This window comes from Lissotriton helveticus, chromosome 5_1, assembly GCF_964261635.1.
Source record: "Lissotriton helveticus chromosome 5_1, aLisHel1.1, whole genome shotgun sequence".
Classification (NCBI taxonomy): Eukaryota; Metazoa; Chordata; class Amphibia; order Caudata; family Salamandridae; genus Lissotriton; species Lissotriton helveticus.
In genome coordinates, this window is record NC_136065.1 from 2,105,213,762 (window position 1) to 2,105,357,940 (window position 144,179).

General features: G+C 46.6%; 2 protein-coding genes across 6 annotated transcripts; one reads left to right on the forward strand and one right to left on the reverse strand.

The window, feature by feature from the left end:
• Positions 1-29,300: 29,300 nt before the first annotated feature.
• Positions 29,301-60,423, reverse strand: SURF2 (surfeit 2). The gene is made up of 6 exons (XM_078646130.1): positions 60,185-60,423; positions 47,142-47,296; positions 46,095-46,198; positions 44,028-44,201; positions 39,193-39,362; positions 29,301-29,459 (listed from the first exon to the last, which is right to left on the reverse strand). Exons 1-6 carry the CDS (start codon positions 60,257-60,259, stop codon positions 29,376-29,378), a joined length of 762 nt encoding a protein of 253 aa, XP_078502256.1. The 5' UTR covers positions 60,260-60,423; the 3' UTR covers positions 29,301-29,375.
• Positions 60,424-60,580: 157 nt separating this feature from the next.
• Positions 60,581-103,047, forward strand: SURF1 (SURF1 cytochrome c oxidase assembly factor). Of its 5 annotated transcripts, none has more exons than XM_078646132.1 (11): positions 60,581-60,656; positions 63,300-63,382; positions 64,811-64,901; positions 75,387-75,526; positions 87,358-87,440; positions 88,447-88,638; positions 88,719-88,791; positions 90,080-90,242; positions 95,449-95,530; positions 98,677-101,161; positions 101,278-103,047. In XM_078646132.1, exons 2-10 carry the CDS (start codon positions 63,311-63,313, stop codon positions 98,741-98,743), a joined length of 963 nt encoding a protein of 320 aa, XP_078502258.1. In that variant the 5' UTR covers positions 60,581-60,656; positions 63,300-63,310; the 3' UTR covers positions 98,744-101,161; positions 101,278-103,047. The 5 variants fall into 5 exon arrangements, with proteins under 5 accessions (XP_078502258.1, XP_078502257.1, XP_078502261.1 ...); XM_078646131.1 differs by having other exon boundaries at positions 60,584-60,656; positions 98,677-101,215; XM_078646135.1 differs by having other exon boundaries at positions 60,595-60,687; positions 98,677-101,215.
• The last annotated feature ends 41,132 nt before the right edge of the window (positions 103,048-144,179 follow it).

Consider the following 144,179-nt stretch of genomic DNA (forward strand, 5'->3'; position numbering starts at 1 on the left):
GCTACATTTAACATAACATAACTAAGCTCCACCAATGCACCCACCACATAGCTCCACCAATGCACCCACTAAGCTCCACCGATGCACCCACCACACAGCTTCACCGATGCACCCACTACAGAGCTCCACCGAGGCACCCACCACACAGCTCCAATGATGCACCCACCACACAGCTCCAATGATGCACCCACCACACAGCTCCACCAATGCACCCACCACACAGCTCCACCGATGCTCCAACTAAGCTCCACCAATGCACCCACCACACAGCTCCACCAATGCACCCACTAAGCTCCACTGATGCACCCACCAGAGCTCCACTGAGGCACCCACCACACAGCTCCACCGATGCACCCACCACACAGCTCCACCAATGCACCCCACACACATCTCCACTTATACACCCACCACACAGCTCCACCTACACAGCTCCACCGATGAATCCGCCATACAGCTCCACCGAGGCACCCAACACACAGCTCCACCGAACGACCCACCACACAGCTCCACCGATGCACCCACTACACAGCTCCACCGACCACCCAGCTCCACCGATGCACCCACCACCCAGCTCCACCGACACAGATCCACCGATGCACCCACCACACAGCTCCACCGATGCACCCACCACACAGCTCCACGAGGCACAGACCATACAGCTCCATCAAGGCACCCACCACACAGCTCCACCGATGCACCCACCACACAGCTCCACCGATGCACCCACCACACAGCTCCACCGAGGCACACAGCTCCACAGATGCACCCACCACACAGCTCCACCGAAGCACCCACCACACAGCTCCACCGATGCACCCACCACACAGCTCCACAGATGCACCCACCAGCCAGCTCCGCCGAGGCACCCACCACATAGCTCCACCTAGGCACCCACCACACAGCTCCACCGATGCACCCACCACACAGCTCCACCGATGCTCCAACTAAGCTCCACCAATGCACCCACCACACAGCTCCACCAATGCACCCACTAAGCTCCACTGATGCACCCACCACACAGCTTCACCGATGCACCCACCACAGAGCTCCACCGAGGCACCCACCACACAGCTCCACCAATGCACCCACCACACAGCTCCACCGATGCACCCACCACACTGCTCCACCTACACAGCTCCACCGATGCACCCACCACACAGCTCCACCGATGCACCCACTACACAGCTCCACCGATAGCCCCAACGACACAGCTCCACCGACCACCCAGCTCCACCGATGCACCCACCACCCAGCTCCACCGACACAGATCCACCGATGCACCCACCACACAGCTCCACCGATGCACCCACCATACAGCTCCACCAAGGCACCCACCACACAGCTCCACCGATGCACCCACCACACAGCTCCACTGATGCACCCACCAAACAGCTCCACCGAGGCACCCACCACACAGCTCCACAGATGCACCCACCACACAGCTCCACCGAAGCACCCACCACACAGCTCCACCGATGCACCCACCACACAGCTCCACAGATGCACCCACCACCCAGCTCCGCCGAGGCACCCACCACACAGCTCCACCGATGCACCCACCACACAGCTCCACCGATGCACCCACCACACAGCTCCACCGATGCTCCAACTAAGCTCCACCAATGCACCCACCACACAGCTCCACCAATGCACCCACTAAGCTCCACCGATGCACCCACCACACAGCTTCACCGATGCACCCACCACAGAGCTCCACCGAGGCACCCACCACACAGCTCCACCAATGCACCCACCACACAGCTCCACCGATGCACCCACCACACTGCTCCACCTACACAGCTCCACCGATGCACCCACCACACAGCTCCACCGAGGCACCCACCACACAGCTCCACCGAACGACCCCCCACACAGCTCCACTGATGCAGCCACCACACAGCTCCACCGACACAGCTCCACCGATGCACCCACCACCCAGCTCCACCGATGCACCCACCACACAGCTCCACTGACACAGCTCCACCGATGCACCCACCACACCGCTCCACCGATGCACCCACCACACCGCTCCACCGAGGCACCCACCATATAGCTCCACCAAGGCACATACCACATAGCTCCACCGATGCAGCCACCACACAGCTCCACCGACACAGCTCCACCGATGCACCCACCACACAGCTCCACCGATGCACCCACCATACAGCTCCACCGAGGCACCCACCATACAGCTCCACCAAGGCACCCACCACACAGCTCCACCGATGCACCCACCACACAGCTCCACCGATGCACCCACCAAACAGCTCCACCGAGGCACCCACCACACAGCTCCACAGATGCACCCACCACACAGCTCCACCGAAGCACCCACCACACAGCTCCACCGATGCACCCACCACACAGCTCCACAGATGCACCCACCACCCAGCTCCGCCGAGGCACCCACCACACAGCTCCACCGATGCACCCACCACACAGCTCCACCGATGCACCCACCACACAGCTCCACCGATGCTCCAACTAAGCTCCACCAATGCACCCACCACACAGCTCCACCAATGCACCCACTAAGCTCCACCGATGCACCCACCACACAGCTTCACCGATGCACCCACCACAGAGCTCCACCGAGGCACCCACCACAGAGCTCCACCGAGGCACCCACCACACAGCTCCACCAATGCACCCACCACACAGCTCCACCGATGCACCCACCACACTGCTCCACCTACACAGCTCCACCGATGCACCCACCACACAGCTCCACCGATGCACCCACCACACAGCTCCACCGAGGCACCCACCACACAGCTCCACCGAACGACCCACGACACAGCTCCACTGATGCAGCCACCACACAGCTCCACTGCCACAGCTCCACCGATGCACCCACCACCCAGCTCCACCGATGCACCCACCACACAGCTCCACTGACACAGCTCCACCGATGCACCCACCACACCGCTCCACCGATGCACCCACCACACCGCTCCACCGAGGCACCCACCATGCAGCTCCACCAAGGCACATACCACATAGCTCCACCGATGCAGCCACCACACAGCTCCACCGACACAGCTCCACCGATGCACCCACCATACAGCTCCACCGAGGCACCCTCCATACAGCTCCACCGAGGCACCCACCATACAGCTCCACCGAGGCACCCACCACACAGCTCCACCAATACACCCACCACACTGCTCCACCTACACAGCTCCACCGATGCACCCACCACACAGCTCCACCGATGCACCCACCACACAGCTCCACCGAGGCACCCACCACACAGCTCCACGGAACGACTCACCACACAGCTCCACTGATGCAGCCACCACACAGCTCCACCGACACAGCTCCACCGATGCACCCACCACCCAGCTCCACCAATGCACCCACCACACAGCTCCACCGATGCACCCACCACCCAGCTCCACCGATGCACCCAGCTCCACCGACACAGCTCCACCGATGCACCCACCACACAGCTCCACTGATGCACCCACCACACAGCTCCACCAATGCACCCACCTCCACCGATGCTCCAACTAAGCTCCACCAATGCACCCACCACACAGCTCCACCAATGCACCCACTAAGCTCCACCGATGCACCCACCACAGAGCTCCACCGAGGCACCCACCACACAGCTCCATCGATGCACCCACCACACAGCTCCACCAATGCACCCACCACACAGCTCCACCAATGCACCCACCACACAGCTCCACCTACACAGCTCCACCGATGCACCCACCACACAGCTCCACTGATGCACCCACCACACAGCTCCACCGATGCACCCACCACACAGCTCCACCGAGGCACCCACCACACAGCTCCACCGAGGCACCCACCACACAGCTCAGATGCACCCACCACACAGCTCCACCAATGCACCCACTAAGCTCCACCGTAGCACCCACCACACAGCTCCACCGATGCACCCACCACACAGCTCCACCGATGCACCCACCACCCAGCTCCACCGATGCACCCACCACACAGCTCCACTGATGCACCCACCACACAGCTCCACTGATGCACCCACCACACAGCTCCACCAATGCACCCACCACACAGCTCCACCGATGCTCCAACTAAGCTCCTCCAATGCACCCACCACACAGCTCCACCAATGCACCCACTAAGCTCCACCGAGGCACCCACCACAGAGCTCCACCGAGGCACCCACCACACAGCTCCATCGATGCACCCACCACACAGCTCCACCGATGCACCCACCACACAGCTCCACCGATGCACCCACCACACAGCTCCACCTACACAGCTCGACCGATGCACCCACCACACAGCTCCACCAATGCACCCACCACACAGCTCCACCGATGCACCCACCACACAGCTCCACCGATGCAGCCACCACACAGCTCCACCGACGCAGCTCCACCCACCACCGAGCTCCACCGATGCACCCACCACCCAGCTCCACCGACACAGCTCCACCGATGCACCCACCACACAACTTCACCGAGGCACCCACCACACAGCTCCACCGAGGCACCCACCACACAGCTCCACCGATGCGCCCACCACACAGCTCCACCGATGCACCCACCACACAGCTCCACCGATGCACCCACCACACAGCTCCACCGATGCACCCACCAAACAGCTCCACCGATGCACCCACCACACAGCTCCACCGATGCACCCACCACACAGCTCCAACGATGCACCCACCACACAGCTCCACCGATGCACCCACCACACAGCTCCACAGATGCACCCACCACCCATCTCCGCCGAGGCACCCACCACACAGCTCCACCGATGCTCCAACTAAGCTCCACCAATGCACCCACCACACAGCTCCACCGATGCACCCACCACACAGCTCCACCGATGCTCCAACTAAGCTCCACCAATGCACTCACCACACAGCTCCACCAATGCACCCACTAAGCTCCACCGATGCACCCACCACACAGCTTCACTGATGCACCCACCACAGAGCTCCACCGAGGCACCCACCACACAGCTCCACCGATGCACCCACCACACAGCTCCACCTACACAGCTCCACAAATGCACCCACCACACAGCTCCACCGATGCACCCACCACACAGCTCCACTGAGGCACCCACCACACAGCTCCACCGAGGCACCCACCACACAACTCAGATGCACCCACCACACAGCTCCACCTACACAGCTCCACCGATGCACCCACCACACAGCTCCACCGATGCACCCACCACCCAGCTCCACCGACACAGCTCCACCGATGCACCCACCACACAGCTCCACTGATGCACCCACCACACAGCTCCACCAATGCACCCACCACACAGCTCCACCAATGCACCCACCACACAGCTCCACCGATGCTCCAACTAAGCTCCACCAATACACCCACCACACAGCTCCACCAATGCACCCACTAAGCTCCACCGATGCACCCACCACAGAGCTCCACCGAGGCACCCACCACACAGCTCCATCGATGCACCCACCACACAGCTCCACCAATGCACCCACCACACAGCTCCACCGATGCACCCACCACACAGCTCCACCTACACAGCTCCACCGATGCACCCACCACACAGCTCCACCGATGCACCCACCACACAGCTCCACCGATGCACCCACCACACAGCTCCACCGATGCAGCCACCACACAGCTCCACCGACGCAGCTCCACCCACCACCCAGCTCCACCGATGCACCCACCACCCAGCTCCACCGACACAGCTCCACCGATGCACCCACCACACAACTTCACCGAGGCACCCACCACACAGCTCCACCAAGGCACCCACCACACAGCTCCACCGATGCGCCCACCACACAGCTCCACCGATGCACCCACCACACAGCTCCACCGATGCACCCACCACACAGCTCCACCGATGCACCCACCACACAGCTCCACCGATGCACCCACCACACAGCTCCACCGATGCACCCACCACACAGCTCCACAGATGCACCCACCACCCATCTCCGCCGATGCACCCACCACACAGCTCCACTGATGCTCCAACTAAGCTCCACCAATGCACCCACCACACAGCTCCACCGATGCACCCACCACACAGCTCCACCGATGCTTCAACTAAGCTTCACTAATGCACCCACCACACAGCTCCACCAATGCACCCACTAAGCTCCACCGATGCACCCACCACACAGCTTCACCGATGCACCCACCACAGAGCTCCACCGAGGCACCCACCACACAGCTCCACCGATGCACCCACCACACAGCTCCACCGATGCACCCACCACACAGCTCCACCGATGCACCCACCACACAGCTCCACCGATGCACCCACCACACAGCTCCACCGATGCACCCACCACACAGCTCCACCTACACAGCTCCACAAATGCACCCACCACACAGCTCCACCGATGCACCCACCACACAGCTCCACCGATGCACCCACCACACAGCTCCACCGATGCAGCCACCACACAGCTCCACCAATGCAGCCACCACACAGCTCCACCGATGCAGCCACCACAGAGCTCCACCGACACAGCTCCACCAATGCACCCCCCACCCAGCTCCACCGATGCACCCACCACCCAGCTCCACCGACACAGCTCCACCGATGCACCCACCACACAGCTCCACCGATGCACCCACCACACAGCTCCACCGGGGCACCCACCATACAGCTCCACCAAGGCACCCACCACACAGCTCCACCGATGCACCCAGATCCACCGATGCACCCACCACCCAGCTCCACAAACACAGCTCCACCGATGCACCCACCACACAGCTCCACTGATGCACCCACCACACAGCTCCACCAATGCACCCACCACACAGCTCCACCAATGCACCAACCGCACAGCTCCACCGATGCTCCAACTAAGCTCCACCAATGCACCCACCACACAGCTCCACCAATGCACCCACTAAGCTCCACCGATGCACCCACCACAGAGCTTCACCGAGGCACCCACCACACAGCTCCATCGATGCACCCACCACACAGCTCCACCAATGCACCCACCACACAGCTCCACCGATGCACCCACCACACAGCTCCACCTACACAGCCCCACCGATGCACCCACCACACAGCTCCACCGATGCACCCACCACACAGCTCCACCGATGCACCCACCACACAGCTCCACCGATGCAGCCACCACACAGCTCCACCGACGCAGCTCCACCCACCACCCAGCTCCACCGATGCACCCACCACCCAGCTCCACCGACACAGCTCCACCGATGCACCCACCACACAACTTCACCAAGGCACCCACCACACAGCTCCACCAAGGCACCCACCACACAGCTCCACCGATGCGCCCACCACACAGCTCCACCGATGCGCCCACCACACAGCTCTACCGATGCACCCACCACACAGCTCCACCGATGCACCCACCACACAGCTCCACCGATGCACCCACCACACAGCTCCACAGATGCACCCACCACCCATCTCCGCCGAGGCACCCACCACACAGCTCCACCGATGCACCCACCACACAGCTCTACCGATGCACCCACCACACAGCTCCACCGATGCACCCACCACACAGCTCCACCGATGCACCCACCACACAGCTCCACAGATGCACCCACCACCCATCTCCGCCGAGGCACCCACCACACAGCTCCACCGATGCACCCACCACACAGCTCCACCGAGGCACCCACCACACAGCTCAGATGCACCCACCACACAGCTCCACCTACACAGCTCCACCGATGCACCCACCACACAGCTCCACCGATGCACCCACCACCCAGCTCCACCGACACAGCTCCACCGATGCACCCACCACACAGCTCCACTGATGCACCCACCACACAGCTCCACCAATGCACCCACCACACAGCTCCACCAATGCACCCACCACACAGCTCCACCGATCCTCCAACTAAGCTCCACCAATGCACCCACCACACAGCTCCACCAATGCACCCACTAAGCTCCACCCATGCACCCACCACAAAGCTCCACCGAGGCACCCACCACACAGCTCCATCGATGCACCCACCACACAGCTCCACCAATGCACCCACCACACAGCTCCACCGATGCACCCACCACACAGCTCCACCTACACAGCTCCACCGATGCACCCACCACACAGCTCCACCGATGCACCCACCACACAGCTCCACCGATGCACCCACCACACAGCTCCACCGATGCACCCACCACACAGCTCCACCGACGCAGCTCCACCCACCACCCAGCTCCACCGACACAGCTCCACCGATGCACCCACCACACAACTTCACCGAGGCACCCACCACACAGCTCCACCAAGGCACCCACCACACAGCTCCACCGATGCGCCCACCACACAGCTCCACCGATGCACCCACCACACAGCTCTACCGATGCACCCACCACACAGCTCCACCGATGCACCCACCACACAGCTCCACCGATGCACCCACCACACAGCTCCACCGATGCACCCACCACACAGCTCTACCGATGCACCCACCACACAGCTCCACCGATGCACCCACCACACAGCTCTACCGATGCACCCACCACACAGCTCCACCGATGCACCCACCACACAGCTCCACCGATGCACCCACCACCCAGCTCCACCGACACAGCTCCACTGATGCACCCACCACACAGCTCCACCAATGCACCCACCACACAGCTCCACCAATGCACCCACCACACAGCTCCACCGATCCTCCAACTAAGCTCCACCAATGCACCCACCACACAGCTCCACCAATGCACCCACTAAGCTCCACCCATGCACCCACCACAAAGCTCCACCGAGGCACCCACCACACAGCTCCATCGATGCACCCACCACACAGCTCCACCAATGCACCCACCACACAGCTCCACCGATGCACCCACCACACAGCTCCACCTACACAGCTCCACCGATGCACCCACCACACAGCTCCACCGATGCACCCACCACACAGCTCCACCGATGCACCCACCACACAGCTCCACCGATGCACCCACCACACAGCTCCACCGACGCAGCTCCACCCACCACCCAGCTCCACCGATGCACCCACCACCCAGCTCCACCGACACAGCTCCACCGATGCACCCACCACACAACTTCACCGAGGCACCCACCACACAGCTCCACCAAGGCACCCACCACACAGCTCCACCGATGCGCCCACCACACAGCTCCACCGATGCACCCACCACACAGCTCTACCGATGCACCCACCACACAGCTCCACCGATGCACCCACCACACAGCTCCACCGATGCACCCACCACACAGCTCCACGGATGCACCCACCACCCATCTCCGCCGAGGCACCCACCACACAGCTCCACCGATGCTCCAACTAAGCTCCACCAATGCACCCACCACACAGCTCCACCGATGCACCCACCACACAGCTCCACCGATGCTCCAACTAAGCTTCACTAATGCACCCACCACACAGCTCCACCAATGCACCCACTAAGCTCCACCGATGCACCCACCACATAGCTTCACCGATGCACCCACCACAGAGCTCCACCGAGGCACCCACCACACAGCTCCACCGATGCACCCACCACACAGCTCCACCGATGCACCCACCACACAGCTCCACCGATGCACCCACCACACAGCTCCACCAATGTACCCACCACACAGCTCCACCAATGCACCCACCACACAGCTCCACCGATGCACCCACCACACAGCTCCACCTACACAGCTCCACAAATGCACCCACCACACAGCTCCACCGATGCACCCACCACACAGCTCCAATGAGGCACCCACCACACAGCTCCACCGATGCAGCCACCACACAGCTCCACCGATGCAGCCACCACACAGCTCCACCGATGCAGCCACCACAGAGCTCCACCGACACAGCTCCACCAATGCACCCACCACCCAGCTCCACCGATGCACCCACCACCCAGCTCCACCGACACAGCTCCACCGATGCACCCACCACACAGCTCCACCGATGCACCCACCACACAGCTCCACCGGGGCACCCACCATACAGCTCCACCAAGGAACCCACCACACAGCTCCACCGATGCACCCAGCTCCACCGATGCACCTACCACCCAGCTCCACCAACACAGCTCCACCGATGCACCCACCACACAGCTCCACCGATGCACCCACCACACAGCTCCTCCGAGGCACCCACCACACAGCTCCACCGAGGCACCCACCACACAGCTCCACCGAGGCACCCACCACACAGCTCCACCTAGGCACCCACCACACAGCTCCACCGAGGCACCCACCACACAGCTCCACCGAGGCACCCACCACACAGCTCCACCGAGGCACCCACCACACAGCTCCACCGATGCACCCACCACACAGCTCCACTGATGCACCCACCACACAGCTCCACTGATGCACCCACCACACAGCTCCACCGATGCACCCACCACCCAGCTCCGCCGATGCACCCATCACACAGCTCTGCCGAGGCACCCACCACACAGCTCCGCGATGCACCCACCACACAGCTCCACCGATGCACCCCCCACCCAGCTCCACCGACACAGCTCCACCGATGCACCCACCACACAGCTCCACCGAGGTACCCACCATACAGCTCCACCAAGCCACCCACCACACAGCTCCACCGATGCACCCACCACACAGCTCCGAGGCACCCACCACACAGCTCCACATATGCACCCACCACACAGCTCCACATATGCACCCACCACACAGCTCCACCGAGGCACCCACCACACAGCTCCACAGATGCACCCACCACCCAGCTCCACCGATGCACCCACCACACAGCTCCGCCGAGGCACCCACCACACAGCTCCACCGATGCACCCACCACACAGCTCCACCGATGCTCCAACTAAGCTCCACCAATGCACCCACTAAGCTCCACCGATGCACACACCACTCAGCGCAACCACAGCATCACTCAGCAGCACCACAGCATCACTCAGCAGCACCACAGCATCACTCAGCGCAACCACAGCATCACTCAGCGCAACCACATCATCACTCAGCGCAACCACAGCATCACTCAGCGCAACCACAGCATCACTCAGCGCAACCACAGCATCACTCAGCGCAACCACAGCATCACTGGTTCAAATATGTTCTTTCAGTGTTTCAAGCTGTTTTCAAGCTTTCATGCTTTATTACAAATCACAAAAAGATGTTAATATTTCACTTCTGTTCTTGGATTTTCGTCACAATAAAAAACACTGAACATAATGTTCACAAAAGTTATGTACAAAAGTTTACGCTATTGCCATTACAAATTAAATAAATTATTTAAGTATTATTTAAAAAAATTAAAAGCCATTGTTATTTGTAATATCAATACATCTAAGTCACGTAAATACAAAACATGTTGCATTACAAATGCTATAGGTGTTTACGAAAGTTATAACTATTGGCATTGTAAATGACAAAGCTATTAATTTAGCTATTTTAAAAAATAACACAAATAAAAAAAAATTCATTTATAAGACCAATAGCTCAAACTTTCCTAATGCGAGCCCTATTGCATTTCCAGTGCTTGTTTCTTGCTGTTTCCTAGTGGAAGATGTGGAGTACCTAGGATATACTATTTTTACTGCAAGTCCAAAGAAAGATGTGTTAGGTGCAATAAGAGGTGTGGCCATTCATGAGAACAAAGACCCACTGAGATCATTCATGGCCGTCATTGAATACTATGCAAAGTTTGTGAAAACATTTTTGGACATAACTGAAGTGATGAGAGAACTTTTGAGGTAGGGGAGGTCATTTCAGTAGGGTGTGGTTCAGCAAGAGGCCTTTAAAGCCATAAAGGGGTAAATAGTCAATGCTGACAACTTAATGACTTTTAACACCAAAAAGAAAACTTGTGTCACTGTTGATGCCAATGCTGTGGGCATCAGGCCTCTGTTGAAATAAAGATAATAAGTCCATGGGATGTTTCCAGGCGTTTATTGAGGGAACAGCATAGTACCTGCCAGTCAACTCCCAACTATCTACAATTCTAGAGCCAGAACGTAACAGAGGGCAACTGGCAGTAGAACACTGAATTGAAAACAGTGTCCTTAAATCAACAAACCCCATGCACAAATATGAAGCCTTAAAACAATAGCACAGAGTATATATGAACATGTAAATATGTAACACTCTCTTTCAAAACACCCCTACTGAGAAGGAAAACAAAGTTGCTTTTGAGTCTCCCTCTTAGCAAATCGCAGAGGAATTACTTTGTTATAGAGAGGCATTGGTGGCTGCATGGGGTGTGGAATATTTGATACATTTACATGGGGATTGAATATTGTATTAAGAACTGCACATAAAGCTCTGGTTAGCATATTGCAACCTGGAATTTCTGATTAGAGTTCTGTGAAATTAGCAGCAAGACTCCAAAGATACAAATAGGATTTGGAATATATACCTGGTTGGCAAAATAGAATTGGTGATTATTTAACAAGGGTACTTAAAAGAACCTGCGTTGATGAGGAAATAGGTGAAATGAATGAAATCATAGCTCTTGTGTATGATGTCACCCAAGCTATGGAACTGCTCCATCAGAAGAGTGATTACAGATCTTGAAATGGAAGAGGTGCTCAAGAAGGTGAATGCCAAGGTCACGAACAGATATAAAAGATCAGGTGGAATGCCCAAAAGCATGATAACATGGTCTAATTATTGTTGAGCTGGCTGTGTGTAAATATGGTGTGGTAATACAGGGTGGCAGATTTGTGCCTCCCACGGGGAGATGGTTGGCATCCCAAGTTGATTGGTGTAGCGCATGAGGTTCAGAGTGGCCAAACCTTGACCAAGAAGAGTGTGTGAAAATATCAGCGGTAGGGCACAGTCAGCCAAGTTGAGAAGTGGGTTGAAGGTTTGTAACGAAAGAAAATGTTGAAGTTGGGAGCAGTTTCTAAGTGTACAATTGCTGACCCCAGGTCTTGCTGGAATAAAATGTGTTTGGATTTAATCAGACTGTTTTCTGTTTTACTCAAGCATTTGTGATAGGCAGCAGTCTAAGTTTATGTGCACTCCAGATGGCTTAATGTTGTTTTCATGAAAGAAATTACCAGAAGAGGCATCATCAGGGTTTTGAACTCTATATTATAGGGGTGAAGGTTTGCCAGAGTATTGTCACTGATAACTGCACTAAGCTTAGGTCAGCTCAGATGGTGGTTTTTTGCAACTGTGTAGGATAAAACATGTGAGAAGTACTTTGTATAACCCCCAGTAAAATGGCATGGTGGAGCGTGTCAACAGAGCAGTTAGGGCCATGGAAATGGCTACCGAAAGTAGGCTGGATATGGAACTTGCTATTGAAATAGTTTGAGCATTCAGAATCACTGCAAATGTGTCTACTGAACCTACCCCTTTCTTTCTGATGATGGGTAGAGAGCCTGATACTAAACATGTTCACAGTAGCGGCTGCAATAGAATGTGGGTGGTGTGGGGATAGAGGGGGTTAAGAAAAAAAAAGCACTATTCTGAATCCTGCAGACCGCCGCCTCTCTGCAGTAGTAAGCACACAGCCTCCCAGAATCCCCTGGCCAATCACGACACTGCCTTACTACAGCATTGCGATTGGTCTGAGTGCAGTGGTTCGGCGCTCAGAGAGGGACAGAGAGGCTGGGCACTTTCTCTGCCCAGGCTGTGGAATACAGCCTGTGGAGAACATGCAAAGTGCGCTTGACAGTTTGTCTGCCCCGGCAGCAACCAGCCATACCGCCAGGCGCACTTAAGGTACAGCCACCACTCCTCCTTCCTGTGACACGGAGTGCCCAGCCCTGTCCCGCCCTAACAACGTGGCTTAAACTGCTAGCTCAATACAAAAAATAAAATGATAATGGAAAGTTATTATCATATGATTTTTTCTATTGAGGTTGCAGTTGAAACAGTGGGGCGATGCTCCTCTGCCTTAGCTGCATGTTCAGTCATGTTAGAAAAGCATATTGAAATCAGTTGAAGATAAAGTTAACCCCTCCGCTGAACGTTCCGCGCTGGTGCGAACGTTCTATTGCGCAGGCGGGGCCGCGACGTTCAGAGGACGTGCACAGCACTACCGAGGTAGTGCATGCGACGTCCGCTGAACGTGCGCAGCATTAAAGGGGTTAAGGGAGCAGGAGAACTAAAGACATGTTTTGATGTAGATGACTGGGTTAAGGAGAGGAAGGGAGGAATCTGTTTTTTTCAGAGTACAAGAGGCCCTACAAGGGAATCAAGGTCCGACGGAATGGCGTGGAGCTGGAAACTGGTCAGAAATGGTACAGGAGGAAGGTGGCGGTCTATCAGAGGGGTGGAGACTGTACCACGGGTTGCTGTTTGATTGAAGGTTCTGGTAGTGCCATGTTGAGGACAGATAGGAAAGTGTGTGCTAGTTTGGGGTCAGCAGGAGATGAAGGCACAGAGGTTGCATGTATGAATACAAAATATTTTAATGGCGCAGTCAGTTGCGTATGGAGAAAGCTGAAGGAATTACATAAGGTTTGAGTTGGGGAGCATTTGCAAAGGTAGACCTAGGCTTTCACCATGATAATTGACTTTGTTTGCTACCGATTGGTTTCTCAATGGTTTATTTTATTTACATTTTATTGCACGTCAATGTTTATAATTAGTGCTTTCCAAATGAGAACAGAGAGATGTGAATTTCTCTGTTGTTCTTTCTTATTACAGAACCAGATGAGGCTGTGCATTCCAAGTATGTTCATGATTCCGAGGAAGGTGCCTGTTTGCCAGCTGGGAAGATAGCCAGTAACAGGAATTCCACCCGAGTTGTACATTTATTAAAACGTATTAATTCCAATACAGACATCGCATCCTTGGTCTAGGGGCACTACACTGTGCCTCTTACCTGTCCATTTCAACATAATTCACCACAGTTATGTACATGATAAATATATCGACCTCAAACACAAACGACAGAGGAGTGGGAGTTGGGGTGAAACGCGGGAGGTTGTCACCACACTGTAAACTGTGTGAAGGAAACCCAGCACTAGTTGTAAAGGAATTGCCTGACTCAGTAACCAACAGCAGCAGATTATGTGTGTTGCCTTGGCAGATACCTCACCTCTCTTTTTTTACCTGGCCAGACCAGCTTCATCTGAGCAATCCACCATGCATGTTCCAAGTGTGCATAATCTGCATGCTGTATTGGACAATCTTTCCGTCAACCCTACAGTAAACACAGTAACCAAGAACGTATTTTACCACTTGCAACTACTAGGCATCTACCCTCATACATATCCCTCAGTTCCTCTGTTAGGTTATAACTTCTCATATTTAGGCTCCTGAAGAAATCCCACAGTAAACTGTATACGGTTCAGAACTAAGCTGGCGGGCTCCTATTTGGCATTAAATGCCAAATAAAAGTCACAAAGTATCTCTCTTCATGGTTCACCAATGTCTCCTGATTAGAGAAATCTCAATTCAGCAATCTGCCGAGTTTGCAAGTCAAATATCAATTCTTGGAGCGCACAGTCAAAAGTTGTCATAAATATGTGAATAAATTAGCAGAAAAAGTCGTTTGGGCTCTTGTGGCTCCTTTCTTTAATTCCACCACATTCCAATCCCCTTGTACCAACGCGTTTCGCAGTGGGAGGGTTGACCTGCGGCTTCATCAGGGCTGGAAATAATACAGATTAAATTTATGTAATTTTGTACAACAGCACTTAAATCAGTGCCAATAGAGCCCCCATTTCTTAAACCATGTGCAAAGGGACTATTCAAAAGTCAAGTGAAAGAATTGATTTCAGCAGTCCTCTGCTAGTGCCTTAAAATACATACATTGCGCAATACAAAGTAACAATTCGAATTTAGACTTTCGGATTCATTCATCACATTTCTGTCACATCTAGTTCACTGTGGTAACGTGATCAAACAAAACTGGACCCAGGCTCCACCATGGTGTTATGTTTATATGAACCCAGTGAAGAGTATTAAATGAGGTTTGCATCAAATTTTATGCGTCATTTCACAGTCACACCCCAAGCTAACCACTTCAAGGTCCACCATCAAGCATGGAGCACGAGATGACCTCTTTAAAGGTGACAACCATCTGTAGATTCAGCAGCACACCGATCTACAATCACCCCAAGGACACACCGCTTGATTCAAGCATTTCAAACCAGAATTTTTGAGTAGACACCCAAAATGGCAGGTAGATTCCCAGACATGGGTCCCAAGCAGCTTTGCTCTAGGGGATTGATTTGCATCTTACAAAGCGGATCCACTTCTTCCAGATGGGTGGTACCTGGCAACAGATCAATTTGCTTCTCTGAAAAGTAAAAAAGGCTGCACGGGCATGAGGTATGGCTCCTTTGTAATGCAATCATTGTCAGATCAGAAGTTCTATTGAAACCTAGCCCTTGTCTTCCCAAGCATAAGAGCATGATGAATCTCATGACTCGCCGTTGTTCTACAGGCTCTGCTGCTTGTTGAGAATCTTCTTTTCTCAACAGAAGGAAGCAGGAAAAATAACCCTCTCCAAACCACACAGGCAATTCTGGGACTGCGCTATCGAAAAGCAGGTGAATCCTCTGCTCCCCTCCTTGCATAATTCTCTTTCGTTCATCTCAGACCTGGCCAGGACCAGCAACCTGATCGATTACTGCAAGGCATATTTAGCAGCCACAGCAGTTTACAGTAATGTAATGTCTTTCTTTTCCTTAACGCTATTGTTGCAGTTTAATTTTATGGGCACTACACCTCTTCCTCAGCAGAGAAGCACCATCAATTTTGGACTCTTCATCTTCTTCTATCACTGTTGGCTCAAATGTTGGTTGGACCTATTGTAAAATGGTTATTATTTATAATAAATAGAATAAAGAATAGCTTGTTGGTTCAGGAATAGATTTATTTGCCTCATCCACGAACAGCCAAGATACCAACTGACTCCTAAGTCGTTCTAAATTCTACAAGCATCACAGAGTAGAATTCCACATTCCATAAAGAAACATGTTAACTAATAAAGCAGGACATTACACATCTTCCTCCTACATAATAATAACAAAAACTGTAATAAAAGGAATCAGGTGGCAAGACATAAACGAGAAAATTAATTATTATTGACAGATAAAGCACAAGAACGATCAAACATAATCTTTCATATAAGCAGGAGCTCTGCGTAATCTCCGACTCCTTACATGAAGAGAGGAAGAATTGCTAGAACTGGATACAGGTAGTTGGAATGTTGGAGAAGATTCAAAACCAGGATTTGATGCAAATTGAGTAACATTTTTTGATCCAATCACAACAACCCTACTTTTATTCCAAATTCTTCCATCTTGTGTCTTGATGGCATTCCTAAACACCTTGATAACTGGTCTAACATTTGTATATTTCGACCAGGAACTCCTCCCGACAGGTGCTTTTATTTTAACAAAATCACCTACTTTAACATCCTGAAAACGAACACATTTCTTATTATCATAATAAGCTTTTCTACAAGCTTGGTTTTCTAACTCCCTTTCCCTCCAACCACCAATATGATTATCAACAAACCCTTTATTCAGATTCATCCAACTAGGACACAACATGGTGTTGGGTACCCTTCCTTTGAACAATTCGAAAGGGGATTTACCAGTGGTGGAGTGAGGAGAATATCTGTAAGCTTCAATTCTTTCTTTAAGCTCCACTTTCCAATTCAAACCATTAGCTCTGGCAAGCTGAATGCATTATTTTAACGTTTTGTTAACTCTCTCAACTGCACCATTGGTTTCTGGATGGTACAGAGAGGACCGTTTGTGCAATATACCACTTTTAGTAAGAAAGTCACCAAACAGCGCTGAGCAGAAATCAGGGCCATTATCTGATAAAATACTGTTAGGAAAACTTTCTCTCATAAAAACTTCAGATAGAAATTTAATGACGGACTCAGAAGTAATTTCACTAACAGCACTCACCTCAATCCAACGAGAATAAAGGTCTATGAAAACAATTAGATATGGGGTGTCAGAAACTCCAGTAAGAGGACCTAAAATGTCGATGGCTAATTCATCCAAAGGATGATTAGGCAAAGTTCGGCAAACCATGGGCATCTGTCTGATTTTTAAAATTTTGTCACTTGCACAACACTCTACACAATCTCGGACCATTCGCTCTATCTCCAAATCCATTCCAGGCCACCAAAATTGTGTGCGTAACAATTCCTTAGTCTTTACTATACCCTGATGACCAGAATGTGCATGTACAATAATATCTTTCTTAAAATATAGGGAGGTATCAGTCTCACACCTCGTGTAAGCATTTCATCAGTTATCGACAATTCTTCTGAAACGAGTGACCAGGGTTTATCCAAACGTTTATTATCCCTTAGGGAGAACATGACCTTTCTCAACTCATCATCTTTTAACAGTTCCTCTTTCCACTCATCTTTCCCAACAACACCCTCGGTAATTTCACACACATCCAGAATCTCCTCTTCATCTTGCATTATTTCATCACTGTGAAGATCACACCTTTTAACCAGTCTAGAAAAGCAATCCGCTGCCTTATTTGAAACACCAGGTAAATATTGTACCTCAAAGTCATATTCCTGTAACGCTATTATCCATCTCCGGATCCTTGAAGATATCGAATCTAACCCTTTCTTACTAAAAACTTCCTTCAAGGGTTTATGGTCAGACTTTACAACAAATCTAGTACCCCAGACCAAATTCTTGAATTTTTTTTTAAAGCCCAAAAAATTGCTAACGACTCTTTTTCAATTACTGAATAATTAAGCTCCGGACCACGAAGACATCTAGAAGCACAGGCAATGAGGAAATCGTTACCACCTTTATTTTGTACCAACACAGCACCTAGTCCTTTGTCACTAGCATCAGTATACACAAATGTTGGTAAGCCAGGAACAAATGCCTGAAGGCAGGGAGCTTCTTTCAACTCTCTCTTAATCTCTTCAAATTCTTTTTTACAGTCTTTTGACCACACAAATGTCACATTCTTTGCAGTGAGTCTTCTCATATTTTTAGTCTTATCCGCAAAGTGTAAAATAAACTTCCCATAGAACTCAACCATTCCAAGGAATGACAATAATTCATCCCTGTTTACAGGTTCAACCATATAATCAATCGAAGTGACCAGCTCTAACTTGGGAAACACACCTTCACTCCTGATACAGTGACCAAGGTAATTTACTTCCTTCAACCCAAACTTACACTTTTCTTTCTTGAGAGATAGACCAGCTTCAGACAACCTCTTTAACACCTCACACACCCGATCATTGTGTTCTTGTATGTTAGCACCGTAAATTAATAAATCATCCTGATAGCACTTTACCCCGAGAAGACCTTTCAATATGAGTCATGATACGTTGAAACACTGAGGACGCTGAGATTAACCCAAAAGGCATCCTTTTAAATTTAAAGGTACCCATAGGGGTAATAAAAGCAGTAAGATCTTGACAAGTGGTATCCAGTTCCACCTGATGGTACGCAGAATCTAGATGTGGGCTTTGGGTATGGGCGGACCGGAATAACAGGCTTGGAGGCCGTATGTACTGAGCAATTTCTGTAGCTCTGTTTATTAACAGTGACAGTTATAGTACGTAGGGGCAGAGGAAACAGAAGAATGGAGAGGGAATCCGGATGGTAGTCGTCAGGGAGCCGGGATCCGCGGTGAGCAGGTGTGGGGGTCTTCCTTTTCTCCGTCTTTGGTAGTCCGGTGGTCCTCGGAGGTAAAGAGAGACAATGACAGGGCAGTTAGTCCTTGGTCACGAGTACTAACTGGTGACACCAACACCCGGGTTGTGAGGGGATAGAAGAGAGCGTGAGGGGGGGGTCGGAAGGGTAGAAGATGGAATGGAACTCAAGCAGGAAGGGAAAGGGTGCAAGTTGTGAGGATTCCGGTGGCGGTATGAACTATCTAGGGTGTCTCAGGGAGTGCGCATATATACAGTGCTCCTAGGAGTGCTATACAGTGAGAGGAGTCGATATCTACACTATGATACAAGTCAGCCTGCAATTCAGGAGACAGGGTACTCACATGCCCCGCCGCAACTCTTCTCCGAGTTGCGGCCGCTCTCCAGCCACCTCCACAGGACTCCACCAGTCCTCGCTCCAGATCTCGTCCTCCTCGCCTCCGCTCTCCTCTTCTCCACGCTCTCCGTCCACCACCTTCAGTTCTCGGTTTGCTGTCTCCTGCCACGAGTCCGCCTTCAAGAACCCCGCTTCTTCTCTGTGGCGTCCTTTTCCGTGTTCCGGTCCGGGATCGTGGGCGGGACTTCCGGGGTTGGAGACAGGTACTTCCGGTTCGCCGTCCCTCGTACTCGTTTCCTGCATGGAAAGAGAAAGGGGGATATGCCGGATTGCCAGGGACGCGGTGGGAGTATCGTCGGAGCCCAGGGAAGCGGTACTGAGCCACCGCCTGAGAGAGGTAGGGGAGGGGTCTGTTCCACATCCCTTTCCCCTAGCCATCTTTCTACTAGAGTTGGTTGGGGGAGGGTAACGAGACAAGTAGTCCGCATTTCCCTGTTCCACACCCTTGCGGTGTAGTGTTGTGAATCTATAGGGCTGTAGAGTCAGGAACCATCGTAGAACACGGTCATTGTGTCCCTTGTTTCTCGCCATCCATTCTAATGGTGCATGATCCGTGTATAGGGTGAATTCGCGACCATCCAAATAATAACGAAGGCTTTCTATAGCCCATTTGATAGCCAAGGCCTCTTTTTCAATGACTGCATAATTCCGTTCCCGGGGAAAGAGCTTTCGACTTAGGTAGAGGATGGGTCTCTCCTGTCCGTCCCTATCTTTCTGCGACAGCACGGCCCCTATACCCTGGTCTGATGCATCCGTTTGCAGGATAAATCCCTTGGTGTAGTCGGGACTAACCAGGACAGGTTCGGAAACCAGGGCCTGCTTCAGTTGGCTGAAGGCCTGGAGCACCTCCGGGTTTGGATGACAGAGGGCCTCCTCGGCTTTTGTGGATTTCTTAAGGAGGTCCGTCAGGGGAGCAGCTGTTTGGGAAAAACGGGGAATGAACCTCCTGTAGTACCCCAGGAGACCCAGAAAAGCCCTTAATTCCTTTCTTGTTCGCGGGAAGGGGATGGATTGTATGGCTTCTATTTTTTTGCTTTGTGGTCTGATGACCCCCTCGCCCAGGAGGAACCCCAGATACTTTACGGTTTGAGCGGCCAGCGTGGTCTTGGAGGGGTTGATTGTAAAGCCATGGTTTCCTAGTGAGGAAACGACTTCTTGCAAGTGTTGTAGGTGTTGGGTCCAAGTGTCACTATAGATGATGATATCATCAAGGTATGCCCCGGCGTATCGTGAATGAGGTTGGAGGACCTGGTTCATTGCCCTCTGAAAGGTGGCGGGGGCACCGTGAAGGCCAAAGGGCATCACCTTAAATTGGAACAGGCCATCCGGGGTTGAAAAGGCAGTTTTCTTTTTGTCCTCTGCGCGGAGTGGGATTTGCCAATAGCCTTTACAGAGGTCAAGGGTACTGATGAATTTAGCCTTTCCTATGCGTTCCACCATTTCATCGACCCTGGGTAATGGGTATGTATCAAAGCAGGAGACTTTGTTGACCTCCCGGAAGTCGATGCAAAAACGTACCGAGCCATCCGGCTTCGGTACTAATACAATAGGGGAGTTCCAGTGACTGATGGACGGTTCGATGACGCCCATTCGTAGCATCATGTCAGTTTCCTCCTTGATTACCGTCCTTCGAGCCTCTGGGACCCGATAGGGCCGTTGTCTCACGGTTTTCCCTGGTTCAGTCCGAATACAGTGTTCTACCACCGTGGTGTGGCCCGGTAGGGAGGAAAACACATGCTGAAGGGAGGTCAGGGCTGTGTTTAGGTCTGCTCTCTGGGTTTCCCGCAAGTCGGGATCAAAACAGATCTCAAAAGGGAGGACAGTAGGAGTCGCAAGACCGGACAGAACAGGTCGGGGTCCTTCCCACCGTTTCAGGAGATTTATATGGTAAATCTGGGAGACCCCTCGTTGGGGATCCATCTCTATTTCGTAGGTCACAGGGGTTACCTGACGTAGGACTGCAAAAGGACCCTGCCACTGACCCAGAAGTTTATGGTCTGAGGATGGTAGAAGGAGTAGTACGAGATCACCTGGATTAAACGAACGGGCCCTAGTTCCCTTGTCATATTGACGCTTTTGAGAGGTTTGTGCCGCCAACAGGTTCTGACGTACAATTTCCCGTATTTGTCCCAAATGGGTTTTCAGGTTGGCTACATATTCTGGGAGGGGTTTGGTGCGATCAGGTGCGGCCTCCCACGCTTCTCTTGCCATGTCCAACAGGGTTCGGGGAGCCCTTCCATACAACAATTCGTATGGGGAGAAACCGGTGCTTCGTTGAACTTTGCAACGGATAGCAAATAATGCTAGGGGTAGCATTTCTTCCCACCTTTTGCTTTCGAGGGCCAGCAGTTTCTTTAGTGTGGTCTTTAGGGTGGCATTATAGCGTTCTACCAGGCCGTCGGTCTGTGGGTGATATGCAGAAGTCCTTATCTGTTTGACACCCAGCTGGGTGCAAACCTGTTTCATGAGGGAGGAAACAAAGGGGGTCCCTTGATCCGTCAGGATCTCTCGGGGAAAACCTACTCGTGAAAAGATGGTGATAAGTGCTTTTGCAATGTTCTGGGTGGTGGGTTGTTTTAGGGCCACCGCCTCGGGAAAGCGAGTGGCATAATCCACCAGAACCAGAGCATACCGACACCCACTTCTGGATGGAAGCATAGGACCGATAAGATCCATGCCAACCCGACTAAAGGGCACGTCTATGAGGGGCATAGGCATGAGAGGAACTCGGGGAGGGCGATATCGGCTGTTTTTCTGGCAAACGGGACATTCCTGACAGTAGCGTTTGATCTGCTGATGAACCCCCGGCCAATAGAATCGGTCAAGGATGGATTGTCCCGTTTTTATATCACCGAAATGTCCCCCTAATAGGTGGCTGTGGGCCAGGAACAACACTTTCTCCCGAAAGGGCCCAGGGATTAACAACTGTGATGCTTGCTGTGGGTTGCCCTTCCTGTACAACAGCCCGTTTCGTTTAAAGAAGTAGGGACCTACATGAAGAGGGTCTTCGTTATCCAAAGCCTGGTTCCAGGCATTCTGTAGCATGGGGTCTTCTTGCTGAGCCGCTCGGAACTCCCTGTCGGTCTCCCATGGGTGGTCGTCCACTTGCACGGGATATGCAGTTGCGTGCTTTCTTTTCTCCTTCTTCTTTTGGCTCTTGGTTTTGTGGGGTTTGTCCGGGAGGCTCGGGTTAGCAGTGGCCTGGGGAAACGGTGCTTCTGCCCACCACTTCTCGAGTGAGTCAGTCGTTTTCTGGAGGAGGTGAGGTAGTCCGCTGTAATCACTGTCCAGTATAATCTGTTCCGGTAAAGTGGGTATCAAACCTACGTTCAGAAGGCTTCCTTGGTCTGCATGGTGTTGTACCCGCACCCTTGCGGTGGGATATGTCTTGGTGTCGCCGTGTACGCACTGGATGGCGACAGTCCCGGTCACGGGTCCTATGCGAGTGGGCAGTTCTTGAGGGCGCAGTACGCTTTGCCGGCAACCGGAATCTGCTAGAGCGCTCAATGGTTGGCCGTCTATCATCACTGGACAGTGAAAACGAGGGGGTTCCATCTCCGGGGTGTCACACACCAGGTTTCTAACCAGCCCCACCTCCATAGGCTCTTCTCTCTGGGGGCAAACCCTGGCGATGTGGCCATAACCTCCACAATGGTAGCACTGGGGTCCGGGGTTCGGTGGTCGTGGTAGGACAGGGTAAGGAAAAAGGGGAGTTGGTTCGGGTTTTCTTGGCGGGGGAGGTCTTTGGGCTCGGATGTGAGAGGGGTGATGTCCTCGGGTTAGGTGTTCATCCTTAATCCTTTGTGTCTCCTGGGCACGATTGAAAGCACTGGCAATTTCCACGGCCGTTTCTAGTGTTAGGCGTGCGTGCTGGCGTACCCACTTCTGCGTGGAGGGATGCAAGGAAGCCAAAAACTGCTCCAGATATATTTTGGCTAAGATGTCATCTTTGGAGGAGGTGGCGGGTTTCAGCCACCGATTAGCCAAGTCCTGGATACGGAAAGAAAGAGCCCTGGGGTTTTCTTGTGGCCCTTCCTTTACTTGTCTAAGGCGTATTCTATAGGTGTCCTCGTCGATCCCTAGGCGTTCCAGAATGCATGTCTTTATGTCGGCATACGGGGTCTGTCCTTGAACGTTGGCCTGCTGGTAAGCTGCCTGTAGCTCCCCGGTAAGCAAAGGTCCCAAATAGTGACCCCAACGGTCGGCTGGCCATGCAGCAGCCTGGGCCAAGCGCTCAAAATTAGTAAAGAAAAAGTCAGGGTCTTCGCCTGGAACGTACTTTTGTAGCACTACCGACGGAAGGGATGTCACGGGCCTCTGTTGTCCCAACACGTCGGTCAGTTTTCCTAGAGCTTGGTCCTGGGCCGTGCCTTGACCCTTCAGGACGTCGTGTAATTGCCCGCGGTCCTCTTCGGCCGTCTTTAGGAACTGTTCCATGATCCTTCCCATCTGCTCCTGGGATTCTGCCAGTTTCTTCACTGCCGCCTCCATGCTTCCGGTGTATCCCACTTCTGACACCACTTGTGGGCTTTGGGTATGGGCGGACCGGAATAACAGGCTTGGAGGCCGTATGTACTGAGCAATTTCTGTAGCTCTGTTTATTAACAGTGACAGTTATAGTACGTAGGGGCAGAGGAAACAGAAGAATGGAGAGGGAATCCGGATGGTAGTCGTCAGGGAGCCGGGATCCGCGGTGAGCAGGTGTGGGGGTCTTCCTTTTCTCCGTCTTTGGTAGTCCGGTGGTCCTCGGAGGTAAAGAGAGACAATGACAGGGCAGTTAGTCCTTGGTCACGAGTACTAACTGGTGACACCAACACCCGGGTTGTGAGGGGATAGAAGAGAGCGTGAGGGGGGGGTCGGAAGGGTAGAAGATGGAATGGAACTCAAGCAGGAAGGGAAAGGGTGCAAGTTGTGAGGATTCCGGTGGCGGTATGAACTATCTAGGGTGTCTCAGGGAGTGCGCATATATACAGTGCTCCTAGGAGTGCTATACAGTGAGAGGAGTCGATATCTACACTATGATACAAGTCAGCCTGCAATTCAGGAGACAGGGTACTCACATGCCCCGCCGCAACTCTTCTCCGAGTTGCGGCCGCTCTCCAGCCACCTCCACAGGACTCCACCAGTCCTCGCTCCAGATCTCGTCCTCCTCGCCTCCGCTCTCCTCTTCTCCACGCTCTCCGTCCACCACCTTCAGTTCTCGGTTTGCTGTCTCCTGCCACGAGTCCGCCTTCAAGAACCCCGCTTCTTCTCTGTGGCGTCCTTTTCCGTGTTCCGGTCCGGGATCGTGGGCGGGACTTCCGGGGTTGGAGACAGGTACTTCCGGTTCGCCGTCCCTCGTACTCGTTTCCTGCATGGAAAGAGAAAGGGGGATATGCCGGATTGCCAGGGACGCGGTGGGAGTATCGTCGGAGCCCAGGGAAGCGGTACTGAGCCACCGCCTGAGAGAGGTAGGGGAGGGGTCTGTTCCACATCAGATCTAAAGTGGTAAAACACTTTGCCCCTTCCAGAGTCCCCACAATCTCATCAATGTTTGGCAATGGAAATCTGTCCACAATTACTTCCTTATTGAGCGCCCTCAAATCAATACAAAGACGAATCTCCCCCGTAGGCTTCTTCGCTATTACAACTGGGGCCAACCATTCGGTAGCTTCTACTGGTTCTATAATCTTATTATCAATCAATTTTTCAATTTCCTTTTGTACTTTACTTTGTTCCGCTAAAGGAATCCTTCTTACTTTCGCTATGACTGGTATGGCATTCTTTTTTAATTTTATGCAGTGCTTATATCCCTTTAAACATCCTAACTGTTCTTTGAACACACCTGGAAACTTTCCTGTAAACATTTCAGCTAAATTTTCCACCTCTTGTATTTGTACCTGAGGTGAAGCATTTGGATCAAGTTTTACACCCAAGTCTCGCTGATCCCTCCAACTAATCAAAGCATCTCCAAAATTGGTTACATAAATATTCCCAGGTATGATGCGACTTCCCAACTCAAGAGTAGTCATGAAATAACCTAATATTTTGATAGGTTTTTTCCCATAACCTAAAGGTAAAATGTCGCTTTTGAAGAGTTTAACCTTTTCTCCAAAAGTCTTATGTAACAATTCCTCATCAATCATGGTGATTTGGGAACATGAATCAAATTTAAATTCTATCATGGCATCATCCACTTTTACCAAGTGCGAAGGATGTTCTAACGAACCACTATTGACTTGGAAAGTCACAGTCTTTACCTGAGGTTGATTCCATCTTTTATATACATTATCTCTCTTACTATTTCTAGTCCTGCAACACTTTGAGAAATGCCCTTTTCTACCACAGTTGTTACAAATCGATTTCATAGCAGGACAATTCGGTGAATTAGCTAAGTGCCCATTATTTCCGCATCTGAAACATGAAAATTTACTAGTAACATTAAAATTGGGATTGAAATTATTCACTCCATTTTCACTTTTATCAACAGATGACTTTTCTTCTTTCTTCACTTGACATACTACTTCTTCAACTTTAGGTTCATCTTTCTTTTCAGGTTCATTCATTTTCTCTTTTTCTACTTTTAACTCATCTACACATTTCGTCATGTGTTCAACTTGCTTTGCTATTCCCAGAACTTCATCCAATGGCGGTTCATCTTTTAGCCAGAGTTCCTTGCGAATACTGTCATGGGCACATCTCAATACAAATTGGTCCCTTATTCTCTCATCCAATGTCTGTCCAAATTTGCACGATGAGGCTAACTTCCTTAGTGCAGAAACATATTCCTCAACTGACTCATCCTTCTTTTGTCCTCTTAAGCCAAAATGATACCTTTCCATTATTGTGCTCAATCTAGGAAGATAGTGTCGATCCAACTGCTCAATAGCTACTTCATATTCGTTCAAATTCCTTTGTTCCGAAGGAGTAAGTTCAGGTAAATGTTCTAGGACGTCTTGACCTTCTCCCCCTAGACAGTGCAGTAGTAATGAATGCTTCCTTTCTGCACTTAAATTCGTGCCACATACTCTTGCGTAATTTGCAAAAATTTTCTTCCATTTTTGCCATTTCACATTTGGTTCACCTGACTTATTAAAAAAAATGCAGGTTGTGTTACATTTTGCATGTTTAAAATCCTGTTGTATATATAAAAAAAAAACTTATAATTTTTTATTTTATTTTGTAATTGTTCCTTGTAATATTTAAGTGCTCCTTGTAATATATAAATGCTCTTTGTAATATTTAAATGCTCCTTGTTATTTTGTATTAGAGCTATTAGAAGCACAATAAAGAGTTGTTGATGTCACAATCCATAAGATGTGCAATGTGCACTCTTTAAGTTCCTTGGTTAAGAGTTCTGCCCTTGCAAAAGTTCTATTATGCTTCACAATGCCTCTCTCAGCTCACTTGGAATCTGAGCGTGTCACAATGCCCTTTATTCCACCGACGCGTGCTCCCTTTCAAGCCGGTTTTGCGCGTCAATTCCTTTTCTTTGGAAACGAGGCTGAGATTTTTTTTTTTTTTACAAATGAAGCTACGCGTCACTGACACGCACCGCCATTTTGCAGTGCGAGGTGATCAACAGACAGCGCGAGCGAATGCGCTACTTTCAGAGTTGATTAACGCTCGCGCGCGTTATTTCTTTAATTTCCCTTCTTTTTAATTTAAAAGTCCCTTCCTTTCAGTCAACCTCCCGCAATACTCCTCACCGTACGAGCGTTTCCAGAAGACGGTGATTCTTCAAACGATCAGCCGCTGGGAAGGCTACGCTTCCTTTCAAGTGCAAGCAGCCGCTGGAGAGGTTTCAGGGACGGCCGCGTGTTGAGGCAAAGAGAGGTAGGATCGTCGCCAATGTAAAATGGTTATTATTTATAATAAATAGAATAAAGAATAGCTTGTTGGTTCAGGAGTAGATTTATTTGCCTCATCCACGAACAGCCAAGATACCAACTGACTCCTAAGTCATTCTAAATTCTACAAGCATCACAGAGTAGAATTCCACATTCCATAAAGAAACATGTTAACTAATAAAGCAGGACATTACACCTATGGCTTCCAGTAACTGAAGTTGACTTCATGAAAAACAGCTACCTTTGTTGAAGTTACGACAGCCTATTGCATCCTTTTAACCTAAAGCATGTATCAAATAGAAGCTACCAGATCCCGGGCTCCCCCAGCACCTGCAGAGTCCCTTAGGGATCTATCCTGCCACCCAAAATGTTCAACTTTTATATGAAACCCCTGGCAGTCATCTGTGCAGACAGCAAATAAAAGATACACAAGTAAGATGATGACACTCAACTCTCTCGAAATCACCTTAACTAACAGTGATTTAAAGCTTGCCTTGATTACATCCAACCCTGGATGTCAACATAACAAGCATTCTCAACCTCTAACCCCAGGATCTTAGACAACATCCCCACAGACATCAGAACAGCACCACACTCCTAGATAACAGGAGGAAATTGAAAACCCACCTCTTCAAGGAATACTATTTCAGACAGAATTACTTTTCATCCCCCATCCATTAGCTCCACTTCTTAACACTGCCCCCTCCTACCCATGTATGCCCACACTGGGGCTTGCTACAAGTAAAGAGCACTGTTGCTAGTCAGCTAGGTGTATCAATTAGAAAAACAAAAAAATATATATATGTATGTAACTGTATATAACTTTATAAACGTACAAGGTGGTCCTCTGGTGGACGTTCCAGATGTGCCTCCTGACATTTCTCCCCTTCATACATAGAATTCTTCACAATCTTGACGTTCGGATGGCTCTACGTTGCTATACATGGGAGAACTGTTTCTCAAACATACTCTTTGAGACTTCAGTGGGATTCTCAAAGGAAAATCTCTATTCCCTTGAAGGGAAACCCTACAACGCTATTCAGCCAAGAGTCTTCCAGTCCTTTAAGGAATTCAAGCACATGTGGCGAAAGCAAAATGGGGTTCATTGGTTTTCTAATGACATGCACTCTATACAAATTTGTTAATGGCTCGCACCACTTGCCAAAGTGCCAAGTCACGTCATTTAGTTTTAAGGCAGACTTCAAAAACACAGTACTTTAAAACAATGTATGCAATGCTGTGATTGGTAATGGCTGTGTAGGCTTGTTAACTGGATGTCCTTTTAAGTCTGATCAGCTTACAGATTTTATTTTGCCTCTGGAGTACTGTGCTCTTACTTGGGCACTTCCAGTACATGAAAAGTCGATGATCAACCATTTCCTGACCCCTCACACAGAGACCCATTAGAAACAGACATCATGATTTACTTTTATGTTCCTCACACAGACCCTACGCGAGCCCCCACACTGTTCCGCTATATATATGGGTCTTTTTTTGTTTCTAATTAGCATTTTGATACTTCTGTTTTTACACTTTGATGCTAAAGAGGAGTTTTTTGTAACCACAAAAACTTTGTTTTATTATAGTATTTAGTTAGACATCTCAATAAATGAAACAGTACAACTTTTATTTCCCATTTACAGTTTGTCTGAAAGACTTGGGCTTCCTGTGGTGACTCTTGAACTTCTTCTTTAATGACCCCGTCTGCTTCTGCAAAGAGAGGACACATTTCATCATGTGGGGTGCAGACTGCACAGTCAAGCGTTAACACAGGTAATGAAAAAAGCAAAGGTCTATTGCATTGCACTCAATTAAATACTGGGCCTGGTCACCCATCTTAATGTCAGTTTTAAAGGACTCAAAATGGCTGCTTCTCTGTCACCTGGTCTTTATAGAAAGGCCCTCACTCAAGTACCTGGAAGGTTGAGCGTTAACTTTGTTGCAAGATCGCAAAGCAAGGTTGTCCTCATGCATTCAACTGACTACTTTGTGGATTCAAACAATTGTTCAGATGAATGTTCAGGGAACAACATAGACCCCAATGTACAGATGCAGATTTGTGACGTTTAGGTCACATGGCCAGAATCAAAATAGGGACCCGAAGACACTGGGAAAATGTTTTTCTCCTTTTCTGATGTCACCCAAATGAAAACATAACAATCCCTTCTCAATGACAACATCACTACTTACCCCAACACCCCCTTTATTAATTCTCCTCTACATTCTATAGCACACTTCACCACAATCTGGAGTCTGTCTTGCAGCCTGCTGGATATCCAAGGCCTCCTCTGCTTATTTTACTCTATGGACTTCCATCATCTCATAGTACTATGGTGCTCTGCAAAGAACCCCCACCACAAAGAAGTTCAGCAAACTACCCTCCTCCAGCAACTACAGAATCCACTGGGTGGGAGTCAACAAACCCTCTGGAAGGCATAGACTTGTTCAGCATGTTTCACAGCTTTGAAGGTTTGGTGGGAATCCCACTGGCACAGCCACAGGTCAGGGCGTTAATGCCATCCGCCCAGATGGATAGAAGTACCAGCAAATGAGCATTCTGTACAAATACTGCTAGGGTGGAAAATTAGGAAAGCAGGATGCGCAGGCACTCCTGCACAGAAGGCAAGCCCACTTCCTGCAGTGCTCCTTCCTTGAGAACACTGCCTGCACAGTTTATGCTGTCATCGCCATGATGGTGAGGAATGAAGGCCCCCAGGTGACATGTAAAGCTTGGAAGGAGTAGTTTCTGTCCTGTAACTCCAGTTCTGTAGTAGGGGTATCTCTGTTATAGTCATAATCTAGTGAATAGTCCCGCCCATGTGCGTGGACCCCGGAGCAATCAAAAATAATCTCTTACAGTGTCAACAAATGCAGAAATGCATAGACACTTAAGAGAGAATTTAAAGACAGATAATGCAGCCAAAAAGGCTACACTGTCCAGTACTTCAACTAGAAATTCCACCATAAAATCCACAAAACAGCAGAGCCTGTACAGATTTCCCTTGCTTTTTTTTTTTTGCAGAGTTTTATATAGTGCGAACCAGAACCGAACCGAATCAGTTATCAGAGCGCTTTACATAGCACCAGTTACGTTACATGAGGACACACTTTCATTTTTTTTTTAGGCACGGAGAGATTAAATGATTTGCCCAGAATCACAGGGGGTTTTTGGCGTCGTTACCGAGACTCGAACCAAGTTTCCCAGGTCCGAGGTCGAGCGCCTTAGCCGTTAGGCCAACCCCTCTCCCCTTACACTTAACAGGAAAAAAAGTAAGCTAGCAAAATGATCAATCGTGCGTTAAAAAAAAAATCCATCTCAAGTCTGCATTTAAATAAGCAAGAACAAAACGAAGCTAAAGCAGGTATGTGAAGAACTTAACAGAAATTGGGATACTTCAGTAAGGATACGTGAAGCTCATAAAATATGTATTGTAGTTACTGTGATATCCATTTTCAACTCTAATCAAAAGAACAGAATGAACATTAGTTGGCGGTTGGATGCGAATAAATGGGGAGAGGGCGAAGTTTCCTCTGAGGAACCATGATTGTAATGTTGTAGCGCTCGGGAAGAAAGTTACAGGGGGTTGGTTAGTGGTAAAGGGGTCACATGCTAGTAGTTGGAAAGCACTGGAAGAGGAAGGGAAAGTACGAGATGGGTTGGGTATCTTCTTCTAAGGCTCAAAATTAACAGTTCCTCTCGGGTTTACATACCTCTGGTATCTCTGAAGGGCATACGTCTATCAGGGGTTCCACCGGATGTTCTCTCCAAGAAGGAACTCCCTCAGGAATGATAGAGAGAAGAACCTGGACAGACAAGCCCCATAGGCTGCCATTATGTGGCTTAAATAGGATACTGTGCCTTTAAGGAACCTTCCAGAACCTTCTCCCAGTATCCCAGAATGCATAGCAGGTCCAACTTAGTTTCAGTTCTTTTTGAAGGCGTAAAAAACGCCAGACCTGTAGCATTATGAACATGAATAACTCTCCACCGGGGAGGCGGGAGGGCGCTTATGACTATAACAGAGATACCCCTACTACAGAACTGGAGTTACAGGACAGAAACTACTCCTTCTGTAGTAGGGGATCTCTGTGTATAGTCATAATCTAGTGAATAGAATGGCAAGCCCATCCCCACACCAAGCGGCGGTGGAGAATAAAAAATTACGCCACTATTGTGCGAACAGATTCCGCAGCGAAGCCTGCCCAACCTGAGCGTCTGCCCTGGCATCAGTGTCCAGGCAGTAATGCTTAGCAAAGGTATGGACCGACTTCCAAGTGGCCGCCTTGCAGATCTCTGCAATGGGAACATTACGAAGCATAGCTGTCGTAGCAGCTTTGCCCCTGGTGGAATGAGCCTTAGGTTTGCCCCCTAAGGTCTTATTAGCTTTGTAGTAACACAACTGTATGCAGGACACAATCCACCTCGAGATGGACTGTTTAGAGGTAGCAAGACCAGTCCTGACTGAGCCATAATTGATGAACAATTGGTCTGACCTACGAATATCCTTAGTCTTATCAAGATAAAACTTCAGCACCCTCCTCACATCCAGGGAATGTAAAGACCTTTCCGCTGGAGATGAAGGATTCTGAAAGAACGTAGGCAAAGTGATAGTCTGGTTGATATGAAAATCAGAAACAACCTTGGGAAGAAACTTAGGGTGAGTACGCATAACAACCTTAGCATTATGAAATACAGTATAAGGTTCTTAGCAACACAATGCCTGAATCTCACTCACCCTGTGGGCCGATGTAATGGCCACGAGGAACGCCGCCTTCCAGGACAGGTGCTGCAACGAAGCCTTATGAATGGGTTCAAAAGGCTCCTTCATCAATCTGGACAGCACCACATTCAGGTCCCATGAAGGCGAAGGAAGCCTGACAGGAGGGAATACTTTCTTCAAGCCTTCCAAAAAATCTATGATCACAGGGATCTGGAAAAAGGAAGTCTGTGAAGGGCCTTTCCTGTAGGCAGTCAAAGCAGCCAGATGAACCTTGATGGAATGGACATTAAGGCCCGACTGCGCCAGATGTAGCAGATATGGAAGGATGACATCTTCCTTGCATGTCGTAGGGTCATAGTTCTTAGACTTGCACCAGATGCAAAACCTCTTCCACTTGTAAGCATAAGAAGTCCTAGTGGAAGGTCGCTTAGCCTCCTTCAGTATGTCCATACAATCCTCTGGGAGATTCAGATGGCCATATTGCACTATTTCAGGAGCCATGCCGCCAAACTCAAAGACGAGAGGTTGGGGTGCACCATTCGCCCCCCGAACTTCGTGAGAAGGTCCGGCCTGCACGGCAGCTTCATGTGAGGAAGGAGAGATCGGTGAAGCAGGTCCGTGAACCACCACTGTCTGGGCCATTCCGGGGCAATCAGAATCATTCTCGCCCTGGATTGGGACAGCTTGATGAGAACCGCCGGAATCAGGGGAATTGGTGGAAAAGCGTACAGAAAGCTGTTCGACCAGTTGATCCATAACGCGTTCCCCAGCGTCCCCGGCTGGTAGTACCTGGAGGCGAAGCCTCGGCATTTGCTGTTTTCAGCGGTGGCGAACAGATCTACGTCTGGAGTTCCCCACCTCGCGAAGACTTCTCCTAGTACTTCGTCGCTTATGACCCATTCGTGGTTTTCCTGAATGAGTCTGCTCAGTTCGTCTGCCTGAACATTCTGCACACCTGGCAGATGGGTGGCCGTTATCGACAGTCCTCGAGCCAGAAGCCAGTGCCAGATCACCTGCGCCTCCTGCGACAGAGTGCGCGATCTCGAGCCCCCCTGCTTGTTGAGGTAATACATCGTTGTCGTGTTGTCTGTCTGAACAAGCAGAGAGTTGGTCTGAAAGGACGGATGAAAGGCCTTCAGTGCCAAGTGAACAGCTCTGAGTTCCAGGAAATTGATGTGGTACGTGGACTCCGTCGGGGACCACGTCCCTTGAATCTGCAGGTCTCCGGAATGCGCTCCCCAGCCTTGGAGAGACGCATCCGTCACAACCGTCTGTGTGGGAATGTCCTTGTGGAAGGGAACCCCTCTGAGGAGATTCTCCTTCGAGCACCACCACTTCAGAGACTGAAGAGCATGTAGAGACAGTCGTATCTTGTCGTCCCAAGATCCTCTCCTCTGATCCCACTGATCTTCCAAGCACTCCTGCAGCGGCCTCATGTGCAGCCGCGCATGTGGCGTCAGGAAGATACACGAGGCCATCGATCCCAGCAGAGAAGACACCGTCCTCACTGTCGTGGATGGAGCGGACATGAGAGCCTGAGCCTTCGGAAGGAGTGATAAACGTCGCTCTTCCGAAGGAGACACGCTTGCTGACAGCGTATTGATGGAGGCTCCCAAGTACTGGATACATTGGACCGGAGTCGGGTCAGACTTGGACATGTTGATGTGCAACCCCAGCTTGTTCAAGAGAACGCACGTCTTCTGGAAGTGTGCCTGAGCTTCCGAGAAGGAGGAGGCCTTGATCAACCAATCGTCCAGGTAAGGGTAGACGAACACCTTGTTCTTCCGCAGGTGTGCCGCTACCACTGCCATACATTTCGAGAATGTCCTGGGTGCAGACTTCAGCCCGAAGGGAAGCACCGTGTACTGATAGTGATTGGTGCCGACTTGAAAGCGCAGAAACTTCCTGTGTTTGCATGCAATGGGCACATGGAAGTATGCATCCTGTAGATCTATGGCACACATCCAATCTCCTCGTTGCAGCTGAGGGTAGATTTGATGCAACGACAGCATGCGAAACTTTTCTCTGCAAATCCACTTGTTTGCCTGTCGCAAGTCCAGAATGGGCCTGAACTCGTTTTTGTCCTTCTTGCGGACAAGAAAGAACCGAGAGTAAAGACCTCTTCCTCTTTGAGACAGAGGTACGTCCTCTATCGCCCTTTTTCTCAGCAGAATGTCTGCCTCCGCCTGGAGCTCCCGCAGTTGGTACTGTGAGCTGACCGGGGGGATCGATGGAGGAGGGCTGATGAACCGAAGACTGTATCCATTGCAAACAATATTCAGCACCCACTTGTCCTGAGTAATTTTTCTCCACTCTGCCAGAAAAAATTTAACGCTTCCCCCCACCGGAGCGGGTAACGGACGAGGGGGAAGTAACTGCTCAGGGTCGAGACCCGGCCGGGCCCTTGGACGCGGTAGAGGATTGCTGTCCACCTCTACCCCTCTGACGCTTCTGGAAGGGTCTTCTGTACTGTTGCTGCTGCTGATGTTGTCCAGCAGACTGTCCCCTTCCACGACCCTGCGACCCGAACCGTCGTTGGAACTGGCGGTAGGGTTTCTTTTCCTTGGGCTTCTCCAAGCCCACTGCCGTCAGGGTCTCCGCCTCGGCCTTCATCCTGGCCATCTCGTCATCTGCGTGTTTTCCGAAGAGGGTATCCCCGGAAAACGGGAGATTCGCCACACGTTGTTGCGCTTCCGGTTTAAGCGACGTCAACCTGAGCCAAGCATGGCGTCTCTGGTTAATCCTGTGGCAGTATCCGTGCGCTGACAGCAAGGAGATATCCGCCGCGGCGCTGATGGCCTGGTTAGAGACCAGCATCCCCTCCTGGACGATCTCCATGAAGTCCTCTCTGCGGTCACGAGGAACAAGGTCCGCAAACTGCTCCATTGAGTCCCACAGTGCACGGCCGTAACGCCCCAACAACGCCGAGTCACTGGCGGCCTTCATCGAAGAGGACGTACCACACGCTTTCCGACCAGCAGAGTCGATCCAGCGGCTCTCTTTGTCCGGAGGCACCGTGGATGCAGGGGAGGTGGCATGAAGCTTCCGGGCCGCCGTCACAATCACCGAATCCGGTACCGGGTCCTTTCTCAAGAAGGCAGGGTCCGAGTCCGGAGCTCTGTACTTTTTGAGGAGCCTGGAAGGGGCAGACTTCACCACTGCCGGCGTCAGGAAGAGCTGTTCAGCCGGCTCGAGGAGCCCCGGCACCAGAGGCAGCAGGGGGCGAGACATGTGTTTTTTATGTAATGTCTCAAAGATCACAGAAGTCGAAGGTGTTGGCGCTTCAACCTTGATCCCCAACTTCGCCGCTCCACGCAGGAGGACCTCCTGGAATGTCCCGATATCGTCTATAGGGGACACCCTAGTCTCCGGCGAATCAGACAGTGTGGGCGAGTAAGAACGGGTCCAAGATGCAGAACGTGACCTGGACCTACGCCTCCTATGGTGATGCCTGGATTTAGATGAAGATCCACGTCCACTCCTCGATCTGTCCCTTCTCCCCGAGCGAGACCTCGATCTCTTGGGTCTCGGACGTTCCGTCGGCCTCCCCGGTTCAGAAGCCCTAGGCTTCCTAGGAGTCTTCTTCGGTGGCGTCGGATACTTGGGCATCGACACCGCCCTCGGCGGAACCTGGGGTGGGGGAGTAACCGGATGCGGGGCCTGCGGAGCCGGCAACGGAGGAGGGGTCGGAGCCTTCGGAGGCGGACCCTTCGGTAAAGGAGGCCGCGAAGGAGGCGCAGAGGGCTTCTTCGGGGTATATACCTCGGAATACGCCGTTCCCGGCGAGCCATCATCCTGTCTGGACTGTGGGGAGCCCCCCACAGTCCTGGGCCTGTCCTTACGACCTCCAGACGCCGAAGATCGGTGCCCAGACGACGACCGCGGATCCTTCGACGTCGAGCGGCCCTTCGGCGTCGACCGTTTCTCACTCTTCGACGTCGAACGGTGTCTACGTCTCGACGTCGACCCCGACCAGATGGACGAACCACGAAACCTAGACGACGGGCGATGGTGCCTCGACGGCGACCTCGACCTCTTCGTTCGTCTCGACGTCGACCTCTTGGATCGCCTCGACGTAGATCTCTTTGAACGTCTCGACGTCGATCTCTTTGAATGCTTCGACGTCGACGTCTTCGGCGCCGGAGACTTCTCCCGTCTCGACGGCGGCCTCGACGACGAGGATCCCCTCGACGACGATGTCCTTGACGGCGAACGGCAGTGTCGCCTCGACAGCGAGCGCCGACGCCGGGCCCTCCGATGTCGACCACTCGACGCCGACAGCGACGACGAGGAGATCGACACCGGCTTCGACGGCGGTCGGAACACGTCCCTCGACGTCGACGGGCGACGTTTTCTCAACTCAGAGCCCTGGGGAGACCGGGAACTGGCCGTGGACCTTCCTCTCGACGTCGTGGTCATCGCAACTGACCCAGACGGAGATCTTGGGCGCGGGCTGGACTTCCTGCCCCTGGGGAGCCCCCCAGAGGCCTCAGCATGGGCAGAAGGAGCCCCTCCTGACCCACCTTGTGCCTTCAATCTTCTTTCTTCAAGTCCCTGAAGTCTGATTTTTCTTCTTTCCTTCAGGGTCCTTCCAGAGAAGCCTCTACAGATCACACAGTCCTCAGGGATGTGGGAAGAGGGAAGGCAGAGAATACAGACCTCATGGGGGTCTGACTTGGCCTTCTTCCTGGAGCACTCCGGGCATTTGTCAAATAATGCTGGCATTATGGACAATAAAAGAGTGCAGAAACTCAAGAAGAAAGTCACCAAAGTACTTTAAAAGCACCAAAAATCGAATTTAGTGTAAAACACCAACAAAACCCTTGAAAAGGGAGAGCTCAATGCTCCAGGGTCCTGCTTGCAGGAGCCGGAAAAAAGAACTGAAACTAAGTTGGACCTGCTATGCATTCTGGGATACTGGGAGAAGGTTCTGGAAGGTTCCTTAAAGGCACAGTATCCTATTTAAGCCACATAATGGCAGCCTATGGGGCTTGTCTGTCCAGGTTCTTCTCTCTATCATTCCTGAGGGATTTTGCTGTTAAGCAAGGGAAATCTGTACAGGCTTTGCTGTTTTGTGGATTTTATGGTGGAATTTCTAGTTGAAGTACTGGACAGTGTAGCCTTTTTGGCTGCATTATCTGTCTTTAAATTCTCTCTCAAGTGTCTATGCATTTCTGCATTTTTTGACACTGTAAGAGATTATTTTTGATTGCTCCGGGGTCCACGCACATGGGCGGGACTATTCACTAGATTATGACTATAACAGAGATCCCCTACTACAGAAGAGGTGTTGGTGCTGGTCCCCAACCCCTGCCACTCTTACAGCCTGTTAGGTGATGGATCTAAGATGAGCACAAGGAAAGGGCAATTAGAGAGGAGTGCCCCAGAGGTATATACAGGCTAATACAGAACTGTTTCTAGGACCTACTCAATTAAATATCTAAGCAGTTTGCCTCCAGACACTTGATATTCTCCTCCTGGTTTCTTCAAGTGTTCATGAATTAATGCTGAGCAAGTACAAACAAAAAGGATTCTCACAGCTGCCCTTATCATGAACTCCAAGATTTATGTGGCACTAAAAAATTACCCATGTATAGTCTAAGGCCTTGGTGAATTTTTACATATGTTGGACTGCATCTCCACCTAACAAAGTTGCTCCATACAGCAATGTCACAAAATCCTCATGAGAAACTGTCTTTTGGACTGGGAAGAGGTACTCCTAAGTTTAACAGTTGTGATGTATATTTAGTGGTAACAAAATTTAAGGGAAGGGGAGATTCTTAGATGCCTATGAGAGAGCACTACATTCTCCAAATTACTGCTTTTATTATCTCTTAAGTTTATTTTACATTTTGCCACATATACGGTTCCCAAGCTTACACTTGTCTCGGACTCACTGAAATCCACGTGTCCGCACCGCAGCTAGTAAAACAGTTAGTTTGACAGGTAGCTTCAAACAAGAACTAATTATGCCAGTGGAATCTATAAAACACATTAATTGTATCTGCACCTGAATTTTTAAGAACTTTATGTGAGCTTTAACAATTCATTTAAATATCTGTACCCCTCCCATGGTTGTCACTACTGATGTTGCCCTATCTCCCTAGGCTGGCGTTCCCGAACCCTTTTTATACTGCTCTGTGATTTTCCGGTTCTCCCTGCTGCTCCCCCCCCCCCTGACTTTGTACCGTCCCCTCCGCTCTTGGGCTGACCTTGATTACTTTGCATTCGCCTTTTTAGTGTTCGTTGTTTTCATGTATAAAACAGAAACTTAATATGCTCTGTACTACGCTTGGAGTAATGCTTGGTGGTTGATTTTCGCCTGACCTCGGAAGTGATTTTCTGCTTCTTTCATTATGTCTTACTAGCGGCCAGCCCGTGAGGTTGTAGGCCCATTCTTCTTTGCTTGCTCGAATAAAGGTTTTTGAAAAGAAAAAAAAAACAATTCATTTAAAGAGAAAGGCAGTCAGAAAGCAAGTTGATTGAATGGGCTACTATACGGGAGAGAAAATAGATACTGGTCTGCACCGAAAACATGTTTTGTTGAGCAGGAAAAGTAGTCAACACTGCGAAACCATATGTTAGACCTCCACACAGTGGGCTCAGGCTGCATTTCTACTTTCACTTCTTAATCCCACAATGAACAAAGTAAAGTCCAAAACCATGTCACAATATAATATAGTGCAACTTTGCCATTTCTATTCACTGCTGCAGCTGCTCACCTGATGCCTCTTTGGGGCATGAGGTCTCTCCACATCCATCCCTGCATCCTGTCCACTGCTGGCGTCACTGTCTTCTTTCTCCACATCCAGAGTTTTCCCTCTATCAGTGTGCTTTGGGAGGTCTTTGACTTTCTCTGAAGCAACGTTTCCCCTCTCGCTGAAGAGCTCAGCTGGGAACATAAACAAGACATGGAAGAAAGTCTGTATGCAATCAATTTCAGCGTGCAATTATTATGCAAAGGATAATCAACTGCTTTAGCTCAAGTTGCCAAAGAACACATCAGTGGGATGTGACATAAGCAAGAACGCAAAAATTATTTCAGAATCAAAATTATTGTGGGATTACAAAAACAAGGAATGCAGCATCCCGCGAGTGGTGCATGCGAGAGCGAAAACCAGGCCATATGTTTTGAATTATCGCGCCCGTATCTGAGCACGATAATTGAAAACATATGGCGCCGTGCGGGTAACCGCAAGAAATAGGCCACACATGCACCAGCGTGTGTGTGGTGAGCTTTTTGAAGCCCTTACAATAAGTCTCGCAGAGCAGCGCATGCGCGCTGCTAGGCGAGACCTAATGAGTATTAGTGTGACTGGATGAAATAGCACTCGTTTTATCTAAATTCAAACCTTCCTGGTAATCCAATTGCCAATACAATGAATAACAAACAAAGCTAGATAATATAAAATATTTATTAAAGAGTTTTGGATTAATATTACAGGAAAGGAAGAGTTCAGTGCCAAAGCAATTACACATTGAAAGGTAAGGACAGTGTGCAATTCTTTAAGTACAAAACAAACGTTTAAGGTCAAAATGTGTCATCTGGGATCTACACTATAGATACAAATCAGTTCTTAGATGGTGCAAGAGCAACTTAGACCTCGAAAAATCATAAAAACTTGCAGGTCTAGTATCTTGGAAAATCTAATCGACCTAACTGATGCACTTGACCCATAAACTGGTCTCATTATGTCATACGAGGCAAATATTTTATTTCGCAGAGCCAACTTTTTCTTCATTATGACATACAAGAGCACTTTCGGATATGCAAAAACCCCAATTTATTTTGATTTAATAGACTAAATGTGTACTGCATTCATAACAAGAAGCTAGCTTACATCTAGGGTACCCGTGACCCCTGACTTGCCTCTTAGTTCACCAATAGCATTGCCGTCAGGGCAGGGGCAGAAATGTTTCACAGTTCATGTTTAAAAACTCACTTTTAATAAATATATTACCAAAGCATGATATGGTAGTGCATTGTTATTTACAGACAGCACATTCCCCATTAAAATAGCCACAAACTTTCCCAGTAACATGGAGTTTTAGTGATACAACTAGATAGCACATAAACTGGGTTTCAGCAAAAAAAAATTATCATTTGCACATCACCACGTAATGTAAGAATTACAAAAAGTTGCTTTGATAACTACTGAAATATATGCTGAAAAGGACATGTAGTTCACTTATTAGCTATTTAAATGCTGTTAGAAAAAAAACCTTACAGCCGCTTTTCATACACTTTGCACATCACGATTGTCAGACAATTCACTTTACAAAATCCTCTAATTTCGCAGTCAGAGAAAAAAAAGTGAGCATAAGAAGACAAACTGACTTTTGAATATGACACGATGAAAACAAGATTTGAAGGGATCTTTATTGCTCATTTACTTAGTGATTGAACATAACACCTGTTACTTGTCAACTCGCCAGAACAGGCCAGTATGCCCTCAAACTACCTCACCCTCATGAAATGCGACTCACCAAAGCGAGTAGATTCCTCAAGGCCTGAAGTGTTCCGTTCTGTTATCATCTTATTAAAATATGTTTTTCCAATCACACAGAATAACAAAATAAGATCTTTCATAACTACTGAAATTTGTTTTTAAATGTTTGTACGGTTCACCTTTTAGCTATTTAAATGTCTGTTACAATAAAACAGGACATCCTACAGCCTTTCATTTCATACTTTTTGGATAGCATGTTTGACAGATCTCTTTACAAAATCTTCTAACTTTGCAGTCAGAGAAAGAAAAGTAATTGTAGCTGTAAACTGGCTTTTGACCTCTGTCTCTGTAATGACCTACTTCTCTGTATGTTTTGGTGCTTCTGTCAGTCACCAGGTCATTACTTACCACATCCTTTCTCAGGTTCCAGAAAGACACCACATTTCACAATACTTACCCAAGAAAGGAATAAACACTGACAACATATAAGACCATTGCTGAGGAGCTCGCAAATAACAACAAGTCACAACACCTCCCCATCCGAGAGGGTACGCAGAAATTCACAACACCTCCTCATCTAAGAGGGTACACAGCACACGCTCCTCCTAGCAATGTAATTTAGACATCCCTGCTGGGAGCAGATTTCCCTCCCGTATCAACAATTACCCATTGGAGGGGAATCGCCCATCCCTCTGTAAGTACTAGGTAAAAAAGGGTCCTGACCTTCCCTCACAAGGAATACAACCAAATGATATGCTCTAGGGTTTCTTTATTACATGATAATAGGATGACAAAAGAAAGAAATAACTAAACATCACAGTAGCAATCACCAACACATACATATACATAGAACCTGAAAAGAAAAGCATAGTTAGATAAAGTTAGATATACATGGAACACCTCACTATAATCTTAGGCGTCTTGTCATCTAAAGAAGAGTCTGTCTCTCTTTCTCTCTCTCTGGTTGGGTCAGGACTCTCTGTTGCACAAACACGTCTGCACCGTGATGTATCATCAGACCGCCAAAACACCAGACCAGCATCTCAGCTCAGCATCTCTGAATCTCACCCTCTCTCGGACCCCCTTTCTCTAATACAGAACTCTATCCTCTATCCAAGCTTCTGGAAGAACCCGCCTACCTTTCTCACAAGTTTCCTGTACCCTTCCACACCAGGCACCCAACAGCAGCTGGCCAAGCGTTTTGTTATGGCGCCAATACGAAGAAGGCACATTCCTCCTGATAAGAACTGGTCTGCTCTGGTTCACTGCCGGTGAACAACATGTAATCTCAAATATCACCTCTCACCTACAGAGGCTCAGAAGATGGCTGCAGTTTAGAATATGGAGTTGCTCAAGCATAGGCCTCTACTACTTGGAAAGCAGAATAATATTAGACCACGTCAAAGCCAATAGGCTAAAGTCATAATTCACCTAACTCAAATAACACTATGCACTTAATCCCTCAGTATCCACTATGGAGCACATGTGTGCACCATCACCAACAACTCTGCACCTCGACATCCCACACCTTCTATTCTTTGGCAAGATTATTCTAATGCAAGACCATCCCACATTAAGGCTAAAGTAACATAGCAACTAAAATCAGTACACAATGGTGGTGTTCGAGGTTCATCACAGATCATCAGACCACTAAAGTGGCTCATTCACTACAGTCTCTGAACACAGAATAAATGTAACAAGATAAAAACAAGAGTTAAAGGCAGCTTTAATGCTCCTTCATTTTGAGAGAAAAAAAACACCTGTTTGTCAGCTCGCCAGAAGGGGCGAGCAGGTCACCCTGGCAAAATCTGACTCTACATACTGAGTGGGCGAGTAGATTTGTCAAAGCCCAATGCTAGTCTGTTGAAATGCTGATGTTTCAACCTTTTTGGTAATTTGATCATCATTATGACGAAAATTTGGTTTTTCTAAAAGCACTTAAAAAATTGCGAAAAAAACATTGTTTACTGGGCAGACTGTAACTGGTTATATAGTTACTGTAATAAAACAAGTGAAATAATATTACATTATATGTCCAAAAGGGAGGAAACCACAAGTTTCCAGGGAAAAAACACCTGAGCAAAACGAAGAACTATTCACGTTGCCTGAACTGATTTAGAGCCATATTAGTACTATAATGGAAAAAGATATTTCCAGATGCGACACTGGCGTTAAATGGAGCAAGAGGCAGTGTACTAGGCAAGTACACTTCACTAGGTGTTACAGACGGGTCCCACAAACATTACCCAGCAAGAGGAGCCACTGTGAGTGATTCAATGGTCAGTACTCGGCATGCCTACTGTCACAGCCCAGGATTTAAAAATACAAAACATATGTGAGAGCAGTGTCTGCATTTAGAGATGGTGGTCTTCAGGCAGCAAGCTGCTTTTGTCCACCAATCAAGTTTTCAAAATCAACAAGAGCAATAAAAATTAAATACAGGAAGTAAACTTGCCATCAAGAAATAGCCTCTTCGATGTAAGTTAACTGGCAAGCTGAACAAAATGGTCACTTTGAAAAACAGAAAAAAGACAATTGGGCATGGTAAGAGATTGTCCCTATCCTGATAAATGCAGACGAGTGTTACGTCTAGAGAACAGGGTATGTGACTTGCAGAGCCTAACCACAAATGTAATTTCCAAAAATCAGACTAGAATTCTTGCACCATCTGTGTATTCATATTGTAAACTCCAGCCTAGGCACGGTGACCGTAGTCTTGTCTTTTGAACATATATACATACCTGAACTGTTTCAAATATACTTCACTGTGTGAACACTATGGGCACAGAGCACTCCTTTCGCAGTGATATTTATGATACATTTTTCAATAAATGTTTAGTATCAGCCAGATTTAAACTGTGTTGTATCGGCAACTGGCTTACCAAGAATGTTCAAATTTAGATCAAATGAGTGCTTACTTAACACATGTTTCCATACGTGCCTAGCCCAGGTTTCTACTACGCATGGTTCTTACTTACTATTAAGAAAACAAAATGGCCAGAAAATTGATAATATGACCACAAACAAAGTAAGATTCATCTTAGGATCTTGTTACTTAGAAGACTACTTAAGTGCTCTGCAAATGGAAGAACATTTCTTGAGCTCACCTGGATAGAGGTCACTTAAGCTGTCATCAGAATCCTCCTCCTCATCTGAGCCAGGTTCACAGATGTCCCCCTGTCTGCCACTAGCGAACGGCTCTTCCTCAAGCGGTGGACGCTTCTTCTTCTGGAGCAGACAGAGCGGAACATATTCCACACCTTCAGCCTGACATTTCTCATCTACATGAAGAAGCAAAACCTCGGTCACAAGATCACTTGCTGCTCTGATATGGTTGACTTTTGCCTTGGGTTTGTAATTCTACCACAGGGTTTTCTACAGTGTTTTCAGCCTTTCACTGGTCTCCTCTCTAACATATTCATATAATCCTGCTCTTGAAAGGAGAACACTGGTTACAGGTGAAAGGAGCCAATAAAGAGATGCTCCATAAAAGTGGCCCAAAAAGGCTTTTATTCAAGATTATAACTAGGGCTTCTGCTTTTATGGTATTGTTTTTCTCGACATTTCCGTCTCTATTTGTCCATATTTATTTTTGCTAATTTTATCTGTATTCATCCATATTTAGCTTAGGTTTTGTGAAAAAATTAAGTTGAAGTGTGTATATTTCGGCATCTGTAACAAATTAATTTACACTTGTGCCTAACGCCTAATAGGTTGCAATGATATAAACACACTCAGATGAGAAAATATGCACGTATAAGAAAACAGGCACATTTTAGACTCAAACTGTCGTTTAAGGCTCTTTACTAAAATTCCTTTTTTTTTTTTTAAACCCCTTGCCGGTCAATCCGCACAGCTATTGGCCTGACAGTTATGACTGACGGCATTTAGATTCACTGAAAGAGAACCCATTTTCCGTTTTTTTCTGCATTTTAAAATAAATACAGGCAGGAAACTAAATGGTATTCTGTCGTTATTTATCTGTGAAAATCAGTAAAAACGGAAAACAGGGAGCCTTAATTATAACCTAATGAGCATTCATGCGCCTTTGTCAAGCTGGAGGTGCATCTGATACAGATGTATTGCTCATACACCCAAACTACCAATTCAGCCATCAGAACCAGCCTCCCCCCACCAACCTTTCCACCATGCATGTAGACAAAGATATAATTGTTGGTGATGTTGTGGCATCCAAATCACAATGCATCAACACCAACTACTGGGGCATCCAAATCAATTTACTCAACATTGCGCAACAGATGGTGGCAGCCGGTCACCCAGGAAGTTAAATACCAATTTTCAGGCTGCTCAGGAACTCACTGAGAGCCATCGCTGCAGGGGATGTACCTGAATGTAAAATTTGTCAACAATATTAAAAGATTTTTTATGCTCACCTCTTTTTCCAATCTTCCTCTCGCACCCACTTCCCTTTCTTACATTTGAAGATATCTGGTTTTGTGTGCTTCATCGTAAACAAAAAACTACCCAGAGGCCTTCCCAAATAACCCTATCAAACCCAACACCAGCAAGGCAAGCAGGTGTTCCATCTCAGATATTGTATATCTATGTTCTAGGTCTGCGCTGACAAGCGCTTCAGGGTGTTATACTACAGGCGCAGAACACAGCTGTACAGTTGTCTTTCAACACTTAATAGAGTCAAGTTGAAAAAGGTAACTGCCGCACTATTTATCAATATTACAACATATGACGTGCAAAATTCATCAGCTTCATCCTTATTTTTTTTTATTTTTTTTATTTGTTAAATTTGTAAGGCGCTCAGCTACCCAAAAAGGGTTTCCCGGCGCCAGGACGGTAATAGGCAGTAAGCAGGTCCTTTACTGATCAAACAACCAGGTTTTGAGGTTTTTTCGAAAACTCATGTAATTAGTCTCTTTGCGGATGGAAGTGTGTTCCAGATGGAGGGGCCCAGGTAGAAGAGAGATCTCCCTCCCATTCTGGAAAGTTTAACCCTGGGCACACAGAAGTTGCCCGAGGTTTCAGATCTTAAATGACGGGAAGGTACGTGAGGGTGTACAAGTGCTTGGAGATATTTGGGAGCTGTACCTGCTTTTATCCTTGAAAGCCCTTTTCTAGAACTAGGGCAAATAACAAACAGGCTACATGAATCATCAACCTGGAAAGTAACAGTCAGGCGAATTGTAGGATGTACTCACATCTCTTTAACGCTCGCTGGTACCGCCTTCCATGTACATGACGCAGCACATGCTCAGGTACTTTGTTTATGTGGCGCAGGGTTAACTTGCAGAACAGCTGATGCCTGCCAGGAAAAAAAAGGGATACAACAAGTTGAGCATCAACCAATGTCCAAAGACTATTCTACAGCTCTAGCGTCCTGCGGCAAAGTTACCTCTAGCCCTGGGAAGATCTAATGCAGCTTCTCCAACAAGAGGTATGCAGGTCAGCAGGTGAGTCTATGAGATCTCACTAGTCTGATGCAATACAGGCCCATAGTAGTCTAAACATGCAACATCAGCAGTGATCCTCAGCAAAGGGCAATCTATAGCTAGACCCATCTTTGATGCAAATGTGCCACTTACAAAGCGACTAAGATACCATCCACTCTATGGTTCTGGCCTTACAACTGCCCCTGATCATTTCAACCCATGTGCAAGTGTCCGACTGTGCAGGGGTCGAATGATGACGAGTTGTGCAGACTTTATTATACCTGTTAAAAGTCTGCACCCACATTACATTTCAGCAGGTCAAACCTGCTGGAATTAAAAGAAGGAAAGGCGCCTTAGTTAAAAGAGTCAGGAAGATTTTGGTGTGACGGATGAACTGTCAATCTTTATTTTCAACACATTCGACCAATGTTGCATCCTACTCCAACTATAAAGGCACAAGCGAGGTCCCAGACAACAGCGTACAGAGGGAAAGAAATGTACAAGAGATATTGGCCAGGATACAAGCCACCCCCCTTATTCTACAACTGATGGCAAATAACTGGGGAGCTAAAGAAATAGGCGGACCACATTACTCTATGTTCATGGACCTTTTTAACCTCCGACAATTCTCGCTGTTTTATCACATATCAGGCTAGACGTACTAAGCTGGGTCATCTCCACAGCAAGACAGGCGAGTCCATCTCTGCACAGATGTACCTTTCTGCCTGCCATGCTGTGTGCATTGAGAATCAAGTAAACAATATGCATGTTGTATTGTACAAGCAGCAGCTGGGGAACACCACAGCAGACACCTACGGATTTTTAGTGCTTGGCACAATGTGAGGCTCAAACTCGCAATAATCAAATGTTTTCGTGGACTTGATTAATCGCAGATACTTCTTTCCACTGGTGTATATTTGTAGTTCGGGCAATCGGCAGGGCAGTTCGTGGCCAGTCAGCCTGCACCTCACCTGAAAGGAAAAAAAATGAAAGGGATATTTTATTCTGCTCTGTCCTCCCTGCACTCCCTCTAAATGTGTTTTTCTTTCCCTAACTCGGGGTTCAGGTTGGGCAAAAATAAGTGGTTTCTCTTTGGGGTCACCTTCGAATGCCCTCAATATGTACTTCCAATTCTGTTCCCCACCATCTGTGCGTGCAACTTCCGTTAATGCCACGCATCATACCAAATCTGTACCTCGCGGTCATGATCCACCATAGACATCTATTTATGCAGCCAATCTAATGCTCTCACATGACCTCAGTACAGCTCTCCATTACCCATGTGTGACTTGGTCTACTCCCCTTCCTAATGTATGGTGTACTGTGGCCCCAGAATATCGTAGTCAGAATATCGTCTGACCTCAAAAGTACGCCCCAGATAGGATATATAAAAATCTCCCCAATCGGAGTGAATAGAAAATTTACACTCAAAAGGGACAACATTTTAGGTCACATGACATTTCTGTGATATTCTGACACACAAACTCGTGTATAGCTCCTTCTACTGAGCCTGCCCATCGCCCATCTCCCATTACTCTATCACCTTTCCAGAGCTCTTTATGCCCCTCCCTTTCCTGCACGTCTCCATCACCCAGGTTCACTTCCCTTTAATGTCACCATACACTATGAAAGTCTCACACTTGTACCAGACACAATGCCTCATGTGCATCTCCCAATAAGATTCCTGCAGGCCTATGAGTACCTCAAAGACCTGGTCTCTGTCAGTCTCCACGTTACATTAAGGAATCTCCTTTCTGTTTCCCCTCCTGTGCACTTCTCACTGCTGCATTCCTTCTAATTTATTCTTACCATTTCTGACCGGACTCTCAATGTGTACTTCTCCCATACTCTGTGCTCCAAGACACACGTGTACCAGTTCTTACTGTCACATTTCCTATGTGCATCTCTCATTCTTTCATCCTCCCATTACTCTCACCATCGCAGTGCTGCTTTGTGTGCCTTTAATTACTGTGCCCTTCAAGTCCCCAGGTGTACATCCAATAACTGCCCTTCTCTCCATGCCTTCTTGGGCATCTCTCATTACTGTCCTTCAACACAGTCTTACAACCCCCTCTATTTCTGCCTCCCTCCATCCATATCAATCTCTCATTATTGTCCTCTATAATCCAAAGAGTGAGTTTCACCAAAGGTTTCCCTATCCCCTAACATGCACACACATTCCTACCTCTCTCCCAATATCCCCATATAAGCCACCATTGCTGTCCCACAGAATACACCCGAAGCAAACCTCCAATTAATGTTTCCCAAACCAATGCAAAATGTGTTGAAGAAATTATAGTACACTCCCTCATACCTCTCGCATTACACCCCTAACGTTTAACTCCCATTCCTGCCTATTCTAAACTTCTAGTACTGTATAAAATCCCTAGGTAAAATTACATACGGTTTCCATACAGATCAATGTGTGGTTAAAAAGAGGGCGAGTTTTTTTAAGTTTCAAAATTACAGATCAGCATAATACGTCACCACTCGTTATATCCTATGAGCTGACCCACAATGTCGCCACAGGAAAATACTTCACGTCGTTCAAGGTAGAGCTGTCCCACCTGGAACCCCCTAGCAGCATTACCAGATGCCCCATTCCACTACTACCAACCAATTCCAGGAGCTTTTTCAAAACATTGTTTGCAGGTCTGTTCCTTCATTTAAAGTGGATCAAGGCTGCAGTTCACAGGATTGATTCAAGTTGTTAAATAAAAAGCCCAGTTCTGGAACGTAGCAGCTACTGGCAGAACCAAGCTTCCCCTCCCAACCATCTCAGTTGTGTGTCTCATTCCTAGAACACATTTCTCAGTTGTGTGGCCTTTACCTTCAACACTATTAATTCTGGAGAATCTTGACATACACCAATATCATTCTGCTCTTCCAAGACCAGTTCAAACAGCTGTATTAAAGTACCAATTGTCCAACAGTAAATTATAAACACACACAACCTCCTTTGCCCATCTTCAGCTCCTATATCCATATCCCTCACATTCTCCTCCATTCTGATTATGCACAGTCTATTTCCCACCTGCTCTCCACCTCACGGCACCCTCCCCTACCTCGTCTGCTTCTCCTGTAACCCTCCTCCCTCATTATGTACCTCCAGTCCTATCTCTGCACCGCCTGCCTATAGTCTCCCCATCCACTCACCTCTTATTTCCCATTTTCCTCTCTGGATGCAAACAAGCCACTGGATTCACATATGAGCTCTGGGTGCAAACAACCCAGCACCACTTTAATGATGCTAATGAAGAACAGAGTTATTGCTGCTAAGAAAATGCTAAAACCAACAGAGTTGCATGCTGTGGCATTATAACAACTCTTGACTAAGACTGTGCGACATTCCAAATCCACTCCCAACAGGCCGATAGAAATGCAATTTTTTTTATTTATTGACATTTATTTAAGGATGAATATGGAAATACTTTTATTCATCTGGTGCTTCGACGTCATGGCTGGACATATGTGTAGGGGGGAGCTGACTGAAATAAGAGTGCGGTTAGTCTCATGCAGTCTCTGTTATACTGCAAATGGAATTGTTCTAGCTAGCTAAACGGGATTTAATTTAACTCCTGACTGCATTGGGCATTCTTTTTTGTTTATACTTTTGTTCACTGTGGGAGCAGAGTAACTACTGAGGCCCGCTCTGGTTTTATGAAACAGCAGTAATATGTAGAATAGTGAAAACGAATCATCAGGCAGTAGGTATTGCCACTGAAAAAGTAGTAGCCAACCAACTAAAGAGGTAGAGTTGGTAACTATTATTATTATTATTTAGAGTTTTATAAAGCGCGCAGCTACCTCCAACGGAGGTGTCCCGGCGCTGAGGACCTTATCTCAGAAGAGTCAAAGGGGAGAGAATGGAGGCTTTAAGGATTAAATTTGAGAAAAGAACCAGGTTTTCAGTTTTTTTCGGAACAGGGATTCTGATGTCAGAAATCTTAACTCTGTGGGCAGTTGGTTCCAGAGTTTAGATGTGGCAACTGCAAGGGCCCTTCCTCCCGTGCGTGCAAGACGATAGCGGGGGCAGAACATGCGGCGAAGATGGTTAGATCTGAGGTTTAGTGGGACTTGTGAGAGCCTCATTCTGCGACGTAGGTATATGAGGCCTCGGTTGTTGAGGACTCTGAAAGCCAGAGTTAAGGCTTTAAAATGGATGCGCAGTCTGATAGGAAGCCAGTGGAGTTTGATCAGGTGGGGTGCAATGGAATGGCGGTAAGGAATATTGCATACCAGTCTGGCAGCAGCGTTTTGGACTCTCTGTAGTTGGTTAATGATGTAGGAAGGAGCACCTACATACAAGCTGTTAGCGTAGTCCAGATGGGTGGTGATGAGGGCGTGGACTACCGTTTTTCGAGAGTCCAGCGGTAAAAAGGGGATGATTTTTTTTAACATACGTAGTTTCCCAAAACAGGCAGAGGTGACTTTGTTGACTTGGGTATTACAGGAGAGGGAGGTGTTAAATTGGAAGCCTAAGTTTCGGGCGGCTTGGACTGGTTCTGGAGGAGGATTGAGTTTGGCCGGCCACCATAGATTGGAGGGTAGGGGGGATTTCTGATTGAAGAATAGGATTTCCGTCTTGTCTGTATTGAGCTTTAAATTATTCGCCGACATCCAGGAGGCGATATTCAGCATGCAATGACAAAAATTGTCAAATGATTTTTCAGAGTGGTCTTTGAAGGAGAACACCAACTGGGTGTCGTCAGCGTAGAAGGTTACTTTGACGCCCCAGGATTCCACCACATTTGCCAAAGGTAAGAGATATACATTAAAGAGAAGCGGGCTGAGGGCAGAGCCCTGCGGGACGCCCCAGATCAGTGATTTTTTGGAGGAAAGAAAAGGTCCAAGCATCACTTGTTGAGTTCTGTTCGTGAGAAAAGATTTTACCCATGAGAGGGGAGGCCCGCCGATACCTATCTCTTGAAGGCGAGTCAGTAGTTTGTCATGAGAGATGGTATCAAATGCCACGGAAAGGTCGAGGAGGACCAACATGGCCTCCTCTCCCCTATCCGTGCATTCTCGAATCGACTCGGATACCTCGAGTAGAGCCGACTCAGTACTGTAGTCCGGTCTGAAACCAGATTGGGTATCGTGGAACAAGGAGTTTGATTCTATGTAGTGTGATAGTTGATTTTGGACAACTTTCTCAAGTACTTTGGCGGGTGTGGGTAGAAGTGATATCGGCCTGTAGTTGTTTAGGGATGAGGGGGTCTAAGCCTGGTTTTTTTTGGATAGGGATTAGTAATGCATGTTTCCAGACGGAAGGCATAACTCCTGTGCTTAAAGAGGAGTTCCAGATATTGAGAAGGGGGTTGATGATTAGGGGGGCAATTTCATTCATGATTAATCCCGGGGCAGGGTCCAGGGGAGAGCCTGACTTACATTCCATAAACAACTTTAGGGCTAATTCCTTAGTAAGTGGTTGGAATGCTGTGAATGCATGTTTGCAGTTAAAGGTGGGTCCTTCTATATTGTTGGAGCCATTCTGAAGGATAGTTGCCGCAATATTGGCTATTTTTTCTTCAAAGTGGTTAGCAAGATTTTCGCTCAAGGCTTGAGACATGGGAACAGGGGTGGCCAGTGCACTGGGATGAGTGAAGTCTTTTACTATATTAACAAGCATTAGAAATGCAATCGGGCTCGGATTTATTTGAGTTTGAGCTAATGGCATTGTAAATGCCAATGTATTGTTGCTATGTGTTATGGAATGTGTTCATGTGGTGTGTACTGCCAGTGATCTCCTTGTGAGTGTGAGAATATTGCACCGTTACTGCCTGTGATGTCCTTCTTGTGAGTGTGAGGAGCTTGCACCTCTGCTGCCTGTGGTCTCCTTGTGAGTGCAAGAAGATTGCACTGCTGCTGCCTGTGATGTCGTTCTTGTGAGTGTGAGAAGCTTGCACCACTGCTGCTTGTGATGTCCTTGTGAGTGGGAGAAGCTTGCACCTCAGCTGCCTGTGGTCTCCTTGTGAGTGTAAGAAGCTTGCACAGCTGCTGCCTGTGATGTCCTTCGTGCGAGTGTGAGAAGCTTGCACCGCTGCTGCCTGTGAGTATGAGAAAGATTGCATTGAGCATCTCTGTGCTGTGCCTGTTCTTTGTAAGGGACTCTTGCTCTGTTGCTGCTGCTGCCTTGGCACAGTACCTGCTGTGAGTGTGTAAGGGAAGCTTGCACCACTGCTGCTTGTGATGTCGTTCTTGCGAGTGTGAGAAGCTTGCACCTCTGCTGCCTGTGGCCTCCTTGTGAGTGTAAGAAGCTTGCACTGCTGCTGCCTGTGATGTCGTTCTTGTGAGTATGAGAAGCTTGCACCGCTGCTGCTTGTGATGTCCTTCTTGTGAGTGGGAGAAGCTTGCACCTCAGCTGCCTGTGGTCTCCTTGTGAGTGTAAGAAGCTTGCACAGCTGCTGCCTGTGATGTCCTTCTTGTGAGTGTGAGAAACTTGCACCGCTGCTGCCTGTGAGTATGAGAAGATTGCATTGTGCATCTCTGTGCTGTTCCTGTTCTTTGTAAGGGACTCTTGCTCTGTTGCTGCTGCTGCCTTGGCACAGTACCTGCTGTCAGTGTGTAAGGGAAGCTTGCACCACTGCTGCTTGTGATGTATTTCTTGCGAGTGTGAGAAGCTTGTACCTCTGCTGCTTGTGGTCTCCTCATGAGTGTAAGAAGCTTGCACTGCTGCTGCCTGTGATGTCGTTCTTGTGAGTGTGAGAAGCTTGCACCGCTGCTGCTTGTGATGTCCTTCTTGTGAGTGGGAGAAGCTTGCACCTCAGCTGCCTGTGGTCTCCTTGTGAGTGTAAGATGCTTGCACAGCTGCTGCCTGTGATGTACTACTCACTACTCTACTCTACTCACTACTCTGCACTCACTACTCTGCACTCACTACTCACTACTCTACTCACTACTCTAGTCACTACTCTGCACTCACTACTCTACTCACTACTCTACTCACGACTCACTACTCTACTCACTACTCTACTGACTACTCTACTCACCAGTCTACTCACTACTCTGCACTCACTACTCGCTACTCACTACTCTCCACTCACTACTCTACTCACTACTCACTACTCTACTCACTACTCATTACTCTGCACTCACTACTTTACTCACTACTCTACTCTACTCACCTCACTACTCTACTCACTACTCTACTCACTACTAACTACTCAACTCACTACTCTGCACTCACTACTCACTACTCACCTCACTACACTACTCACTACTCACCTCACTACACTACTCACTACTCTATTCTCACTACTCACTACTCTGCACTCACTACTTTACTCACTACTCTACTCTACTCACCTCACTACTCTACTCACTACTCACTACCTTGCACTCACTACTCACCTCACTACTCTATTCACTACTCACTACTCTACTCACTACTCACTACTCTACTCACTACTCTACTCACTACTCACTACTCTAGTCACTACTCTGCACTCACTACTCACTACTCTACTCACTTCTCACTACCCTACTCACTACTCTGCACTCACTACTCACTACTCACTACTCTACTCTCTACTCACTACTCTACTCACTTCTCACTACTCTACTCACTTCTCACTACCCTACTCACTACTCTGCACTCACTACTCACTACTCTACACTCTACTCACTACTCTACTCTCTACTCTACTCACTACTCTACTCACTACTCTACTCACTACTCTACTCACTACTCACTACTCTACACACTACTCTGCACTCACATCTCACATCACTTACGACTTGAAAGCGCTGCAACAAAAGATGTTACAGTTAACCAATGAATTGGTACGCAGTTTACATACATAGGAAGGATGGACATTTACGTTGGCTTTGCTTGTTCTTCCTATCAAAACCGATGTTCGCAGCAAGAGTTTAACTCAGTGAGACATCTTGCTGTACATTATGCATGTTAGTGCTTACAAACTACTGTATTCAAACTACGTTTTGAAGTGTTCTGCTCTGCAGTGCCCTGTATGACCTCTGAGCCCTCCATTGCCATTTGACCCGCACTAAAGTGCACAGGTGCACATCCCCTCCCTGGCCCAGGGCCTGGGTTATTGCCCTGTGTCCTTTATGTGCTGCGTACAAGTGCCTAGATCTGCTTGCGTCCGTTCTGCCGTGCCATGAATAGGCGCTGGAAGGAAGCGTGTCACCTCTACATTCATTGTGTAACAGTTTGTTCTAGCCTAGGCAGCAGTGTAGCTCACTGTATGTCTTGTGCTGTGTCATGCTGCACTGCATTCTGCAGCATTGTCTCCCATCTCATTGTCTCGCCTAGCCGGCTTTTCAAATTTTGGTTATCCATTTGTTGTTGAAAGTGATTCTCCCCGCCAAACCTCACAGGTTATTTGTTCGTCGCTGCATATTTGTTCTAGTGCGGAGAAGGGATGTTCTTGTGCAAGATCCTTGTCGTTAACACCTACATCCGGTCTTCGTCCGGCTTTCCAGTTCTGCATCTGCAGTCAATGCTATTGGTCTTTGTCTGTCTTTTAGTTTTCCCAACTCTACTTTAATGATAATCAGCATTTCATCTCGCCACCGTTAGAAACATAGTTGGTCTCGTTCATTATGCAAATATCCAGTTTTCTGTGTTTCATGCAGCCGCCGCCCGGTCAGCTTGGCCTACCCCAGATGACAGGAGAGGGGGGGAGTTGGAGGGGGGAGGATGGAGGGGGGTTGAGGGGGGAGGAGGGGGGGGAACTGGAGCACTCTCAACCCAATGGGCTTTGCATTATTTCTTTGGTGTTTTTTTAGCTGATCTGAGCCATAGTTTTCATCCGTTTATAGTGCCTGGTGCGTTTCTCAGTGAAAAGATTTGTTGTAGTTATTACTTTTCACAGGTGCTCGGTGTGAGCTGCTATAACGCATATTTACGTGCTCCGACTTAAAGCATTTTTTCCTTGTAATCCCCTCTAGAAATGTCCTGGCCTTTTTGACATAATCCGCGAACTCCTTTTGGCCCGTGTTTTGGCAAGATAAGAGTGTTCCTGCTCGAAATAGTGTGTTATAAGAATACATAATCCTTGTATCCCACCTTCTTAATGATTGATGGAGTTTTGGCAGCGCAAATCACGAACAGCTTGGATCCGTGTGCTGTTTTGTGTTTACACAGGCGCTCCTCGCATTGTGATGCTTTACAATTTCAGCTTGGCAAACCGGTGCAGACTAGAGCGCCTCGCAGTTCGGTGCTTCTGCTGCCGCTGCCCTGCGCGTGCCCATTACCCAGTGCGGATGGGCTCGGGGGCCATACGGGAGCACAGCGGCGCTGCTGCTGCCACTTGCACGTCCCCATAAACTGCAGAGAGCACCGCAGCACATATACTGCTCCTGGCACGTGCCCATAAACTACACACTAAATCAGGCGGGGAGACGGGGGGTGAGCCAGAGAGCGGCAGAGCAGCTCCCCGGGCCGGCAGGAAGGAGCCGCACACGGCGTCTATGCCTGTGTGCACGTGAGGAGGACGCGCGCCAGACAAACACACTGCTAGATGGTGAACGCGCGCACACCATCTGGAATGCATTACACGGCCACCCTGACAGCTCCTAATTATAATTAATGTACTTCTTTGCGCGAGCACGAACGAAATATGCCCAAGATGGCGGAACAAAACTACATTTACCCTATCACTTCAAGCCTATTAAAACGACAACACAACGAAGACGAATCACTGGCCAGATGACAGAACACGCAAAGGAATGTGTGGAATTTTTCTCGGCCAAAGCCCTAGGAGATACTTCTTTTTTTTCTTCTTTAACATTAGTTCTCGAAGCTCCTCCCACTTTCAGTGGGGAGGAGTCCGAGCCCTAAAAAGGGCCTTGGTCGAGTTTTTTGCCTTGGCAATGGAATATATGAAGTAGGTACTCATAGAGTGTCATTTGAGTTTGCGGAATTCTTTAAGGCTTTGACGATAGAGGGCCTTGGCTTCCGGGTCATAGTGCTGTCTCCACAGTCGTTCCAGTTTTTTGCACTTGCTTCTGATTGTCCTGAGTTCTTGAGTGAACCATGGGGCAGAAGGTTTTTGTCTACGGGAGGTAAGGATTTGTAAAGGGGCAATTTTCTCAATTGCGGACGTGAGGTCAGTGGTGAGTATGCGTACTGCTGCATCGAGATCGCCCGGTAAGGGGTTTAGACTAGTGTGGAATTTTTGCTCTAGGGTAGTTAATGAGAGCATGTGCCATTTCCTGCCTTGTGTTCTAATGGCGGACACCCTTCCACTCAGTTGCATCCATTCCTACTCTTATTACTGCCCCTTTTCAATGTACCTCGAATTAACATCCCTAGGACCTAACATGCAGTTTCAAACACTAGCTTTTAAACCCCAAGCTTACTTCTCATTACTGTTGGGTTCCCAAGCTACTGAGAGGACCATTTCCCGGTCTCTAGTGCATCTGCCATTACTCTCCTTTAACTGCTCATGTACTTACCACTACTACCCCATCTGCATGCTCATAAGTAAAATGTAATTAATGTACCATCAACATACCCTCCTAGCATACCTTTTATGTTCCTCATTCACCTACCCCAAGAAGCCCATACATGTGATGATAAAATACACTACAGGAGGCTCACCAAAAATACCAGACAAACAAACTGACCCTATCTAGAGGAAGCAAAGACCTAAGAAAGAGTGCCTCTAAGTCTCAACTTTCTCAAGGTTGAATCAAGCACATATGCTCAACATATGACCCAAAAATCGTGACCCCAATAAAAGTAATATTTCCACCCCACCCTTACACTGTTCATGGCTAGGGTAAATTTAAAAAAAAAACATCAATGAGCCATTTTCTGGTTTAACAAGCATTGGCAAACCCAATTGGCCATGCCTTTGTAATGAGAGTATCGAGCTGTTGGCTGTCAATATTGGTCCATAAAATATGGTTTAAAAACATAAAAGAAAAAAATTTTTTAAAATAATGAAGGAAAAGCAAACATTTTATGGTATCAAAAAATGTACATGTAAATCAATGTTTTCAATCTTTATGAATAGCACGGTTTATTTTTCAAATACTTTTTTTATCAGGGAACACACACCAGAATGTAAAAAGAATAAAGAAGTGTCAGAATGCAAAGGGAAACTCTTGCCAAAGCCCATTTTCCGTTCCACAGGATTTGACCATGTGGTTCTTTACAGTAGTCCAGCGAGAAATGTCATGCCAAGTACACTTTCTGCCTTAGACGATAGCCGAGTACAGCACGTGGTGCTTCCTCCAGTGCCATACAATCTTGTATATGCCCAAGATTGTGCTTAAATAATGTTTGTTGAATGCAAGAGACAAAGCAAAAACAATCCTTAAAGTCTGTTCTTCAGCCATACCCCAGCAAACATAATCCTGTTGCTGTGCTTTTACAAAATATTAGGGATACTGGGCTACTGTTCCTAAAGAGAAAGAGGAGATATCTACAGGTTGTGCAGGACTCGACGATATGCACGGTGGCAGTCAACAGGACTGTTTCATGTTGCCCTTGCTTCATCATAGGGCTATTGCTCCTCGTTGGGCCGGAGCTGCAATGCCCAACTGGATCCCTGAAGGGTCACTTTGGCGGAGATCTTTTATTGGTATGCCGTATGATGAATGCAAGATAGAATCTAGGTGGGGTGGTATCTCATGTGTGATTGTGTGTTAAAATTAGTCAGGGAGGCCACCAACTACTTTTTATAACTGTCAGTCTAGAGTTGGACCCTAAAGAGAGAACTTGCATCAGACTACCAGGGTACTTTATGACCTCATTGGTAGCATTTACCTATAAAGGTTTTTAATCTGACAGGGAGGTCCAGTTATTAAAAGTAGTTGGTGTGAGCAAGACAGCAATGCCAACACGCCTAACAGCGATACAATAAAACGCAGAAGAAAACTTTGAAAGTCTCGTCCCTGTGTCTGATTTATCTGGGGAATCTGAAGTGATTATATATGGACAAAGTATTTTGCCATTTGTACAGCAAAGTCTTTAAGCATAGGATTAGCACAGTCAGGGCACCACGCAGGTGGACGGCGCCCCCCCCCACTTCTTTTACCGGGGGGACGCCATCCCCCCTGCCAAACAGCTGGACTTCACTCTTTGGCCTCTCTGGGACGAGGAGCTCGGCACCTTCCGTGACGTCACTACCTGTCGTGACCAAACTTCCGGTGACAGCGTTTCCCCACTTCTTTTTTTACGACTTGTGCCCTGAGCACAGTGGCAAAAGACTTTGTCCCTGTCTATCTCAGCGTGGATAGCACTGTGCTAATCCTATGCTTAAAAACCTTTGATAGGAAAGCAGACATTTAAGGTGAGCAAATTTAGAGTGTTGCTGGTGTTGAGGGTGGTCTATACAAGAGCTACCGTCCACCTAAATGTGGGAACTACCCAGAGTTCGTGTGTGTGTGTGTGTATATATATATATATATATATATATATCCTTCTTGCGTTATATAAAAAAAGTTTAAATGTTTGAAGAGTGTGGGTAAGTATGCCCAGCTCCATTTTATTCAGCAGAGTCTCTTGACTGGTGACGTCTGGGGGAGCAGGTGTAGGCCAAGTGTGAAGACAATGGGCCAGATGTATCAAGCCTTTTACCGGTCGAAAGCATCATCCCAAATGTTATTTGCACAATAGGGAATTGCTATTTTTGTGATGACCTATTTTGCGAATGCATTAAGGGAATTGCAATTTGCGATTCCCAAAATACAATGCAGGAAGCATGTAAAAATTGCGACCTTGCTTTAAGAAATCGCAAATTACCACCAACGTCAAGTTGGTAATAATTTGCAAATCCTAGAAAAATGCACCAAATAGCCACATGCGCACATGACATTTACGGGGGTGCATCACTGTGGCCTTTTGGCCCTCTTGAACCCTTTGGTAATCGCAAATTGTGAATGCCTTCCCATTCATTCCTATGGGCCTAAAGGCAATTAGTGATTCGCTACTAAGGAATATGTAGGAATTGCCATTTATTTTGCGAAACCTACACATATTGCAATTTGCGATTCTATAATAGCAAATCGGAAAAAAATTGCTATCAAAGATTCACAAAATGCAATGTTGATAGATCTGGCCCAATCGTCTTATTTAATTATTCGGTTTTATGTAAAACAGACAAGAATGTGTTAGGGTCCTTCACATTGGACATGCAACATTACATAGGAAGCATGAATAACAAAAGTCCTAGTCAATGAGTAACAATATGTACACAGGTTCATGAATTTAATATACAACATGGAGGCAGAGAAGAAAGACTGGAGACCAAGCATATTTATTTAATCAGTTTACGTAGGCAGGAGGAGGAAGATGGGTTTTCAGTTCGGATTTAAAGATTTTCAGTTGCCAGTGAGTTAGTGGTGCATACAACTTAATGTAAACAGTTCCAGAATGTTTCAGCACTCCCTGAGAAGGAAGGAGTCATAAACTGTTACGTTCTAAGGTTCTGTGGTTCCATAAGAAGTTTCATGATGGTCTAAACCGAGCAAATAACTTAAGCTTGGCAGCACAGCAGCTTTGAGAGGTGCAGGTACTTCAAGGTGCCTACACGGACACTGCACTGTTAAACCTGTTTTCTTGAATATGTGAACTGCTCGGAAGAACAGACGTCAGGCCCCTGCCTGCTGTCAGTTGTTTTAGCGCTGCGATGCAGCGTTAGCTCTGTCCCTGTGGCAGCAGCCGGCTGTCACTCATGACTACCATTACTGTCCCCTCCACATGCCCTCTCACCTTATTGCCCTCCACCAGCCCCAGGGTGGCAGCAGCCGGCTGTCACTCATGACTACCATTACTGTCCCCTCCACATGCCCTCTTACCATATTGCCCTCCACCAGCCCCAGGGTGGCAGCAGCCGGCTGTCACTCATGACTACCATTACTGTCCCCTCCACATGCCCTCTTACCTTATTGCCCTCCACCAGCCCCAGGGTGGGGTGCTGCAGAAGGAAGCTCCGGATCTCTTCGGGGAGCTCGTTCATTCTTAGGGGGAGCCTCTGGGAGCCGGAGGAGGAAGAACCAGCGATCACTTCTGACACTTTATCTCCCTAAATGTGGGTACCACATGGATGGGAAGCCAGGCCTGACCGGGAAGTACAACAGCTGACCCGACACATCATTGACATAGAGAACGGACGAACAACCCCCGAAGTCAACAACCAGGCCTCCCACTGCAAGTGATCGAAACAGAAAGAGGACAAGCGGGAAGGTGGCGTGAGCGAGCACCGTGGGTCTCACGTATACCGTTCCAAGATGGCTCCCTACTGATCTCTTAGTCTGCTCTCTGTGGCTGAATTGTGCCGTGACCCGGAAGTGAGGACTTAGCTGACAGCAGGACCGGTGCAACCAGGAGACAGAGGTGAGTCCAAAACAGACTAAGTGCATGAGTTACAAACTACTACTAGGGGAGGTGGGAAAATCCAGGAAGATGCTCGTTCGCAGCAGTTATCGTTGTGGCAGACCGGGAGTGGGGCAGAAAATTCATCGAGGGGCTTGAACGCACTTAGTTAAAATTGCAAATCCAGCGCCTAGAAGCAGAACATGTTTCCAGAAGGCCATAGTAGTGTAGATACCAAGGGCAGCATTGGCATCAAAATCCAGGCAGTGCACCACCGAGCTGAGGTAGAGGGGTCTTCAAATGACTAGAATTATAAAACAGCATATTTTCCAAGCTAATGAACGAGGGACACTATTCATTGAAACGAATCATGCATATCAAGTTCTTTTTCAATTTTGAGGAATTGGCCAAAAGGAACACTTTAGGAGAGGTTTAGAAAGTATATGTCTGTATAGAGAAATATAAGGCTGGGTTCAGACCTGCGCATTCCACAGAAGCAGTCATCCTCTCTGTGATGGATGAACTACGCAGGGGCGCCGACTCTAACACCTGTCAGGCTCTGGTCCTTTTGGACTTGTCGGCCGCCTTTGACACGGTCGACCATGACATTTTGGTCGACCGTGTCAGAGAGGCTGGCATCCAGGGCATCGCCCTGGATTGGGTACGCTCCTTTCTGATCCACCGCCATCAAGCTGTCAGGCTGTCCCAGTTTTCTGCTTCTCAGGTCGAGTGGACCTGTGGTGTCCCACAAGGCTCTTCTTTATCCCCTCTCCTTTTTAATTTGTACCTGGCTCCGTTAATTTGTTCCCTCCGTCGATTTAATGTCTCCGCGTTCAATTACGCGGACGACATTCAACTGGTCTTCACTATCGACTCCGGGGATGAATCTATTTCCACTTTCCAAAACACCCTCTGTTTTATCAGCGATTGGATGGGCACAAACCACCTGAAACTGAACCCCGACAAGACCGAGTTGGTGCTTGTCGGGGGTCCCTCCAATCCCTGGCACTCTTCTTTTTGGCCTGCCAGTCTTGGCAGTCCCCCTTGTCCTGTCAACTCAGCTAAAAGTCTGGGAGTTGTCATCAGTAACGACCTATCCATGACACCCCAGATCAGCGCTGTAGTTTCCTCCAGCCACTTCCAGCTCAGGAAAATACGTAAAATTTCTCGCCTACTCACCACTGACGCCCTTACCTTGGCCTTGCTTGCGTTAGTTATGTCTAGGCTTGACTATGCTAACGCATTGTACGTAGGCATTCCTGCATACCAACTTAGGAGACTCCAGTTGATACAAAATCAGGCTGCCCGCCTGATATTCCATCAGCCCAGAGATCAACATGTTCAGCCCCTTTTAAAAAGTCTCCACTGGCTACCGGTCTCTGCCCGCTGTAAATTTAAGCTTGGTTGCATCATTTCCAAATCTCTCACTGGCCATAGTCCCTCCTTCATCTCTACCTTGCTCCATCAGTACGTCCCCTCCCGCACTCTCCGGTCCTCTCACATGGCTCTACTGTCTGTCCCTAGATTCAAGCGGAAGAAACACGGTGGCCTTAGGTTTTCTTTTTTAGCCCCGTCCTTTTGGAACTCTTTACCTCTTCCTCTTAGGTTGTCCTCCCCTTATTCCAGTTTTAGATCTTCCCTTAAAACGCACCTCTTCACTGAAGCGTATTATTAGCTGGTTTTCCCCTGTTATGTTATTGCCTGTCTCTCCTTCCTGCTCTCTCCGTACAGCGCCAAGGAACCTAATGGTGTTAGCGCGCTTAATAAATTAATTTAACATAACATAACATGAAATGAGGGTCAGACCCTTGGGTTTAGGGTAGTTGAGTTTAATTAGCATCAATCACATTAAGTCCCGAAAATCTTTAGAAAAGCCACACCCGAGAGATACATACAGTGTTTAATTTGAGCCGGTAGTTGCTGGTGTGGCACACATGCACTTATTTTTGGGGATCAGTACTTATTTTTTCCTCATCAAACATATTCACTAAACTGAGAACTAGAGGAGGACACGAGCTTACCTATACTCTGATGTGTGAATCTTGTTAAGCGAGAACACCCACTTCTTTCATGAGTGCTTCACTAACACCACCAATATATCAACAAAACTCCCCATCCTCACGTCTCTCCCTTATCTAGATCATCTTGAATCATTCTGTGCATCTTTTCTATTGGTTTCTTGTTGTACACAACACTCTGTTGCTTCTCAGGTAGGATTGCGCTACATAAATATATTATTATAAGCTTCACTGTTTTCATCTTAGAATTGTTGTGGAGAGGTGCGCTATTGATATACCACCATTTCCCATAGAAAGTCTAGTGTTTGAGTCTCAAATTTACAGACAACTAAAACACACAGGAAAGTAGATGTGCTTTCGGAGAAACAGTAGGTGAGCTAACTGGCAGTTCACATTACAAAGGGGATAGGGAAATGGGTTGTTCTTTAACATCCACTGCACAAAACTCTCAGAACGATCACTCAGTGTGTGTGATCCGCCTCATGTTTCCGAGAACCCTCTATTATCATGATTATCATTGTGGTCTAAGACCGTGAGGCAATCTGCTTCTTACAAAAACACTACACGTTAGAGTAGGTTCAGGAGTAGGAGGAAGCCTTTGTGAGCATGTATGTAAAATGTTATTGTGTTATATGATGATTAGTTTCTCTTCATTGTTTCTTACAGCTTCTGTGGCCATGTCTGGACTAATGCTGCTCTTTCAGAATGGGGGACTGAAGAGATTCTTATTGCAGAATGTCAGACACCGGGTAAGTAGCAAGTGCTCTAGTTGTATGTGCCTGGTCATAATACCTGTCTTTACAGAATTAGCTGCTCCCAGACAGATTAAATACACTTTTGTCTTTTCTTCTCCAGTGAGCCTGTTCTCAAGGATGTTTTCTGTCTTCACTCGCTGATCTGTAACACTGTTAGTTCATGTTAATCTAATGCAAACTTTTACTGGCTATTTTTTAGACTTCACCAACCTGTGAATGTGAGTTCATCTTTAATATTTTCCGCGTGTGGATCTTCCCCGAGTACTGTAACATATTAGATTTTCGCGGAAGAGCTAGAAGATGTTTCCTAATATGGAGGTTTTACATCGGTTCTCAGAATGCACGTGATCAGGAATATTTTGCCTGCACAAAGCATTTTCCACAGGGGCCCTAATTTAGAATGTTTAATTACCCTGTAGGTGGCCCCTATAGATGTAAAATAATGATTTCTACACTTAAGAAGAAAATCCTGATTTAAAGAAATCATGTGCAGAAACCTATGTGCTCACGTGAAGCCAGCCTACATTGGGTATATCAACACGAATAAGTCCAAGATAAGGTAGAAAAGGAACAGTATAGAGTGTTATGCGGAGGCGGATATGCCAATATACGTTCAACAATCTTATCAACATCACCACTCTCAAAGGTGAACTTTGTGGGTATTCACTAAGCCGTTGGATGGCATTTTCCTGCCTGTAAAGACACTGAGGAGTGTTCCTGCAAAAAGCAGGAGAAAGTGCTTTTCTTGAATGTTGAAGGGAAGGGAACTACCCTAATGTTTCACAGGCATGGCGGGGAAGGCTTTTTCTTAGAGAAAATAATTTGCTCTAGTTGAGAAAAAGGTTCACAGGACAAAAAGGGCAAAATGCAGTGTAATCTAAGATTTTAATAGTTCTCAGGTGGAAATCTGTTCGACATTCGGTTGGATTAGGAGGTGTACTCGGAGATACACTAATCATATATTTGCAGCACATACATCTGAGCCCTTTATGATTCAAGGCTCACAGTTGGCAATCCCAGCAGGAGATGTGCATCTGCTTCTGCTGGACTTGGGACACATTTTGTGTGGTTGGTCAAAAGCGCGATTATATATTTCACTGCGCACACAGAAGTATAAGATCTACATGAATGTGTCTGTGTGTAGTAGTGTAAATGAGTACCTGCATGGACGTGTGCTCACGCCTTTCTCCTCTCCTACCACGCACAGAGAGCATACACTTGCCACACATCCAAAACTACAGTAACACAGTGAAACTGTTTCAAGCCTGTGTCCTTTCGGTTAGAATTGTTTTTACACATTTTAAAGTGGATTTATGATGGCATAAGCTGTAGGCAAAGGACACATGTATAAGAATCTAGGGCTTTGCAGCTGTGCTAATGTTGGTTATCCGTTCATGTGCACTAAAATATATTTTCTTGTAGGTACCAAACAGCTGTTTCAGTACAACGATTCCTGGGTCTCCTACAACAGGACATTGCCTGTCAGGTCATAACAAAAGGGTGCTGCAAAGAAGTGAGTACTTGAATTTTAAAACTTAACACCTTTCAAGTGGTTAAGGAACCCAGAATTGGTACTCCGCCATGACAACATCTGAGTGAGCACTGCAAGGGAAGACCAACTCAGTTTCTATTAAGGGGTCGTTCTAATCTAGGCTGTTCAGAAAGGGAACATTGGACCAGAACAGACTCTATGTATGGGTGTCCAGAGTTTAAGTTTGAATGCCATGCTTTTCCAATGGTGACTGCTGCTAACTATAGTTGATAAACCTAGTTAAAATGCTAGGTTACAGTCCTACAAAATCTTTTGAAACACTTTTCCCAAATGCAGCAAACTTCCTAAAACCAGCAATGTTTTTGTGGACCCGGCTAATAAATGTTAAAATTGGCAATTGACTTCACTTCCTGTTCAATGGGAACAGACCCTTGTGTTGTCAGAGCTTGTTATTCTCCGCACCATTTAGGGTAATATAAACCTTCAAGAAAGGTGCCAAGCCTCCCCATCCTTAAAAGTGCCCCCCCCCTGCTCTGGCTTCAAAACAAAGAGGCCTTTCAATTCTGGGATTTGTACTGGTTTGCCACTATTGATAAAATTGGCCTGAAATCCCCAGCGTGTATGGTGTTGGTAAAACGTTGACTAGTTCTAAATGTTAATGTAAGTAGGAGCCCCTTGCTATGCATTAGTTCTGCTAATTCTTGGCCATATACTACATTAGAACCATAACATATGGTTTCACGTAAGAAGTGCCCAACGCATGTAGTCGGAGCATTGCCACAGCTACTTATAATTCCACAGATCCACACAGTGTTTGACTTGCCCCTTGCTTTCCTTCCATCATTTACTCGTTCATTTATTGGCATGTGCCTTTTGCTCTGAACATTCCTCCCCTCACCAGGTTCTCCTCACAGGTATATTGTATTACATATAATAGTTATCTGCAAACACTCTTTTATCACTCAAAAAACAGCACCAGCCTTGACGCCCGTTGGGCTAAGTAGCGCTATATAAATCTGGCTTCATTCATTCATTCATTCACCACAGATTCAAGTTTAATCTCCTCTTATCTTGGTGCAGCACCCCCATACTATCCCTGCATTAATGATACCAAAGAAAAAAAGGAGCAAGTTAAGGCTTCAGGCTGTCTGATCACTAAGTTACCCCAATATCTTGTGGATTAGGGCTGCTTTGCGCACATCTTAAGGTTTAGTTGAATATCTGCCCTGTGACGCTGCGAAGTGTTGGAGCTACTACCCAGCTGTAGTACTGTCCTTTTCAAAAGTACTTGAGGTATTTCAAAACATATTTATAAATGATGTAGCAAATTGCTTTTTGGAATCTTTTGTCAGACTCCCACTCTTCAGGGGGTGCCAGCAACAGAGAGGGGGTGGGAACAAGCAGACCCCTCTTGAGTCATCAACTGGGAAACGAGTATCAGAAATAAGAGAACAGCATTGGGTTTTAACAGTGAAAATATAGAGTGATTGCCTTTCCCCTCTCAAAACACAGTGGTTCTATTTATTGTTGGGAGATGGGACTGTAACTCGAACTGTTGGAAGAGTAAGATAGTGGGATGGATTTTGCACTTTTCCTAAAACCTCCAGGTTACTGTTGCCAATCACTACAATCTGAGCTCAGCCTTTCATCCTTCCGAGGTTGATAAAACTAGCTTTAGTGAGCCTATCATTAGAGCGCCTAGAAACAGTGAAAAAGTGTGGTATCAGCTACACCAAGAAATAATAATAATTGAGAACAAGCACAGGTAAAGCCAATTGCTGCATGGGAGAACCACCAGACCCAACTAGTAGGAGCCTTTTCCTTGGCTGCTTATAATTCTACAATCCTAGTACATCACAGGCAACTGCAGTGTCATTTTCTTTTTTTTTTTTTATTTTTTTTTTTTTTATTGAAAGTTCATGACAATAGCATATCTGATACATACAAGGAAACACACGTTGACAAAGAAATACCGAATAAATATACATACAGGATGTTAGATATGCATAATAGAGTTTCATCTTGTAGTAGGGATGTTAAAACAGATTAAAACCATTAGTATAGGAGAAGATACAAACAAAATGTGTTAAGAACAAGAGGGAATATCTACATAGGTGTTAAAAAGCTATAAGCCCAGGGTTTTTGACCGCCTCCATGATGCCACGGGCGACCAAATCCTTAGTCCCATGTCCCTAGATTTTGCTCCCTTCAGTGCGTACAGCTCCGACTCGATGTTATGGATCCCAAGCAGCCTACAGATCCACATCTGAAAGGTTGGAGCCCCAATGTCCTTCCATGCAGCAGCAATTAATATTCTAAAAACAGCTGTTGCTATAAAAACAAGTGCCTCAGACTCTGTGCTTAAACCCAATTTGGCGTCATACCCAATTATTAAAAGTGTAGGGGATAGGTCGATCCTGACAGCTAGCAGCCCCTCTAAAAACTTTGCAATTTCGTTTTTAATTGGCCCTAGTTTCTCATAGCTACAAAACATGTGAAGCAGATCAGCAGGGCCCTTACCGCATCTAGGGCAGTTGTTATCCGCTCTCTTTCCCCAATCAAACAGTTTTGCCGGTGTGTAATATAGGTTAAATAAAGTTTTAAAGTGCTGTGCTCTTAGGTTTGAGGATCGTAGGAACCTTTTATCCATAAGAATGGCTCTGTCTAAATCGATGTCGGGGTCACTCAGTTTCCCAACCCAAGTAGCCTCTGTCTTAAGCATATCATCTGGCAGCGTTCCCAGGAATAGAGCATATATTTTCCTTATACGACGACCGCCTCCCTTCATGTAGTCTAGGAGTGTACATTCTTTTGATATATCTATGGTGGGTCTTTTGGATTTAATTGTGTTGGACAATTGTATGTATTTAAACTCTTGGGAGCCTTGAAGTGAATATCGTGACTTCAGAAGATCAAGGGGCCTCAGAGCATCCTTTACCATCACTTGGCCCAGTGTGGTGATTCCCTGTCTTTCCCAATGTCTCCAGGAACCATCCCTGCTTAAGTGCGGGAATAGCCCTGATTTCCAAAGTGGAGTATGTTTGTTAAACTTCGGAATGCTCTGGTTCTTCTGTATTGCCAACCATACCGCCCGGATATCTTCCAATATTTTATACCCTGAGGACTTAAAGAAACGTTTATCATAGTTCCTTAGCAATACACCATATACTTCATTCCCTAATGCTAACTGGTATATGGATGGAATACCGCGCTGGCAGTGTATCGTGTCAGCAGAAAAGAAAAGTATAGCCATATCTGTGAGGAGACAAGACCAGTGGTATAATTTTAGATTAGGTATACCCAATCCACCCTGTTCCTGGGGTAGAGACATATATTTAACTGATCTCCTCACCTTGCCGTACTGCCAAACAAAATTCATAAAAATTGCCTCCATTTCCCTAATCAAAATATCGTCTATTTTAAAGGGGATGGACCTAAACTTATATAAGATTTTTGGGAACATTGTCATTTTGATGACATTGGCCCTACCCATGATTGATAAATGAAGAGTATCAATTCTTTTTAGATCCTGTTTCATTTTCATGAGTAGTGGTGAGAAGTTATCTTTAATAATTTCCTGTGTCTGGGCATTAATTGTGATTCCCAGATAGACTACTGAATCCACATATCTATCATCCAGTTTGACTGTTTTACTTGAACATAATACTTGTGTTTTTGCCACATTGAGTCTATATCCAGAAGCACTCCCAAATTCAGAAGTGATATTGATTATTTCCCTCATAGCACTAGCTGGATCAACAGTGGTGATAGCTATGTCATCCGCGTATGCGAGGATTTTGGTTTCAAGTCCATTGGTGATAATTGGTTTTATGTTGATATTACTCTTAATGTGGCAAATCAGGGGATCAATATACAGAGCAAATAGGATAGGTGAGCACGGACACCCTTGTCTCGTCCCTCTTGAAATATTGATCAGGTTGGAGCCCTCACCCATTAACTGAATGCTAGCTATTGGATTGTAATACATGGCCTTGATTGCCTGCAGAAATCGGGGACCAAATCCTTTGCCGGCCATCACTTTCCAGAGAAAGCTCCACCTGACCCGGTCGAACGCCTTCTCTGCGTCGAGGAGGATCATCGCGATCCCCCCCTCTACCCCAGCATGTATATCAAACAGAGTTATGGCTCTTTTAATATGGTCGGTGGTACCCCTTCCAGGGATAAAGCCATGCTGCCAGGGAGAGACGAGGCCCGCGATAATCCTCCCCATCCGTGAAGCCAGTATTTTAGCATAAAGTTTGTTATCGCTATTTATTAGCGATATAGGCCGATACGAGCCCGGGCTCTCCTTGGGTTTGCCCTTTTTGTGAAAGACCACAATGTTGGTTTTAGTCCAGGATTCTGGTATAGTACCTGTATTGATAACCCCGTTAAATAAGTCTAGCAGGAGAGGGGCCATTTCTTCCCTCAGGCATTTATAGACTTCCAGGGGTATAAGGTCAGGCCCTGCTGCCTTACCTGCAGAAAGATCTCTTAGTGCCTGAAGGAGCTCCTCCATAGTAATATCCTGTTCTAAGGATTCCCTCTCATTAGACGTCAGATTGATACCTGTATCCTGCCAATTTGTGCCCTGGTAGGCTATGTTTGCCTCCTCCTTATAGAGAACCTGATAGAATCGCCTAAAAACCTCAAAAATTTCTGTTGGCTTTTTATAGGTCTGCTCACCTTCATTAATTTCAGTGATGATATTTTTTGAGGTAGCTTGTCTTATCCGAAGCGCTAGAGCCCTGCCTGCATTCTCGCCTGTTTCATACATACCAGCTCTACGGGTCTGATATTCTGCTGCAGCCTTCTTTGCCAATTGTCGCTGGATATCTGCTTTTATAGTATTTAAGCTTTCTAGGCTCTGAGACCCCTGGATCCCGTGACATACGTCTCTTCTATGCTGCTCCTCTGCCTTCACCAATTTAGCCAAGTGATACTCCCTATCTTCCTTCATTTTTTTCCAAAGCCGTGCAGAATAGCTAATTGTCTCCCCTCTTAAACCAGCCTTGAAGCTATCCCAGACCATGCAGCGGGAAGCGCTATATCTATTAGCATCAAAGAAAGATTGGGACCACCCCTTTATATGTGCTACATAGTTACTGTCCGCTAGAAGTTTTCTATCGAAAGACCATGGTCTCATTTTTTCCCTTGGTTTGCTAACAGACATATTTAAGACAAGGGCATTGTGATCCGATATTAGTTTTGGGAGCATTGAAATTTCGACATTGCTAAGTTGTGTGGCTGATACTAAAAAATAATCCAATTTTGTGTATTTATTGAATGGATGTGAGAAATATGTAAACCCAGGTTCATCTTTCTTTTGGTTGCCCCAGACATCCTTCAGGCCATAGGACTGGATTATAGAGGACACCGCCCTAAATACTCGGGGCTTACGGCCACTATATGGGGTGTTACCTGTAAAATCGGCTGAAATATTGAGATCACCACAAAATACCATAGGTGATGGCCAGTTAGTGAGCTCCCGTTCGATGTAATCCATCACCCCTGGGTCGTCCAAATTAGAACCATACACTGAGCATAAAGTAATGCCTAGTTTCAATTCACAAATTGCCCATCTTCCCAATGGATCAGCTTTTGATTTTTTAGCCCCCCCCAATCCTACCCGGCCTATAATGGCTACCCCCCTTATAGTTGAGGTCTGTGAGGAACAAGACAAGATTTCAAACCCCCTTATATTCAACCAGTGTTTCTTTTTCCATGGTAGGTGAGTCTCTTGTACACAGATAATGTCGGCCCTGATTAGTTTAATATACTCCTCAAACTTTTCCCTCTTTTTCCAATTGTTCAGTCCTCCTATATTAAGGCTGATTATCTTAATCCTTGACATACCCCTGGAGAGAGACAAGCCAACATACTAACCAGTCACATTTTATCCTGAAACTAGCAACGGCGACAAGTATAACCACTTTCAACATCTCAGATATATCAATAAACATATTTATTGCATGAACTTTCTTTTTGTTTCTTTTTCCCCCTTCCCCCCCCTCCCACAAGAGTCCCCCCCTCCCCACCCCCCTGACCCCAACTCACTCCCAGGTGAGGCGCGCAGACTGAGTCTGTGCGTGTGATGGGTGCGACCCGGCAACGGACACAGTGCAATCAATAAATCCAACTTCGACCTTGACCTTATGTGTACCCACAATCTCCCTAACGTGACACACTTTCCTCTGTGAGGTTAAAATTTGAGCTTAAACTAAGCTAAACCTTAGACTTCAGCCAGTGACAAAAATTAGAACCTTAGCCTTTGTTGGCTGATCTGAGTAATGTGACATATTATAGAGAGTCTAGAAACTCCTGAGCCTTAATTGCCGAGGAAAAATATATGGTCTTGCCTAGGTGAATTATCTTTAACTGAGCAGGATTGATGAGATAAACCTGCACTTTTTTGTCCTGGAAAGGTTTGATTAATTGTCTTAATCTCCATCGACGTTCCACGGTGGAATGGCAGAAATCCGGCCTAACAAAGAAAGACCCTCCTTCAAAGGTTCTTTTGGAGTCTGGCCGGGCTTTCTCTGATATGGACTGACGAAGAAGAAAATTGCCTATGTAGATTAAGATTGCTCTAGGCTTATCACCTTCTCTGGCGTTTTTTCTCAATCTGAAGGGTGTCCTATGAGCTCTCTGTATCTCAGTGGTCCAGTTCCAACCGGCGATGTCTGGAAAGGCTTTCTCAAATGTTTTGACGATGAACATTTTAACATCCTGACCCTCAGCCCCTTCCGGAATACCCAGGACCCTGAGATTGTTCCTTCTTTGCCTATTCTCAAGGTCCTCCAACTTCCACTGGACGTCAATTGCTTGAGCTCCCAACGTTTCCACTTTGTTTGTGGCTGCAGCCGCCTCAGCTCGGTGGCGACTACCCTCTCCTCTAGATTTGAGACCCTGTCTCCAACACTTACCCAGGCTTTTGAAAGCTTTCTAACCACTGCTTTCATCTTTCTAATCGCAGCTTGGGATTTAAGGCTGTCTGACCGGGTTTCTTCTCTGTGTGCAGTTATTCCCTGGTGAATTGATTCCATCATCGCCATCATTGACAACTGCGTAGTCTCGTTATGCCTTATATTGCCCATGGCCGGGTAGGCGTTCCCTTGAAGGGATGTTGTAGGAGAGTGATCCCAAGTTAGTGCTGTAGGGCACGTTTTTGATGATAGATGATGGTAACCCTGCCTCACTATCGCTCTCTGTTTCCGGATTACTACCATCAATATCTGAGCTATGTGGCTCGTCGTCCTCCTCTGACCAGTTGGCCTCCTCTGTGACAGAGAAGAAGCACTCGCTTCCTTTTCCTTCCCACCATGGGTGACCCCGGGATGTATTGTATTAGCTTTAGAATTGGCAAGTAAGCCCCTATGAACCTCTGGGGCCGTGGTAGAGATGGTGCTCTCTTTGAATATTTCAGCTGTTGTTGAGCCTCCTTGATCGCCCTCGCTGTTAGTTGGTGGGACTACTGTCATTTCTATTGGAGGGTTCATCGCATCTTGTGAGGGTAGTGGGGTGATGATCTCGCTGTTATTGGCGACACAAATATCGTCAGCCCCCGATACAGCGACTAGAGGCTCTGAATATGTCGTCAGAAGCATGCCCCCGCCTGCGGCGTCATCCCTGGCTTCCACCTCCTGACATGACTGAGGGATCTGTGTCTGCGGGTGAAACTGCTGTGACTGCTGCAGATTTGGTATTGATTGTGCTGCTGGTTGCGGCGCTGGATCTGTGCCAGGAATCTCTGCTGGAGTAGTGGCCGATATTGGTGGAGCGAGCAACTCAAGTGACACTGGTAACACAGGTAGTACAGATGACCCCGGTAGCCCAGAGGCCGCGGCTGCTGAGGCTGGTTCAATGTCCCTCAATTTTTTTTTCTTTTCTTTACGATTCAGCATTTCCACCACAGTTGCGGTGGCTGTAGCTTGTCGGGTTCTAACTGAGGGAGGGCGCATCTCCTTAGGGGTGTTCTGCCCTGTGGGTGGTTGCAGCTTTGCCCGCCCTGATCCAACTTCTGGTGCTGCTCCCTCCATACCGGTGTTTGCCACAGAGTCCATACTTAGGGTATTATCTATGTTGCCAGAAACAGAGACACCATCAGCCATACCTTTCTTTTTCGTCTTGCCCCCAGTGTTGTTTTTTGGAGCCATAGAAAGGGCAAATACTATGAGCAGAGAGATCCTCTGCCTCACCTCAACTGGACCGCTGCAGCACCGAACCTCTCCACCTGCTTGTGTCGGCTTGTCGGGTCTGCTAGAACTGCTGGGACTGCTGCCGTTTCTGCTCCGCTTTCCGGATCTTGCCGGCTTTGTGTGGCTCCGCCTCCAGGCTCCGCGAACTCCGCCGGGGCTGCTGTGATCCAACCCGACTCTAAGCGAAGCTGTAGCCAGGAGCCTCCGCAGACCCGTGCGGGGCAGCCCGCTGCAGAGACCTTTGAGAAGCATCAAAGTTTCATCAAGTTCAGGAGGTAACCGCCGGTCGCTTTGGCTTTAGCCGCTATGCCGCTGCGCTGCTTTTGCTCTTTTGCTCCCCGCTGCCTTGTAGCTGTTTTTAGCTGGATATCCGTGGATGCGATGGCGCTCTGCTGTTGTAATGCACCGTGTGTCAGGGTGATCATGAAGCTTCCGAGTTTTTCGTAGCCCTTCTTTCTTTCTTTTAGTATTCCAACGAATTCGGCATGAAAATAGAAAGCCTGGGTGTCGAGGTTACTGCAAAACACAACACTTCATATCTGCGCTGTGTCCGGTGCTGCCGCTCAGCCGCTTGACACGGCCGCCATCTTGCCGCCCTGCAGTGTCATTTTCAGTGCGTATATCAGACCTTTATATGCCCAGAACGCTGCATCAGGTTCTCCGTGTACCATAGCCCGTGGACATATGTCTCACTTTTTAACACTCTCCATGTTGCTCGCAGTGGCGGAACCTGGCAGGGTTCTTGGTGCACTGGTTTTGGTTCAGAGATGGGGCTTCACGTTGCCCAGGCTTCCCAGCCATCTCTCTGCTCCTGGCATCTCCCTCTGTTCTGTGATCAGCCTGTGGGAGCCTGGCTGGGCTGTGGGTCTGTCCCCTTCCAATGCCATTGATGTAGGAGCACATCTGCAGCAAAAGCAGTGGTTTGGGTGATTTCCAACTTTGGCCCCTCTGACTGGCGGGAGTATTGCTTCCGTCCACAACATTGACATTACACTATGTAGAAAGAGGACTAAATGGGATAATTGCTTAATCTCTCATTATGGGCAGAAAACTCTTTCTCTTTCAAGGCATTGATTTGCAAAATCCATTATCCCTGCATCTTGTGAAAACCAGTGTGCATTGCTGCATACATGGAAACCCATGTGGTCTCCAACCTATTCTGTAATAAGAGCTACTTATTTTCAGTGAAACTCATCAAGAGTGTCTACTATTATTAGTGTTGTAATACTGGCCACATCGGACGAGTTTAGTGACCACCTTATGCAAGATTACTGCCAGTGATCACCTCAGTGCATCAGGTTGCCTGCTGTGATGTAAAAAAGGCTTTGTCAATTTGGAATGCCTCTACATAGGTTATACGTAATAGCCATAGCTGCAATGCTCCTGGCACCAAGGTAATAACATTTGTAAAAAGTCTCCCCAATGCTACTTGATTTTTCATTCAAATATCATCTTTAAATATATTTTGGAAGTTATACATTTTTTTCTTAAATATACACTTTTAATTTTGTTATAGGTATATTAATCCAGCCAAGCAAATGCTTCTAATTTAGTAGGCTGTCCATAGGAGAGCTCCTTAAAAGTTGCTGGAGAGCTACTGGTAGCTCACATGCTACTTGTTGGAGAGGCCTGCAACATAGACGCACTCCTTAGTAAAGCAAGATATATCAACGAACTTCTGTATTATTCACTATTTTCTTGGGAATACCTATTGAATAATGATCTCACTTATAGCACCATTAGGTCACAGTGTAAATTGCAGTATGGAATAACCTTTAAGGATCCAGAGGGGGCATTAAACTATGTCATCTCATTTTACATCTGTTATATCTGTTTATCTTGCAGTGAAAGCTCAAATTTGAAAAACATTCCTCTAGATTAGATTTCTCAGTGTTTTCACGTGCAGTGAGATATACATTCTTACCTATTGGCACCTCAATATTTCTGATGTATTTGTTGCCCCGCAGATAAGTTTCCAGTCTGACTGTGGCAAAATCATTTGTTCTAAAGTGAACAAAAACATTCTTATTCTTAATCATGATGCATGTTAGCTTTGGGTCCCAGTCATGAAGCGATGTGAAACTCATCAGTTTTAAGGTGTGCTATGTTTACAAATCTCTGATTGTGAACTACTTTGATAGGTGATAAGTGAAAACATGCATATGCAGCTCCAACAGGGGCACAGATTGTTGTGTAACCTGCACAAGGTGCTCCACCAAACCAGACTGCTGATCTCCTCACAATGAGTGTTTTCAGAATAAGATTTTGTTGAAGAAACTATCTTGATGCACCCTTTTCTCCTTTCTAGATCTTCCCTTGAAGGTGTGCAGGAGCCACAGCTCCTCGGTCGCTGGCGCTCAGCATGTTGCAGAGTCCCAAGAGGATACTTTGCTCAAATGGTTTCTTCTGCTCATCCCTATCACCACCTTTGGCCTCGGCACATGGCAGGTAAGTGTTGAATGGCCCTCACTTTCATAAACTATGACCAGCTTCATCAATGCCTTCTAAGTTACCACACCCTCACCCTGAATGCTTGTTGCCCTTTGGACAATCCTTCTATACAACATACAGCAAACACAAGGAGATGATGGACGGAGCGCTGAAACTTTTCAGACACTCACCCCAGTCACAGATCTGGGTTGAATCCATCATCGGTCTTTAGCTCACTTCGCCATCCCAGTTCAAACCCAGCCATATACAAATCAGTCTTGACCCTGTGCCTCATGGGAACAGTCCAGCCCGAACTGCCAAGCCAGGACTTCCCTGAACATGAAACAAACATCCTGACTGATAAGGGGTGTTACCCCGAAACCAGTCCCAGATTGCTTGCTTCCGGTCCAGGGAAGACCTGGCTTGGCAGTTCGGGCTTTGGATACTTTTGCATTCCGGTTAGATAACCGAGTACTACTAACTGCCTAAGGGTGCTTGATCTGTTAGTTCAGGAGGAGCTAATACGGTTGGAGCTGAGAATATGACACAGTAAACACACAATATGAAACCTATCTTTAGAGAATAGTGGGCCTTATTCATAGCTCGAACAGATAGGACATTTAAAGTAAGACAGCCTAAACGAAAGCCAGAACATTCTAGCAACTTGTAGAACAGGTTTATGACACCGTTTATGACACCGTATATGACACCGTATATAATGCTAGTGCTTATATGTGAAAATATTAAAGTCCATTTAACATTTAAGGATATGGGCAATATTACCCTATCGTGAAGGGTGGCAAAGACGTTTCAATCCTCAGATCCTTCTATATCTCCTAATTTGTACTTTCGGTCCCATGGTCTCACCAATGGGCTATGGGTGCCAGGCAGGATGCTCTCAACAATGTCCTGTGGGTGCCAGGCATGGTAATAAAATGCATCTCAAATCTCTCTCTAGAATATAACCTTGTTTCTCTAGTCTGATATTCAAGAGAGAAAACTCTGTGGGCATCAGGAAGAATGTGGCACTGGTGCCAAATCCAACAAATCCGTCACCCCAAAGAGCATTGGAGACACCAAACCACTGAGGGTTTCTGGTTGGCACTAGAAATGGGTAGAGTGTTAATTGTCTGTGTTTTGGATTTGTCACTTGACACAAAAACTGGGTTGTGTCTCAAGTCGTGGTGTGGCCACTATTCTAGAGTCACCAAGCTCTAGTGTCCGCGACAGGCTGCTAGGCAAAATTCAGTTGAGCAGTAGAGACTCTCACTGGTTTCAAGAAAGTTTAGGGCGCCAGCTATTTCCAGGAAATGGTTGACGCTACTCGTTGATATCCTGGTGTGTCTAATACTTTTGAGGCTTGTATTTAAAACTTGTTAACTGGGGTCAAGATTTCTGGTGTCTGGAAACACTCCTTTTACTCTAACCCTCACTGGTAGCAGTAGCACCCTTTTGGACGCATCACTTGAACTTATAACCGCGCTACCTTGAGAAAAATGTATTGTAGTGAGATGGGTCTTAAGATTCCCAACTCAGGGCAAGAACATCCACTTATCTATGGACGCATAGCAGATCTTTGAGGGGCAAAGGGGACATCCTGTTTTTTTCAGACTCAAATTCTGGAGATATGGGTTAGTCATCAAGTCAAAGTTGTTGTAGGAAGGGTTACACCTCCTATCTGCCATATAGTTAAATCCTGGGGTGCTAATTACCAGACTGTAGAGCAGATCAAGGGGACAGTGCACACTCACCTGCAGACGTTGACTTTTAGAGCTTGTGACATGTCTTTGAACCTTTCTTGAGGGAATGAATGAATGAATGAATGAATGAATGAAAATATTTGTAAAGCGCGCGATGGCCAAACGGCTTCCTGGCGCTGAGAGCTCTAAAGAACCGGACAGACAGGGCCAGGAGGTTAGCGGGGGTAGGCCAGGGCAAAGAGGAAAGTTTTTAGCGCTTTACGGAAATGAGAAAAAATAGGAATCGAACGCATAGAGAGAGGGAGGGAGTTCCAGAACCGGGGAGCAAGAACAGAAAAACGGGTTCCACCAGTGCGAGATTTACGAAAGCGGGGAACAGTGAGAAGGGCAGAAGACGATGAACGAAGAGTGCGGGCAGGGGTGTGAAGGGAGATCAGAGAATTGATGAAAGCCGGTCCAGAGTGGTCAAGGGCCCGGTAAACGAGGCACCCCAATTTAAACAGGGATCTCTGCAAGATGGGCAACCAGTGAAGGGATTTAAGGACGGGGGTGATGTGATGGGTTTTGGGCAAGTGAAAAATAAGACGGGCAGCCTGATTCTGGATAGCTTGTAGGCGGCGGGTTTCATAGGCAGGAATGCCAGCGAACAAGCTATTACCATAATCGAGGCGGGAAGTGATGAGGGCAGAAATAATAATCTTAAGGGAGTCAAGAGAGAAAAAGCGAGAGATTTTCCGGATCATCCGGAGGGAAAGAAAACAGGAGGACACCACGGCACTGACCTGGCCATGCATGGACAGGTCCTGTCTGACCTTGATGCCCAGAGTTTTAACAGAGGGAACGGGGGTGGGGGAAGGGCCAAGAATGGGAGGCCAGAAAGCAGAGGACCAGGGGCTGGATGAGCCGCCAATCAGAACAAGCTCAGTCTTATCTGGATTAAGCTTGAGGTGGTTGGCGCTCATCCACCCAGAAATAAAAGCCATGGTGGAGTGAAAAAAGGATAGAGCGTGAGAAGAGGAGGAAAGGTCAAAAACGAGCTGGAGGTCATCAGCGTAGTTATACACAGAGACCCCCAGCTCAAGAAGGGAGGAAATAAGAGGGTGAATGTAGAGATTGAAAAGAAGGGGAGAGAGGGAAGACCCTTGGGGGACTCCACAGGGCACCGGGAGGGGGGAAGCAGAAAAGCCGGGAAGATGGACAGCTTGAGAGCGACCCGTCAGAAAGGAGGTAATCCAAGAGAGGACAGTACCTCGTATGCCCGCTGCGCTGACACGGTCCAAAAGAATATTATGGTCGACCGTGTCAAACGCAGCGGACAAATCGAGGAGGATTAAAGCCTGGGGAGAATTGACGTCGGCCTTGGCTTTAAGCTCGTCAAGGACGGCTAACACCACGGTTTCGGTCGAGTGACCTGCGCGGAAACCAGCTTGGTGGGATGCCAGAAGCTGGTTCCGTTCAACAAAAGCAGAAAGACAAGAGGTAACATAAGATTCAAGAATTTTAGCGAGATAGGGGAGAAGAGAGATAGGTCTGAAGTTAGAAGGAAGAGAGGAGTCGAGACCAGGTTTTTTAAGAATTGGAGAAACAATAGCAGATTTAAAAGAAGAAGGGACCAATCCGGTGGAAAGAGAGGCATTGAGAAGAGAGAGAGGGGTGTCAGGACAAGAGGAAAAAAGGGTTTTGAGGATGCGGGCAGGAGCACAATCAGTGGGGGAGCCAGACTTAATTTTAGAAAGCAAAGTTAAGAAGGTGTCCAAAGAGAGGGGAGGAAAAGAAGAAAAAAAAGATTTAGGCGCAGAGAGGACAGAGTGAAGAGGGGTAAAGGGAGTGACCAGGATGTTAGATTTAATATTAACAATCTTCTCGATAAAGAAATCGTTAAGAGAAGAGCAGAGGGCCTGAGAGGGAATGAAGTGAGGGCAGGCCCGATCAGAGGTGGCCAAGTTCTTAACCAAGGAAAAAATTTCTTTGGATTTGTTAGCCGCGAGCGCCACTTGTTCGGAGAAGTATTTTGTCTTGGCGGTCAAGATGGCCTTCTTATACTCTCTATGAAGTAGTTTGTATTTGGCCTTATCGTCCGGGCAGTAGCCACGGCGCCAAAGGCGCTCTGAGCGTCTAAGCTCTAATTTGAGAATCTTAAGCTCCGGGCTAAACCAACGATGAGCCTCATGAGGGCGTAAGGACTTGACTAACTTGAGGGGGGCTACTAGGTCACATGCGGAGGAAAGCCAGTTGTCAACTGCAACAGCCTGAGAGTCAGGGGAGATGTCAGTTAGATCTGGGGAGGAAGAAGCAAGGGAGTGAGAGAGGGAGGCCAAGTCAACATGGTTCCAGCTACGGGTGAAGACGTTCTTGGGACGACGGGGCTGGTGAGGGGGACCGGTAGTGATAGAAAAGGAGATGAGGGAGTGATCAGACCATGGGCATGGGAGGATGCTGGGAGAGGAAACTATGTCCTGAGATGACCAGACTTGGTCCAGGGTGTGGCCAAGATTGTGGGTAGGGACCAAAACATGTGACTTCAGATTGAGGCAAAGGAGAGTGGCAGTGAAGTCCTTGGATGCTGAGTCCTCCCTGGGGTCGCCAGGCCAGTAGTTAAAATCCCCCAGCAGGAGTACAGAGGAATTATTCACTACCAACGTGGCGAGGAGTTCCTGCAGGGAGGCCACAAATAGGGGCATGTTCAAGGGAGAGGGGTTTATTATTCTGGCTCAAAGGGTCACTCCTTGTCTGTTGAACTGCAGACGTGTGGAAACTGGTAATACCTTCTCGAGTGGTTCTTTCCTGCATGCCAGCTGAGCCTTCGCTCTGTCTCCTTTCATGAGTTCAGGCATTCTCTACATTAGGAAGTAATGCTCATCATCTCCCAGACAGGGGCGGTAGCTTCAGTAGTCTTCTCTTGGCCGAGGATAAGTCCCAGCCTTCAGGAACATATTAACTGGATATCCTGATTCAGAGTTGTGGTTCTCTGAGGTGGTGCTGCAGTGGTTCCTTCATAGTCCCAAACAAGAACACAGTACTGGTTTCAGGGGGGGGCAGTGCTTATAGCAAACTGGGAGTACTGGCAAAAGCCCAAAACCAAATCAATTGCCACCATTAACCTTTCACTCCCATGACAACCAAAGCATGAAACCTCCCACTCTCTCTACACTGGAGATGGGGGGATACCAAGTGGTTATTGAGAGGAGTATTGGGAGCCCTAAGCATGATCTCCTAAGTTGGGGTCAACTGATTGCTTGGCAGAACAAGGCCTTATTTTTAACACAACTGTGAAACCAGTTTATTCTTGGTGCTGTTCCAAAATATATCTCCAAGTCTGGCAGATTTTGCATGTGGATTGCTCCTTACATTCAGTGTACCTAGAGGGTCTCTGATGCACAGAGCCATGGGAGTGATACTTGTTGCTTGGCACGCCCACCAGGAGGAAAGAAATCTAAAGAGGACTCTCATTGTGTGCTAAATTTACCATGTTCTAGCAGGGGACACCGCTGCCACAGAACAGGAATACGCACAGGCACCACACAAGTCTGGCTCCAGTAAGAGGAAATGAAAGGACCACATTCATGGATTTCAGCAAGAGGATCAGTTATAGGTGTGAATGGTGAAAGTCTTGCACCCCTGCATACCAAATCAGCTGCCACCAAACGCATGTTGGCTAGTATCCTGGTAAGTGGGCAGGACCACTCTTCTGCTATAGTTGTTCGTCTCAGTCAAGCAGAGCCTGGTGCTGTCTTGAGGAAGCGACAAAGCAATGTAGAACTCACTCAGTGGACATCAAGGTGTTGATAGCACTCGGTGAAACAGACGGGGATCAGCTGTCCAAGTAGCGAAGAACCTTTGTCCCTGAAACCGAACTTTAAAGAACAGGACACCTGGAGTGGTGAGCTTTCCTTCTCGCTATGGACACCTTTATCTGGATGTGGGATCAAGGAAGAAAGGCTATGAGCCCAATGAATCAACGCTGTAAATAAGAGAGTAAGTACAGCCCTGCACATGGTGTGACACCCTTTGTCCGCCTTGAGATCCTGTGTAAAATCATGGTTCGGTTTATATTTTAGCAAAGGGCAACAACTGCCTTAAGAGTTTGTCTCGGTCTTTCAACTTGAGTTGCTTATTCTGGCCAGGTTAAATTAACAGGATATAGCACAGAACAGCCCTCGTGAAGGGTTGCTGCTGGGTTCCTGTGCACAAATCTACTCTGCTGAAAGTTTAGTATATGTTTAAGTCTGCAGGCTTCTTGAATTGGGAACTCCTTGAGTTATGTGGGGAGAGCGTATCTCAGTTATCACTAGGTTACCGCTGCGGTAGGGAAGACGGTGGCAGTGTCTTCCCCGACCCGCTTTGTTTGCCACAGGTAAAAATCAGTGCTCCCAATGCTAATGCTGCAATTTTAAAAACGTACATTTTAATTGGAATCTGATTTGTGTTCTGACTGCAACTTGACTGCTTTTTACTAAAATACGCTATCTGTGCCACTTTTGGGGAATTGCAAGGGGGGCTTGGCACTCACCAGTTAATCACAGGAAGCCTGGGCTCAGTCACCACTCCTGCCCGCCCCGGTCCGACATGGTAGCCAGTACCGTTGCGCGGAGGGCGGGTCAGGGAGAGCCAGGCACTTCCGCCCTACCACTGGAGCGGTTAGCGCTCTAGTCATAGGATCTCCAGGGCTATTTAGGCGGAGTCTGACTGAGGGCACGCTGCGGTAGGGAAGACGGCGGCAGTGTCTTCCCCGATCCGCTTTGTTTGCCACAGGTAAAAATCAGTGCTCCCAATGCTAACGCTGCAATTTTAAAAACGTACATTTTAATTGGAAATCTGATTTGTGTTCTGACTGCAACTTGACTGGTTTTTACTAAAATACGCTATCTGTGCCACTTTTGGGGAATTGCAAGGGGGGCTTGGCACTCACCGGTTAATCACAGGAAGCCTGGGCTCAGTCACCACTCCTGCCCGCCCCTGTCCGACACGGTAGCCAGTACCGTTGCACGGAGGGCGGGTCAGGGAGAGCCAGGCACTTCCGCCCTACCACTGGAGTGGTTAGTGCTCTAGTCGTAGGATCTCCAGGGCTATTTAGCCCTCGTCTGACTTCGAACGCGCAGCGTTTGCGCGCGGGGTAGCGCCGAAGAGTAGCCAAAGAGTAGCCCGTCAGCCCCCGTCCGCGACCGGACGGGACCAGGGGCCATGGACTCTGTCTAGGTCAGTATAGATCCTACTGTAGTAAATCGTATTAGTTACTCAGCTCAGGAATTACTGGACCTTCAATCAGTGCCTCTTTTGGGCTGTGCCCGTGACTCCTGGCCATGTCTGGAAGGTCCTATTGCGTGCATACATTGCCGGTTTAGGGCTTCCCACATATCTACTTCCATTGGGAGCCACAGAGGTGAAATACATTTGCCGACTGGCTGGAAGAGCTTTCTTTGTAACACCCGCTCCCTACCGAAACATCACATTGAAATTTGGGACTTAATTTCTACCGCACAGCCTGAAATATGTGTTTTGACCGAGACTTGGCTAAAACCTCATACAGTCCCTGCTATTACCCTGGGCATCCCCGCAGGATATAAAATAATACGGCTGGATCGACCGGTCAAAACCGGTGGCGGTATTGCTATTGTTTATAAGGAGGGGTTGAACGTTTCTATACTGGAACAAAGGAGTAGCCCCTCGATGGAAATTATGATCTTTAGGATCAATACTCCGTCCAAAGCCCCCTGGAAAGGGGGCCTTGGTTTATCGTCCCCCAGGGCCGAGTGCTGGTTTTGCACTCTCCCTAATCGAAATACTGGCCCCGCACTTTAAAGCTGGAGATGATTTCCTTCTTCTAGGAGACTTTAATATACATGGAGACCTTCCCAACAATCCTGAGACATCATCTCTATTGTCGGACCTTTCTTTATTGAGACTTATAAAGCAAAATAACGGCCCAACACATCTAGCAGGTCATACTTTGGATATGATCTTTTCCAACTGCTCTAAGATTGCATGCCGACCCTCGATTCAGGTGAACTGGTCAGACCATTTTATAATTGAATTCTCCCTCCTTAACTCGTGATACTGTCACGCTCACCGCCTTTCCTGTGGTCAGTCAGAGCGATATCCATACATTGATGGGTCAAATTAAAACAGGATCTCCTCTAGATCTTTTGCCTGCCAAAATTGTTACTTCTCTGGGCAACTTAGTTTGTCCTATGATTCAGACTCTGATGAATCTCTCTCTCGATGAGGGTCAGGTACCACAGGAATGGAAGAAAGCTCTTGTAAATCCCATTCGTAAGAACTCTGCTCTCCCATGGACAGATTTATCCAACCTCTGCCCCATATCCCTTTTACCTTACCTGAGCAAGATGACAGAGAAGCATATCAACACCCATTTGTACCTTTACTTTCTTGTGGCGCAGTGCTCGTATGCATACCCATGGTTTCACCCTAACGCCAGGATTCCATATCTGAAGCCAGAGGCCGATTTGGTGTTGCCGGGTTCATTATCTACCACACTCCCGTCGGGCTTCCCGAGGGATCCGACTGATATCCAAACGGTGTCGTCTACGTGCTGGGCGTGGGGTAGACTATGCCGCCTGGTCGGCCTCCCGAAACTGTATTCTCAGGCCCTTCCACTGCCGAACGCCACTTGGCTCCCGATAACTGGGGAAGCGGTGCTGCGTCAAACGTTGACCAAGTTCCACATAACCTCGGTCGGGGATTTATTCCCGGAAGGGCACACTTTTACATTGACTGAGGATCACAGATTTACTGAAAGGACATTCATGGACTCGTTTGTCCTTACTGCGTGCTTCCTTCTCATCGTTTCCCCTCCCCCCCCGAGGGGATGACGCCCCTCACTTTTATCATTCAACACCCGTCGAGCGCGCACCTGGTCTCCAAATTGTACCGGATGTGCTGCGACCTCCTCCCCTCTCGAGACCGGGTGGTACGTGCTGCCTGGGAGGCTGACTTGGGATATTCTATCTCGGACGAACAATGGCTATGGTGCTGCGGAGCGACCAAAAACGTATCAATTAATAGCAAACACAAACTTTTACATTTCAAGTTTCTGCGTAGGCTGTACTTTACACCAGCGCGACTCCACAAAATAGACTCGTCACGTCCCCACAACTGTCCCAAATGCGGTGGCGAATTCGCAGATTTCGCTCACCTTTCATGGACCTGTCCTAAGTTACATGACTATTGGTCCCAGATACACACAACACTTGGTACCATGCTCCACTTAACCCTAGCCCCGATACCGGAAATCGCTCCGCTGGGATATGTGGCGGACTTTCCGAAGGCTTTTTACTGGCCAAACGAGAAGTTGCGCTGAGATGGTGCGACCGACGTCCCCCCCCCTCCACAGCTCCTGGCTCTGGAGCATGGCGCATTGCAACCTCAACAGCACTGAATACTCGGAAATGGTCCCCTCCGCATCAAGGCCGGTCGACATCTGGGGCCCATACCGTACATATATAGCAAGCACCATTGATAGTACTCAAAATGCACCGGCTCCCGAGATGGCCCCGGAGGGTATTGGTTGAGGAGTGGGGATATGCCCTGTTACTGACCACTCGTTGGATGCACAATTGGTGAGAACACCCCTGCCCCCCTTTGGTCAGGTGTCTCGTTGACTGAGAAATTGCCCTGCATACGTGCACGATTGGTAGCCCTGAGTGGGTATGCTGCCCTGAGTGATCACAGTAGGCTTTGTCCCCTGACGTGGGTTTTTATTCCTTTATTGGCCGTACAATTGAAGTATGATTGGTAAATGATACAATTAATGACTGTGACTAAAGTGACACCTGATGAACCGTCATTTCATATTGCATTTGTCTATTTCCTTTTATTTGGTATTTCTTTTTGGAAAAATGTTACTATATTACAAGTATGTTTCTTCGTGACATTCCTGGGAACAAAAGGTTCTTCTGTAATGACAGGTTACATCTGTATTGTACACGGTACACTCTGCGATATGTACGTTAATACTGAACGCCACCGGGCCTCCGGGCTGTCGGTAACATGGCTGTGTCATCCCATCACACACCTGATCGTTGTCAACTCTATCATGCTGCCGGCCCCCGGGTTGTAGGTGCAAAAGCAGTGTACAGTGTGAAACTTGCAATAAACAGTTGAACACCAAAAAAACAAACAAAAAAAACACACCCATTTGTCGAATTTCATCGAGCTGTCGGGAGGCTTAGATCACTCTCAATCTGGATTCAGGCCCAACTATAGCACAGAATTGGCGCTCCTTTCTGTAACTGATACCAACAGAATGTCACAGGATAAAGGGAGCTCTATGATTTAGGTGCTGTTGGACCTGTCCGCAGCTTTCGACACGATATCGCATGAAATCTTGCTCAGTCGTTTGCAGGAGGTTGGAGTCGGGGGTCTGGCTCTGTCTTGGCTGAAGAGTTTTTTATCAGGCCGCTCACAAAGTGTCAGCCTGGGCTCCTTTCGTTCGACACCTATGGAGCTCACCAAGGGGGTGCCACAGGGCTTGTGCCTGAGCCCCACACTTTTCAATGTGTATGTGGCCCCCCTAGCTGATCTTATGAGAGCGTATGGATTTATCCCGGTGTCGTACGCTGACAACACTCAGCTTCTATTTCCATTTCAGACTCTAACTCCTGCAGTCAAGCACTCTTTTTATGAGGGTATGAGGGCGGTGTCCTGTTGGATGGCCTCGAATTTCCTGCAATGTAATGTAGGGAAGACCGAGGTCATGTTATTTGGGGAGGCTCCACTGTTGTGGTCGCCTGATTGGTGGCCATTAGACTTGGGCCCCGTCCCCAGTCCTAAGCAGACTGTGAAAAACCTAGGTGTTCGGCTGGACCAAGGACTGTCTCTAAAGGAACACGTCAACCTAACAACTGGGTCCTGCTTTCGGGTAATCGGACTCCTGAGACGCGTGTTTCCTTTTTTGCCAGACACTTCCAGAAAGACCCTTGCTCTAGTACTTAGCCGCCTGGACTATTGTAATGGGCTCCTTATATCAGCGAACGACAACCTGCTGAACAGGCTACAGGTGGCTCAGAACACAGCGGCAAGGCTAGTTCTCAATGCCCCGCCCAGAACTCCCTCCCGTCCTCTTTTGGAAAAACTTCATTGGTTACCAATCCGACAACGGGTTAAATTCAAAACCTGTTGTATCATTCACAAAAGCATTTTTGGCTCAGGTCCCTTGTATCTGGCTGAAAAGTTTATCCCTTATAAACCCATACGTACCCTCCGCTCTAGCAACCAATTTCTGTTACAGGTTCCATCCATTAGAAAGGCGAGACTGGGAGGCAGAGCTCTCTCGTTTTTGGGCCCCAGTCTCTGGAACAAACTACCTTTTAACCTGAGACAATGCACTAATTATCTAATTTTTAGGAAACTGTTGAAGACTTTCCTGTTTTAAATATTGTAACCCCTCTCCTGAGTATTCATGAGAGCACTGTCCTTTCTATCTGATGGGTGAACCAAGCGCAGAGATACTCCTTCGGGAGTCGAGTCTAGCGCTATATAAGCATTTAAATAAAACAAATAAATAAAAGCAATTTGGGATGTTAAGAGGCATTTTTTAAGAACAAGCCATCTCACCTGGACATTCTTTGTATTGAATACATGGAAGTGGTATATCATTTGAATCCTGGGGTACGGAAGAGCACAAGATACATTTCACACATTTAAATTGGTGCTACATAATTTTATCCTAATAATTTTAATATCTGTGCATTTTAACTCGGGTGTCTTTGAAATGGATGTTCCAATGAGAAGACTAGTAGGGAAGAGAAGCAGGTTGAGTCCTGAGCCTTGCACTCCAACAAGCAGGTTAATGAACAGCAGGATGCAGAGGCAAGTAAAGTGATCCAAGCCTTTGCCAGCCCTGCTTCACTCTGCAATGAGACCCACAGATTTGTGCTGCAGACTGAGGATCTGCATAGTGGAATAATACCTCAGGTGTGGGGTGGGGATTCATTGCCACACCCCAAACATTCCTCCAGGTAAGCAGTTTACTAATTGTACTTAAATTACCAGGTCAGAATGCTTGGTCATCCGCCTCATTTTTTTCCCTGTGCATCTAGGCGACCACTGCTAAATGGTGAGCTTTGAAGACAATCTCATATTTTGCCCATGCTAGAACTGAACTATTTTGTGTCATATTATCTGCTGTAGGTTCAGCGGCGGCGCTGGAAACTGAAACTGATTGCAGATCTAGAAGCCAGAGTTGCAGCAGAGCCCATTCCCCTGCCAACAGAGTGAGTGGCCAGGTTTGCACGCAGAGGTTGGGCTTGAGTCACTCCCCGCGACTGTCTTGGCACTATAGATACGCTCATATCAGATTTTTATTACAATTTGGAAATGTTGTCATTACATCGAGCTTCACACATGGCCTTCTTAGCTGGCCTTGTTGGCTGGAACATGCTTAAAGTTCTCCTACTTAGCTGCTTCTTCAGCTGTTGGGGCATTTTCAGAAAATGGGAAATAGTTGAAGAGTAACTTTAACTGCATTTTAGTTTGGGCAACTTAGCTGCTCTTTTTATTCCCTTTTCTGGGTCCTTTATTTTGCTGATGAAAATAACTATAGAGCTAGCTGTTTCTGTGACTACAATTTCTCACATCCCTGTTCCTCCTGCATTCGCAAAAGGTCTGCAAGATGATCCTAAGTGAAGACATGAAGTGGCCAGTGGTAGATATGTGTTTTTAAAGATGGCGATAGGCATTTGTGTTGGATGTGAGGTTCAAGGACATTCCATTGGCCCAGCACGTTTCCGTATAGTTTCTTGTATGCATAGTGTTAAATAGGACTGTGCCAAAGACTGTAACCGTGTGCTTTTACAAACTGTTTTGATTTTTGGGTTCGTCCTGTCCTGCATGATGTGAACCATTTGTTTCTGAGGTCCTAAAAAGGTCTTTAGATCCTCGTTCTTATAAGGCTTGGAAGGTTTAAATGTCAGTTCCTCCATTTCTTGTCCCACCCGAGTAAGTCTATTGAGGCACAGTATAGGCCATGCTTGCAGACTGGCTCTCAACTTCTTAGGTTGGCACTTGTGAGTTCAGCTTGACAAAGACTGCTTTGTTTTGACTGTCAGTGGCAGAAATTTATCCTTGATCCTCTTTTGCTGAGTTTTAATTAAAAAAAGTGCACAACCCCACCATTGGGAGCTTCCTCGCTCCATTGCAGCTGTTGCCCCTTTTTGACTTGACCTTTGAATTATTTGTTTTTTTGTAAGCAATTTGGTGTTCCTTTTTTCATTTTCTCAGTCCCCTAGAACTGAAGGAGCTGGAATACCGACCTGTGAAGGTCAGAGGTCGCTTCGATCACAGCAAAGAGTTGTACGTCCAGCCTCGGTCCCTGGTGAACCCAGAGCGGGAGGCGCGAGAAGCTGGCAAGCTGGGATCCAGTGCAGAAAGCGGTGCCAATGTTATCACTCCATTTTACTGCACGGATCTCGGGTACGGTACTAATGCTGAAGCCCAGGATGTGGGTGGGTGGAAGTACATGCTTATGTTAATCTTGCTTTCCATTCACATAGGATCACAATTCTCGTCAACAGAGGGTTCGTTCCAAGGAAGAGGCTGAATCCATCCACACGAAGCAGAGGACAGGTAGAGTAGTACACTACCCTGATTCTGCCTTCCATGTATGCAGTTTAATGTGTGCAATCTGATAGTTGGTGCAGCCAGTACTCTGGAGAGCTTAGCTTGGGGTCAGTGAATGGCAAGCCACAGGATTGTACTGGGGAGAGATTAGCTGAGTGGCAGCCATGAGACTATACTGGGGAGCGCTTCAGTTACAGTGGGTGAATGTGGAGCCCTCAATGGTGGAGTCGCAGGCAGAGCTCATCTTGTGGTACCGATGAGGCACAAAAACTCAGCTGTGCAAATTACATTTACAACCAGTACGCCTGGTATTTTTGTAATATTGGGGTGCCCAAACTGTATTTGCTTTCATTTTGAGTGTAATATTACCCCTAGCATACTGGTTTTCATGGACAGTTACCAGCGGGTCAGGCCCTGAGGTGCGCGTCTACACAAACACCGAGCAAGCATGAGAATTCATCTTATCTCCTAAGAGGAACTTGTGTACAGCGCTGTGCGAATACTGTTTGAACCTGATTTTTACTCTAGCGCACATGTCTAAGTGACCTTTTGCATGTCCTGAAAAGCTCTTCCAGTTGTTCTACTGTACTGCTGAAAAGTGAAACATCTTACAATGTTCATTTCGTTTGGGATTTCACTGTGAAATTGTTAAATTAGCCAACATCTCTTAGTGCCACTTGTGTTTTGAACCATGCCGGCGGCATATCCTTCTCCCACCTTGCCACCAAGACATGGAACACCCTACCCATTCAGCTGCGACAGACCCAGGACCTGCTGACCTACAGGAGACTCCTCAAAACCTGGCTGTTCGAGCAGTAGCTGCATCCCTCCCCACCCCCTCCCTCAGTGCCTTGAGACCTTTCACGGGTGATTAGTGCGCTGTACAAATGCTTGATTGATTGATCACTTCTCGGCCACTGCCATACTGTCTCTGTCCTATGAGACATTTAAACTGTAAAACTGGACATAATACTCCAGATGGGGCCGGCAGTATTACTCCCAAACTCCTGGTGTGGCCTCCAAAACTATACTCAGTACTTCAAAAGTGGTGTCCTGAATTAAAAAGATTGACTCTCATAGCAATATGGACATTGGTGACACGGCTCCCAGTGCTTTGCTAGGCCTGCCTTGCCGGTTGCACCACAGCATTTCTTCTGCTCTCTTCTTGGCCTTATCTTATTGATTTGCCGTTTTTGTGGTTCGCTTCACACATCATCCATAGGAACTGCCCAAATCTCTATCTGGATGACTATACATTTAAAATAGCAACATAATCCATTTATCTTTTCTGCAGATCGAAGATGAAGTTGAGCTTGTTGGGATAGTGAGGCTGTCGGAAACTCGCAAACCCTTTGTTCCGCAGAATGACATTGAGAGGAATCACTGGCATTATAAGGACCTCGAGGCCATGGGGCGAGTCGCCGGAGCCGAGCCTATATTAATCGATGCAAATCTGGGTTAGTATGGAAGAATGCATGTATACACTCTGTCTAAAATGTCCTTAGTGTCGTCCACACCTCTTCATGAACCTCTTGGAATTTGCATCTCTTCTTGCATCAGCTCAGACACCGGTGACATTTATAAACAACAACTGATGTTCTTTTCTCAATGACCCGCATCATTACTGTACACCTAATCTAGGTTCTTCCTTTATGCCTCTATTCTTTTTCATGCATGTTCCTCCCCTCCATGGGTCTTGTCCCATTTCTTGATGCACCGATTTTAGACATGCTGTCTCATAATGTGATTATTTTTACATTCAAATTAACATTTTGCACCATTGCACATACAAAATAGCATGCATATACCATCACATATCTGAAAAGGAAAACAAACTCATAAAAAAAGGAACCCTGACACCTAAATAGTGAAACTAACGTAAAGAATAGCACCAGGATACAGATTGAGGGAAAAGTGTGAAGGCGCTGTGACAATGAGCAGTAAGACATGACCGCAGGATCTGAGAGCACAAATGTACAGGACCAAATAAACGAACAACCAGGTGACCGCAGCCTTACTACTGATGAATGAGAGATATGAGCACACAGCATGCAACTCGCTTGAATACAAGATTAAATGAGCAAACTCGCAGGTTTGTGGAAGGTCGCAGCTAGCCGCAGACTGATCAGAAGACAACAATGTGTACATGAGAGTCAAACTAACCCCACCCTGCAGCAGGGAGACATTGACACACTCACAGGACTGAAACACCAGACCCACTGGTTACTTTCACATGGTCTGTTATTGGACGCAAGACCTGACATCTGAGAGTCTACACATTGGGGAAACCACAACCATGAGACCCAAGTCTGCCCACAAAGAACAAGATGTGCCTCATTACTAAAATACACAATTGCATATGTGGTGTAAGATTGTAGGAGCCTACACACTACCAACCCTCTACCCCCTCTTTCAGAGCTGCTGTCTCTGAGAGAGCTCATGATCAACAGACAACAGTCTGTGTTCTAGAGACAGCATGTGAGCCAAAGTCACGCCCTGTTACAGAAACACAAGACCCACCCATCACAGTTGTTGCACAGGTTAGTGAAAGGTCGTAAGGCTTGATCCACATTCTGTGCCCTCACATAACCATCAGACTATAGTCTGCGTGCAAAGGACACAGAGTTTGAAAAGACCCACTGATAGCACTTGCTTAGGTTCTGGAAGCATGGCAGGACCCTTCTTTGGAACCTCTTGCATTGAGAACAATAACAACTGACAAACAATGGGCTGCACCAAGACAACAAATAACGGACTAACTTTGTGACATACAATTAAGCCTGGGCGTAGTTCGCGGAGATTCGTTATGTGGAACTGCGCAAGGTTACATAAAACTCTGTAACGTTCCGCGAGTGGGGGAGTGCAGTGCGGACTGCAGTTTGTGCTGGTATTTCTGCCGCTCAGGTAGGAATTCTACCCGAGCGGCAGCTTGCGCTCGCTAATTTGCCGTTCTTGATTAAGAGCGGGGAAACAAACTGCTGCACATCGCGAAGCAGAGTTTTCTGCACTCCGCGAGCTACAGAGAGTGTGGAGTGCAGAAAACTCTGCAGACTCCGCAAACGGAGCAAAGTTCACCGCCCAGGCCTACATACAATACCACATGATATTGTGATCCGAAAGCACATCTATACTCTCATCTTCAAGAGCTCAGTTTGGGGTTCCCAAACAAGTAAAGGCAGGAAATTTCAGAACTAAGTAATCAAAAGCTTATAGTCTGCAGGCACACACCACAAGATTACATTAGCAAAAAGCACCAAATGCAATCTGATATGTGCCGATAGGTCGGGCCACAAAATATTAATTATTAGGGGCCGCAGAATGACCGGTCTAATTAGTATTCATTAGATAGGTCACAGTTTGTAAGCCCCTGTGATTGGCTGCAGTCAGTGATAGTGGCCTGCAAAGGCCATCTCTGTTATTGCTTTTCAAAATGGAAAAACGTTATTGTTTTTTGTTTTAAAGCAGCACCCTGGGCCACTGCCTACCCCTCCTGACGCTGCCACCCTGATCCCCAAAGGAGAAGTTGACCAAGGAGCTCCCCTTTGCGAATCAGTTAGCACCTCAGCTTGGAAGTCCGTGACATACCAATAGCTTGTGACTGGAACTCTGGTCGCAGACCATTGATGCATAGGATTCGGAAGTGAAATTTAAAAGCAGGGATGTGGAATTCCAATAGCCTAACGCCCAGGACATATTGTTTGGGGTCATGGGCAACAAGTTTTCATGTGTATTTTATCCATGGGACAAGTAGGCCCAACCCCCTGCAGCACAAACTCTTTGGCTGGCAGTTTGCAGTACCACATTATGGACCAGGGAAGGGCACTGTCTTTAGTTGAGGTAAAAAATGTTGTCCATATGTTAATCCTGCTCAAACTTGTATTTATGGTTCATTTAATGCCAAGCCTTTATTGTTAGGGTGAGCACTCTAAGTAAATGTTGTAAAGTCTGACTGCACTAATGGCGGTGGTTCCAGTATAAAAATGTGTACACACCTTTTTAAAGTTTAGCAATATGAGGCTTTGTATAATGCTCCCAGAATGCTCTCTGATTTGATGCAAATATTTGCAGAAGCTTGAAAGCAAGATTGATGATTCTTTGCTTTCAAAATAAAATGTTCATAAAAAAATGAAAGCAGGAAAAGAAACATTTTGCTAAACCACTGTGAAAGTTTAGGTACCATTTCTGTGCAGCATCATTTAGTGTTGACGCATGCTAGTATTTCCCAAAAATATTCATAATGGAAAATCAGTGTAATCAGTTTCAATAAGATTATGGGAAACAAAAATAAACAAGCATTGGCAAAGCCAGTTGGTCTGAAATTGGTGGTCAGCTTTTTAGTTTTGTCAATGTGTGACTTGTTTTGGTATGGTTTTTGTAAAACCTTATTGGTGTGGCAGCTATCAGGCCCTCGCCAATATAAAAAACATTGGCAAAGGCAAAAAGTTGTTTTTGGTCTCAAAAAGCACATACTGCCACAGTTACTGGCACTGAACAAAACTACTTTTTATGCAGATATGCTCGCTGTGTAAGAGCGGACTGCTGTCACTCACAGTGAAGCCAGACGATACAGAGAGAGACAGAATTTTAGTAAACTCAAAAGGTCAGGGTCAACGCCAGACCAAATATGGGTCCCAACTATTAAAGAAAGTCTCAAAAGTGCACCAATGGTATATGTCCTTACCTTAATTGCAGCTATACAGCTTTCCTGAATTTCCAAGAATGTACAGAAGTAGGTCAAGAAATAGTACTCCTAGAAAATATTTGTGAACTGCAGTTTAGCATAAGCAAATATGCATGTGTAGATTTGCTCAAGCGAAAATCAGAGTGTTTGGAAGTTGACTTTCTGTCCAACCACTTTTTTCCCCAACTCTGGAAGAAGGTTTACGTCTGCTATTGTCTGGAGTAAATTACCAACATTTCTCAATATGGGAACAGATTGGAGAAGAGTTGTTGAAAACCCTTAAAACATTCAAGTTAGTAGGTTTGCACAAACTCAAAAGGGCATTCTAACCCTAGAACTATTGCTTACCACTACCTTCAGCCCCAGTATGTAGATCTGTGGAAACGTGGTAACATACAAACACTACTATGGTATGAGCCCTGGCATAATCAGAGGGGCTATGTCAGAGCTCTTATAAAATGAGATTGCTGCCATAATTTTTCGGCTCCCACTGGACCAAAGGGACAAGTGCATTTAGTTACAGTACAAGTAGATTTATGAAGCAACCTGCCCCATGGACAAGTAGATATTTTATTAAATTCCACACCCCTGCAGAAGGCATGTCATAAACACGCCCCTTCCAAGCGGTGATTTGGTACCTATTTCTAAACCCAGCCAGTTATTCAAAAATTATAATAATAACTTTTCAGATTTACTTAATTAGTTTAGTACATTAGACTATTCGTGTTTTCAAATCCTCTGATTTTCAAATACTAAATCTGTTTATACATCTGTCCCTAAGTTCTTAAATTCAAATTCCTACCATGCAGGAATCCAACAAAGGGTATGGTCTGCCAGGTTAATCTTCGAGATCGGACATTGCTAAAATAGGTGTCCAAGCAAAGAGGGGGCACAAAGCCAGCATGTATTATGCAGCTTACTTGATCCATAGATGAGAGCAGTGTCGGACTGTAGGATAAGAGACGAGGAAACAAAACCCCACTAGAACATCTGTGTTCTTTACCTGGGGCTAGAAGAGGGCAGCACTAAGAAAACTAAAGGGAGAGAAGAAGGCATGAACCTACTTTGTGACCTCTGAGGGTAACCATATTGCATCTGTGAAGCCTTTACTACAATGTCAGCCTCCCTGCTGGACTGACACTTCTGTGATCTACTTACCTGCCTGAAACTATGAAATGTTATGTGGCAGGACCCGGATATTTCCTAATCAAGCCTCCCCTAATAAACCGTTTTGATTTAAATAAAGCAAGTGTGTGCATGTACTTGTAAGAATCTGAATCTAGTAAATGAAACTTGGCAACAGAAAGTGCAGAAAGAAAACATTTGGGGAAAGGTTTGTGAGACTGTCACTCATGATTGAAGTCAAATCAATTCAACTTTATTCGATTCAGACAAGGAATCATAAAAGCTTACAATTCAGTACAAATTTAAAAAAGAAACAAGTTAGTCAGTCATTAAAAACAAATACAATAAAAGATATTATGGATTCATGGTGCAGCAGTTATAAACTTCCTTCTAGTGATGACAGACCTCAAACATCTGGCCACTACCACACATGTAAACAGGTCCGGGAGACATTGTAAAAATAAGTAGTCTTAAAGGCTTAATAAAAATAATCCTTAAGTCTGAATAAAATTTGCAGAAAAACAGTACGTAGATAGTTGATTGTTTAGAAGTCTGGTCGAAAGGCCAGCATATAGTTGGCGATACCAGTTATTGGTAATGGGGAAACTTGTCAAGCAATGAATAATGTTTAATCATAAATGTGTTAAGACAAATCTATGTTGAGCATTTAAAACACCAATTAAATACGGTTGCATCGTGTAACAGGTCAGTCCCATTTGAAGTCATTAATATTATCCCATTCTAATGTCATCGGACATGTGGCTACAATGAAAGTCTCACAAAAACTTGATGCCATTGAAATAATTTTGTATAAAACTAGTTTCATCGCCTTACTTCTCTTGGTCTGTTTCCTGCAGAGAGCACAGTCCCAGGAGGGCCCATCGGGGGTCAAACACGAGTGACACTGAGGAACGAGCATATGCAGTACATCGTGACTTGGTAAGCTTCAGATGTCACACATGAAGTGAGTGATCTTGAATTAAAGACACAGTAAACGATGCAGCAGTCAACGTAGTTTCCTACTTGAAAAAAAGTACAGGATATTCTTTAGAAAGACAGCTTTTATTTGAGAATGAATTTTGGTTAAACACAACTTTTCCAACAGGTTTGAGTGCCACCACATGTTTAACTTCAGAAATAAAGGTAGATGGGGGGTGTCTTTGTATTGAAGTCTCTCAATGTGGAATTTAAACTCTTGAAAATCTAAAAGTATCAAATATTTATTTCGTTTCCAGTATTTATGTTGTAACAAAGTAGGTGCTAACAGTAACTAAGAAGAGCATTGGAATGAAGTTAAAGATCTTTTGCGTAAGCCAGAACAAAAAGACAATAAGACAAATCAAGGAAGCCTGTTATTTCCATGAGTCCTGGTCGGACGATTTAAACAAGGGGCCTTTTTGGATGTGTTGCACTTTAGACGCCATAGATTGAGTAGTGGGATGTTACATGTCTTTGTCCTTGTGTTTTGAAAATCCCTTCCTCCTCCTGACTCTGTGCCTTTTCGGAAACAGACATGTTTCTTCTCTAGCCACTTCACCTGGTTACCATGCTCTTGGGCATCATAGTCCTCTGCCTCCTGCCAATGAATCTGCTGGAGTGTAGGTGTTCTGTATTTTATTATTTTATTTTATTTTAGTGTTTTATAGAGTACAAACGTGGCCTGTGAGGGTACCAGAGCGCTTTACACGGTATACAGTGGTGAACAAACAAAAAGTCTAAAGTGCAGAAATATACACAAAGGTTGGCAAGGATCACGGGTACTGAGAACATAGGGTAAAAGAGGATACACACATTTACCATAACGTTTAACATTTACAGGTCCATAAGTGACATTATGGAAAGATGAGCCTTCTGGCTTTCCTAAAGGGCAACATGTTGGTTGGGAGGTGCATCTTTATAGAGACAGCGAGAGATCCCAGTTCAGACGGCAAAGTGGAATGCAGCCCATGTAAGAGTCAGGGGGGAAATCTGTGGAGCAGTCATTATTTCCTTGGAGGGCTGGAGCCTGCAGTAATTGAGGATATATTGTTTGAACTTGGGATGGTCAACTATGGTGAATATGTTTGAAAGATATAGTTAATAATGCAAACATTGTATGCCTTTAAGGCGGAATCAGCGACTGTCCAAGTGCAGTGAAGGACGGTGTAGCGAAAGGAGTTTAAGAATACAGAGGAAGCGTTGAAGAGGTGTATATATGGCTATGTAAATGTTAATGGGAGTAGTTTTCAAGCGTAGAATATTCAGATACACAGTTCAGTTCTAGCGTGGAAGCATTTCATGAGCACACATCGTCGCAAGGAGCCTATAAGATCTCGGGGAGGTGATGCTTTTTAATATGCTATGCCCTCCTGACCTTCTCCAGTTCTGTCCCCTAAAAATCACCTGATGCCATCACCGGAAAGAAAGATTGTGCTTTCCCTAGAACAAACACAGCATCTTGAGATAACAAAATGTGGGAGTCTGGAGGACTCCACGTGTGCCCTGGAGAGGAATGGAGCTGCAAGACATGCCTTTTGGCGCACCACCAAATTATGTGGTAAATGTCTTCTACACACAACCTCAAATGTAGAAGGGTAAAGAACCCAGTAGTGCCAGATGGGGGTGGGGTTTATTTTGACTTTTTGTTGTTGTTGGGGAGGGGCAGCTTTTCGGAGCGTTTCCCTTTTAAACAAAATGTGGAGGGATTGAGGCTTGGCTTACAAGTAATTGAAGAAGCTGATCTATTCTGTGTTTTAGCGGTGTGTTGCAGAAGACACCGTATCCGTCAGCAAGTATAAACTTAGTTTTGTTAACCAACATCTTACTTAAGGGACATTTTGTCCCCCGTGAAGCATCTCCTCTTGTGAGTCATTACACCTCCCCACCCTCAACAATGCTAATAAATACCATATTGCACTCTGCACATCTGCATACAAAATATATATAATTATAAATGGAGAGAATCCAGTAGCTTGACCAATAGCAATTCAATTGTATGTAAAAAAAAAACTAGATTGCAAGTGAAAAGAGCTAACAGAAACATGTCAGTGCTGGGTATTGAATAAAGGGTGTCCTGTACCCGAAGGGCGACGTCCAGAGACGGCCTGGGTTGGCGTCAATTAGGATCACACGGTTGGGGGCATGTGCAAACTAGGGCTCAGCTTTGTGATCTCTGTTGCATTGAGAATATATTACAGGTACCAAATGTTTTACATTGCAATTATGTCATCATTTTGCTTTGCATTTGTGTTGTGTCAGTATGCATTAATGTATGAGTATTACTCGTGAAGCAGGCTTGATGTTTTGGTTTTGCTTACTATTTCCACATATTCATCGGCGTAATGGAGACCCAACTCCGCACTCCAGTTACAAACAGACAAACATTTGTTTATTTTCCAAGTGCAAATGTGATGGTAGTGCTAAAACCCAACGCATTTCAGCCCCTCATGGCCTTAATCGTTAGGTGAACGATGCACTTTATGAATAAATACATCTGACGCATGGCCTTCCTGAATGTCCTGCATCACTCCACTCTCTTACAGCTGGTTGTATGATGTTTAGCACTCTGTCGTTCCTGGGTGAAACCCACTTAGCATGCCTTGGTTGTTTAACTGTGCCTCTATATTTTGGACTTCTGTCACGCTGGTGTAGACTTTTGCTAGTATTCTGTGGTTGTTTATCACTGTCTCCAAGAGACCCAAAGGGGGTAACTATCCGCATGTGTGACTGCTTCGATATTTCACACTTCATACTTTAAGCACAGCGATGCTGCAACACTGTTGTAAGCACATCTCCGAACCTCACACTCATCACCCACCACCTTTTACATAAGTAAAACTACAACCAACACCATCTGTAATGACACCCTGCAACAGGGTGTTGAGCAGCTGATGTAAATCCAAACTTTAGCCAGCCCCTTGAGGACGCTGCATACACTATACAGTACAAGCACAAACATGTTTGGTTATAAGTTACCTGGTGATGACTACTCTTTTTTCAGCGGCAGAACTGATGATTAGTAAAATGTAAATCATATGAGAAGTGGTTTCTATTTTAAATTGAGCATTACTCTTCTTTTCCACTGAGTGTCCCCTTTGGTCTTGCAGGTACGGATTGTGTGCGGCAACGTCATACCTTTGGTGCAAGAAGTTCCTCATGAGGTTACCAGTGTAGAAGATGGAAGCGAGTGGACAAGCAGACGGACACTTGCACTTGGAGAACCGTGGGGAAGGTGTACCCACTTCTCATATGCTACATTTGGATTCACTTAAGATGAAATGCACCCAGGACAATGGACAACCTCATGTGCAATTAATATTGCCACTCTCCCCCGACACAAGTGCCCAAGTGGTTTTCAGCACTCCAGAGATCTACAACATTGTGAAGGTTGGCTACTACATTCGGACTTTGCAATGAAGATATACACCGGTTAAATAAATAATTTCAGAACTTGAGTGTGCGAGAAGAGAATTACCTGAAAGTTGAAAATAGCTTCTGGGCAAATTTCGCTATGTAAATCAGTTTCTGGTGTCTTTTGGGATTCATGGATGAAGCACAGCGCGAGTAGTTTTTATTACAAATCAATAAGGAACTACTGAAGCGGTAATATCTGCATTCCTGATGTATTTAAGAATTGCATCAAGGAAAGTAGAGTGGAAATTAGGCCCCCAAGATTTCAAAGTCATTTGCAGATGGCTAGAACTTTACTTTCCGATCACGTCACCATTGCCACAATTGTGCAGGCTTAGAACAAGTGGACAGAGTGTGAGAATCGTGGTGCACGTTATGTTATTGTCATTGCAACACCTTCAGTAGTCTGTGAGTGACTTTCCCAATGGTTCTGAGGTTTCCATGTCATTCCCTAATCTTATTTGACTTGTCAAGGTGTGCTACGAAGTGTGAACTGGGAGAGAGGTTGGATGTCTATGTAGCTGCTACCGCTGATTTTGAGGATGATGTGGGCTTGCACTGGGTAGGTAGTGTTGATGTCATATTTCTTCAGGCCCTCAAAGAGGCATGCTGTAGCATTTAGGGTGCCCATAAGATGAGGTCAGTGTGGACTCTGGGAGGACGTAGGGCACAAGGGCTTGACTGGCAGGTCTGAAGTTAATTTCTGGGATAATCTATGTTACTTTCTTGTACCGGGGCATCTGTTTTTTTTCTTTTTGCTGGTGTGCTGGTGTGCTGTGTTGTGATGTTATTTCACATCTTCTCTCTTTCTTTACTCCTTTCTGCTGTTCAGCCTGGTTGTGAATGGAATGTTATGACTTCATAGAATGTTGTGTGCATGATCGTGGTCAGTTGGTGTTAGCAGGCTGAGCAGCTCGGAGGCTGCTCCTGGAGGGGCGTACATTATGGCCTAGTTCTCATTTTGGCTGTACCGAAAGCTTCTGTCACTGGAATATAAATAAAGTTACAACTTGGAACCTACTACCTGGCTTCCTGTAAAGATTCTTACTTCAAGATTTTGACGACGATCTGGCCTTTGACCCCTTGGAAACCTACTTTATGATTGAAGCACTAACCTGCTTGATCTTCAAGGAATGCTTTAACTGCTAATACCTGGAATTAAAATATTCTGCAACTTTAAATAAACTCAAAGTACCTACGCATTTTCTTTCAAAGAACTTGGCACCCCCAGCCCCACCAGTGACCTAAAGACACCGGTCAGCCCTAACTCGGGCATGCCAGGTTTCCACCAAGTTTCGTGAGTAATGTATCGTGCTTTTTGCTGTAATTTGCCTAGCGTCTTCAAAGCCTGCTTAAGGTATTTTACTACTTTCTCCTACCGGCCTGTGTTTCTGAGCTCCAAGTTCTGTCTGGTTTTCGCTGTCTGACAAGACTTACAAGAACTGTTAATGAATCGTCCCTGCCGTGCAGCACTTTTATGTTTTCTGTGTGCCTGCGTGGACCATTTTTATACTTATTCTTGGAGTTTTATAAGTATGTTCATCTATTACATTTGGCCGGTTCAACTGTCTTTCGATTTTCAAAACATGGCACGAGCTGCCCTTGACACGCGCTGTCTTACCTGTATCCTACGAGCCTGGCATGGATCATATGTGACGTCTGCTCTTCCTGGCTGTTCTGGACGTTTTGCTCCACAAGTACACCTAAAGCCATCCTGCAAGCACATTGTGTGTGTGCCGCCATCTTGCGGTTGGCTCCATCGATGCAATATGCCTTGCTCACCTCTGCGGGTCAATTGGCCAACCAGGTTCCACACAACGTCACCTTATGGTCTCAACACTAGCTGGTACACTACTTGAAACCCGCCACTTCTATGACAGAGTTGCTTGTTCTAGCTATTTGCCGCCGTTCTTGTAATGGACGCCCTGCTGTATTTTCGCTTCTCTTCTTATTTTGCATGGTGCAATCACGTAGGAGCATTTGTTTACTGCTATGAGGTGAGGGTTTTTCTATAAGGTTGTGCCGGTGATATATAAGGTTGTTTTCCACCAACGCACAGTGTAATTCAGAACTAAGCAAGCAGGAAGTACTTCTTCGAGATTGAACCACGGTTTCATTTTTCAAAAGCATACTATCACCACAGACTACGGTGACTACTTTACTTGTTTTAACCACTTCGACGCTGATGACGAGCTCAGCTCGTCATGAGGTACACCTCTCGTACGCTCATGACGAGCTGAGCTCGTCATGAACCGCGGGATTCCGCAATCTTCAGCGCACAGCGGTAAAACGCTTAGCGCGGATGCGGTTAATTCATTGTTTTTTCTCAGATGGATATTTTCTATCACGTTTGGACTTCAGTTTTATTTTTCATGATGACAGTCTTGCTGTTCTTTCTTCTGACTTCGTTGCTGTTGGCATTTCTTTCCTTTATTTCTTGTGCCGCTGTTTTCAACTTCGAGTGTCTGTTTGGCACAGTTAAGATAGAGACATATTTCTAGGCACAGCTAAGATATTGACATTTTTCAAACTGTTGCAACGTGTTTTTCTCTTCTTTGAATGTGAAGGTTCTTAATGTTTCTAATGCCAATTTAATGCACTACATAATTTTAACTTGTTCTTTATTTATTAGTTGACACTCGGGTACTTAGATCGAGTACAGGTAAAATGAATTCCTGTTCTATTTACATTGATTATTATATGCTTTGTGTGTTGTGCATTATACTTACTTTTCATTCCTGTTATTCTATTTGTTCTGCCAAGCGCCCAGTGTTACTCTAGTTTTTCAGAGTTGTTCTTTTGCTGATGGGTGAATGTATCCCTTTATGAATGGGTATGTGTACCCCTGTACTTCCTGTTCACGGGCAAGTGTATCCCGGATTTTTACTTGTGGGCGAGTGTATCCCACTTTTTGTTTTTTTACTCGACGTCATGTTACTTGACGGGTGAGTGTATCTCAGTATGTTACTTGACGGGTGAGTGTATCCCTGCATGTTGCCTATGGGTGAGTGTATCCCATTTAATGTTTTCCGTGACGGGTGAGTGTATCCCGGCACCTTTCTTTCAGGTGCATTTTCTGTACCATTTTGTTGTTTACTTTCATTCATTGCTCTTCACGTACTTACATTTTTTTCCTATGTGTGGGTTTTGAGTCCTGCCATGCTTATCGTGCTGGTCCACTGTGTGCTATACGGCGGATTTAATTCATTCTTCATAGGGGTGCCGGAGACGTCAGGCGTTCATGTTTTGTACGTGTTGTTTTCTTCTTGTTACTTCTTGTCCTTTTGTGGTTCTATTATGTTTCTTTTTGCATTGTAATCTTGGCACATGTTTTATTGGTTTTGCTGTTCCCTTGGGAAAAAGGGGGATGGTGTTCGTGCCTTGTTTTTACTACAATTTTCTTGATTGTAGTAGTTCACTTTCCTGACTTGGTGTTCGTGCCTTGTCTTTCTACAATTTTCCTGATTGTAGAAGTTCGTTTTCCTGATTGTAGTAATTCATTTCTGCTGTTTTTGTGCGTTTCTTCCTATTTTGATATTCTTTTGTCTTTGCATTTCTGCTTTCTTTATAAATTCTCTATTACGTTTTACATATTTTTATCTCATTTTTTGATCTTGTTTCTTCTTCTTTTCTTTCACGTTGTAAGGAAAGAGGATATGTTATAAGGTCTTTCCTTGTCTTTCTCCTGTCCACCCTGTCTTCCTTCCTTGTTCAGTCTGGGAACACTTAGAATGTTCATTGATGTCACAGAATGTGACAACAGAATGTGTTGTGACTGATGTGTGACAGTTGACTCCTGGCTGAGCTCAAGGAAACAGCTCCTGGTGGGGCCTTCTTACCATCTAACATCTTGGCCTACCTACTATCCTGACCTACCTACTTACCACCTCTGTACTTCAACTTTGTAGTGTGTTAGGCTTGTTTTAGATTGTTAGTAAATGAGAACACTATTGTTCTAGTGTTCTGTACTGGTTGTTCTATATGTGTCAGTTGACAGTCGTACACTGAGACTGTAGCTGCCCAGCTCTGATGGTCCAGCATATTGATGAATAAACCTACAAACTGACCTTCCTGACGGAGTGTTATTTCTTCATTACAACATCCTTTATGGCGACAGGCACTGGACCATCATCTAGAACCCACAAATTCTTTATCTCAAGATGTGGCCACAGAAGAGCGTGAAGTAACCTGTTCTAAAAGCGGATCACTCTCAACGACGATCCAAGTAAGGAGAGGCTTTTCCTGTGTTTGCGCAATGTTTTTGCGATGTGGGAGCAGGGCGGAGAACAAGTAAATTGAGGACGTCGCGCTGGAAAGCATAAGGAAAATTTGCGTTCCAGCAACTGTCAAAGTCGCACGCTTGAAGTTGGAAGCGTGATGACGTCACGACGCATGGGGCATACTTTTGCGTTCCAGCAGTGAAACACACATTCATTTCCTGGCAGCGTCATAATCCATGTGAGCCCAATACGTTCTTCACGGCTCAGCGAACGTCTGTCAGCTGCTTGCTCCACTTCACAATAGAATAAAGGGAGCAGCCGACAAAGAGAGCGGCAAAGGATATTTCAACCTTGCTTCGTGAATATTGTGTCTGCTCCACGTCACAATAGAATAAAGGGCGCGGCAGACAAAAAGAGCGGCAAAGGTTATTTTAACCTTACTTCGTGAATATTGTGCATGTACTGTTTTATATTATTTTTTTTATTTTTTTTGCTCCTGATAGCATTCTTGATACTCAGCACAGTATAACAATACCTTTGGAAAATAAAGACAACATGAAAGTATATATATAATTTTATTTACAGCGCTGATGTGCACAGCATTGCACATTAATCACATCTGTGTATCAATATAAAAAAAGGATCATACACCAACGCTGATACACGCAGCATATTTTTATTTTTTTATTTTCTGTCCATTTGTCCTAAATTAATCATTTTGTTCATTACGACACTGATATCTAGTGGATCTTTTAGGTATTGTATTTAGAAACTTTTATTCTAACAGTGATTCTTCATCAAAGTAAAAATGCTGAGTGTAGCACCTCCTCCACCATTTTTAGAAACACCTGGTGATCCACCTATCAAATGGAAGCAGTGGCATGATGGATTTGAAACTTATCTTGGGGCAATTGGTGTGTCAAGGTTTAGACCTGAAAGAAGAAAATATCTTCTCTTGTACTCTTTGGGATATCGAGGTAGAGAAATTTTAAAACATCTTCCTGCCATTCCTGTTGACGAGGAAAATCCTCTTGACAAGTACCAAGAAACATTAAACAAAATTGCAAACGAGGTTTGATGTTCAACCTAGTCTAGTTATGCTCCGTCACAAATTTTTTAAACGCAAACAACAGACAGGAGAAGATGTGGATACTTATATCACTGCACTTAGAAGGCTGATAGCTGAATGCCAGTTTGAAAACTTTACTGAGCAGCTGGTTCGTGACCAGTTTATTTGCCATTGTACTGATGATAAAAAAAAAAAAAACTTTTGTCACTAGGTAATCCAACTTTGGAAGAGTCCATCAAAGTAGCTAAGAGCATTGAGACATCACAAATATCAGCAAAGGAATTAGAAGAGAGAAAGGATGAACCTGTTTCTGCAATTAAAATAAAAGATCCAAAGACTGTTGAGAACAAAAGTTATGATAGACAAAATTCGTGGAACAATCCTAACCCATTTTTTTCAAGAAGCAATATTTGTTTTAGGTGTGGCTTTAAACTGCATTTTGGGGGAGCTAAGTGTCCAGCAAAGTTTGTAACGTGTAAAAATTGTAATAAAATCGGACACTGCAAAAGTATGTCAAACAGTTAGAAACAACACACGTTCTAAGCCTGTACAAGTAAAATGTGTCACAAAACAAAATGTACAAAGTGAAGAGGAAGACTGTGTTACAAAAGACTTAAGCAACATGGTAGTTGTAGTAAGAGATGATGGTGTTATTGTGGGAAATCCAGAATTGTGTGTGGATCCTTATGTTGATATCTTAGTAGGAGATCGGTCTTTACGTCTCCTTGTTGATTCTGGCGCTCGCATCTCCATGATCACTTTGGAATTGTACCAAGCAACTTTGCCTGATGGATCTTTGTTACCCCCTGATCGCAAAACTGTATCGTATGAAGGACGTGAAATTGATCTGTTGGGTTACATTGAAGATATCCTTGAGTATAAGGGGAGGAGGATCGCAGGAAAAATCTATGTAGCACACAAAGGTTTAAACATTTTGGGGTGGTTCCACCAAGGCTTATTTGGGATGGTGCTTAGGCCAGGAACAAAAGATCAAGTGTTAGCCATAAGAGATCATCCTGATCTCGAAGGTCTTGTGAGTGAGTTTCCACATGTGTTCTCTGTAGATCTAGGAAAAATAAAGGGTTTCCAACATGAAATTATTGTGAAGGAAGGTGCTTCTCCAGTTAAACATAAATTAAGAAATGTCCCTTTTAGAATCAGACAAGACTTAGAGCAGGAGTTGGACTCCTTGTGCGCTAAAGAGATAATTGAACCTGTGGAGTCTTCTTTGTGGTTATCTCCTTTAGTAGTAGCACGCAAACAAAATGGTGAATTGAGTCTGTGTTGACCTTCGTTGCCTGAACAAGGAAATATGGATAGACTCTCATCCCCTTCCCAACATCAATGAAATGTTAACCACACTTAAAGATGCAAACATTTTTACAAAATTAGACTTAGCATCAGCCTATCATCAGGTTGAACTTGCCCCCAAATCAAGAAGCCTCACTGCTTTTGTCTCACCCATTGGCACGTTTCAATATGTACGCATGCCCTTTGGACTCGCTTCAGCGGCATCAGTGTTTCAACGATTGATGTCAGAGATTCTGAAGGGCATTAATGGACTATCTGTGTTCCAAGATGACGTCCTTATCTTCGCCCCTGACAATATTTTAAAAGAAGTATTATCCAGGCTTCAAAAGAATGGGGTTGTTTTACGCAGAGACAAGTGTGTTTTCAGGGCAAAATAGGTTGAATATTTGGGACACTTGGTGATTGAACATGGGATTTTTCCTAAGGCGAGTCTGGTGGACTCCATTGCTAAATCAAAAGCTCCTTCTGATAAAGCAACTCTAAAGTCCTTTCTTGGCATTTGCGAATTTTATTCACGCTTTGTTCCAGATTTTGCGAGCCAGTTAAGACCATTGTCCCGCATGTTGATGAAAGGAGTTGTCTTTGAATGGAACAGAGAGTGTCAGAAAGTATTTGATTGGGTAAAACAACAATTAGTCTCTCCAGAAGTCCTTAAACATTATGATCCTTCTCTCTCCTGCACTCTTACAGTAGATGCAAGTAATGTAGGGTTAGGAGCGGTTCTTACTCAGAAAAAAGGTGGAGAAGTTAGGACCACAGGATATGCATCTAGAGTGCTATCTACCTCAGAGTTTAAATACTCTGTTATCAAAAAAGAATTGTTGGCATGTTGGTGGGCTGTTATGAAATTTAGAAACTTAATTTGGGGGCGAAAGTTCTGTCTCCAAACAGACCACAAACCTTTGGTTTTTATCCTTAGTAGTAAGAATGTCAGGGCTTCTACTCCAAGAATTTCACGATTATCTTCTAAACTTCTTCAGTTTGATTTTTCAGCAGAGTATATCCCTGGTTCAAAAAATGGATGTGCAGATTTCTTATCTCGTTCTTCAGGCATTGTTGAGGTTGATCCAGATATGAGACAAGAGGATAAGGAAGATTTTATTGTTGCGGCTGTGGATGTACCTCATTTATGTGCAGTGTCAGAGGAGAAATGGCGTAAAGCTCTTAAAGATGATGCTGCATTAGTTCAGGTGATGAATTTTGTTGAAAAGGGTTGGCCTAAAGAAAGGAATTTGTCCTTTGATTTTAAAACCTTCTTGCAGGTTGCAGATGAATTGACAATTGAGGATGGACTGTTGCTTAGAGGGGACAAACTCGGACCTCCTCTTACCTTGAGAGCAGGTTTAGTTAAGAATGCCCATGAAGGCCATCTAGGGGTAACTTTGACGAAAAAGAGAGTACGTTCATCATTCTGGTGGCCTTCCATGGATAGTCTTGTAGACGATTATGTTAAATCCTGTGTAATTTTCTCAAGTTGCGACAAAGCTGTTAAGTTGCGTACTCCTCCACTTACCCCCATAGAAATGCCTTCCGCACCATGGATAAAGTTGGGATTGGATGTTGTAGGTCCTTTCCATGCCCTTGATCCATCTTTAAAATTTGGTTTAGTCCTCATAGATTATTATTCTAAGTGGCCTGAGATCAAGTTTGTAAAATCTACTAGGACAGTTATAGAGTTTCTTAATGGTGTCTTCTTGAAAGAGGGATATCCAGAGTTTTAATAACAGACAATGGCACACAATTTATCAGTTCAGAATTTGACATTTTTCTTCAAAATTGTAGTATCAAACATCTTAAGAGTTCACTTTATCACCCTCCAACTAATGGCTTAGTTGAACACATGAACAGGGTGTTGGGTGAATGTATCCAATGGGCTCTTTCCAATAAGTGTCTAGTTGCTAATTATGTGAGGACTATGTTGTGGTTTTATCGCACTACACCTCACTCAACCACAGGAGTTTCATCCTTTGAGTTGTTACGTGGACGAAAGGCTGCTACCATCTCTTGTCCTGCATGGATGAGTAAAGGGGTCAAAGGTATCCAATGGTCTGATGAAAGTGTTAGGAAACAAGTTGATTCTGTTCAGAACAAACAGAAATCCTACTTTGATATGAAAATGAGAGTTAAAGATGTTGGTTTAAAATCAGGTGATTATGTTTGTGTTAAAATACCTGTTCATGTACAAAAAGGTTCTTTTAAAGTTAGCTCTCCGATCAAAGTATTGGATGTGAGAGGAAGTTCGGTCAAGCTCAGCAATGGGCAGTGGTGGAATAAATCTCTTTTAATAAAGAGAACTATTCATTCTATTATGTTGAATAGCAACAAAACTGATGCAAAAACTTCTAAGTCTTGTGTAGATAATAATTCCAACTCAGATTGTACAGGGAATACTACCCTGAGGCGCAGTGTACGAGTTAAACAAATTCCTTTTAGATATAGGAAATAATACTTGGTTTTTTACTTGTTTTTTCTTCTTTCTACAGTTGCACCTCTTCTGTTTTTTGTTTTTTTTTCCTGCTCTTCTTATATATATTTTCTCATTGTTTAGTTGTCTTCCTTTTTGTTTTTTATAAGGGAAGACCTATGTAGTGTCTTAGGCTTGTTTTAGATTGTTAGTAAATGAGAACACTCTTGGTCTAGTGTTCTGTACTGGTTGTTCTATATGTTCAGTTGACAGTCTTACACTGAGACTGTAGCTGCCCTGCTCTGAATGATGGTCCAGCATATTAATGAATAAACCTACAAACTGACCTTCCTGACGGAGTGTTATTTCTTCATTACAACAAACTTCAATAAAGATACTTCCTTGAATTGATACCTGGACTCCTGTGAGGTATTTACTTTCAACATGCTGCTTGAAGTGAATTCTGTTGTAATTTGATTGAAGACAGATCACAGTTGAATGGAGATAAAAATGTACTTTACTCTTACAGAAGTAAGACCCCACGCCACACTCCTACCAGGCACGGCTAGGAAGCATATTGACAGTGTCTCAATCTACATTCTAAAGATGACATGGAACACAAGTGTGTCACAAGTATGAGTGTAGCATCAACCTAGCATATGCTACCTACACACATTATAACACATCTCCCCACCTTGGGAAATGTAACTTTACCGAATACATAAAAGTATGAAGGAAGAGAGAATGGCCCCATAGGAAAGATGAAACTGAAGGTGTGAAAAAGATGCGTGAATGAAGGGAGCACAAAATACAGAAATGAATGAAAGAAAGAGAAGTGAGAGCGTGAGAGATAAGAAAAGATCCAAGAGGTACAAACAAAAAGAAAAGAAAAAACAGAGTGCATAAAACAACTGAGAACACCAGAGAAACAAAGTAACAGGAAGCATAATGACAGTGTCTCAATCTACATTCTAAAGATGACATAAATGGAACACAAGCATGTCTCAAGTATAAGTGTAGCATCAACCTAGCAGATGCTACCTACACACATTATAACACAATCCCTGCATGCATCTGAGTGACTTGGCGTTGGGTGAAAGTTGAGCTTCATATCGTAGTGTGCACTAGTTGTTGCTCATTGTGTTTGGCAAAAGGTAATACTTGTACTTTGTTTGGGTTGAACTTCATGTAGGGTGCTGGACATCCACGACTGGATATGGGTGCACGCAGTGTTTGAGGAGTTGGATGTCTAGAGTGGAGAAGACTTTCAAGAGGCGCTTAGTCATTGGTATATTGATGATTTTGTTTTATGCTATTGGTTAGTTACATGCCAAGGGCTTCCATGGAAGATGGACCAGTGAAGGACTCTGCAGGTAAGCAGGATCTTCTGGGACCTGTAAGTATACATGTGAACGAACTTGGATAGGTAGGAAGAGAACAAGTGAATCCCATTTGAGGGATTGGATGAGGGTCAGATGGTGAAAGATGCCACAGGCAGCTGAGAGGCAATATTAAGGAGGCAGGGTTCATCTTTATCTGAGGTCATGAAGTCATTTCCGATTTGTAATGGTATGTTGTCTAATTGCTTCTGCTTCCTCACCACCAGACACTTCTGTGCCTCCACTGCAGCATGGGTTAACACCCCAGGAGGTGCAGGTGGGGGAAAACAGAGCAAAGAAGCAGGAGGTATGGAGGGGCACCCCCTCAACAAACAAAAAAAATTTTAAGATATGGGGACACCCCTGTGTTAAGAATAAAAAAACTTGAGGACTGTGAAAAACCGGCTCTAGGTTTTCGCTCTTCCGATAGACTAACAAAATACAGAAGAGGGTTAGTGCAGTAATTCTTTTGGAAGCTTCATTAATGGTGTTGTTATAGTTCTGGGACTTAGTGGTGGGGTGACTGTCTGCATGTTGTACATAGGGACTGAAGCATAAAGTCATCAGGGTTTGTTTGTCTTCCAGTTTCTTTCCTGTCAAAGGATGGAGCACTTATTGTCTGCAAGGTCTTCAGAGTCCCAAAGAATTCAGCATGTGCTTGTGTCTTTTAGTTGAAGCATGGTTGTGCCCTTGATTGTCCAGAAATTTACTTGTTGTTTAGATAGTTTTGACATTGGATGTGGAGGGTGCTGAGTGAGAGATGAGTTTGAGGTTTAGGTTCTCGAAGGAGAACTGTGTTCTGAATACTTGTACTTTTTTCGGCTGACCCTCTGTTGGATGCCAAACAGGGAGCACAGGATGGTGAGGTCATTGGTTCAGTCCTGGCATACTGAAGATTCGCACTAAATGGTGATATTGTGATGAGATCTTGGATTTAGACTCAGAAGTGTGTTCGTTGTGTGACAAGTGATGAGGTCAGGGAAGGCATTGGTTCGTTTTTTTTAAATTTTAACCCACTTGGGAATAGGGAGGCCCCGCTCTGTCCGTCGGTACCTCTATGTTAGCATCCCTCTCGCTCTGTCCGTCGGTACCTCTATGTTAGCATCCCTCTCGGATGCTAACATAGAGGTACCGACGGACAGAGCGGGGCCTCCCTATTCCCAAGTGGGTGACCGGGTGAGGTGAGGCATTATCCCACATAATGCTGGGATAGACGTTAAGATTGGATTACCACCAGTATACATCTGGGCTCAGAACAACTGGTAGGATTTATCCATTATTGTTGTACAAATTCAGCACTAGAATTACATTATTATTTGTGTTAATTTGCAGTCGTAGTATTTCACCGGGTCCTGAAGAAAGCTAGGACCAGTTGTCCATCTAGCTGAAACATGTCGACCAAAACACACCATGCCTCGGTATAGTTATTATTTAAAACTATTGAGGCATTGTTTTTAGTTTTGACCATAGCACCATACTTAATAAACTGATTTTTGGTCCTTTGAGTCAATTTTATCTCGCACTTTCACTTTTTCACGCGCACTGCACTCCATTGGCATCACGAGTGAATCACTGTGGTCTAAAAATCTTCAAAATCCTTCTTTGCATCAATTTGAGGTGCTTTAAGAATTGGATTTATGATACATCTCCCACGTGACGAAATTCCACCAGATGGGTGGGCTGATGGGAATTTTTTCTAGCCCAGTGTTATCACTACAGTGTCATTAATGGACTCATGGTCTCAGACTCAACATGACATACTCACAGTGATTTTGACCAGGTTTCTTTTGTTTGTTTTGCTATTATAAGGGCCTAAGTAGCCTTGGTCGTTAAATAATTGCCCTTTTTGACCCTCCCCCACTTCATGTTTTTCAGTACGCTAGTAGGTAGCCATTCAGTAAGAGGAAAGTGGTTTGGATTACCAAGTTTTCTGAGGAAAGTTGTGGAGTGTAATACCAGTGCCATCATCTAGGGAGTGAAGGATAGCCCTCAGTTCCCCACACTGCAGAAAAGGTGTGCATGATTAGGAGCATGATACACTACCATTGTTAAGTGCTAGAGGGATCTAGATAATGTTCTGCTTTCAAACATTTTAACAAGAAGCAGACGCAAGCTGTGTCATGTTTCTTTCTCAAGACCTGTCTCATCCATGCTTTGATGAGTGTAACGGAAGGTGGGCTGAGCCTCATGCTGTGACCAGAAAGAGGTTCTATGCACTGGCCTTTTCCTAACCATGGAAAGTCCTAGATCTGTAGAGAAATGTTCTTGTTGGATTTGGGGACACTCACAAATGAAGGTGGCCTCAGACTGAGTATCCTTTGACCACTAATTCATGCGGCATGGTGTAACCATAGCATCCTCCTCGAAACCTTGCCGGGGTGGTACCCTACAAGGTAATTGTGCCACAACCACTTTTCATACCAGATTAATGTTTGGGATCCATAATGCAATTAAAAACGGAAACCTGTCCGGGGGCTGTGCCAGCTCCCTAGCAAGATGGCCGTGCAGAACTATCTTTCTCTGTGTCCGGACTCCCTTCGAGATAATTACCAGAATTATTCTGAGAGCTGCATGCACTGTTGAGGCAGATCTCGCCATACGAAGCCTCGCTGCCTCAGACGATACCCTGCAATACTCATAAAAATCCCTATGGAGAGCGGCTTTATCTGCTGACTCCAACCCCCCTCCCCTCCCTCACAAGTGCTGACACAGGAGAAAATGGCGACTGCCACTTGGCCGTGATAAAGATCAATTTACTATGGTCAGGCGATTTCAGTAGTTGTTTCCTAAGTTAAATTTGCCCGGCGTAAAACGCCTCTAATACCATACGAAGTTATTCAATAAAGAGGCAGGCGCTGGAGACTGGAAGACAGGAAACAAGTTTTATTCCGTCGGAGTAGAACACGTCAGATCAGACAACAAGGTATCGTCTCGAGGTGCTCTCTCAACCTCTCTGAGACCTGGTCTTTTATACACTGGTTTAAGACATGTGAACGTCCTTTATTACAACAGGGACATTGTAGAGCATGAGAATGACGTCAGAACGATATCCCTGTCACCCCCCAGTTCCAGCCCATTCCAACACATGACAACAGTAGAGACCCTTTCCCCTCATATGATTGGGAGGGGCTATCACGCAGCTGAGTGTTCTGCCGATCTCTTTGGAATGTGTGTGCCTGATCGAATCTCGGGGGTGGGGAGGTCGTGATCAATAGTGGCCTCTTTCAGGAGAGGCGAGTGCATACAGTAATGGGCAATAAACTGTATCCTCGGGCTAAAGGATGACCAGCGGTCCGTGCTGACGTTTAGGCTCAGAGGAAGGGGTCATCAAAGGAGGGGTATTCATGGACGGACAGGAGGTGTTGGTCAGGCGCGGGTTGCGATTCTTAGGGACAGAGTCATGCGGGAGGGGGGGGCTCATGACTTGTGCATGAGAGAGCGGGCGCAGTCAGGGTGCATGGGGGGTGCTTGCCAGGTCAGGGAAGTGTGCTGACGGGGCGATCGTGAGCAGGGAGACCATGGTACCTAAAATGGCTGTCGTGTATGCTTGTACGTGGTGTTTGCAAGATGGCGTAGATGATGTTCAATACACGAACTAAAATTCCACAGTCCTCCCTTTAACATGTCTCGCCAGCTTGTCAGTTCGGATCAATCCCCATGAGACCACGCACCTCTATTTCATATAGGGGACTCATGTGCTCAGGTTTAAAGTTCAAAGTCTTTGGGCACATACAGTTGGAAATGAGTGCGCATAAAGATGGTAAACATTGAATACCTAAACAACACCCACATAGTATCATGATTGGTATTAGCAAAAACGTGAACAGTCTCCATCCCCAGTTCTTTAAAGTTTCCCAGAACCAGCCTCCAAGCGACCATCCTTCCTGTTCCTGGTGAACCTCCGCGGACAGTCTGTGGAGGTGTTCGATTGCTTTGTAGACTGAAGGTGAGTTATCTGGCACGTAGGTGCAACAGCTGGAGCCGATGATACGGCATGCACCTCCACGGTCGGCCAGAACCACATCTAGAACAAGACGGTTTTGAAGAGCCACAAGGCGGACTGCCTGCAGCTCAGCCGTGTTGTTAGCAAGGATGCCAGCGGTGATGTTAATGGTTGTTTCTAATGCCTGAGTCAGGTGTCGGATCGCGCGGCTATTTGCCATTGGTCCCCACAGAGGGACAAGTCCCTTTGCTGCATCCAGGAACTGTGCTCCGGTGGAGTCGGCTTGTTCAACATCTCCAGCGCGCTTTTGCCGGTGGTGGTTGGCTGGAGCCACATACGTGGGAGGAAGAATGAAGGCGATGTAGCACGTACCCTTCCAGCCTTTTGGGAGCCACGTGTAAGCTTTGGTGCCACAAACAAAGTACATATTCGGGGAAGCAACAAAGGAAGGGGGGTCAGCCGAGACCAATGTTTTGGTGATGCGACAAGAACTGTGACCCACCAGTTGCGTTCCTTGTCCTTCGAGGCATACGAGTCCTGTGACATTGATGACAGACAGGGCCGCAGTCAGAGTGGCAGCCGTTTGTTTCCGCAGGTGGGAGAAGGTGGATCTGGCTGGATTGTGGAGCACCTGCATTTCGACCCTTTCTTTGGCAGGAATGTTCGTAAGGAAGGTTGAACCTGAAATTGCAGGACAAAAGGGTTTTCCTGTTTTGTTCAGCCAGAACCCATAGTAGAAGTGTGACACTGTCTGACCAGAAGTGGCGTTGTCCTTGTGGCTTTCCTGCATGAGGATCAACCAGGCGAGGCAGGAGCCGTGAACTAAGAAAGGAGAAGGGATGAAGGGGATGGAGTGTCCGGTAGCATGTGGGAGCAACCCACAGATCCAGCAGTTTGTGGCATTTGCAGCAAGATTGTGCTGGTGCAACAGTTGTACAAAGGAATTGTTCCAGAATTCCCTACGCCTTTCTCGAAGCTGAGGTGAAAGGGTGATCAGGTGGTGCTCTTTCACGGTGGTTGGCTGGACAGTGGTTGGCAACATTTGGTGAGCGGGCGTGCTTTCCTCCAGGATCCAGAAGGAGGTCATGAGGAGGAGGCAAAAGAGGAAGACAATAAAGAAAGCGATTGTCTTTGATTTGTGCAAATTGTCAGTTTTTGGATTCCTGTAGTGGGTATTTCCTGTTGCTTTCGACGTCTTCTTATCTGGCGCTTCCATCATCTTCTTATCTGGCGCTTCCATCATCTTCAAGGTGCTCGGTAGTGGGCAGAACCACAGACTTAGTTTAGCTTCTCTCCAGGTAACCCTTGGTTGCTTTGGGTCACCGTTCTGAGATTTTTAACTTAGTCAGTGGCCTACTTAGCCGAAGCTCCCTCCTTTCGACGCAGGAAATACCCTTCTCGAGATGGCACAGTAGGATCAGAGTGTTTTGCAAGTTCAAGTGCCTCGGTATCAGGATAGCAGTTCAGTGATGGTCGGTCTTTGTTCAGGAGCTCTTCTTGGGTGCTGACGTTGTCTGTCGTGGCCAGGGTCGAGGAAATCTTTTTGCAGTGATGGGCGTGCAGCCAGTGCTTCTTCCCCTCCACTCGAAGAGCCGTCCGAGTGGTGATCAGTACTTGCCAGGGGCCCGTCCACCGGGGTTCCAGACTCTTTGCTCGTTGAAAGTTCCGGATCAAGATATAGTCACCCGGTTGGATATCGTGACCGGGACCCCTGGAAGCATCGGGGATGGCCTGCTGCACCTGTTGATGAATGACAGACAACGTTTTAGTTAACTTGTACAAATAATCTGACAGCAGGACGTCGGGGACGTCATGAATGGAGGTTGGTTTGGGGGCAGTCCAGAGGTTCATAGGCCGTCCAAACACAACTTCGTAGGGGGTCAAGTGGTGCTTAGTGGGGGTGGAGCGCATCGATAGTAATGCCAGTGGAAGGGCATCTGGCCACTTAAGCCCTGTGGTGGCCACTATTTTTGACAGTTTCAGTTTCAGTGTGGCGTTGTGGCGTTCAACCAGGCCAGCGGATTGGGGGTGGAAGACCGCATGGAACCTTTGTTTGACCCCCAACCCCTTCAGGATAAGTTGAATGACTTCAGCTATGAAGTGGGGGCCATTGTCGCTCCATAAAATTCGACAAAGGCCGTAGCGAGGGAAAAACTCCTTCAGCAGTACTTTGGCAGTAGTCATGGTAGTGTTATCACGGGTCGGATAGGCTTCCACCCATTTGCTGAAGGCACATACAATGACTAATACGTACTTCAAGCCTTGGCACCTCTCTAATTGGATGTAATCCATCTGGAGGACCTCAAAGGGGTGGTCGGGGATCCCAAACCCTCCCCGGGGTACCACAGTTCCTTTCCCGGGGTTGTGTTGTAAGCAGATAAGGCACTGTTGGACTAGGCGTTTGGCTGAGTCGGGGATCTTGCCGTTATGCCAGACTTTGGAAATGAGTTCGATCATGGGGGCAGAACCTATGTGAGCAGGGGAATGTGCCATTGTCAGTATGGGGATCAAGTATGCATCAGGCAGCAACCATTTGTTTGTGTCCTTTGTCCGCCAGCAGCCTTCATCGTCCCTTAGACCCACCCGTGCCCACTCAGTCAGTTCGTGTGGTGTGCTGGTCGATTGGATATCCCTGATCGTTTCCCTAGCGTTGGTCCATTTTTCTGCTTGTGACCTGGTCACATACATGCGTGTTGTGGCCCTATTCTCAGCTGTGGTTCGGGCAGTGATGTCGGCTAGTGCGTTTCCCTGTCCAACTAAATCTGTCACCTTCTTGTGTGCCTGACATTTGATCACTGCTAATCGTGTGGGGAGAAGGACTGCTTCGATCAGGGCGGAGACTAAATCTCCGTGAAGGATGGGTGTACCATGGGACGTCAGGAATCCCCTTTCCCTCCACAGGATCCCAAAATGATGAACTACCCCGAAGGCGTACTGGCTGTCCGTGTAAATGTTCGCCGTGGTTCCTGCTGCTATGATACATGCTCGTGTGAGGGCAATTAGTTCTGCTGCCTGTGCGGATCGTTGTGTGATGCAAGCTGTTTCAACTACTATTCGAGCAGTCGTTACCGCATAGGCAGCAGAAGTGGTGCCGTCTGGGAGTTTGATGCAAGAGCCATCTACCCATAGTTCTCCGTCAGGATCTGTGAAAGCAATGTCTCGGAGGTCAATTCTACTCCTAGTCTGTTCGTCTGTGAGAGTCACGCAGTCGTGTATAGGGGGCACATCGGGGTCATTTTCGGGCAAGGGTAACAGTGTAGCAGGATTCAATGTCGTGCATCTCTTCAGAGTGATGTGGGGCACAAGTAAAGTCAATTCGTATCCTGTCAGTCGTGCACTAGTCAAGTGTTGAGTCTTGGTCTGGTTCAAAAGGGTGTCAACTGCATGGGGTACTAATACTGTGAGAGAGTTCAAAAGTACAATTCCCTCACTCTGTCGGATAGAGACAGCAGCAGCAGCTACCGCTCGAAGGCAGGCTGGTAGAGCTCTGGCGACTGGATCAAGAGTGGCAGAGAAGTAGGCACAAGGGCGCTGTTTGGCGCCGATGGGCTGAGTTAGAACAGACAATGCGCATCCCTCCCTTTCGTGAGTGAAGAGGGAGAAGGGCTTGGAGTAATCTGGTGTTCCTAGAACGGGTGCAGAGCAAAGGGCATCTCACAACTCCTTAAAGGATGCTTGGCATTCGGGGGTCCACGGGAGTGGGAACGGAACATCTTTGGCCAACAGGGAAAGTAGGGGTTTTATAATGAGACTGAAATTTGGTAGCCATTGTCGACAGAAGGAAGTAAGGCCTACTAATGAACGGACTTGCTTCTGTGTTTTTGGAATAGGGGTGTCTAGGATGGTTTGGATTCGGTCGGGTGTAAGTTTTCTCCCTTCTTTGGACAGGAGATGACCTAGGTATGTTACTTGGGACTGACAGAACTGTAGTTTCTTTTTGGAGACTTTGTGGCCATTCTCCGCGAGAAAGTGCAAGAGTTGGATAGTGGCTGTGATTGCAAGTGGAGTGGTGTCGGCCGCTAAAAGGATATCATCGACATATTGGATCAACACTACTCCATCTGGTAGCTGGACGGCGTCCAGCTGCCTTTTCAGGGCTTGGCTGTAAATGCTGGGACTTTCAGTGTAGCCCTGGGGAGCTCTACAAAAGCGGTATGAACGGTTTTTTAAAGTGAAGCCGAAGAGATAACGGCTGTCTGGATGGATGGGGATAGAGAAAAATGCATTTTTAAGATCTATAACGGTGAAGGTGGTGGCAGTGGACGGGATGAGGGTCAGAATGGTGGCGATGTCTGAGACTACGGGGTACTGTGGCACCACCACTTTGTTGACTTCCCTCAGGTCGATGATGAAGCGGTACGCTTTCTCATCCCCCTCACCTTGCTTCTTAACAATGGGTAGGATAGGACTATTGCAGACATTACTAACCACTTCCTCTACCACTCCTGCATCTACCAAGGACTGAATAATCGCTACCAATGCCTTCTCGCCTTCGGGCGATATCCGGTACTGTGGGAGTTTCGGGAGTATTGCATCTGGTCGAACAGTTATGTGTACAGGATCGATCATCATTCGTCCTACATCCGAGTCGTTTCTGGCCCATAGGTGCAGGGGTAGCGAATCGAGCAAGGATAGGTCAGCATCTGTTATGGCGTACATATGTCGTGCGGGGTAGGGTCTGGACATGCTCGGTTGTCGTACAGGATGACTCGGACTCCATCCGGGGAACACCTAATAGTAGCTCGGAAATGTTTCAGTAAATCAATACCCATAATAGCGTCAGGGGAGTTGGAGGAGAGCAGAAACGTCGTGTCAGTGGGATTGTTTCCTAGGTCAAAGGAGATAGGTACGGACAGGGGATTAGTGGAGGGCGTCCCATCGAAACCTATCGAGGTAATGTGTGAGCCAGACAAGGGTGCCCTTGGAATCAGTCGTTTTGATAACACACTACGTGTCGCTCCAGTGTCTACCAAAAATGGAGACTTTGTACCCAGGACCTTAGCAGTGACATAAGGACCTTGCTGGTCAACACAGAGCTCGACTGGATCCCTCCCTTGCCCCTGGCAGTCCTATGCAGAGTCGTGATCATTGTAGCCATCGGACTGTTGGCACTGATTCTGTCGGGGGTGGTCAAATGTGTTTGATCTACCAGATCGGTCATTGGTGGTGTCGTGAGTCTGTCCTCGTCCCTGCCCTCCAGTTTTGGGGCCATTTGCCATGTCCCTTGCCTCTTTATTTTTAATCAGTTCCCGAAGGGCTAGGCATTGAGACTTCCAATGTCCAAATTCTTTACAAAATGCACATTGGTTCTCATCAAGGTCGGTTCGTGGAGCGCCAGGGGTGGGGTTGCGGTCTCTAGGGGCCGAATTCCTAGGGGCATTTGACTGGTAGTTTCCCCTATACCGTTCCCTCCCTATGGTCACTCCCTGTAGTTGTGCAATCATTACTCGTTCCTTTAGGTCCTTTTTCTTTTTCTCAGTTGCCCTTTCGTTTTCGTTCTTTTGGTGTTCATAATACTGAGCCATCTGAAGGATAGCTGCAGGTTTAGAGGCTCCCCAACTACTTTCGCTAGTCTGTAACTTTTGGGAGACCTCTTGCGATAGCCCCTTTACGTAGTTCTGCACGAGTAGATGTTGTCCGGTTGCGGTGGTCATGTCTTGGCCACTGTAGTCGGAGAACACTGTTTCAAATCGTGAGAAGTATTCTGATACGTCCTCCTGAGGTTTCTGGCGGCAGGCCGTGACTATCGACCAGTCTACCTTCTTTTCTGGGATCAATGTTTTTAGCTTCTGCACTATTTTGTCGGGGAGTTCCAATATGTCTTTTACAGGTTTCTGTCCGGGCTCTCGCTGCTTATCTAGTTCATCGAGTTTTGTCCAGGTGTGTCCGAACAGATCTGTGTGGTCGGCTCTCCGGATTTGCTTCCACACATCAGCCGGCAGACACAACCCGAAAAACAAATCCATTTCCGCTAGAGTCATTATGGTTGAGGCCAAGGCTGTGCCTAATTCGGTATAGAATGCTGTAGGGTTCTTTCGTAAATCGGGCAGGGTTTGTCTAAAAGTTAAAATATCTTGCCGATCCCATGGTTGGTAAACCCAGTTGTACACAACCCTCCCTTTGGCATCTGCATGGTTGATATCATCGTTTGTTCCCTGACCTCTTGGGGGAACCCAGTAAGGGGCAGCTTCTCTGATAGGCATCATGGTGTTGGCTGCTTCTAGTGAGGGCTCAATCGTCTCAGGGACTGTGATCTTGACCTCTGGTTTCTGTTCCGCGAGGTGGCGGAAGACCTCAAGCGTTTGCATGAAGAGGTCCGTCACGTCACTTTCAGCCCCATCTCCGACATCAACCCTTCTATATAGAGCCGTCACTTTAGCAGGACCCTTAGTCTGGTACCTATCCTCATACGCGTTCAGGGTGTGGTAGCTGAACCGTAAAATAAAATGCCGTCTGTGACTACCGGCATGCGAGTTGTGCATATTCATCGTATATTCTTCGCTCTCTTTTCGTTCTACCAGGGTTTTTGCTATTTGGTCGATTCCATCCCGCTCATCTTTGCTCAACCTGTTTGGTCTGGCTGTTAGATGCCTGCTGGTCTCATGCTCATCTGCTGTTGTTACCACCGCGGTTGGTGCGAAGGCCGTAAGAGCCGGGGCACTAGCGCTATGGTCACCTATGCCTGCACTTTGAACTGGTGAGTGGTGTGCTAGAGGTTTGCTGGGAGCATAAGGAGGAGGCATGTAGATGATTGGAGGACCGAGCAGTAACTCGTCATTTGCTCGCTGTTTGGAGGGAATCTCCGGGTAGAGCGCAGCGGTGGTCCTGACAGGGCATTGACCTGTCAGTCCTGATTCTTGTGTTTGTTTAACTTCCTCTCTTCTTCTTATTTCTTCATCTAGTTCTTTTGCGGCCAGATGGGCTGCTTTTCGTAATTCCTTCACTGTTTTTACTTCCTCTCTTTTCCTGCGATGGTCTGCTTCTTTGCGCCACATGCCAATACTAACGAGCATAGTGGGCGTTACCTTATTTATTTTTACAGCTGCTTCTAGTGTTTTTATTTTATTTTCATCAAAAGAACCTATCAGTGGCCACTGGTTTTTAGGATCCCTTTTTGTATATTTATGCCATAACTTACTATAAGCTATAGCGACTAGTCCTTGCTTAGTAAACATGTCCTTATTAGGGGTGCCCTCCAGTGGAGCCGGATGGTTCATCTCTAATAAGCGGTCCGGGTTGACCCAACTATGAGCCAATGGGGAGAAGATAGGCATGACGGATTACAATGGGGGGCAAAAGCCTGCACTACCTATCTTTTCCCTATTTGCAAAGACTGGACAGAATATTCTATTCTACGCTTTTTGCAAACAGGGAATACCTCCAGAAAGAACCAATTCCAAACAGTCAATGTTTGGACAAACAATCAATCAATGAGGAACGAAATAGGTACAACGTGTTAAAGTTTTGCGTTACCTACCCTTCACTCTCTGCAAAGGGGTATAGAGAATATTCCTATTCGTCCCGTTTGCAGGCAGAGAAGATTCCTAAGAGAACCAACTTCGAACAATTCAATGTTCGATTCAATCAATGGGGAGAAAAAAAATAGGCACGACGTGTTAATGTTTTGCGTTGCCTACCCTTCACTATCTGCAAAGACTAAACAGAGTATGGCGATTCTGTGTTTGTTTGCAAATAGAGAATCTCCCAGAAGCAATCAATAGGAAATACTAGTATTTTCAAACAATCAATCAATCAATCAATTTCGCAATTTGTCGTGTGTCACGACCTTACCCGGACCGCATGGACAGTTTCTCGTCTTCCGCTTCCAGCGCCCGATCGTCCTCTATTCTCTGTTGCTATTGCGGCACTCCTGGTGGTTCCCAGTCAGGACCGTAGATCACTCGGGAGAGGTCTGCTCGGAATCAGTGAAGTTCAGATGATCGGCTGTCAGACGAGGGTCTATCGGACAGGAGCTCTTCCGATCGTTGCAGTCGTTCACTCTGTCGTCGGGACCTCTCCCACTGGATCCACGTGTCGCTGATGGGCCCCGCGTTTGGGACGCCAATTGATAAAGATCAATTTACTATGGTCAGGCGATTTCAGTAGTTGTTTCCTAAGTTAAATTTGCCCGGCGTAAAACGCCTCTAATACCATACGAAGTTATTCAATAAAGAGGCAGGCGCTGGAGACTGGAAGACAGGAAACAAGTTTTATTCCGTCGGAGTAGAACACGTCAGATCAGACAACAAGGTATCGTCTCGAGGTGCTCTCTCAACCTCTCTGAGACCTGGTCTTTTATACACTGGTTTAAGACATGTGAACGTCCTTTATTACAACAGGGACATTGTAGAGCATGAGAATGACGTCAGAACGATATCCCTGTCACCCCCCAGTTCCAGCCCATTCCAACACATGACAACAGTAGAGACCCTTTCCCCTCATATGATTGGGAGGGGCTATCACGCAGCTGAGTATTCTGCCGATCTCTTTAGAATGTGTGTGCCTGATCGAATCTCGGGGGGTGGGGAGGTCGTGATCAATAGTGGCCTCTTTCAGGAGAGGCGAGTGCATACAGTAATGGGCAATAAACTGTATCCTCGGGCTAAAGGATGACCAGCGGTCCGTGCTGACGTTTAGGCTCAGAGGAAGGGGGTCATCAAAGGAGGGGTATTCATGGACGGACAGGAGGTGTTGGTCAGGCGCGAGGTGCGATTCTTAGGGACAGAGTCATGCGGGAGGGGGGGGGGCTCATGACTTGTGCATGAGAGAGCGGGGGCAGTCAGGGTGCATGGGGGGCGCTTGCCAGGTCAGGGAAGTGTGCTGACGGGGCGATCGTGAGCAGGGAGACCATGGTACCTAAAATGGCTGTCGTGTATGCTTGTACGTGGTGTTTGCAAGATGGCGTAGATGATGTTCAATACACGAACTAAAATTCCACAGCCGCTCACAAGCTACCTGGCTGACTACATGTGCAATCGCTTTGTCTGACAGAACTCTTGCATGTATTTTTGTGTTTTGTGAAATTTCTTTGACCTTGCTGTGCCAGCTGTATTATGGGTGTGCACAAATAGCTATGCTCTACTGATTAGAACTTTCAGTCTGTCTGACTTACAAATAGCATCCTGGAGAATCCTGCCCACTACACAGTCTTTTTCAGCGAGATACAAACTTCACATCTTACTGACACCTGCCAACCTTATCTTAGGGTTCTGTCATTCCATACCAATTTCCTCACCTGAACTGGGCCTAATGGACCAACAGCTTTCTCCCCCTGGTACAACCGGTACCTGCTTGCACAGTAGCACACAAATAAATGGACACACTTAATTGACTTAATATTCTACCATACTCATTTCACCAAGAAATATGCTTACCTTAGTGTTCCATCATGTCATACTCAACTTAACCTCAGCATCCTAGCGGAACATTTGAGCTCCCATTTACAAAGAGTTATACACCAGCACAAATCTGATCTACTCCAATAAATCTTGTTTTGTATGCTGTACCACAATTCAGGGTGGTGGATACTAGAAACAAAGACCAAAAAGATAATAAGGAAATTAAGGCTGGTCAGAAAAGATCTAAAGCAGAACCTCCAACCCCAGACTCTCCTATAAAGATAAAGTAAGACAAAAAAGCCAACATGCAATTAATACTGCAAAGACATACAGCTCTCCACAATCTAGCACAAGAAAACAAAACTAACACGGTGTCCAAAGACTTCAAAGCTTTAACAAGCTGAATCTAGTATTAGCCGCATGGAAGACACCAAGAGTCAAAAAACGAGAAACTCCCTGTCCATTAAAATCTGTGCCCTTACAAAGGTATAGCGATAGAAGATTGCAACTCTGGAGGAAATGTGTGTATCTTTGGTCTTTCATAAGGAGCTGCATCATGTGCAGAATTTCTAGAAACCTGGATTCCAAAAACACAGGGTTTAAGCTTCCCCAAATACTTCAAAATTTAAAGAGCCCACTGGATTCCCTCAGGCAAGCCCAACTCTGAACTAGTTAAAGCCATGCAGTAGCCAGGAATGATGATATTGAAACCACATAAGATGCAGACACGCCGAAAAAATCCTAAACCACACGAAATAAAAGCCTCAGGTGATCATGGATGGCTCCAAATTTGACATTGCACAAGACTATGCAAAGGAAATGATCCAAAGCAGGAAAGGCTTTCTCGCACGTACAAAGCAACTTTGAGATCTTTCCCTCTCTTTTATCTTTGCAGGTCCTGCTCGATTCAAGATTACCTATCATGGGAATTCAAGATACTGTGAGGAACCCCAGCATTTCCGAGACTTTATTGCAAGCATCAGACAATCTAGGATTATTCCCGAAGGGCCTGGTGTATCAATGGTTTTCCCGTTCACAAACGGGTCGATTTGCGTAATCAACCCATTTACGAACGGGAAAAAGACTTTCGGGATGTATCACCCCAAAAGGCCATAGCAAAATAAGTAATAGCAAAATTTGCGATTCCCTAGTTTAAGCATTTAAGGAATCGCAAATTGCGATTCCTTATATTCAATTCTGGAAGCACCCAAAATTTGAGATCTAGCCTTGAGGAACGCAAATTACCACCAACTTCAAGGAGTGGGTTATTACTCTGTTATAACACGGAAATCTACAAGACATGCTCATCCACCGATGTGAAACCACACATGCGCACAGGGCTACCACTATACTATAGCCTTATAGCCTGCCGTAGCGGGCTATACCAGCTATTAAAGGTCCACTCCCACGTTAAAGGGCCGAGCCTAAGGCGAGGGACTTTAACAAGGTACGGGACTTTAAAAGCCGGTTAGCCCTGCCACTAAGGGCTATAAGAACATTCTGCCACTAGAGAGCAGAATGTTCTAACAATTAAAACAAAGGCTTCTCGAAACTCGAGGGGATTTAAATCCCCTTGAGCTCCGTGAGGACTTTAAAAAGCATTGGAATGTTGCTCTGCGGGCCTTTACCGGCCCGTAGAAGCATGGAACACTCAATTGTCTTCAATGGAGCTCCCAATGTTCCAATGTTCTAATATTACATATAACAATCTAAATGAATAGCCTTTGGGTCATTCCTGCTATGGAAGCTCCACCTATTGCTCCATTATCTGCTGCAGCCCAAGTTACTAGTATTTGTCTGCCACATGGGCTGAGAGCATGCAACGGCGGCTCAAAATCTGATGTCTCACTGTTTCCCACCTTCCACAGAGTTAATTATAGAAGTAGAATCTATCATATTCTCCTAGATATTAGAGCATGGGAGTTCTTGATCGATATGGTATCCCCATAGATTTGAAAGTGATCACGTCCCTCTTGTTTTGGACTTGGGGCATCATGGGAAGAGGTGCTGAGAAAAGCCCCAGATTTTGTTGTGCCTGAAGTTGCCAACTCTAGGAAGGCCCTTAAGTGGACTTCTATTGCTACCTCTGAAGAGGTCATTACAAAAATGTATGACATCTTATTTTTAACATTTAAAAACAATGGTCAACTTAGCTAGCGATAACATTTGCTTCACTAAGCTCAAGAAGGTTTTCTTTAAAGGATTTTAAACCCGCTATGAAACCAGCCCAATTAAATTGGATTGATAAATTATGGACTTAACTTTTAAACGCGGCAACTAGCAAAGATGTTAATACATTTTGGCACATTGTCAAGCATAGCTCCTCACCCGGCAATGTGCCCAGAAATCCACATACAGGGTGATGTGTGGTGGATTCACTTTAAATCCTTATACGGAAACAGTGCACCTTGACTTGTGATCAATGTGTATTTGTAGGTACTTCAAGCCCTTGATAGAGTGTAGCGACTACTTTCCAGAATATTTTTGGCACTTTTCTTTAATTGATACAGAGAGGGCTGTGTTCATGCAAAGGAAAAGTAAGGCTGCTGGTCTGGATAAAATTCCCTGTGGACCTTTTTCGATCATATTTGGACCTTGAGGTTCCATATATTAATACAGTCTTGAACGTCATCCTTGCAGGTGCTCTTATACCTGAAACGTGGAAAGGCGCGTGATTGTCCCTGTATATAACAAGCATTAAAAATGCAATAGGTCTCGCCTTTCATTCAGTTAAAGCAATTTGCTTTGCTATACAACACCATTAGCAAAGCAAATGGCTTTAACTTAATCAAAGGCGAGACCTATTGCATTTTCAAAGCTGGTTTCCAGAAGCGCCGTCACTTTCTGCTCAATGGACTCCTACAGGATGTGGTGACTGTCATGTGCGTGTTACGCTGCAGTGTCTAGTATTCTCAGCGACTCTATTAACATCGTTTTAGCTTTTGAAAAGTAAATAATAAAAGTAATCACTTTTTAGACGCCCATATTGGAAGGAATATGTGGGGAGCGCACGAGGAGAGGTCAGGAAGCAGGGAGGAAAGGCGGAAGAAATAATTTGGCAGGATAGAGTGAAGAATACGGGAGCAACCATAGTTAATATTTAACGCACAAACAGCTGTTGTCCGGATACATTCAAAGTGCAGCCAATTTAAGGAAACTTACCTATATTCCTCCCCTTGCCGGTGTGCTGAGTGTAATATCCTATTTATTACAAATCTTGAGCCTGGGGAGGGGCGAAAACTCACAAGAGGCAGAGCCTGGAGTGGGTGATGCCACAACCCCCTCCATCAGCAATGGTAATAAACAGCACGTTACATTCTGCGCGTCTGCACATCTGCTTTGTCCCATGGCATTTTTTATTGAATCATAAACAGTATGCAAGGGGTTTCCCTGTGACATTATAAACATACAATGTTTGAGGCAGTAAAACTGTTTTTTCTCAGATCACTTTAATTGCACCGGGCAATAACATGGACTGTGACCTTTGCTTTATTGTGACAAATATGTAACTAGGTCTGTAATAATTGAATTCCATTAAATAATGAGTGTTGGGGGCAACATTTGTTTTTGCTGTTGATGCACAAATATAGATCAAGGCTGGATTTGCCTGTCAGCTTCTTCAAGGCTCCATCGATGATCAAGACTGTCTGATCACAGGTATCCCAGTGCCGGGTCTCGCACATAAATCGATCGCCACTGATGCGACTCAGCAGCATAACAACATGTTGGGGGACTCCTTGAAACCCGGCACTAGATCTCCCCCTTGCCTTGACCTGTGATTCTCGAGTGCTGTGTGTCCAGATACATATACTGACAAAATGGCTCCAGGTCACAGGACACCACTTTTCCATCACTGTACTATGCTTTTACACCACTGCACTGACAATCTCAGTATATGTCCTGTGCTTAGTCGATTTTAGTGATCCCGATTTCTGCAGTTGATTGGGGTTGATGCTTTTCTACCAAAAACGTGCAATCGTTTTAACTTCAATTTTTGTATATTATTGACCGTGTTAACTAAAGTTCTGAGGTCGCATAATTTCTAGATGCACCTCGTGATTTCCTGAACTGCTTTGCGTGTGTGACTTAACCCTTAACCGGAAAGGCTAGTTCGTTGAAAAAAACATAAAAGTACACTGAAACTTATTGTTAGTAAACTTCTTAAAAAAAAAAAAAAAAAGAAAATGAAGAAATCTTGCCACATTTTGCTTAAAACTGCAAAAGCGCAGAGAAATGAAGAGCGCCTAGAACAGAGAAATGAAAAGCGCACCAGCCATTGTTGAAGGCAAACGAGGTAATACAAAAAAAAGTGGTAAGCGGCTAATTAAGAGACACTGTCTCCCGCCGCAAGTAAAAGATCAAATCCCGGTGCCTGACGGACGGGAGCCTGTTGCAAATCCTCTAGTCACAATGCTTTACCTCATGGGGACGGGCGGCCATCTGACTAAGTGGCTCACTGTTAGCATTAAATCGGGGAGGGCGCTTACACTGGCACCACTAAGGGCAGCATGGGAAGCGGATATTGGGAGGCCATTAAGAGATAAGGAGTGGGAGCGCATACTGCAATTCCCCAGAAAGGTAGCTAGAAATCCCAAGTACAAGTTCATCCAACTGATGTTGCTGCATAGAGCCTACCTAACACCACACCGCCTACATATGATGTTCCCTGCATCTAAGAGCAACTGCCCCCGATGTGATGCAGACGACGCATCTCTGGTACATATGATGTGGCAATGCCCCAAACTGGGGTATTTCTGGACCACTGTCCATGACTCGCTTGAGAAGGCTGGTACATTGGCCCGATCACCTACACTGGAACACATGCTCCTAGGGCTAGGTCCATCGACCCGCACCAGGTCTGTGGCGGCGCGCTTCTCTGATCTGGCCCTGTTGTTGGCTAAGCGTGCCATTACGATACGGTGGAAGTCATCGACACCGCCCGACCCTGACCTGTGGAGGGCGGAAGTTGTACGTTGGGGTAAGGCTGAGGGCGAGGCACTAAAAAGGGAAGAGAGTAGGGGCCTTCGCAAGACACCTATCTCGCTGGAATGGTTTGCTACTTTGGGGGTATTTGAGGCTGGCAATGACAGTGATGATGAGGATATTAGTGTTTAGCCAATTGGGGTGCGGTTACGCCCGTACTCATTCTCCTATGCACTACCACGAACAGTAACTGCGGTGCACTGTGAGGCAACTCGGGTAGATCGAACCCGTCTGTCACATTCCGTTGCCTAACCAATCTGTGTATTAACCTCAACTATGTGTAAATGACTAGAGTGTGACCCAAATAGTGATATTTAGATCATGTGCCTATTTAGAGAGTGAATAGTGGGAACTCGCAGGGTGGAGGGTGGGATAGGGAATGACCGGGGTTTATCGGTTGTTATGATTCATCGACAAAATGAAAAATCGAATTTGCCAAGTTTGTATATTTGCTATGAGTGACCGCATACATGTACAACGGAGTTTACAATTGGTATTGTATGAACACATCTATACGCTGTTGTTGCTCTTCAACTTTGCTAATAAAAAGATTTTCAAAAAAAAAAAAAAAGATCAAATCCCGGTGGTGGGGGCCAAAAGCGGACAGGGTGGCAACCCTCAGTGTAATGATGGCCTCCGGTGCAATCATTACACTGTGTTTGGCATCATCCATGATGCAAAACGACACGCACCAATGAAAATTGGAGGCAGAGATGCGACAAGACTTCTGGAATCGTATCGATTCCAAGTAGCCCTCGTATGACGGAGCAGCGCATGCGCTGCTTTCGCCAGGCCGAGACCTAAAAAAAGGACGTAACGCCCCATTAGTTTGATAGACTCTATTAAAAAAAACTTTTGTAGACAAATTCTTGATAAACTTAATGGATGGCTAGCCGACAGCCAAGTGATAACTTACTTCCAAGCTGGCTTCTGTGATAATGTGGGCACCATGGACCAAACCTTCAGATTCTGGTTTACTGAGTGGAAGACGGTAGACATCAGCGGTGGCAACTTGTTTGTTGCCTTAGTCCACAGAGAGAAATTGTGGGGGGCATTGGAGGAGCAGGGGATGACTCATGAACTTTTGGATATTTGAAATAGAATGCATGAGGATGCCTATGCCCAAGATAGATGGGTCCATAATAGGAAATTGACAAGGCACATTCTGTAGAAATAGGGGTCCGCCAGGGCTTTGTTATGGCCCCCACTCTGTTATTATAATTCTTCATCATGTGTGTGTGGATTTTTTACTTGATTGCCAGAACGACTCCCCTACCTTAGTTGGAACGAAGGTTCCTGCCTTGCTTGCCGCCGACACCCTGTTGCTGGCGAATTCGTCTAAGGGGGTGTCTATTTTGTTGCAACGATTCACATACTTTTTCAGAAGTTAGATTCGCTGAAACCCTATAGGGAGGGCCTAGCTGACATCCTTGGAAAGCCAAGAATGTTCAGGGTAAAAATCCTGGTTAAGATCAATCAAGGTGAACTTGATAGAACTTAGCTACTTATTCCGTGTTCTCTATGGTCAAGCAGAAGGGCACCCTTGTCCATTAAGGTGCAGGGCAACACCCCCAGAGGATGACCACTTCCTCCAAGGTGTGGCACAATGCTAACCCAGAAACCACTATTCTTCCAAAATTCAATATATTCGAATTTTCAGCAGAGGGAGAAGAGCTGGCTAAACACACCCCTATGATGGCTAATCTCTATAGTATCTCCCCCTTGCACCTGTTCATTCCTTTTGTAAGCCTAGTATCTGCCTTGGTTCAAAGAGGAGAGTTGTAAATGAAACTGTCTTTAGCTTGTCTCCCCTTCCCTTGAAGATCAATATTTACTACACCTCCCCATGGCTCTGGCATTCCTATGCACAGCAACCACTCCTGCCGGAGAGGCTTCCTAACCCCAGCGGTCATTTATCACCTCTTCAAAGCAGCCAGGCTCGCCCACTTATCTCTGACCTATCAGAGCAGAGCAATACAAGGTTGAATTTTGGTTTATAGAGACAAAAGTCACATAACTTCTTGTCTGTACATTTTAGAAGAAATTCAACAATACCATATTGTTGGATTTATCATTACCATTCTTCTAAGTCCTTTAATCCTAGTTTTAGGGCTTTTCTTTCTCCAGTTATTAACAAATAACCTCTTCCAGTGTTATGGGGTGGGGATCTGTAATGAAAAAATTAACTGGGCTATTTCTCCAATACCAGGACCTATAAAACAGGTTTTATAAGGACCCTGCTTATACCTACAGGACCGAGGAAAGACTTTAGGGGTTCTGCATATATCAAAATATTGAAGATCCTCATTTCACAGTGCTCCTAGCACAAAATTCTATTTTGGGAAGCACATTACAACAATGTGGGGAGTGAAATGTGCAGGGCATATAAAAACCTTTTTATAGGGATTCTCCTTATAAGTATCTGTCCCCCCCCACCCCTTGAACACCTAGGAGATCCTGGGGGTACCTGCCATGCATAAACATTTTAGTTGATTCATTTGTGCATACCCCCAAACACAACAGTCTAGTTTGGGCACTATTTGCATTTTAAAAGCAGTCCTGCAACAAAGGGCTGCTTTTAAACTGACCTCAGGCTCCAGCAGTGCACACATGCAAGTGCAGAAAAGGCTGCTGGCCTCTAAACTGCCCTGCCCTATTCTATACCAGGGGCTTAAAGGTAGGTTTAATCCTCCTGCCCTATATGTGCTAGGGCCTTATAGGGGAGGTCATGCCATTCACAGGGACCCATAATGTACCCTAGTGTATGTAGGTGTTTTCCACTGTATTCTGTGTGTCTTCAGCATAGCATTGGCCCTGGTTAGGCAGAGCCCAGTGCCAGTTACCATCAGTAACAGTCAGTAAAAAGTGGGGGGGTGGCCAGGGAGATAGCAGCCTCCCCCTCCGCCCCGACGAAAGTTGATGGGTTGGTAACCTACACTCTGGTAGTACTCATCAGCTAAGCGAGAAAAAAAACTGAAAAGTCCATCTGCATTTGCATGGGCAACCCCATGTCTGTGTTCCACTGCAAAGTCCATATCCATGTAGGGAAATGGACCACCTTAACAGCTTGGGATTCTCCCCTCATCTGCATGATTCGTCTGAGAGGCCTGTGGTCAGTTTGAACACGAAAGTGAGTCCCAAACAAATATGGTCTCAACTTTTTCAGGGACCAAACCACAGCAAAATCCTCTCTCTCTGTGGCACAGGAAGAAGGCGTCTGCTAATAAAGCAACTAGCTGATCAAGGCCCTCTTCATTTTGCTGTGATAACACTGCCCCAATCCCTTGCTCTGAAGCATCTGCCTGAACCACAAATTATTTTGTAAAGTCGGAGGCCAGCAACACTGGTGCTAAACATATTGCAGCTTTCAGAGTGTCAAAAGCCATCTGACACTCAGGTCCAATCCACCTTTTTGGGTCTCTTCTTAGAAGTGAGTTCTGTTAGAGGCCCCTCTTTGGTCCCATAATTTTGAACACACCTTCTATCATACCCTGTCAGTCCAAGGAATGCCCTGACCTGAGTCTGTGTAACGGGCTGTCCAATCCAAAATAGTTTGGATTTCAGCTTGGAGAGTCTGTACATGCCCCCTACCTACCAGGTGGCCAAGGTACACCACGGAACTCTGCCCCATTTGGTACTTACTTGCCTTAATTGTCAGGCATGCCTGCTGCTGGGCATGAAGCACTTCCTTTGGGAGCTTAAGTGATCCCCCAGGTAGGATTGTATACCGCTATATTGTCCAGATAAGCTGCACTGAACTTTCCAGATTCAGACAATACCCGGTTTACCAACCTTTGGCAGGTGCATTCTTTAGGTCAAAGGGCATTACCTTGAAATGATAATGTCCCTCTTGTGTGAAACATGCTGAGCTCTCCTTTGCTCCATCAGTGAGGGCAATCTGCCAGTAACCTAAAGTCAGATCAAAAGTACTCAGGTACTTGGCTGCCCCAAACCGGTCAATGAATTCATCAGCTCTAGGTATAGGGTGAGAGTCAGTCTTTGTGGCTACATTCAGCCCTCTATAGCCCACACAGAACCACAACTCCTTTGCTTCTTAAAGAGGCTTCTCCAAAGACTCTATGAGCAGGCACATTGGTCCCCTCACAGGGTGTCCAAAGAGCAACTCAAAGGGACGGAACTCAACCCCTTTCTGTGGCACCTCCCTGTAGGCAAACAGTAGGCACAGGAGGAGAACATCCCATCTCCTCCTGAGTTTCTCTGACAACCCAGTTATCATGCCCTTTGGGGTTTTGTTGAACCTCTTAACTAGACCATTTGTTTGTGGGTGATAGGGGTGGTGAACGTGTAGTTGACACCACACTCATCCCACATAGCAGTCAGATAGCTGGACAGGAAGTTTGTGCCCCTTTCTGACACCACCTCTTTCAGAAAACCCACTCCGGTGAACACACCAAGAAGTGCTCTAGTCACCGCAGGAGCATCAATGATTTTAAGAGGAATTGCTTCAGGGTATGTAGTGTCATGGTCCACTACCACTAAAGTATACATATTCCCTGATGCAGTAGGTGGGTTCAGGGACCAACAATGTCCATCCCATCCTTTCAAAAGGAACCCCAACCACTGGCAGTGGTATTAGGGGAGCCTTAGTCTTGCCACCTGCCTTGCCACTGGCCTGACAGGTGACACAGGTACTGCAAAACTCCTTTACCCTTTCATCCATATGTGGCCAGTAAAATACTTTACCAACCATTTCCATGTCTTTGTCCCAAATGTCCTGCCCAGGGGATATCATGAGCCAAAGTCAGGATGAACTCTGTACTTCTGGGGCACCACCAACCCCCTGGTGGGACCCTCTTAGAGGTTTCTGGTCTTAGTATAAAGCAGTCCGTTTACCCAGTAGATTCTATGAAACCCACTATCATCCCCCTCCTCTTGCTTAGAGGCACTCTGTCTCAAGGGTAGGGCAGTCTCTCTGTCCCTTACTGAACTCCTCTCTGAAGGGTCCACCTGCTCTTGTCAATTCTGCCAAATCTGAAATCTCTGGAAGGGATGGAGTTCAGAGGACAGATCCACCCCATTCGAATTAGATTCTTCCCGCACCTCTTGAGTTCCCTGGGCTGTCTTACCAGGCCCAATACCCTTGTCCTTGGACGCTTGGCCCTTTGTTAAAGGGTCCAAGTGTCCAGCTCTTCCCTTCTGGCTAGTCTGTGACCTGGTCACAGCACATACCCACTCAGGGAACTCCACTCAGAGGCTTTAAAATTGTCCAGAAAACACTGGACTGGGAGCACCTATGGCACAGCTACCTTCATAGGGCCAGTAACACCCCCATTCCAAATCCACCACAGCCATAGAATGGAGTTTGGTAGTGCTGCCTGCATAAGTCACCTGGTGAAACTCACCAGGTGGCAACGTTCCTGGAGGCACCAACTCATCCAGGACCATAGTTACACTGGCCCTGTGTCTCTTATAGCCTCAACCTCAGACAAGTACAGACAGAAGCCTAAAGTGAATGGGACTATGTTTGGAGTTAAGGCAGCAAGGGTGGCAATATTTACCCCAGCTAGGGACACTAAGGTGGCGTCCACCACCTGCCTATCCAGGACAACACTCTCCACCCCCCAAACTTCACTGGCTATCCCAGGGGATGGCCCCTTAGTGGGAGCTTCTTGGCACATACAGTATCTCCCTGTTGTGCCCTAGCTGCTGGTTACAGTCATAACACTTACTCACTTTTGAAGGCTCATAGAACCTACCATTCTTTCCCTCAAAACCCCTCCCTATAAATTTGGGTTTGCCCAGGCCCTCTTCTCCCCCCCCCCCTTCCTTGTTCAGGGTTTTTGTGGGTCTTTGGAGGACCCCTTAGGTTTTTCACCATCTTTTACCTGGGCTTTCCCCTGGGGAGAGACTTGTCCTCCTTTCTACTGGCCACCCCCCCCACCCCTGGTGCTGGGTGGAAACCCAGGTTCTCACCCACCCATCTGCTGCCTTAACTAGGTCTCTAGGACCAGACAGCTTTGAGTCCACTAGGTACTAGTGTATTTGTAGGCATACTTATAGAGCGCGGCTGTCACCCAAAGGGAATCCTGGCGCTTTGAACATCTCTTCTGCACAATGAGAAAATATGTTCTTTCAAAAAGAAATTATACAATCCCTCATATGTGTCAACATTGTTACCAACAATCCAGCCTTCCAGTGCTGTCTGAGAGATGTCCAAAAAGTCTGCCCATGACTTAGAACTCACTTTCGAGAGTGTCTCTAAACTTCACCCTGTACTGCTCTGGGGTTAAACCAAATTTCTCAACTAAGCATTGTATCATGTGAGTGTAGGACTTCACCCCATCTCCCTGCAAGTCCAAGAGCCTATCCCTTCCAGCCACTGGAATCAGTTCCCAAAAGAGTGAACCCCAATGCTTGGGGTGGATCCCCCACATCTCAAGGGACCTTTCCAATGCAGTCAGCCATTTGTCAATGTCATCCCCCTCCATGTACCTTGGTACCATACCCTTTTGTGATCATATCCACCACCCCTGGACATCTCAGAATCTTCATCATATTCACTGCCACCATTTCTTGTCTCCTCCTCCCTCTCTTCTAAGCCAATTGCAATTTCTGACTATCAAAGGCAGTGGAAGCTAGTTGGGCCTTATGCTGCCTTTCAGAAAGGGACATTGATGGTTCCTGAGTAGGGGACCCTGCCTTCCACCCATCATCTGAAACTGCATGGCTAACAATGGAAAAAATGAGACCACATCCTCAACCCCCCCTTCCTGGGTGAGGGTAGGCGGACCTTCCCCCACTCCCTACCTGTCCTGAATCTCCTCAGCTACCCCAGCCCAGGCCTTTAGGGACTTAAGCAACCCTGCTTTCCTAATCTTGTTGGGAGCAGGCAGCCCCCTCAGCCTACACTGTACCCTCAGATCAGCCATCCTGAACTGGGACAGTTTAGCTAGGTCCAGCTCCGTGGTTCCCTATTTTTGGGTCACAACAACTGGGCTCACAGACTTTTTGAAAAAATTAAAAGAATGAAATAAAAACTGTTTTAGTCCAATTCAAAAAATCAAACTCAAAAATTTGGTTCCAAGGGAATTTAGAGGATTTAAAAAAAAAATCTTAATTCACTTTACTGAAAAGTGTACTTTTTAAAGGCAAGCCTTCATCCACACAGCTGAGCACCAAATTTTGGGAAGTGGATATTTAGTAGTGGCAGATATGCATTTACCACTGGCAATAATACCACTATCGGAAAGAAACACGTTAGTGATAGATTCCTTACCTTAGAATATCCCCAGATGTCAGACATGATCCAGAAGGTTTTTCGTCAGCAGTACCCCTGCGCGACGGTAGGTGGCGTTGTGCGGCGATGGCGTCATAAGCGCCAAGATCACGTCACCGAGACTACTTAGGCGCCACCCATGCGCAGTGACGTCAGTTCTTTATTTCTCCGTGCCAGTAAGGGTAGATCTGGTTAGAGCACGCACCAGTCACTTTTTGACTATTCTTTTGAAGCTTTTGTCTCCCGTCGGTCTACTCTGGTGCACGTAGGGATGCCTGGTTTTAAGTCTTGTAGGGCCTGCGGTCTCAATATGTCGGTGGCTGACCCCCACGACATCTGTCTCTAATGCCTGAAATGCAACCACGACTCTCGGTCCTGTACGGACTGTCAGACCATGGCCCGAAGGCCTTGAGGGAGCGGCGCCAGAAGCTGCTTGAGGGCCACTCGTCCCAGCTCCGTTCACGGCCCATTGGCTGCTCCAGAGAACGCTTGCGGGGCCACCATCATCGCTCCTCTGGTTCCAAGTCTTCACCCTGGGATTCGGGTAAGAGACGACACAAAAAGAAGTCAAAGAAGCTTTGTCTCTCTCTGGCGTTCCCTCATCGGTCACCGGATGCGGACGAAGGGGACAGGGGTTCTGCCCCTGCAGCTCCTTCAGAGCCCAGGAGTCCCACGGCCTACCCACCTTATCTGGGTCCGGCGGCGACTCCCGCGCAGCTGCAAGAATTTCTTGCTACCATGGACCATCTGTTTAGGTCTTGGGCTCCCGCCTGCGCGCCCTTGGGCCACGCGTCAGGATCCTGTCGAGCCGCTGCCAGTGGCTCTAGCCCTGGTGCCTCAGGATCCTCCGCCGCTGGCTCCAACCACCGCGCCACAAGGTCCCACGCTGCCGGCTCTGGCCCCAGGGCCACCCTCGGCTCTGCTCCTGGTGCCGCAGCAGGTTCCATTTGTTCCACCCCTACCCAGGTTCCTACCTGGGATCCACATTGGGACACGGCACCGGTTCGGCCCCGTCTGGTCCTTCCCTGGTCTCTGCCCTGCCGCCGCCGCCTGTACCACATACGGCGAAAGATGACTGGGAGGGGTCCGAGGACCCTCTTGCTCATCAGTGTGACTGAGCAGGACTGGGCGGATGAGTTAGAGGAGGCCAGCGGCCTTGATGTCTCCTCTGACACAGGGTTTGCCTCTCCCCTGCCTACCATGGATGAGGGTGCTTCTTACACGGTGGTGCTTCGGCGGGCAGCTGAGGTCCTTAACCTTGATCTCCCTACGGTGGCCCTAAAAATTAACCTCCTCACTGAGGTAATCCAGACAGCGTCCACTTCGTCCGAGCCCTTGCTGCCATTTAATGACGCCCTCACTAAGGTCTTACTGGGCACTTGGTCGTGGCCAGCCACAGGGGCCACTGTGGATAAGAAAGTCGCCACGCACCATTGCCCGGTGCAGGGTGATCCTGCCTTTCTGACCACTTATCCTATGCCCAAGAGCCTGGTCAACCAAGCTTCGACGTCCCAGAGTGCCTTTCCCATGGCTCTGTCGGATAAGGACTCTAAGAAGCTGGAGCAGTTGGCAAGCGGTTGTTCTCTTCGGCCAGTTTAGGGGTGCGGTAGGTAAATACCGCATGCCTATTGGGCCGCTATTCCAACACGGTGTGGTATACAGTTGCACAGGTGTTACCTCAGTGCCCTGAAGAGATCCAAGCTGGGCTATCCCAAGCTGCTGCCGAGGGTAAAGATGCCGCTAAGTCTGCCATTTGGAGTGGTTTGGACACCGCGGACTCACTAGGTAGAGCAATTTCTACAACAGTGGCACTTGTAGCCACGCCTGGTTGAGGTCAAATGGGTTCTCGCCAGATGTCCAAAGCTCACTCAGGGACATGCCCTTGGATGGTACTCGCCTGTTTGGTGATCGAGCCGACAGTGCGCTGGAGCGTTTCAAGGACTCGGTAAAAGCCCAGCCACTCCTGGTTTTCGTTTATTTTAAGGTTTTATAGAGCGCGAAGTTGACCCGCGAGGGTATCAGAGCGCTTTACAGGTTCATAGAGTAATGCAGACGGTTATCACAGGAGACCGGTACATCGGAGAGCTTTACAGAATCTAAGGGTGATATGGTAGGCAGTGTGTCAAAAGGGTACTGTCCAATGGAGGGAGGGGGTGCTGGGTACTAGAGGGAAGGGTGAAAACTGTACATCGGATCATTTTACAGATTAGAGGGTCATAGAATAGGCAGGATATCGCAGGGGCGCTTTACATTAGGAGACGGAAAAAGAACTATACAACAGGGTAATTTACAGTGTCGAGGATCATACAATAGGCAAGATATTACACAGGTATTAAATCCCTCTGTGGCACGTGTTTAGCCAAGGAATTTACCCATGAGGAAGGATTTAGCCTCTTTTTTTGAAGCGTGCCAGGGAGGGGGTCTTCTGATGTCGGGAGGGAAGGAGTTCCATATTCTTGGAGCAGTCCTGGTGAAAGCCCGATTGTAGTTTTTTTTTTTTTGCTTAAAGCATGCAGGCCGGAATAGGAAGGCATTTGCAGATAGTGAGTTTCTGCTCCCTCCGGATATCACAAGCTTCTGTGCTAGATACGCCGGGGAGTTAGAGTGTAAGGCCTTGTGCGTGATGCATGCCAGCTTGAGGTGAATCCTAGCCTCGAGGGGAAGCAAGTTCAGCGCTTTCAGGTGAGGAGTGATGTGATGGAATTTTCTAGAGCCAGTAATTAATCTTGCGGCTGCGTTGAGGCAGGCTTTTAAGGGTGCCAGAGAGACCTTGGGTAAACCAGAGAGGGTGGAGCAACCATATTCCAGCCGAGAGATAACTAATGATTGGACTACAAGTTTTAGGTCAGGAGCAGCTAGAAGGGGTTTCAGTTTCCATAGGTAGCTCAGGTGGAATCTGGCAGATTTGGCCATTGAGTTGATGTGGTCTCACATGTTTAGGTTGTAATCCAAGGTAATTCCCAGCGATTTGGCCGAGTCCACAATGGTCAGGGAACAATTTATGGCTGTGATAGCTTGGATTCATGTCTGGATCTCAGAGTTGCTCTTGGGCGGGGAGATTGCCGAAAACACACAAGAATAAATAACCCCCACCCGGCAGGCCAATTGTTTCCGGCATTGGTTCTTTGCTTGAACCTCTTTAACGCTTTTGCGACTACTTCCTAAAACCAATCATCCAAAACACCCCTACCTACTTGAAGGACACCAAAAGCCTCCTACATCTACAAGAAATAACTTTCGAAGAGGGTACCGTGACACTCGTCACCCTAGATATAGAGAGCCTATACACCAGCATCCCCAGGACGATATCAAAGTCCTGGGCACTGCCCTAGACTCCATTCCCTGGAATCCTCAAACTCCAAAGGGCTTTATCCTGGAATGCGCCACCCTGGCTCTAAAAGAAAACTTCTTCGCATACAAAGGGCAACTCTTCCTGCAAAGTACAGGGACTTCAATGGGCAGCACCTTCACCCCAAGTGTGGCGGGGTGTTATGTCTGACTTTTGAAGCCAAGCACATCCTAGTGGCTAATGGGCCTTTCTCCTCCTCCATCTCGTTTTGGCGAAGCCCTACTGGAAGACATCCTCAAATGAATCAACACTCTAGATCTCAATTTGGAATTTACCCACACTAAGTCAGCTGGAAGTTGTAATCCTGGATGTCGTAATTTCAATCAAGGGCAAATCTTTGACAACAATAACCCACTGCTAAAAATAATTTTTGGAATTTTCTAGTTTCCATCCACGGCCACTAAAAGAGAACCTACAATATGGCCAGTATCTGAGAATCAGGCGAAACTGCAGTGATGTCAGACTTCAAGGAACAAGCATCTGGCCTTACTCAAACTACAAGCAAGAGGCTATCCAGCCAACATCCTGAATAAAGGATATAAACGAGCACGCAACCAACCACGTGAGGCTCTTTTGGATAACAATCCTAGACAACCACAGGAAGTCCCCCTCACCTGCGTTACTACATATAGTAGTCTGTCTAACACAATGAAAAAATCCATTAACAAGAATCGGAGGATCATATCCAGCACAAACAAAACTTGGCCAAAGCCCCTTTTCCTTCAAGAAAGGACGTAGTCTAAAAGACTCCCTAGTCCACACTCGACCGAAAGAAACAACTTTGCAAGGTGCACGCACTATTACTGATACTTGGGGTTTGCCGAAAATTGTGGGCCATTCCCTTACTCCGACTGTAGTGTTTGTCACTTAACAACCCAAACACTTAGTCTTGGAACCAGGGAAAATATAAAATATACAAACTAACTCCACTAACATAATCTACCTGATCACGGGCCCCTGCGATTCACGATACATTGGAATGACCACTCAGAAGATTAAGAAAAGAATCTGTGAATACAGGAGCAATATAAGATGTCGGAGGTCAACAACTAAAATGAGCGACTACTTCAGTCGGACCACCAACGACCTCAAGTGGACTATAATTGAACAAATCACTGGGGGCAGAGATATCACTCAGACTCTGAGAAAGAGCAAAGATGGGTCTACCGTTTGGGAACCCATAACCATGGCCTTAATGACGAAATCCCATTGTCATCAATATTGAAATAAACCCGGATATAGCCAGTTCTACCCATCTATTACGGTTATAGGATTGCACACTATGTCAAAGACAGTCATTTGGACCCCCTATGACATGACTTCCTAATCAGGATCATGCTCAGAACTGACCTTGTTCTAATAATCCCAATCTGCCAATTTTGAACCTATGGTTTCAATAGTATTACTCAGTGAGCATTATAGCCTTGTAAATAATTTTTTTTCACAACCTTTCTGATTACGTAAATTAATCAGGGAATTCTTTTAGGGTGCCATTCCCATGTATCACTCATGGGCGTGCTGACCGTTTCTTGAACTAACGGGTTCTTATGCCTTACACCAGTGTTCCAGTGTTCAGTTCAAACTTCCAATAAAGTTAGTACAAAGAGCAAACACGGACCGTCTCCAGTCTAGTTTTCCACACGCCAGAACAGCCGGTGTTCTGAGCCTGTATTCTGATAGGCCAGGATTACGTCTTTGACGTAACCGTGCCCACATCTGAACCGAGGCAAACTTCCTCCATGCCCTCATACTCCTCAACCGGAGCTATGACCCATCCTCGGGATCCGGTCATTGAGGGCGATAGCAGGTTTTCCAGTGGGTGCCTGGCGACGAGGGCGTAAGTCGAGAGCCAACATCACCGATACAAGGAGCTAAGTACCATCTGTATGCAAACATTGCTGAATGGTGTCTGTTTCTAAGGGTGTGCCGATTTCGCCACCACCCCCCTCCCGTGATCCATGGTGTGATTTTTTTTCTCACCCTACAAGTGAGAAATTGTAACCTCTTCCTGTGTGTTTTTACTCAATGTTGGGCTCACTGGCCATTTTGGTCCATTGATCCTACTATCCACACGCGTCAAACAATCCACTCGTGTGGGGCAACGTGCACCAGACTAGCGCTTTGGGCATAATCACTGATCTATCATGCACCTTTGAACCCATTCCCGTGCGCCGACTACCTAGCACAACTACCTTCTTTACCGGTTTGGTGTTAACAATATCGCTAAACTATCAGACTGTAGTTTTTTAACAACCAGAGCACTTTGCTAATCACCTGCAAGACAATAGAGATGCTCGTGAGCTATGAACAATAACTAATTGTTTGTTAGGTCTGTCGTTTCCCTTACAGGTGCATAAAAAGGTTTTTATTTTTTTTCGGTTCCTCAAAATTTGAGGTTACCAAGGAAGGAATTTTTCCTTCCCATGCACTTTTTACACTATAATTTTTCACTTTCACATCCCTAGGCCAGGGTGGGCCTTAGCGTGCCCATACCGCCGGGGTTTAGTCCACTTATGGTCCTGACTAATGCCTGGTAAAATTACACCACACATGGCAGAAACATGTTGACCCACGTATATGCTAATGGAAATAGCCAAACAATCTATTTGATCTTTTTTCCTACACATAGTTTTAATAGGTCCAATTGATCAACTAATAATTTGATACAACTTAGACATTTTTAAATTTCACCACCATCACTTAGCACTTCAAAAAACCTGCTCCGCAGTAATTCTGGTGTAGCACACTGGAGAGTCATTCAGCCTCTCCCAGTGGGGCCCAATGATGAAGCATGTCACCAACCAGGTTGGTGGGTGAGGGTCTTCTATACAAACCTAAATAAGCTTTGTATTCCTGCATTCCCTGCTCTTGCTATAATTAGAGTTCTTTTACACTCTTTTCTTGTGTGAAACTCCAAAAAATGAAACACCAAAAAATGTCACCAGAATGTTGACAATACTACATCAAGAAATGATCATACCATCTAATTTGGGTACAATATTGGGAGTTTTATAACCTCCCTTTAGATGGCGCAATCAATAGGATCTCGAAAGTCACGTTTTTACCAAACCATGCACATGCCCAATTGTTGAACCTGTGCAAAAACCAACAACCTTACTGACATGGAAAACCCACAACCCTTCTGGCAGTGACTTCTACTCAAACCCTCATGACTTTCTCCAGAATAGATAGTTACTAATGGAGTCTCAACACCTCCAAATAACAAACCCACAAATCAAGTCAATAGTAGTATACAGCCATGCCTGTATATCCATGTGTGTTAGGCTAGGAGACTCCCCATCTCCACAAAAACAATGCAGGATGAATGATCTACTGGCGATTCTGTGGAATTGCATAAACTTCTTAAGACATTGCTCGCTTCATAAACGAAAATTTTGACACCTCCCCTGTGACCTTCTGGGGTGCCTTTAAAGTGACAGTAGGTCCGATGGTTAATATTATTGCGACCAGAAATAAAAGTGACCACAAATATCTATCAAATCATGAAGAAAAACATGAATTCACATTGAGGCACATGAAAGGATCCTCCACACAGGGAACCAAAACCCCTAAAATATGAAAATAATGAACTACCGTGCCAAAAAGCTCCTTTAATGGGTCAGTTAGAAAAGCAAAATGCCTATTTTCCAAAGATAAAACAAGCCACGTTCTAGTTAACTATCAAACTTAACTCCGCTACTAATCAAAGGACCATTCAAGCCTGGAATAGTTTTGCCCAACTTCCTTAATAAATTTAGATTGCAAGATCTATGCAAAAATTCCTGCCAACAGACTGGAACCCACTCTGACCCACCCTACACAATCAGGCCCTCTCAGAGAACAGCTTGCTAGTGACTTAGTTCTGTCATATCATAGAAAAGGCAAAGCTACTACACTCCCCAGCAGAGGTCACGGCTCTGGATTCAGAGAAGGCTTTTGATAGGTTTTCTTGGACCTTATCTACTGGTCACCCTCCGCAAATATGACCGTGGCGATGACTTCATTAGACTATCAATGGCCTTATACTCAAAACCTCAAGCCTCGGGTTAAAGTCAATGGTTCTTTTTCCACCCCTTTCACCCTCAAACATGGCACACATCAAGGATGTCCTTTATCCCCTTTACTATGATGAAACCTCTCCTTACCCCCCATTAGACTAATAGTAACATTTCAGCGATACCGTACTCTGGTCCAGAAAAGGCTGCTGCATACAGAGATGTTGTCATACTCTTTACAGAGGTACCCCACAGTAAGATTCCACACATTTTGGAAGAAATTGAAAGAGAAACCAAGGAGTTATAAAATTCCCCAGACTGTGCTAACTACAAAATAGCTTTCCGGATCCAACAAGCATGCCCAAATCTAGACTAGCCTCCAATTGGCACATCAAGCGCATTAAACTTGATGGCAAAACAATTTACTGGGAAAATTGTGTGATCAATGGTAGTAATGCAATACTGAATTGGGTTCTACGGACAATCCCAAGAGTTCTCAACATTCCAAGCTACCAATAAATATCTAACATGGACTTCTATAAATTCTTAAAATGAAAATCAGCAGTCCGAAAATTAGGCAAGACTCATGCCTAGACTATCAACAGGGAGGTTCACAGAAGAATGTATTGCACAATACGGATTACTGATTGCCTCCAACAAGAAACATTGTTACGAAACTGAAATAATCAAAACTCAACTGGAAATACTGTCCCATTGATGGCATGGCCAAAATTCTGGTGATCCCTTTTAAAAAGAACATCTCGTCCTCACATGCTCAAACCAAATTCTGGACGATACAAAACACATAGACACCCAGCAAATAAACTAGGTCTAATTGAGTTCCAACAGTGTGAGAATCACAACTCAGATGGGGCAACTTCCTCATTCTCCTACATTGAGAATACACTCCCCCTCTGGAATCAAAATCAAACGTTTCATACAGAAATTGCTCACTGTTAATTTTACGATAGATTCATTGATGCTTTTGTTGGGGAGAACATCTATAGTACCTCATTCGTTCTACATAATCATGAAGCTACAAATGATCAGACAACCAACACTCTCAACTATCTCAGGAATCATGGTAGCAAGTACCCTTTCACTCACCCTCGTACTTGTCCACAATAAGAATGGACAGTCACGGTTAGTTCAAAACTTGTATTTTAACTATAGTGCAGTATACGAGCATCTACCAGCAGCAAAACGCATACACCTACAACAGTTAGCATTGTAGCAAGTCCATAGGCTATGAAGGGGAATGTCATTGTATGCAGACAGTGGAGTGGACTATAAGGCCCAACCATCCTCCCCTTGGAAAGAAGTGGTTATAGAAATGAAGATCTCTGGGCTTGGTCAGCAGACCTTTTACCTTAGTGCAGAGGTCTTCAAACTTTGACGCAGACACTCCACCTGTCAAAAAAATGTCACGCTCCCCGTTTTCAGTTTACAGGCAACTACAGACAGAAAACATTGTATATCCCGTCTGGATCTACTTTTAAAAGTGGGAAAATGCAGATAATTGGCTTCTTTTGGATGACTATGCTGAGTTTATGGACTTTCAGGCCAGTAGCTGTACATATTTCCTGCATAGGGACAGACCCACACCTGCTTCAAGGCTGCCTCGAAACACACTCCCTTCACCTGCCGGAACTGCAGCTACACCAGCCTCAGAGCAGACGAACCACCCAAGAAAGACTGCGCCCACCTGCTATGCATACTACTGAACAGGCGCTCCGCACGCAAACACCATCGAGCTCTGGGACCTGCTCAACATACCCAGATATCGCATTCCTGACATACCTGGTTGAACGACTCCTCCGCACCCGATATTGCCATGGCCATCCCAGACAGCCACAAGATCACCCGCAGAGACTGCACCAGAGGAATTGCCATCGTCCACAAGAACAGCATCAGGGGCTCGACTAGCAGACGCGCTCAGCACCGCCAAACACATGCACTTCCATATCCACA

What these genes read in the sequence shown, in the direction of transcription:
- SURF1 (XM_078646132.1), top strand. Translation starts at nt 63,311, where the DNA reads ATGTCTGGACTAATGCTGCTCTTTCAGAATGGGGGACTGAAGAGATTC. An exon ending in CCCATTCCCCTGCCAACAGA is followed by an intron (nt 87,441 to 88,446) that starts GTGAGTGGCCAG and finishes TCATTTTCTCAG; the next exon opens with TCCCCTAGAACTGAAGGAGC. An exon ending in ATTAATCGATGCAAATCTGG is followed by an intron (nt 90,243 to 95,448) that starts GTTAGTATGGAA and finishes TGTTTCCTGCAG; the next exon opens with AGAGCACAGTCCCAGGAGGG.
- SURF2 (XM_078646130.1), bottom strand. Translation starts at nt 60,259, where the DNA reads ATGAACGAGCTCCCCGAAGAGATCCGGAGCTTCCTTCTGCAGCACCCC. An exon ending in GTGCCAAGCACTAAAAATCC is followed by an intron (nt 46,199 to 47,141) that starts GTAGGTGTCTGC and finishes TTTTCCTGGCAG; the next exon opens with GCATCAGCTGTTCTGCAAGT. An exon ending in CCAGCGAGCGTTAAAGAGAT is followed by an intron (nt 44,202 to 46,094) that starts GTGAGTACATCC and finishes TTCTTCATGTAG; the next exon opens with ATGAGAAATGTCAGGCTGAA.